Source organism: Melopsittacus undulatus, chromosome 6, assembly GCF_012275295.1.
Source record: "Melopsittacus undulatus isolate bMelUnd1 chromosome 6, bMelUnd1.mat.Z, whole genome shotgun sequence".
NCBI classification, from domain to species: domain Eukaryota; kingdom Metazoa; phylum Chordata; class Aves; order Psittaciformes; family Psittaculidae; genus Melopsittacus; species Melopsittacus undulatus.
In genome coordinates, this window is record NC_047532.1 from 1936040 (window position 1) to 2075382 (window position 139343).

At 49.2% G+C, this 139343-nt stretch overlaps 7 protein-coding genes across 11 annotated transcripts in view; 6 read left to right on the forward strand and 1 right to left on the reverse strand.

The window, feature by feature from the left end:
- Positions 1-6753: 6753 nt before the first annotated feature.
- On the forward strand, positions 6754-74703 carry EDA (ectodysplasin A). 4 transcript variants are annotated; one of them, XM_034064245.1, is made up of 8 exons: positions 6754-7117; positions 46474-46579; positions 63656-63685; positions 66689-66868; positions 68241-68275; positions 68673-68724; positions 71492-71622; positions 73475-74703. In XM_034064245.1, exons 1-8 carry the CDS (start codon positions 6854-6856, stop codon positions 73724-73726), a joined length of 1050 nt encoding a protein of 349 aa, XP_033920136.1. In that variant the 5' UTR covers positions 6754-6853; the 3' UTR covers positions 73727-74703. The 4 variants fall into 4 exon arrangements, with proteins under 4 accessions (XP_033920136.1, XP_033920133.1, XP_033920134.1 ...); XM_034064242.1 differs by having other exon boundaries at positions 6758-7117; positions 71492-71616; XM_034064243.1 differs by having other exon boundaries at positions 6758-7117; positions 71501-71622.
- Positions 74704-79747: 5044 nt separating this feature from the next.
- LOC101869734 (transforming growth factor beta activator LRRC32-like) lies at positions 79748-82471 on the forward strand. Its single transcript, XM_034063491.1, has 2 exons — positions 79748-79867; positions 80534-82471. Exons 1-2 carry the CDS (start codon positions 79748-79750, stop codon positions 82469-82471), a joined length of 2058 nt encoding a protein of 685 aa, XP_033919382.1.
- A 10632-nt stretch (positions 82472-93103) lies between these two features.
- On the forward strand, positions 93104-95764 carry LOC101869570 (protein Wnt-11b-like). Its single transcript, XM_034064237.1, has 4 exons — positions 93104-93266; positions 93655-93932; positions 94480-94772; positions 95549-95764. Exons 1-4 carry the CDS (start codon positions 93119-93121, stop codon positions 95721-95723), a joined length of 894 nt encoding a protein of 297 aa, XP_033920128.1. The 5' UTR covers positions 93104-93118; the 3' UTR covers positions 95724-95764.
- A 12029-nt stretch (positions 95765-107793) lies between these two features.
- On the forward strand, positions 107794-113014 carry IGBP1 (immunoglobulin binding protein 1). Of its 2 annotated transcripts, none has more exons than XM_034063927.1 (6): positions 107794-108013; positions 108166-108474; positions 110164-110359; positions 111241-111326; positions 112329-112432; positions 112691-113014. In XM_034063927.1, the coding sequence occupies exons 1-6, from the start codon at positions 107799-107801 to the stop codon at positions 112831-112833; spliced, it is 1053 nt and encodes a 350-aa protein (XP_033919818.1). In that variant the 5' UTR covers positions 107794-107798; the 3' UTR covers positions 112834-113014. The 2 variants fall into 2 exon arrangements, with proteins under 2 accessions (XP_033919818.1, XP_033919819.1); XM_034063928.1 differs by having other exon boundaries at positions 112694-113014.
- A 4079-nt stretch (positions 113015-117093) lies between these two features.
- LOC101871818 (diacylglycerol O-acyltransferase 2-like) lies at positions 117094-120814 on the forward strand. Its single transcript, XM_034063951.1, has 8 exons — positions 117094-117350; positions 118664-118792; positions 118866-118973; positions 119222-119292; positions 119402-119606; positions 119828-120002; positions 120079-120281; positions 120438-120814. Exons 1-8 carry the CDS (start codon positions 117311-117313, stop codon positions 120590-120592), a joined length of 1086 nt encoding a protein of 361 aa, XP_033919842.1. The 5' UTR covers positions 117094-117310; the 3' UTR covers positions 120593-120814.
- Positions 120815-122305: 1491 nt separating this feature from the next.
- On the reverse strand, positions 122306-123424 carry P2RY4 (pyrimidinergic receptor P2Y4). Its single transcript, XM_005139979.3, has one exon. It carries the CDS (start codon positions 123416-123418, stop codon positions 122306-122308), a length of 1113 nt encoding a protein of 370 aa, XP_005140036.2. The 5' UTR covers positions 123419-123424.
- Positions 123425-136643: 13219 nt separating this feature from the next.
- The window catches only part of ARR3 (arrestin 3), a 6746-nt gene continuing 4046 nt past the window's right edge, over positions 136644-139343 (forward strand). Inside the window, exons 1-8 of the mRNA XM_034064032.1 lie at positions 136644-136692; positions 137216-137246; positions 137613-137673; positions 137826-137870; positions 138289-138488; positions 138598-138657; positions 138881-138948; positions 139252-139343. The exon at positions 139252-139343 is cut by the window's right edge and continues 44 nt beyond it. Coding sequence (XP_033919923.1) covers positions 136676-136692; positions 137216-137246; positions 137613-137673; positions 137826-137870; positions 138289-138488; positions 138598-138657; positions 138881-138948; positions 139252-139343 — 574 coding nt within the window. The 5' untranslated portion in view covers positions 136644-136675. The remainder of the gene's footprint in view (positions 136693-137215; positions 137247-137612; positions 137674-137825; positions 137871-138288; positions 138489-138597; positions 138658-138880; positions 138949-139251) is intronic.

Below are 139343 nucleotides of genomic sequence, written 5' to 3' on the forward strand. Positions count from 1 at the left end.
AGGATCACAGCCTGAGCCCCGCTATGGGCAAACCGTGCTGCAAGACCCATCTGTGTCTGCTCTGAGGGCAGCTGTATATTGGTTCAGGTGGGAAGGTTGTGTTTTGGGGGTCTCCTACCCGGACAGTGGCTCTGCAGGTCCCCCTGAGGAGCATCAAACCCAGAACCATGCTCCTTGGTGGGGAGGTCAAGCAAATGCTTGCACCAGAAATGCTGGAGCCTGGGAAACCCCTGTTGTCATCTGGCAATGGGCAGAGGAGAGGAGCACTGTCCTCTTGGTCCTCCAAGCTAAGCATTAGCTGAATGATGCAGCTCCCTCCTCACTGTTTTCATGTGGGCTGTTGGTGAGTGTTACCGATGCATGGAGCAAAGCAGGCGCTGGGGCTTTCTTAAAGGGTGTCTGTCCTATATCATGTATGTTCCTCAAGGCAAAGATCATATCCTCTTTCACTGGCAACAGCAAATCCTGCACTCCAGGACAATAACTTGGAACACTTCTCTACTGCCTGCTCGTCTGAGTGACCTGGGATGCGGAGAGCTAGGGGGTCGGGGGTGATGAGTACCGGGGAGGTTGTATAATGTGGTGTGGAATATCATTGTTCCAGCCAGGATGAGTAAGAGCACAGCTGACACTGGTCACTGACTGCACTTCCATGTGTCTGAGGGAGGGGGAAGCTGAGAGACAGTTGCACAGTTGACAATAAAGACAATAGGTCTATAAAAGTTTAAGAACTGAATAGATTCCTGACATTTGTTTTTCATTATCACCAAATAACATATAAATAAACATACAACAGAACCAAGAGCAACATCTTAGTTACCCTCTCTAGAAGAAGCTGTGTTTAGACTTAGGATCCTTTGGCCAAACCTCCTCCTTGTGTACTCTGTAACAGAGTGAAATAGCAAAGCTGGCTGAGCAATCAGTCCTGTATCTTCCTTTTAAACAGAAAGCAAAGCAAACCCTTGTCTATACAGGAAAGCTGGATGTCAATGTGCTGCCAGTTCTTAGAAGTCAGTAGTACAGGGGGAAGAACATGTGAAAATAAGCACAGTAAGAAGTGATAGACCTGAGTATTTTTCTCTCTCTAGAAATAACACAAGCATATGTGACTGTTTTGTTGTTATTATTGCTTGTTGATCATTACTTGTGCATCTCGAAGGAAGAAATGTCAGTCAATGCATAGTGGTAGGTTCTGCTTTTCCCTTTTTTCATGTTTAGTGATGTAAAATGGCCCCTCGAGTGATTCTGTGTGTGCTGTGCTCTGTGAACACTGCCTAGTGCCTGTGAGGGAAAACAATCCAGGCTTCAAAGCAGCAGCTGCCAAGCTGACACTGGGATATCGACTCCTCATCATCCTCTGTCTTGCACCTCTTGTTGAAGCCTGTTACAGTGACTGCCAGTCAAGTGGGGAAATGGGACAGTCCTGGTGCAGGAGGGTTTGAGGAGAGGGATGAGGAGCTTGGTGTCGTTTTAAAGGGCAGTTATAAGAATTCATAGAGCAAGATGGGAGGGACAATGAATGGTCAGAGATAGTGATGTCCTGAGAGAAAACACTCTTAGAAAGGTCATAGATGGAGCCAGGAAAGAGGCATCAAATAAATGCCATTGCTTGGTACATGTTGCCCTGATAAAGTGAGCATAACGTTCAATCTGTGCCCCTATAGAAGTGGTTGGACACAAAGAGCTACCTTTATACACAGGCAGAGCTCATAGTTATTGAAATGACAATCTTAAATAAACCAGATTGTATTTAACGTCTCAGCTCTCACTGAGGAGAAATAATTGCAGCTGCAGTGATGTGTGGAGGCTTTATAAAACTCAGGATCCTTCGCCCTAAGGGCTTATAAATACATTTGAGGACACACTGTTGGTATGCCATGACTTCAGGTTTCAGGGGACTTCATTGTATTGATGCTGTTGCTAACATCACCAACAGAGTAAAAGAGATGACCTTCCTGCAATTTAGCAGAGCTTTCTTCAAAGGAAAGTCATGAATTCCAAAGCTTTTAGGTCACACATGCTAAAATCTGCTTCATTGCTGCTGCAAATGCTACAGCTGTTGCCAAAATGTAAACGTAAATGGGCTAAAAACCTTCTTTACAACATCCTTCTAGGAGATCCCCTGATCTATTAAAACACAGCAACTGGCACTTGGACCTGCCATAGGATGCCCTGTGTTCTGCTGGGACAGTTTTACCTGTTCCAAATGAGAAGGGAGCTCTAAAGTGACAGTGCTGCTATAGAAGGTTCTCCTCCCATCTTTGGTTAAATCCCGCATGGATGGATAGGTTCTGTTGCACTGTGATGCTCAAGAACCCAGCAAGTTCAAGTCCCCCCAGCATTAGAGACGTGGCCTCTGTGCATTGTTCCCCTCTTCAGCTCTACTCACCCTCCAGAGGACTCTGATGACTGCTCTCTGTTTCCCTGTTGTGGACCCTGCCTTTGGTCAGCCCATCCAAAGCATTGCGGATCCATTTCTGATGCTTTGAAGTATCCAAGCATTTTGCATCCAAGAAATAGGAATCCATTGTCATTTCTGCAGCCATGGTGAGTGAGAGGCCAGAGAAAACAGTGCAAAACCCCTGTTTCTGGGGTTTGACCAGTGCCACATGGTCAATGCACAAGGACCTCTCTCAGGTCCAGGATGGCACATATTGATTATACATCAATTACAGCATCAGATAACTGGTAGGACACTGCACCATGATCTTCTCTGGGAGGCAGAAGTACCTTGATTTGGGGATTTGGCAAATGTCCCTAATGAGATCTGAGTGGAAATGGTGAATTCACTTGTTATGTACAGTTAGTAACTGATTGACCCAGCTACACAGCTTGGACTTCAGACATCTGCATTATGGACCTGTCTTTAAGACTCTATGAGCACAATCAGCACAAAGTACTTCAGGGACCTCTGAGCTTGCCTGACCTCTAAAATGAATCTTAAAAGTACCATAAATGACTCTTGAAGATGGAACAAGGCTATTGCAAGACTGAGTATGTCAATGTATGATTGCCTTTAAGTAATTTGGATCCTGATCTTGGAAAACAGTGACAACCATAAGCATTCAAATCATTACAAATTGTCCTAAAATAACTACAGGTTTTTTTACAGATGGTTCCTTTGCTTTCATTTGCTTCTTGCTTTTGAGCTGTTAGGGCTGGCACTGGTTAATGCTTCCAGGTTTTAATTCACAGAGATTAGGGAAATATTTCCAGCTTAAATGAAAACAGGCTCTCATGGGATTTCATTACTATTACACAGACCTTAAAGGAAAAAACCCTACTGCAGAAGTATACAGCTAGGAAGCACTACAAAGAGGCCACCTAGTTCCTCCTCCTCCCCAAAGCAGGATGAACAGCAACAGCAGTATTTGTTATAGCTGTATTCTATGGAATGCTGAGTGATGAAGACCCCACAAATTCCCAGGCAATCTGTCCCAGGACTTGGAAGATTGTCCTGGAAAGGACACCCTCGTGTGAAGGTTACCCCAGCAGTGGGATGATGGAGCACGGCAATGCAGACCTGCAAGGGACCTCCCAGCCCAGCACTGAGAGCCATGCAGTGGAACCTGGGCTCACTGGGCACACAGAGCCTTCCTGCAGCACCTGATGTGCCAGGGGAGCATCACCCGGAGCTCTGAGCCTGGGGATTTGCTGGTTGTAGTCCTTGGTGCAGTTGCCCTTCCTATAGATGCTCCATCCCTGGCAGTGTTCAAGACCAGGTTAGATGAAGCCTTGGGTGATGTGGTTTAGTGTGAGGTGTCCCTGCCCATGGAAGGGGGGTTGGAACTGGATGATCTTGAGGTCCTTTCCAATCCTAACTATTCTATGATTCTATGATCTGACAGCAAGCAAAGCATTCCCTGTTAGTGCTTGCTTCCCCAGCACTGACCATCTGCTCTGCTTTATCTGATCCCAGCTGGAAGTGCTCCTCAGCAGTGCCACCTAGCCACCCCTGCCTCAGCTGCTCTGCTGCCTGCCATTAAGACCTTTGCATTTTCCAGCCCCCCCTTTTTTATTCTTTCAATCGTATCCTATTTCCTTCAGGCCACCTCTTCAATTCCTTAAGATAATTCCTAACACTGTATTCGAACTCCCTTGCATCCTATGGCATCCTATGGCATCCTTCCTTGCATCCTTGCATCCTATGCATCCTATGCATCATGGAGAACCTTATTGATCTCTGTTTCATTAGCAAGTCAAAACACTGATTGGCAATAGAACCAGCAACGACTTCTGCAGAGCTCCTCAGCTGTAAACCATCAATAACTCCTCCCTGCAGTGCAAATGCTCAGTTAAGGAATCTCCCCTGCTCAGCTGGGGGTTCCTGTCTTCCTCCTGCCTCTGCTTTTGCAAGCCTAGGACTGGTTTGCCCTCCATTGAGGAGGGAACTGGTCAGCAGCAGGAATGTCAAAGCACCATGGGGATGCAGATAAAGCCATTGCCAGCGTTGCTGTGCCTGCTCACCACGGAGGTCAGCCTGGCCTGACAGCATCACCCTCAACAAATCCCCATTAGGTCTCTTCCTTCCCATCTCACCATCCAGGTGCTAACAAACACCTTGATTACATGTAAGGCTTGTGGGATATTTAACCAAGCTGTGTAATAATATCCCAACATTTTATTCATCCTCACACAGCCTTTGCAAATCCTGAGTGATAACCTCTTATGATATGGCTAAAACACCATCTCCATTAGGCCCAGCTATTTGCAGAAATCCTCATGTTTCTATCTCTCCTCCACCATCCCTGGTGTTACCTGTCACTGGTGTTAGCAGTTGAGTGAAATGTGAATGGTTTTATTCTGAATGCCATTTCTCACTTGAACAGTCCCAACCCTTCTGTTTGCTTCCATTGCAGCTGTATGAGCTGTTCCTGTCCCTCCTTGCTCATGAGAGCCACCGTTTTACCTCTCCCTGCCCACTGACATACCTGCTGATGTTTCCTTATCTCCCAGGCCACTTGCTGCCTGTCCTCACATCCCCCATGGTCAGAGCCTTGCTCCTTCCAGCTCTGACCCCACATGCACATGTTATGTTTGACAGTCGGTGTTGGGGAGTGGTCTGATTTATATGTTCAGTGCGTGTTGCTCATTGTGTTGGAGATGACCAAGCTGATCTCATGCTATTCTTCTATCTCATTTCTGCATTGGGATGGTCTGCAGATGTGCCATTATTCCGATTCCAATAAGAAACCGGCAACTCCCTGGATGTCTTCCCCTACCCCTTGTTTTCTTAAGGATATGAACCCAAACCCATGGATTACTCATGCTCTCTTGAAGTTTACACGCTTCCCTCTCAAAGCCCCACACTTCTTCCTTGATAGCTTTCACCCAAGCAGCTTCCCACCTCCAATTTGCTTCTAGCAGTCAGGATCAGCCTTTAAAAAGCTGGATAAGCATCAATAGTTGCATCAACATAGTCACAAACCTGCTGGGCACTCAGTGCTCACTGCATTCCCCTTCCATTTAACCAGAATTAGAGTCTGCCTGCTGGGTTCTGCACACCTTTGTTATTGCCCTGAGAAATACTCCTCTGGTTTCTCACTGTGGACAATCTGCAGCCAACTGACAATGAAACTCATTTCAAGAGACTGATTACCTATTGGGACCCCACTCCAGGGTGTTCACAGTCCCATAGGACTGCAGCAAACTGCCCTTCCTCTGGGACAAGCTCTGGGCTCCCAACCCTGTGTCTATCTTGCTTTCCATGCTAGCGATGTACAACCAGTGCCAAGCAACTGCCCAGCTGGGTTAGTTTAAAGCCATCCCCCTTATCCTATATACTTACAGGATCTTGTTAAAAGCCCTTCACCAGGTTTCTTGTAGCCCCTTTAGGCAATGGGAGCTGCTCTAAGGTGTCCCCAGAGCTTTTTCCTCTCCATGCTGAACAAACCCAGCTCTCTCAGCCTGTATCCAGAGCAGAGGTGCTTCAGTCCCTGATCATCTTTGTGGCCTCTTCTGGACTCCCTCCAAGAGCTCTAGTGTTTGGGGCCCCATAGCTGAACACAGTACTGATGGAGGGGGAAGGATGGAAGGGGTTCTCAGAAGAGCAGAGGGGGAGAATCCCCTCCTTCCACCTGCTGGTCATGCTTCTTTAGATGAAGCCCAGGATACAGTTGGCATTCTGGGCTGCAAGTGTCCATTGCTGGGTCATGCTGAGCTTCTTGTTAACCTGTTAACTACTTCCCTGGGGTATTTATTCCAATGGTTGATTGCTCTCATTGGGAAGAATTTTCCTCTCGTGTCCAGCTGGAATCTCCCCAGGAGTAACTTGTGCCCATCACCCCTTGTATAAAGAAAGTCTCCACCTTCTTTGTGACCATCCTTTAAATACTGGAACATGGTGATGAGGTCTCCCATGAGCCACCTTTTTTCTAGGCTGAACAAGCCCCCCTCTCTCAGCCTTTCCTCACATGCCTTGGGTGTTCTCTAGACCCTCTCCAGCCTGTCCACATCTTTATTGTATAGCAGGGACCAAACCGGAACACAGTATTCCAGGTATGGCCTGACAAGGGCCAAGAAGAGTGGCATGAGGACAGCTTTATCTCTGCTGGGGATGCTCTTATTTGTGTATATGTGCTTAACCATCCGTCCGTCCGTCCGTCCATCCGTCCATCCATCCATCCCTCCCTCTCTCCATCCCTCCCTCCCTCCCTCCATCCTCCCACCCTCTGCCCTCCCCGGGGCGGAGCTCCGCCTCGGCTCTGCCCTCCCGGCCCCCCCGGAGCCCCGCCCGCTGGCGTGGCGCTGGGGCAGCCGCTGCACGGCTCTCCCCGGCCGAGCATGGAGCAGTAGCGGCTCCGCTCCGCTCCGCACTCACCGCTCGGGTCCGCACTGCCCCGCACCGCCGGCCATGGGTGCGGAGCGCAGGGGGGAGGCGGCTGCGCCCCGCGGGGGCTGCGCCTGCGGCAGTTGGAGGCTCTTCCTCGGCTTCTTCGCTCTGTCGCTGGCGCTGCACGTCCTGACCCTGGGCTGTTACCTGGAGCTGCGCTCCGAGCTCCGCCGCGGCCCGCAGCCCGCAGCGCCGCCGCGCCGGGACGGGACAGCGGCAGCGCCGGGGCCCCCGGCTGCGGGCCGGCCGCAGCGGATCGCCGAGGGTGCGGAGCGGAGGCAGCAGGTGGGTGTCGGTGGGTCCGGTGGGTGTCGGTGGGTGCCGGTGGGTGCCGGGCGGAGGGGGTCCCGCACTGGTGCTGCCTCCATCCCCCGGCCCGCAGCGCTTTAAACACAAACCCTCCCTTGTGTTGAGTGGTGAATAGGGGGGAGAAGCCCCGACCTGCGCCGTCGGGAGCGAAGCCTGCGGAGAACCGGGTATGCTGGAGGTGCGAGGGGGAGCCGGGGTGCGGGGGTCTCGGCAGGACCGCGGGTGTTCCACCTGCTGCCCGTGGCTCCATCGTGACAGCCCCATAGTGTCGGCTCCGCTCCCCACAGCCCGGGGGCAGACGGCCGAATCCCGGCCATGAGGGGGTCCTGCACCCTCGTGACGTGGTGGAAATCCCGTTTCCTGCGCAGCCCGGTGCTTGCTCTGTCCTCCTGGGGTGCTTTTGGTTGTTTAAACCATTCCCCCCCTCCTGCCCCACAACCGAGTGCAGCCGCCTCCGTATCCCCCAGCTGCTTGGAAGTCAGACCCGTGCAGGACACTGGGATTCTGCCGCTGTTTCGCCTCACTGGTGCATGGAGCCGTGGGGAGCAGGGGGGCTCACTGGTCCGGAGAGCCTCAGGGAGAGCAGGAGCGGAGCTGGGGCCTCTGCTCGCAAACTTAGGTCATTTTTTCCAGGCACGAACCCTTGCTGCAAGCAGGGTAAGCTGGAGGAAGGAGTTTCTTCCCCTTTGAGCCCCATGAGCAGATGGTCTGCTCCCCAAAGGTGCGGGCTGGCTTTGCTGGGGGGTCCTAATGAAGGTCTGGGGGAGTGGAGGCACAAAGCCCTCCCTCAGTGCCCCAGCAGTCCTCGCTATGCTGGTTATCAATGCAGGGGGTGAGGGGCAGGGAAAAGTAGCTTCGATAAAGCTGCGAGTTTGGAAGCTCTGACTTGGCAATGGGCAGCCCTTCCACTGTGCCAGCATCAGCTGCTCCTGGGAAGCCAGGCTTGTGCCTTCCAGTTGGCACTTGGGTCCTGCAGCTTCCAATAGTGAACCTAAGGGAGCATTGAACTGGAGAGAACCTGAGCTATCTGGTCATCGCTTTTGTCCCTTCAGTGCTTGATCAGTGTCAGCATGAAGTGAGTTGCAGCAGCTCGATGCTGTGTTGGGATTCTTAGGTTGCCTTGTAATAGCATGCGGCTGAAGTTGCTTTCGTGTTATCATGCTGGATCTGTTTAGTCTTTAGAGCTCTCCAGTGAATGGATAATGAAATACCAGGGTAAATAGTTGGGGCATTCATAAATTGCAGTGTCAGATAATATGTCTCTGGATGCGTATGAAGATCCAAGCATCACTCTCTACAGCTGACATAGTCCAGATCAGGTAACGCTAATTCTTTATCTCTTTATTTTACATCTGGCCTGTCAGGCACAAGATGAACAATCCTTCCGGACATATTGAAGTAGTTGGTGGTGAGAGAAAGTTTGCTTGTAGTAAGGACACACAAAGCACTGAGCTTAAGGGGCAGCACAGCTGAACTGCTGGCACTGCAACCGCTCGGTCTGGAGACTGGTGCTGTGACAACGTGTAATGAACACTGTTTGTAGTAGTGCTGCTCGCCTGTTCCTCAGTTTTCTGCCTCGCTGTTCACATGAGATGATGTGTGACCTAAAAACAGCCACTTCCATGTCTTGGGGTGCTGTGAATATAGAGATATAAATGAGGTGTTTCCAAATTGCTGAAATAGTTATCATCAATGTTAGGAAAAATATCAGGGGGTTCCTGGGTGCTTCCCAACCCATCACTGTGCTTGCTGCTAAACCCAAAGTGCAGCCCCATGTACGTGTCTCAGGAGTCATGCTCACCTAAATGAAGCAGAAATCACTGAGCCTTTCGAGCAGTCTGATCAGTGATGTTTCTCTCCCAGGAATGGTCAGTTGTGGTGCACTGGGGTATCCAGCATCCCAAACCACATGTTCTGAGATAAGGCCCTCCCAAAGGCCTTCTGCTGTGTTCAGCCATGCGAAGCATTGTCAGTGAAGGGGCTGGGGAAGGGCTGCATGTGTTGTGATTATACAAGCTGATTTAAAACCAAAAACACTCCCCACCCTGACCCTTTTTTCTTCTTTATTTTTAGGGCTTTGGGTTTTCTTTTAATGTGTTGTTGATTTGTTTTGTTTTAAGGGTTTCCTTTCCTGACCTGAGGCAGGAGGGAGAGGAGCAGGGGAAGGTTGGGAAGTGATGGTCATCACTGAGGTTTTGGCTGCAATCTCACCTGGTTGTGTGCCAGAAATGACCTCATGACAGGAGTGAGATTTGGCAGCTCGATAACGCCCTGCTCCCCTGTCTTACAGGGTATTCAAATATGTAACTCATTTAAGATACAAGGGCAATTTTTCATGGCAGGGATTGAGGCATTGTAGTTCACATCTTTGTCCCAGAAGCTGCGGGTGTTGCATCACCGGTTTGGCTCCGACATGAAGAGTTTGTTAATGCTGCTTTAATTCATCCACTCTCCGGTTGCTGTCCCTCTGAGATGTGACTTGGGGAGCGGTGGTGCGATCAGCCCTGACCGGTGTCATAAACACCCTCCAGATGGGTGTGCTGGGGCATACCCCAGTGGTTGGGTTGGTGTGTTCATTAGTGCTCACTCGTGGGGAACGGGCAGCAGGGTGTTATGTACCACCCATTAAAATAGCTTATGCTTAAACTAGATCAAAACCCATCAACCCTGTAATGCCTGAGCTTCACAGGGCAATGTTTCTGTGCTTTTTCACCCAGAGAGCCCATGTCATGCCAGCAAAGCACAGGCCCTTGTGAGTGTCCTGAGATGGGCTTCAAAGATGCCAAAGCCTCTTGGAATGAGGACAAGTATCTATCAGATATGGCAGATCAAACTGATTGTGGGGCTGCTGAGTCAGCTGAAGAAGTGTACTGAGCAGCAATTGGGTTACCATCATTGGTGCCAAAGGTGTCTGTTCCTTGGTCTTCATCTCTCGCCTTTAACAAGGGACATGACAGTGCTTCCATCACTGTTCCTGACAATACCATTGCTTTCCTGCTGGTATTTTTAATTCCACCAAAGCAACACATGTAACACCCAAACTGTTCGTTTTCTTCCCTTTCCCACCTGTATCCCTCCATCAGGCTCCTCTGATTGCAGCAGTCGTTAGGCTGTTCACCACCCTGTTAATGTACACCTGTCTTCTAAAAGCCTGCTTGCTCATTAGATAAATTACAGGAAAAAAGCTTTAGAAGTGATGTAGTATTTTGCTTGTAGTTGTAGGTAAAGAAATAACAGCAAGAGTCTGCAACTCAGTCAATATGTACCTGCTTTTTGTTATATTGAGTAAGAATTAATCACTGCCTTTACTTGGGAAAGATTAAGGGAGCAATATAGGTGTGTTTTGTGTCTGGTCAGGATGCTGTGGCACAGTAGTTCTTGGTGGTCTTTGGGCAGTTTCACCTGGACAAGGGTTATGGCCTCTTGGCCTCTAACTGGCTGTGGGAAAGGCTGTTGGATGCAGAGGGCAGATGGACATCTCGTTGTCGTTTACACTTAGCCTGTTGTCCACCCTCTGCCACTGAAAACAGGGCGTGATGGGCAGGTACCTGTTGCTGTTTATTCTCTAAGTGACATTGTCAGACTAGTGTAAGTAACTCGGTACTGAAATGGGGTTTTGGAGGTTGGTCAGAACATCCAGGCAAGACTTATCTAAGTGTAAAAGCAGAAGGCAATTGGTGCTGGGCTGTGGGGCACCCTGGTGTCTTTTGCCTCCCTAATGTGAAAGTGCAGTCATTTTACCCCTTTTTACCCCAGTTCCAGAGTCAAGGCATTGAGGTGTGATTCGCACAGCATGCTGTCAAAGGGTCTGAATGGCATTAACGCAGCTCCAGAGACCTCTCCCTCCCCAAACTCATCCATGCACCTTCATGCCTGTGCCTGGTTCCTGCATCCCAAGCCGGGAGGCTGCACCGGCACATGATGGATCAGGAATGAACTGAAACCTGACAGTATGATGAAAGCTTTGAGTGCAGTGTTGTGTTGGAGACACTTCTGCAATATTGGCCTCCTCTGAAAGCAGCCTCTGTGCAGAGCTCTGCAGGATACAAACCTTTACATATCTGCTCAGGGCTCCTGCTTTAGGGCTTCAGGGCTTCTGATCTCAGGCTATGGGTGCAGGTGGGCCATAGAGCAGAAAGAAAACGGTGTTTATGCATGCAGTTCATCATGGGGTTTCCCTCAAATTACAATTAGAGGTGTTGGTTGTAGCTGGAGGAAGCACTTACAGGGCAATAAAGGGAGACCACAGTGTGTTATCTGGCTAATAACACTTTGGGGCTCTGGTAACCTTCATTCACATCTTGGTAATGCCTATCCCTTGACTGAGAGGATAAAATTCCTGAGGCGGCATGAGGTTTGGATTCTGTGCCGGGAAGAGGGGGTTGGAATGGGGTTGCCTGATATCAAATAGAAACCATATTTCTGCTACTATGCCTATGAATATTCTTTGCATAATCTGGCATGAATCCATCAACTCCTCCTTTTAAACACGAAAATGGGACTGAGTGTCAGGAGAATGGCAGTGACTGCTGTGTTAATTGGAGAATGAAGTGCAGTGGGAGTGTTGCCCCAGGGGTTTGAGGTGCATCCCTGCTTGTGTTGCAAGTTTAAGTCACAGTGTGTGGAGGAACCATCGCATTTGCAGGGCTGGTGCAATGCTGGGGCTCTGCTCTGCCTGTGACACCTTCCTGGGTTGCTTATTTATGATGCTGCTCAGGTGCGTTTCATTCCATGTCCTTACTGATATGGACACTGCTGTGGGCAGTGGGATGTCCCCACTCTTGAGCTGTTCAGCTGAGAGGGCTGGAGCTTAGGAGTTCCCAACTGGAAAGGGGGGAGCAGTGAGGAAACACATGAATAGCAGCAGCTCTGGGGTCTCCAAGCGCAGGTTGGCTGCAAGCAGTCTCACCAGGGAGGGACATCTCAAGGTGCTGGGGATGCTGGTGAGGATAGCTAAGCTTGTGTCAGCATCAGGTGGGTTCTCTACGTAAGGAAGAGGAGGCAGCCTCATTCTGCGGCCAGTGGGGGACCGGTATGAAATGAGTTCAGCAATGCACAGAGAGGAGAGGAGGGGAGGACAGGCTTCAACTCATGGAGGAGTATGGAAATGCTGATAACTTCTTGGGAACAGAAAATGCAAATAACAGAGGAAGAGGAATAACATCAGGATGGTGTTGGCCCCAGCATCCTGCCCATGCTGAGGGGTGCACGCAGCAGCACGCACCGAGTGTGTGTGTGCTGTAGACATCATGAAGGGAGCAAGATGTAATTAACAACGTGTGCATGGAGCCACGATGCCTGCTGCTCTTCCAGGCTCCTGCAAGCTCTGCCCTGTCTTCCCTTCTGGAGCTGGGCTTTCTGCTGTATTTCCTATGTTTTTATTGTCTTCTCACTCAGTGAAGGATAAACACTGCAGCTTTGTGCAAGGACTGGGACTTCTTATCAGCATTTATTGAATTCCTTGATGGAGAGCGTGGTTGGTGCCAAAGTAAGCGTTTGCCTTCCACGTGACTCAAGTTGCAGGGTTCTTCCCCAGTTTTAGATGAGTTAACTGGCAAACACTCAACCCTGTGTTTTTAAGAACACTCGGTGCCATTCCAAAGTTATCTCTCACTTAACCTCAGTACATAGTGCTTTATCTAACTGATATTATTCTAACCTTTTAACGTTATTTCTCTTACCGCATAATACTATAAATCTTGTCTGCTCTTCCATACACATGTAGCATCTTGTAATGCTAATTAAACTGCACACTATCCTAATTTTGCTCTTGTACTAATCCAATATATTTTTCTTGACTGGAAGCCAAACCCTGAGAGCTTCAGCGCATGCAAAGCTCTCATTCCACTCTTATTATATGTTAATGAATTTATATTTTAATGTCTTTCAACACTTGAAGAGGATGTTATTTTTAGAGGTGGCTGGCTGCAAAAGGTAACCCATGTGTGAGAGGCTGAGGGGTTTGTGGGGCTGTAAAGCACTGAGTGCAATGAGTAAGTGGTAAGTGTGTCAATGAAGATGTGTAATCTGTCAGTGTTCATTGTGCACAAGTACAGTGTTACAGTGAGATTTGGATGCAATTTCAGAATAGTTAACTGTCTTTATAGGACAGTTGCAGTTGTAAGAGCTCCCTTGTTAAACTCGTGGGGAAAGGCGCTGTTTTTGTATGCTGATGGTGCTGATGCCAGTTGGGCCTGAATGCTACTATAACAGAAATAATTACTCACAGATGGGTGGATATTAAAATGAGCTCTTTCCATAAGCCCAAATAAAATTGTTGTAAGTGCGAAGTACTAAATATGCAAGGCTCTATTGATGAGATGCCAGTGCTATAATGCATTCCAAATGGCAAGTGCCAGTATCCTCCTGCTGAAGCTACACCTCAGCTTGTTATGCTGCAGTCTATCTGCACTGTCTCAGAAATGGCACTCGCAGTAGGAGAAAGACAACAGCAACTTGAAGTTATATGTAAACCTGCAAGTGATTTAGCTCTTTGCACTGTGCCTCCTGTCTGTGCATGGCAAGGGAGGGATCCTGCTGCCTCCAGTGCTGCTGTCTTGGTCCCATTAATTCAGAAGACCTAAACATGTTGAGAAAACTGGGGTGCCCATGCATTGCATGGCTTTGCAGTAGTGAGCATTGTGTTGCATGGGGTGGGCTTGAGCTGCATGGCTTTGCAGCAGTGAGCATTACATGAGATGGGGTTGCATTGCATGGCTGTGCAGTATTGTGTTTCATGCTGCATGCACTGCTTTGTGCTGCATGTGTTACATGGCATTGCAGTAGTTGGCGTTGCATGGGGTGGGATTGCAGTGCATGGCTTTGCATCAGTGAGTGTTGAGCAGTGTGGCATGTGGCTTTCCAGAGGTGGATGCTGCATGGCCTTGCATTGCATGGCTTTGCCACGCTGGGCATTGCTGTACATGGTGTTGCAGCAGGCATTATGTGGCAAGGTGATGTATTGCATGGGACTGTGGTCCCTGCATGTTGTGTTGCATGGCTTTGCAATTTCATTTTACCTCTGTGCTTTAAATCTGTCTTGAGACACATTCTCATGGGGCTGTGGAAGCCACATGGGGCAGGCTCTAATGGCCTAAGCACACTCTGCATGGTCCTTCCAGTCTTCTCCATGTGCTGGGATCAGTGAAATTAATCCAGGATATCATTTTGGAGTAATTATTTCCTTCAACCATGCAAATAAGTTGCTGATCTACTGCTAACCTTAACCAGTGCTTTAAAAGCTTTCCCTATGGACAGGAAAATAGGATAAATCATTTGAAGCTGGTATCTGGAACTGTTGCTGAGACAACAAAGCAATAGTTCAGACTCAACAAAGGTATTTGTCATTTTAACCTCAGTCTCAGGATGCTGCCATTCTGCTGTCTATGTGTTGGGAAGCCTGGGGCTGCAGGACCTCTGAGGGGTGGCATTTCTGCTGGGAAAGCTCAAGCTTTCCCATTAAACATACCCTATGGCAGAAAAATCCGATCAAAATAGGGATTGCTGCATGTGCAGCTGATGAGGTGTATCTAGAGAGCAGAATGACAACACATGGGTTTTAACTGCAGCTGTTACTACCTTTTTAATGATAATGAACTAAATTAGTAGGTTGTCTGCCTTTGAGCTGTGGATAGGCTTGTCCGTGCTTGCGGAGTTCATGGTGTTAACTCTTGCTGGGAAGACGGGATCCTTCCTAAGGGATGCTGTCATTTCACAAGGGTGAAACACAGGCTGAGAGCTGGGCTTGTGCAGCCTGGGGAAGAGAAGGCTCCGTAAGGGGAGACCTGAGAGCAGCTCCAGTGCCTAAAGACAAGAAGTCTGTCTGCCCATCCCTGGCAGTGCTCAAGGCCAGGCTGGATGGGGCTTGGAGCAGCTGCTCCAGTGGAAGGTGACCCTGTCCATGGCAGGGATTGGGACTGGGTGAGCTTTAAGGCCCCTTCCAACCCAAATCATTCTGTGATTATTGTTCTTTTAAGCAATGTCTTTACAGCTGACTTGGAGTTTTCTTCTGTTGTGGGAAAGAGCTGTTCTGACTCAGAACATGGCTTGTGTGGACATTCCTGGGCTGTGCAGAATCAGTGGTGTTCAACAGGAGAAGCTTATGAGGAGAGTGCAGCTGTTTGACAGGCAATGCTGTGCTTCCATCCCAGCTCCTCTGGCAGAGCAGTGGGATCACCGTGCTGACCCATCTGCATCCCTTCCCAAAGCCCTTCTTGTTTTGCAGGTCACAGAACTTAGATTTTGAAAGCCCAATGCTATGAGTGGACTGCACATGGAATATCTGAGGTCGGAGGCAGGGATGGGTGATTTTTGCAGCATCTCTACCATTTTCCGGGCTCTGGTGGTAGCAAAGATTATGCATATGGTGGGGGAAAGGTGTTTTCCACACCAAGGCTTGTGAGCCAGATCTGCCTGATAGTCACCAGCACAGTGTGGCCACAAACAGTGTATCCGGCTGCTGCTTTAGGGTTCTGGGGGGGATTTCATTTTGTCATTTATTTTGGTTGTATTTTTGAAGGAAAAGAACCATTCAGAACTCAGTGTGAGACTGAGTAACCCCAAACCACTTTGTTCTGGTGCTGCTTCTGCTGGTGTACAAGCATTCTTCTGGGGAACATTCTTCTGTTGCTTGGGGTGTTTGTGGGGGTTTGGTTTGGGTTTGCTTGTCCTTTCATAGCTGTAAGCGTGGAGAATCCCAGCAGTGCTGCTAGTGGGAAAGGTGCATGGGTAGCAAAGCTCATGGGAGGATGGAGACTTTCCCTCATGGAAAGGAAACGCACAGAGACCTCTTTCCTTCTACGAGCTTCTCTCCTAGGCTATGTACATGTTCATGAATGGGTTTTCAGTAAGCCACAGCTGGGCTTTGCAGCAGGACTCTGTTTTTACGGATGCAGTGATAAGATTCAGACAGATCTAGTGATGTTGCTGTCTCAGTTGAGGTAGGAAAAGAGAATGTGTGCAGGAAAAGTCCTTTAGCTGAGCCTGTGGGGCTCAGCACCAACCGTGATCAGCTGCACTTGCCCTTCATGTCCAGTGAGACACCATATCAACAAGAAACACCAGACCTTTTGCTCCTTAGGAGATGGAGAGAGCCTCTGTGCCAAGACAGTTTTAATCCCTATAGATCCCATATCACATCCAGCCCTTCACAGCGGGCTCTGTCCTGCACATTGCCTGTGCATGCCAGCATAGGGGCTGCTTCTCATTTCAGGTTCAACACCAGCAGCAGGCGGAGAGAGCCCCGTTCCACTGCACTATGCCACTGGTGCTCCCATCTGGGATCCACGGCTGCACCCTGCTACCTCAGCATCACCCCTGACTGCACACATCCCAGCCAGCACTGAAGTCACGTAGCAAGGAGCAGCAGCCGGTGCAGTGCTCTGAAGAGAAAAGCAGCACGCCCCTAATAAAAGCAGGATCTGACTTCAAACAAATGTGTACTGCACAGTTGTTGTTAGCACTCTCATGTGCGGCTGCAAGGCTTGGACAATTTATAGGCGCTGCATCAAGCGCCTTAGTCGGTTCCATATGTGCTGTCTTTGCGCGCTGGCTGGTATTAAATGGTAGGATGAGCTCTCGGAAGTTGAGGTCTTCAAGTGTTAAATACAAAGCATTATTCCTGCAGGCTCAGCTCTGCCGATCCAGGCGTCTGGCACACATCTCTAACAACAGGCTGGGTTTGCCAAAGAACGTTACACTTAGATGCAGCAAAGAGCTGTCAGCTCTTTCCTCCCTGCTCTGCAAGGCTGCTTTCCTCTTGCTCTTCAGAATAACCAGCTGCTTTGGAAGTGATATGGAAGTTAGGGCTTCTCAGTGCCTTAGTGATGCTTCCCCTCACTCAGCACAGCCCTGTCCCCTTCCCTCTGTCCTCACAGCCTGCTCCAACCAGCAGCACCCAGCATGAGGGCCATTGGGTCCCTCTGAAAACCCATCGCAGAGGTAAGGGCTGAGGGTCATTTCAAGCTGAGAATAACTGAGTTCTTCTCCCCAGGTACTCAACATTGAACCAAACTATTCAAGAAGATATTCTGGCTGAAATGTTAACTAGCTTGCTGCTCTCTAATGAAGGTTTTTGGGCTTCTGAGCCCAGTTGCATGCAGGTGGCTGCATCTGGGGTCAGAAGAAAACATCCAGAGACCCCTGGGCTGTTGTTGCCCCAGCTCATGGATCTTCCTGACTCAGAACCATTTCTTCTTCCCATATCTCAACATGCTGGAAACCCCAGTTTTGTAAGTGGTAATGGTGGTAAATGGGAGCAGTTGGGCAGTTAAACTTTTGGCCAGATGCTGGTGTAGCTCCTGTGTGGCTTCAAGCTCCTTGCCTGGATCAGGTACTGAAGCAGTTAAATACTCCTGCTGCGGGTGTACAAAAGCAGTGCCGGTATCTTCCAGGGGACCCACGTTTGCTATCTGAAATCTGGCAAATAGCAGAAATGTTGATGTCATGAGCAGAAATCACAGCCCAAGGCTATGGCTGACAGGGAAGGCCTCACTTGACATATTTACCTAGGGATTTTATCATTCATGTGCTCTCTCAAGAAGCCCAAACCGAGAACAATAGCAACAAAAAGCCGCTGGAGGTTTTGAGAGCAGATGCAGCTTCAAGATAACAAATGGGTTTTGCTTTTTGTTTGACTACTTGGCATTTAGTGGTTAATTAAAGCAAGGCCAAGTACAGCCGCATAGCTCAAAAACCAGTTTTAAAGCCACTGGAACAGAAAGCTTTTGCATTAACTCTGGTCTGTGGGAGAGGTGGGCTGCCATGGCACGCGTTCATCTGCCACCCCATCTGTCCTATTGCTTCTTCAGAGAATAAAGCAAAACTGTGTTATTAAGAAATAGGGCTCTCCACTATGAATATCAATAACAGTTCAAGTTATAAAGTGTGACATTAGTTCTAGTCCAGCTGTTCCCCTTTATTTGGATATTATTTTATGATACAGAAAGGCACTGATGTGAAGTTGGTTCAAAACAACGTGTAGGATGCTCTCTAAGGCTGGCGTGTATAATACTGGGTAATAAAACATACTTTAAGCATGGGCTTTGGAGGGTTATTGTACAAGGAAGAGCATAAGAAACATGATACTCAGTTTGTGATTCCTGGCAGAAATGCTTTGCAATGGGGAAATTTTAGTTTAGTTAGGGTTGCTTACATGCCTTTCTTCTAGCTGAAGGGCAAATGACACTGTTAGCTTTAAATGTTAGTAACTGACATCTTAACGTGAAATATGCCTTATGTCTCTAGAACTGAGCTGGAGTTATTGCTGTTCCAGAAATTCTTCTTCCCTGGTCTTTATCTGCAGTAAAATGTACCCAAATTGAATCTTCCTGCTAGTAAAGAGCTTGGTTGTGAAGGAAAAAACACAGATTAATTGTGCTTCGGGGAAAGGTCTGGCAAAGAGCAAGAAAATACATGGGGTGGGCTGGACAGCCCCGTGGTTCATGTTGTCGGTTCGCCTGTGGGTTCTCGTGTTGCTATGTGTCAGGCTGATGGCTGCCTGCAATGTACAAACAGTAACAAAACCCAGGGCAGTTTCTTGGTGGTTTTTGGTTGGGTTTTTTTCCTGTCTTTTAGTTTTTTTAAGGTCAGTACTTTGGGTTTTAATATCTTGGACTTTTGTGGGGAAATTTTTATGGTGTTTACCAGTGGTTTAGAGATTGAGGAGATTGTCCATGTTGTAAGTGATGCCCTGTTGGTCCTGCATCCCCGGCAGCTGCTCTTGCTGTGGCTCTTGGGTTGGTTGGTGCAGCTGGGCTTGATGTACTAATGGCTTTCAGGCCTTCAGAAGGTCTGGTGTAGGGGCTGTGTTACTGTAGGTTGACTGAGGGCTTGTGAAGATGTGTTCAACAGCTTGAGTTGCAGGAAGGATGAGCAGTCCTGCATAGTTGTCAATTTTAGCTTTAAGTACAATGAATTGTGCCACTTGTTTCAGAAATAGTGAATTATTGGTTGGTTTGGGCTGAGTTTGGGTTCTTCATCTACAAAAGGTTTTGTCCAACATGATCTGTCCATGGGAAAGAGAGAGTTGTTAACCTGTTTAGGAAGTATCAAGTGTTACATCTGCAGAAGATGACCAGAGTTGGGCTTTGTTGGTATGGAGGCTTTAGTGACAACATTGGACTTTGCTGCATCTTCCAGCATCTTGTTGAAGACAGTCAAGAAGCTATGGATTGATTGTTGGGTGGGAACGATGACAGCATTACAGGTTGTGTTGTCAGCTCTCTACTGGAGAGAGGTCCAGCAGTGTCATCGGAGGAGTTTGCCCTCTATAGTGGCCTAGAGGGTAATTTTGAGGGGGGACTACAGTAGCCTGTGCTGAGCCTTGAAGCAAACTATGGTTTTGAGAGCCCTGAGGCTCACAATATAAGCACTTAAAAGACACAAAGACATTATGGCTTCTTGGTAGAGCTGTTAAAGCTTTTGGATGCTTTGCTTACTTTTGTGGGTGTGCTTCTTTCTATCAGAAGTATGGTGCTACCAGCTGCTCCTCTGGCCAGCCTGGCTCTGTTCTGAGACAGCTACCTGGTATTCTGAAAGCTCTTGAACTCTGGCATGCTTCAGAACTGGTTTGTTCAACTGGAGGCAGTGGAGCATGTAATGTGTTGGGATGGGTGTTTTTTCCAAGCAGCTCTATACATTTTCAGTTTATTATATCAGTGAAGTATGTTGACAGCTGTGTGTACCGTTTGGCATTCAGGGCTCGTGTCTGGACTGCACGGGCTGTGTCACGCTGTCGATTCCCTACACAGAATAGCTTTCAGGCCTGTAAAGCTGTCACTCAACTGGTCATGGCTATGCCGACATGTCTCTTATGTTAATTGTTGGGTAAGCAAGTGAGTGCATGTGCTGATTGTATGTCTGTGGCAGGGTTTCCCTTTCGCTGCTCCTCTCCTGTTGCCTGCGTTCTCCAAGACCCCAGTGAAATGACTTTCAGCAGGAGTTGGTATTTACTGCACTCAGCTTTTGGTTCACCCTCAGGCTACATGAACCCCCCCTGAAAACATCAGACTTTCCCTGTTGGTGCAGCAAGGCTCTTCAGCAACCTTCCTCCTTTATTGTGGCAGAAAATCCACACTGGTTTTGCTCTGCACCATCCACACCTGAGGTGAGGTGCTGGGTCCATGTCCCGGTGCTGCCAAAGGAGAGCAGTTGAGGTTTGTGGCCCTTGCTTCAGCTGTTGGGTCACTTGTTTGTGTCTGCGAAGAGCTGCAAGGGGAATGAGACATCTTCTTTGCAGGCTTGTTTCAGGGGAGGTTGGGTTATGGATCTTTGAGGAGCACAGAAGCAATCCTTGGTTCAGTCTCACACCTCTCAAATATTTTATTTCTGGGCCTCCAATAGTCTTTAAAAAACTGCTTTAGGTTAAAATTGAATTAAGCTTTAAGTTTTCCAGTTGGAAACCTGTCCCTGTGCATGTTTTCCACTTCAAGAATCCCTTTGGTAAATAAGAATGTTGTGCTTTTTCCCAGTCTCATGCTGAGGATGAAGATCATCCTCAGTTTTCTGCTATCCTTGCATAATGCTGACATTTTCAGACTGAAAAGACTTGGATTATTTCTTACAGGATCCTGGTTTTCTTAGTTTCATTTTTCCCCCTGTGATATCTCCATAACATAACTGTTTGCACATAAATTAAGCAGAATTCTTTGGCTGACTCTTGTGCACACCTGTGCACTCACATGTTCTGCCAATAAATCACTGCAGTTAAATGCTGCTTCTGAAATATTTGCTGAGGAATGATTTTAGCAATCTGAAGATTATTATTCCAAGACTTGGGCTTCTCATATGGCAGTTTGTGAATTAAGGCTACATGAAAATAGGTTGTTTAAGCAAATTAGCTGTTCTTAAAAGTAGTTTGTTGGGTCTTCTGGAGAGGCAAGCAAGTCCCATTTGTTCAGTTCATGGGTAGACTTGTCAGTGCCCTGGTGTCCCCAGTACCCTGTCTCCCTTCTGCTGCTGCTGGGGAACCTCAGCCATCAGGAGGGACTGTTTTGGTGAGCACCTTCTCTTGAAGACTCCTCCAAAGACTCCTCCAGGTGTAACCCAGCAGGCCTGGAGGAAAATATAAGAAGGCAAACAGGGAGAATTGTAGCCAAATTTACTGTGCTGGGTAGAGAAGACCATGGTTCAGGCTGGTGTTGGTGTGATGGGATGGGGATGGGGGGGCTGGAGTGGTGGAGCTGGGAGCAGCAGGTCCATGGAGAGCTGCAAAGAGAGCTGGCTTTTGATAAACATGCTTCTTTCACTTCACAGCTGGGATGGCTCTTGGATGTTGAGGAATGAGTACTTCTATTGCTGTCTGATTTTGTGCCATCGTTTGTTACTCTGTGCATTTGTGTTACCTAATGAGCAAGTATTTCCTGTAATGAGTTGAGGGTCTTGACTCTAGTTATACCTGATAGTAAAGAACTCCCTCGATTCAACTCTTAAAACATATATAATCCCAAGATAATGAATATTGTGGTTAATGATTATCAGGATGAATTTTTGGTCATCTGTGAAAGGGTGAATGCACTGAATTTTCCAGTCATTCCCTGCTTTTATTTCAAGCTATTTCAAAACTGGGCAGGCCTTAGAGGTTTAAGAACACTGACTTATCAGGAGTTACCATAAGGGTGATTTCTGGCTGGTAAGGTGACCATTCATCTGCTGCTGTTCGCATTAACCCATAAAGTTCCCCAGTGAGTGGGGTATGCAAGAAAGCTGCTTGTCATTATGCTAATGAAATATCACAGCACCAAGATTTTCTTTCAAGTCTCAGGGTCCCAGCCCTGCACCCTGGAATAAAACAGGGGGTGTTTACAGCTCCATATCCATTGCTTCCAAACTGGGAAGTCTACTGTATATTGTTGCCTTTCCCAGGGCTCCCCATCCCAGTGACTGGCTTGCACCAGTTCAGTAATGCAATGAAAAATGCTGGATTTAAGAGACCCTGATGGATATGCATAGGATTATTGTTTTTAAGCAGCGCTTTATTTATAACCAGTGGCTAAGGTTAGATGAGGTGACGGGAGGAAAATCCTAAGGGTAACGCAGCGAGCCCCTGTGTGCTGCAGAGGTAGGATTTACAGTAGGAGAATGCCCTCCGAAGAGCATGTGTTTGTGCCCACAGCCATTAAGCTTAATAATCTTGCTGTCTGTATTGACTTACAAATGAAAGCTTGCAGTAATTTGGAGCAGCATTTGAATTGTGAGTGGTAGTGATGATGCTGAGCTTGTCTTTTAATGCTGAGTTTAGAGTCTTTGAGGTTTGGATTAAAAAAAAACTTCAATGAAACCACAAAAAAGACATTGGAAGCATAACTGAACAGGTGGAACAAATTTGTTAAATCTGTTCTGGGGAAAACAGCAACTTGCTTTTAAGAAATAAATCAATCTGCAGCTCAGTGTTTCATAATGAGGAGTGGGATAGGAACATCTAAAAATATCTACAAATGAGAGCTAATGCTCTGAAGGAACAGATCCAAACTAGAATATAATATTGCCCATTGTGGTGACAATAAGGATTTTAAAGTTCATTGAGATCCTTGCTGTGGTGCAGATGGGACTTTTAAGAGCCAGCATATTTCACTTGGCTGAGTCCAGTTTTTATTTGCATAATAACTTATTATATGTATTGCCAGTAGCTTGTGGAGCCCCCGGTCAGTGTTGGGAAACCACGATGAGTTCATACTCCTCTGCCTGGTGAGACAATGTATTCAGTGAGGAATTGGGAGGGAGGCACCTCTAGCAGCTAATGCAAGTGGTTATGTGCTTGAGATGGCAGAGAGGAACACAGCTTTTAACCCCTGCTTTAGGACAGGGGTGTCCTTTGTGTATCTCAGCTCTTCCCATCAAGTGCCATTTCAAGCAGCTTTGTCCTTCAGCTGTGTCTGTCCCCATCCACCAGCCTATGGGGTGAGATCCAGCAGCTTATTTTGATAAAGGAGCTTATCTAGGTGGGATAAGTGTCCATCAACATCTGGACTGTCAGGAGATGGGTATCGCTGCTGTGGTCTGCGTTCTACTTGTTACTCGCTTTCCCTTCACTGTTGGGCAGCACAGGCAGCTCCCATCCTTCTTGGAAAGCTATTCCATAGCCTTATCCCTCTCATTAGGGTCTTCCTAAGGTTTATTCCAGGTTTTCCTTGCTCAGATGAGCAAGGAGAGAACTGTCACACTCAGCTTGGGCATTGCCATTGACTCCTGTGATCTGTCCTGTGTTCTGTGCTCTTTGATACTTGCTGAGCGCATCTCTGTGCAGGGGGTTTCTCACAAGTGCTGTTTGGGAGTAGCTGCTCCGAAATAACTGAATCCACATGGACAGCTGTTGCTCAGAGGGGAGTAGGTAAGTGCATCCATAAAGCTTCAGTTTGCTGCCAGAGGGAGCGTGGCCGGTGCAGCTGGTACATGGCAATAGCCCTTCTGTGGAGCCTTGTGCACTGGGTTGCTGTTCATATGGCACTTGAGTGGGTTTAAACAAAACTGACCCTCTCCAGCTTCCAAATCTGGCTGGGGAGAGAATTGATGGGTGCAGGGTTGTAGAAGTTCCAGGCTGTTTTCCAAGGATGGGTATTGCCATGCACTGGGATGGCAGTGGTTGCTTCGTGTGCCGCAGGCTGACCTGGGGGCACGACAGCATCCTGCCAGCATGGCTTCTTGGGTTTAGGCTTAGAGAAGGTTTAGCTGGAACCAGTTTTGCTGTGATCAGGGCAGGTGAAACTGGATATATCAATGCCCTCATCATCCTCTGTGGCAAGTGAAGGGTGCTGGAGCACGGGGCTGCTGCACATTTGCAGTGTTCAGTGTTAGGGTTTGGCTGGTGGAAGCAAACCAGCCATGGCTGCCATTTTGCAAGTGGTCACACAAGGGATGCTTTTACATGGCTGGGATTCCCTAAGTGTATTGCAACATGTCTTTCTGCCCCAAACCTCATTGCAAAATTAAAGGACTTCTCTTTTTCTTTCCCTTTTTGTCCTCCCCCTCAAGTAGCTGTGCTTTGGAAAGCTGTAACCAACCGTCATCAACCTGATTATTAATGTGCTGGGCTCTGAAAGGATCTGTGGTTTCCAGAAACTCCGCCTGTTGCTTTAATGGAGAGTGGGGCTCTGCTTTCGGGGCTCGTGTGGCAATTGTGCTGACTCCTCCTTATGCCGCTGGAAGCCCTGCTTGCCTTCTGTTTCCGTGGTTTGAGAGTGCTTTTATGTGATGCTCAGGCTATGAGAGAGCATCTCTGCTCCAGCCAGAGGAGCTGCACAATGGTGATGGGCTGCCTGGGGCAGGGGTGGATGGGGACCCGCTGGCCAGGAGCCACCGAGGCTTTAGAGCAGCCAAGGGGCAGGCAGCTGGCACCCATGGGTGCTGTCGGAGGTGTGGAGACTTTGGGGGTACCAGGGAGTCTCTCTGTCCACGCTGTCTGCAGTTTCTCAAGGCCAAAGGGTTCATGGAGTCTTTGTGTTCCTGCTTTGAAGCTGGGGTCTGAAAGTGTTGTAATGAGATTTTATTATGTATTCTGGCAAGGTCTTGTTATTTTGTGTGTGGATTTATTGTATAATGAATTGAGTGATTTTGAAATGTTTTGTGCAACGGTTTTTTGGAAAGGACATTGTATTTTGTTTATGGGATGTGTGAGTTTTTTTGAAACTTTATTTAGCTTTTAGCAAGAATAATCTTTATTCAACAAATAGTGCAAATAAATCTTTAATTGAACAAATATGTGCCAACTTTCAAACACAGTCACAAACAATGACATGAAACAAGGAAACTTTGGAACAATATACAACTTTAAACATAGTATTAAAAAAAAAACCCAACAAAAAAAAAACCCCAAACCCAAAATCCCACAACTCAAGAGCCCCTAACAAAGCAGCATTTGGGCCGTAGAGCAGGGCAGCAGCTACGTGCACGTATACATGGGACCTGCCAAGCCGGAGGGAGCGGAGCAGGGAGCTCGGTGCCTCTTGGCTTTCTGGGGTTCCCAATGGGTTGGGGGGCATTGGTTGCCCCCCTGAGGGCAGTTTGGGGGCAGGCACCACTGCCAGCTCGCACCGGGCTGCCGGACGTGACTGGGCTGTGTGAGCACTGGTAGCTGTGGGGCAATGTGGAAACATGGTCTCCAGCACAGCCGCTGTGTCGGCAGCTGCTCCAGGAAACATCCATATACATCCCTGTCCTTTCCCAGCCGCATTCCAGGCCTGCTGATGCTGCCCCATCCCAGGGCCATCTCCAGCCTCTCCCAGGAGGGGTCAAGCCTCAGCCAGGCTGTGCATCCTTCAGCCCAGTGCTGTGGTCCAGCTCCTTGCAGGCAGCCAGGTGCCTTGAGTCTGTGTCTTGCTGCATCCCTCATTGATGAGTCTTGTGGTAGCTGCAGACTCGTGCAGGGCATTGCTCAACCTGGGAAGTGATGTTGTCATCCCCATACTCTGTTTCACCTTTTATCACCCATTTAAGTTCATCTTTCACCCTTGTCCTAGGTTGGACAAGCCTTTCCTGAGATGGGACTTCCTGCGCCCAGGATGGGACACCCATAGTTGTTATCATGGGTGATAACAAAACAGTTTGCATCGCATTTGTGGATTATCTTTCCCATAACGGTGACATGAAACACTGTGCTTAGGTGGCACCACTCACTCCTGGTCCATTCTCCCTCTGTCTTGGCATTACAGGGCCTGGAAATGGCTAGAAATTACTGCAAAGCTCTTATATCCACCGTGAAAGGGCTTCAGATGAGTGTAGGAAGCCAAAGGGAAGTAGTTTGTGGTACCTAGAAATAGGCTGGCTTATAATATTCTGTGTGTGGTTTACTGGAATTTTATTGAGCTGCATCCTCCAGCTCTGACAAATCTGATTCCTTTTCCCTTGCTCAAATATCTTTATCAGGAGTAAATATTTGTAACTGATTCCGGGTTTCCCAGGGGTTTGCATCAATGTTGTAGAAAGAGATCACAGAAGTCAATTTCTCATCTATAAAACATACATTAGTTTCCAAAAAACCACCTTTTGCCCCCGGACAAGTGGGTTTTATTGTCAGTATTTGTTTCAGTTCACTCTTTGAATAGTGATTTTTAGGGAATAAAGGCAGAGTCGTCTTCCTGTTCATTTCTATGTTAATCTGACTCTACTGGATTTCCTTCCTTGTTCCAGCACCTTAACTGGGTTGTGCTTTTCTCCTTATAATGCCAATAATGATCCTAAAGTATGGAAGGCATTTATTAATGAGGATGCTCCTATCTTTCTATGGCTGCTGCTTTCCCTGGGGTTTGTGGGTTTCCTATGTTAAGAAGACAAAATAACTTGGCTGTTTATGGCAGGAGGAGGCCAAACTCCGCTTTTAAGTGGTTTCCTTACACTTTGTAAACTCAGAAATATCAGGAATATGAAGCCTGATATTGCTTATTTCTGTGGGCAGTCTCGTGTAGCGAATCCATTGTTATGGGGAGGAGCATTTCCAGCCCTTCATTGGCCTTTTCAGCCCCTAGAAATTGTAACAAAAGAGCTTTTCTTCTAATAGTTAGCAATGGAGTTGGGTGTTAATGAAAACAAATTGATTTTGAATGGAAAATTCCTTCTTGTCTGTGTTGTGCCATTCTCTTTTTATAGTGTAAACCTACCAGATCTCTCTCTGCCTGCCCATACTTTTCCAGGAAGAATAAATGAGGCTTATGTTTCCAGAACTGTGAGCTAGCGGCGCATTGCCTCTCCGAGCACCCTTGGGTTGAACCAGCCCAACCTTCTCCAGCTGTTTTATACGGCCCCAAAAGGACGCAATGCTTGTCTGTGTACCTTGGTTTTAAGCACTTCTTTTTCTTTGGTTTTGGACTCGTTTTCTTCTTCTCATCAAGTCTTAGCTCCTTCCTCTTTCTTGCACATTGTGGTTATTTTATATGCCTGGAGAATATGGTCAAGGCTCTTCCTTGACTACAAATACAGACTTTGTTTTCTGTTTTGTGTCCTAGCTTGGATGTGGGTGGACATCACCCTGTAGAGCAGGAGGAGGTGGTTGGATTGGGGACAGTTTCACCCTAGTTCATACACAAAAGATGTTGATGCAAAGGAGCTTCCTTGGGCAAAGGTTGTACCAGAGACTTATGGCTGAGCCAGCGTTTTCAAACCAGATCTCCTAAAACCCAGCCCAGCATACAGACATCACGCCACCACCTTCCCTAAAGCTCTCATTAGGTGTTCTCGCATTTAAAACAGAGGCAAAAGGCCAACAGCAGAGAAGAACACCTGCCTGCATGTTTTAGTTTGAAATCCATATTAACTTATGAGATCAATGAGTTGATGTCACTTGCACCATGCAGAAGGAATCAAGGAAAGCCATTGATGTGCCAGATGTGCGGTTGTAAAACTGCTGCCTTCGTGGCCGCGTGAGAGCAGAGTGGTTGGTGGTGCTTTGCCCAGGATTTCTTGTGTTTGGTGAGGAAAGGAGGCAGGGAGATGGTGACTGCAAAGGCTGTGAGCGGTCTCGCTGCAGTAAATCCTCCTTTCAGCTAATACTTGAGCCACAGCAGGCAGGGAAACAGAGATCAGCCAGCAGCATTTGCCAGTGAAGCATTGTCATTTCAACAAAAGGTACTTCTTTAATATTTAGGGTAGAATTGTTCTTTTACATCATTTTCCATAAGGAAGACATGGCCTGAATCCATAGAATTAGGGTATTAGGGATATATGGTATTAGGGATAGATTTCCTTGTTTCATTTTTTGTTTGGTTTTATTTTAACTACTTAATTTCCCATTTAGTGAGGAGGGTATAATTCCCCTTAGGACTAAACTATAAGCATTGTAGCTACCTGTTCATGCTGAGCTGGTGCTGCAAACACATGATCTTCATGCCTCCATCCAGCAAAAAGGTGATCTTGCTGGATCACCTTACTGGATCTTGCTGATCTGCTGTTGGGAGCCATCAGTGAAAGAGCCACATCCTCCTCTTCTGGACAAACTGCCCCAAAGGATGTTCCTTGGGCTCAGGCTGGACCATGAGAGGTGAGGACCAGGGGGATGGTTGCATCTGGCATTGGAACTGGGGGTCCTTCTGAAAGGCAGGAGGGAGGGAGCACTGGCAGGGTCTCGATGCTGGTGCTTGGTCAGCCCCAGGCAGATTGGAGGTCAGTGCAGGTTAAGAATGGTGAGGTCCAGTGAACAGGGCTAGGTCCTGCTGACCAGCAAGGTGCTTGTATTCATATTGCTGTCTCACTTCTTACCCATGAGAAAGGTTTTCCTCTTGCTTGCTGCCTGTATCAGAGTGCTTGCCTTTCCACATCTCCCCACGTCCTGGTGCACAGCTCCTCTGTGGGTTGAGGGCTCAGATCTGCTTCTCAAGATGTGCTGGCCATGGGTGGGAGGACATTCATGCATCCCTGTGGGACCTGAGGGTGCCCATGTGTCCCAGCATGGGGCTGCCAAACGGCTTTCCCTCGGATAGATCAGGATCCCATGCAAGCCTTGGCAGCAGCACTGTTATATCTCATATCAGCAAATCACCTGCTCCTTGTTGGAAGTGGTAAGTCTGTTCTGGCTTCATGTCAACACTATACAGGCATGTAAGCATGTTGGCAGGCAATCTTCATCTTCCTCAGGCTTTTGGACCATGAGGGGAGGATCAACCACATGTCCCCAAAATCCTGCATATCCTGTAGCTATCCTGCAGCCAGCCTGAGTGCAGCAAGGAAACCTGCATGCAAGGCTTGCTCCTCTGCATCCCTCCTGCCTCTCCTTGGTCAGTGCTTCTCCCTTGGACTGCAGGTTAAGGTGGGACCTTACTGCATCCATGTGGAAAAATGGCTCTGAGCTTGTCCTGCAGATACTGCAAGGAAGGAATGTATCTGAGACTTGAATGGTTTTCCTCTACAGACCTAAGAAAGGGGATCAGGGCAGCATGGCTTGGAGGACATCAGGGATTCAAATAACTAAATCATTTATTTGCACTAAGATTCTCACTTAAATGGTCACCTGTCTAAAATAGCTTGGTTGGAGTCCTAAGTCCAGACATTGAAGTTTTTGGTTTCAGACCATCTGCTTGCTCCAGGATCTTCCTTTGGAAAGAATGCAACGTTCTGCGTCAGTGCTTGTAGCTGCTGCTAAGGTTCTCATCCTGGTTTTAGGATGAAGATCTTGATCTTAACCTGGGAGTCAGAGCACGCACTTCAACAGCATCTTAATGAGCTTATGGTTCAAAGCTATTTATTATCTGTTATGACAGGCCTTTTATTCTACTGGAAGACTAATTTGCATTGCTTGTAATTAACACTGTAAAATGTTTAAACAAAAGTACAGATAGAAATTGAATTTACAGGCATTGAATTCAATAGCATTAAACTAAACCTTTGATTCGCTTTTCTCCTTTGGCAAGAAAGTGATTAGCTCAAATTAAATTTACGGAAAGCTCTCAACTTGGAATGAGTGATTTAATGAAAAAAAGGCATCCCCACTGCCAGAGCAGCTTGGGGAAGAGCTGAGCTTTCACTTGCAGAAGGCTGTCAAAGTGAAACTTAACTGTTTCGGGTAGGAGAGGTACATACCCTGAAAGCCTGTGTCAGGACATACAAGCAGGATCTTGCCTGGTGCCAGCACCAGGTCATGCCTTTCCTCTGAGCTTTGGGGTCCTGTGGAGGTGGCATTGAGATGAGCAGGTCAAATGGATCTGGCACAGAGCACCATGCACCACCATTCTCCTCGGGTGGATGCGGTGCTGTGGCACCCCAGCACCACGTTGTCCAAGGGCAGCATGTTGTCTGGGGCCATATCTCAGCTGAACCTGGGGATGTTTTACTCCAGTGCTTCAGGTTAACCATTGTATCAGGTTCAATGGGAAAGGATTGTGGGGTTTTTAGGAGGGCTTTTTGTGTGTCACTTCTCTGCCTCCATCACTGCCTGTCACAGATCTTCCTTCTGCTCTGCATGTCAGGTTCATTGCATTGAGGCATGAAACATGGTTTGTAAAATCAGCCTTTCCAATGATAACTGATACCTGAGGAAAAGGGAATGGGAATTGTGTCCTCTGGGGTGCTGGAAGCAGTGGTGCAGGGGCCACTGTGAATGTGTGCGTGCGATCAGTACATCTCCTGCTGCAGAGCACATAAGGTGATTCTGGAAGAGTCTTGTTTTACAATAGAAGAGGCTTTGACATCTTCATCCCCAAATGAAGTCATCAAACTGAGGCCGTTTCTGCTCTGAATTATGGAACAAGCTTTGACAAAAAATTATATTGCAAGAAAATGGTCTCGGTAAGGTTTGGATTCTCTCCTATTGTTTTGGATTTTCTTAGTTTATGACTGTGATTAGTTCTAGCTATAGCATAGTTAGAGCTAATTTGTAGCGTCTGGAGCCAAGGCTCTGAGTTGTCCCTGTGTTGGTATTGAGCTGCTGCCGAGATTAATGAGTGAGTACATGTTGCCCGGGGTCAGGACTGCTGTGATTTACAGTGTACAGACCTCTTGGGGACTGCTCCAGTCTGGCTGGCAGAGAGTTATGGTAGTTAAGAACATAAGGAAGGTAAGGTGTAGCATGTCTCTGTATCTCCTTGGGTCTTCTGTGATGCTCAGTTGCCCAGGAAGGTTGATGTTTGGAGGGTGGTTTGCACCCTCAATGCTCTTAATGCTCTCTCTGTTTGTTCAGAACCTCGTTAGTGGGTATTGCTGTAGAGGATGTTCAGCAACAGGTTTGACTTTGATTAGGTCTGGACCAAAGGTTTGTAGCTGGGAATTCAGGTACTGGTGAAATGGATTGGAAGCTTCAGGTCTTTGCCTGCTCCTGGGCAGTTTGATAGCCTTAAAACTGGCATTTCACAGAATGCCAAGGGCTGGAAAGGACCTCGAAAGTCCAATTTCCTCCCACAATCCCTCCTGTATCACTGTGAAAACCACTGGCAAGGACCTGCCTGTACAGAGCACATGAAAAACTGAACTAAAAGCAACTACAGGTAGAAAGCAAGTAAAAATAAAACAAAAAAGGCAGGATGCACCAACGCCTCCAGGAACGATGATGGAAATGATGGTTTATGTTTTCTTGGCCATGTCATGCACAAAGTGGATTTTATATTTTTGGCTTTTTGGTGATTTTGAAGTTTCCATCCCTCTGCAGCAGGAGTTCGTTTTGCTCTGGTTTTAAGTGTGTCTATTTTCGGATCAAGCTCATTGTGCCTCCATCCAACGGTTGCCTCTCACTGTTTTCAAAAGATAACTTTAAAAGTTCAAGTATTGGTGCATTATCTGTCTTAATCTGAAAGACTGTCAGCTGATACAGCATCCCTTTCAAACCCTGCCAGGGCATTCGGGAACCTTTCTTCTTCCCCCTCTTCCCCCTCCCAGGCTCTTTGCTTATATAGGCACTGTGTTTATGTGCTCCTCCAAATTAGACTATAAAGTCTCTTGGGCAACATATGACTTCAAGCTGTCGAAACGCATTTTGAACCCATGTGCATATTTTCATTACAACTGCATGCCCCAGCTACCCAATGCACTTGAGATGAGCATTGTCTTCTACCAGAAGAAAGACAAAGATGACCTCAAGCTATATAGAGGCTTGTGTTTTGTCTTATGTAAGTCCTTTTGGGGTTTTTGGTGGATTTGTGAGGAGAAAGCCAGCCCTTCAGCCACTGGGTAATGAAGCTTCTGAGCATTTGCTCTACAGAAAGTAAGAATGAATTTTGCGCAAGCTATTTGGCTTAGGATAAGCTGGGAAGAAGGAGCATCTTGCTGACTGTGTTAGTGTCTGCTAAAGGAGCGCCTCTGTTTTAGGAAGGATTTGTCATTCCCAAAGTACCGATTGTGAGACAGGAATAAAGCTTTTCCCCTTCTCATTCTGTTTGGTTTTGCTTTTTAGTGTCATGTTTTGGGGTTTGCAGTTTAAGTCCCTTAATCAGCTAGTAAGAAAAGCTGTGAAATGAGTGAAGGCACAGGATTTAATGCCTAGAGTTTGATAATCGTGTTTTGGTTTTTAAGCTTAAGATTAGAGGGGTTTGGTAACATGACAAGTTGGAGGTATGTATCAGAGACATGGGACTTTAGTTTGAAAGTTGTGTTTTATAATAGTGCTTTTTTAAGAGCAGATTCTCACTATATTTACTGTCAGTTTCTCCCACAACACCATTACTGAGAAATGACAAGTTAGGAACGATGTTGTTAGAGTCTGGGGGGATTGGGATGGGGTTTTTTGGCTCATGCAGTGGAGATCAGGTTTTCAGTTGAGGAGCCCTGGTCATCCTCACAGCTGATGTGCCCCATGCTGAGCATGACCCAAGATGTTTTCAGCTGGAGCCTGTGCTCAGAAGCCTGCTGTGAGCAGTTCATGCCTCAGTGCATGGGCTCTTGCCCAGGCAGATGGCAGGAGTGAAATAGGAGCAGAGCAGCTATTAAGGGTATTATCCGTATTTCAGTCATAACCCAGTTGCTAATCATAACCTGGTCTATGACTACAGGGTCCTCAATCTGATTGTGTTTGAGCAATGGAGCACTTTCACCTGCTCTAGTAGGTGTCCTTGCCCATGGCAGGGGGTTGGAATTGGATGAGCTTTAAGGTCCCTTCCAACCCAAACCAGTCTGGGATTTTGTGGCCTCCTCTGGACTTGCTCCAACAGGTCCATATCCTCCTTATGTTGGTCTGGATGCAAGACCGCAGGTATGGTCTCACAAAAGCATTGTAGAGGGGGGAGAATCCCCTTCCTTGCCATGCTGGTCATGCTTCTTTGCTCTCAAAAGGTATGATCTGGCACTGGGGTCAAGAAGGGATGCTGGACCATGAACCTTTAACTACAGCAGAGCCGAGGCTCTATGAGATACTGGAAGCTGACTTGGAGATGCTAAACCAGTAAAGAAATGGGAGAGCAGCTTCCACCGTTGCCTGCTCATGTGTTCCCCTGCCCTAAATCACTCAGGACCCTGCATGCAGCAAGGGGTGGTTGCTTGCTTTCTTACTTGAAGCAAAGTGCTTCTGGTAGGGTCTTTGATGAAAACCTGTGCATCTCCTAGATCATTGGGTAGCACAAGAGCAATGACTGATTGTTACAGTGCTTTAAACTGTTGCTAACTTTTATTGGATATTCTGCTTAATGCATGTGTAAGGGAATTATCTTGATAAATACACAGTACAAGTACTGCTTCTGGCTAGAAGCATGATAGCAGCTAATCCACAGAAACACGCACAGCCCAACCTTTTGTTGCTTTCCATTTGGTATGATTCTGCAGAACAGGATATGTCAACACTCTGGTGTCTCACAAAGAGCCACTTAAGGGGTGTGGGTGAGCACGATAAAGCAGGACCGAAGGGGTAAGTGTTGGGACATGCTGATGGATATCGTGTCTGCATAGAAACAGCTGTTTTATAAATCCCTTCTCTTTTGCTAATGGAAAACTGACAGCATCCCAGAAGAAAGCAAGTTCAGGAGGTGCAGAGTGCTTTGCATGTTCAGTCAAAGTGTAATTGGTTTCTTAGCAGAGTTAGCTAAGTTTTGGGGGTGTGGGTTACACTTTGTGCTTCTGGGGTGCTGTACATATTTCATCCCTTTCAGATGCTCTTTCTCCTTTTCTTCTTGGCTCTAAAAGTTGAAAGAGGGTTTGGGTTTCTTCTGCTTTGAATGTTGACCTTGCAGCATAAAGTTGTCTGGCTTTTTGCTCTCCCTGCCGAGTGATATATGTGAGCATCTGGTAACAAGGGGGGTTGATCATTAGTTTTTCTGCATTTCCATAACTAAGATCAAACATGTACTCAGGATTTCTTCCCGGCATCACTGGACTGGCCGAGTGTTCCCATGTCAGACCCAGCCTTTGGTGCAGAGCCGCAGTGTGTAGGGCTGCATGCTGAGCCGTCCCTCTGAGCCAAGCAAAGCACAGTGGCAAACGTCTTCTTTGGGGGGGTCTAGTGTATTCTGGTGTTGCTAAGTGTATCTGAAGTAATCCAGTCTGTTGTTTGAGTTCACCTCTGATCTGAAGCAGTGCGGTCTCCTGCCTCCCCAGGCACGCAGTGGGAGCAGGCTGCTCTATGTCATCCGAATTGCTCGTGACACCAGTATTAGCAGTAGGATGTTCTTGATGTTCCATTTTTACTGAGCTTAAGGGGTTGCTGCAGGAGGGGAGGTGGTGGGTGAAGGCTTGAGCTCCCACTGTGCCCAGTAGCACAGTGTCAGATGTGTGCAGCAGCTCTGGCCTCACTGGAGGTGCTGGTGTCTGCTGCTGGGGTGCTGCTTCAGCGCATTTGGCAGGTGGATTTCATTCACCCCAGGGAGGGATCTGGGACCAGACATCACCCTGGGCCTCATCAGTTTTACAGCACTTCTATCTTTTGGAAGTAAAAATACAGCCACTGAGCTGTGGGTGAAGCTCAGGGTGAGCAGGATCGACCCTCTCAAGGGGCACAAGTCCCGTGGATGGCTGCTACCAAAACACCATCATCTAAACGATAGTGTAATTCCAAAGTAATCCATATTATAAGGCTGTTTTATGGGTAGTTTCTATTCTTTGCTACCTTCTGTTTATGGGGGTTTTCTTTTTGAGTCAGGACAATAAGATCGAGCACAAGAGGCTGGTTCTTCACGTTGGCTGTGGTCACTCTGCTGTCCATCTCAACCTTGCACTTCTCCAGTCTGTTAATAGAATATCAAATTGTTCTCTCTGCATAAAAAGCTATGAAGAGCCAGAACCAAGTCTGAATGTGATTCAGACCAATCATCTCCATCTTCTTTTGGGTGTTGGGTATCAGATCACTACCATTATTAAAAACACCAAAAGCATCTCTCCCCTTCGGGACCTTAAGATCTCTTCATCAGGGTTTCCAGCATCCTTGTCTCCATGTGGATCCCATCATTTGGTTTTCCTGATTGCAGTATTACTCATTTCTCCATTCCTGGGTTTTACTTGTGGACTTCATCAGGGCAAGCAGGTAATGCTTATAAATTGAACTTTGACTGCATAATGCGTTTTCTGGCTGCATTACATTCATTCCCTATGGGCTTGGGGACATATCCCATGTATTGTTCTCCAGTGCAAATGACTGTTTAAAACATCCATCTGCTTTATCTGCTGTTGTGTTTACAATTGCCCTTTGTAGTTCCTGGCAGACTCTTGTCTCCTCTGCCTTTTGTTTATTTAAGGTTATGGTAAAATATCCCTCCCATTCAGGGCGTGTGGGAGCCTTGGGTCAGGGGAATAAAACATCATGACACCACAAGCATCCCAAGAGCCTGGAGTGACCCAGGCAGTGGTGGTTCCAGCTGGTTGCTGATGCTGTTGCTCCTCATGAATGGGATTTTGGCCAGATCCTGCCCTTGGCCTGTCTTGGGCTTTGCAGGCGGAGTAGCTGGCTGCATCCATAACCAGTTCTTAGCAGATTCGGTGCGTGCGAGGGGAAAAATAAAGTACACTTAATTTGTAGCAAAACCTGGCCAGTGGAATAACTGTTGTTTGGGATTGAAGCAGTGTGATGTCCCCATTTGTCTGTCTAGGATGATTTAGGAAGCCAGTTTCAGCTCGAGAAAAAAATAAGATAAAAATACAAAACCCAAACTAAACTGTCTGAAAAACCCAGTGAGGATATATTTGATACTTTTTCCTGGCAGAAGTTAAACAGTTTCCATCCTTCTTCAGTTTCAAGCCTTCAGAAGGCTCACAGGTCCTTCTTTGGCACACGTTGCTTTGTGTCCTTGTCCACGCGTGCGTGCTGACAGTGCTGTAGGCTGGGCATGCATGGGGCTGCGCAGGCTTTGGAGGTTCACTCAGGTTTTGTGTCCCCATCACAGACCAAATATGACCTGGGGTGACATTTGGAGGAGTTGCAAAATCCTGTCTGTAAACAGTATCTATTTTTTCTCTCTCTTATACTAAGCCCCAAGCCATGTAGCTGTTTGTCTCACCCAGAAAATACTCCCTGGCTGCAGGAGTGGGTTGTTTGCCTTCACTACAGCAGTGTTCCCATTAAGGATAAGCATGTAGAGTGTCTGGATGAGACCCTCAGTGTGTGTGCTGCACCAAGGTGCGTGTTGGAGAGCTGTGGGATGTGGTGGTGAATTCCTTGTCCTCTGCTGCTGGATGCGTTGCCTCCTTCCCAGTCATGTTGGGCAAAAGCTTCTGTTCAGCTCCAGGGTTCAGAGCTGAGGGTGTCTGATATGTGTGTGTGTGTATATATATGTATATGCATTAATATATATTATATCTGTCCTTGAAGCCTCACTGCCAGCAGGACATACATAGGTTGATACAAGAAAACTTTCCTCTTCCATATCCGGTACCCAGCAATTTGCTAGGTAAAAAGAAGATGACAATGATAAAATGAATGATTGTAAAAAATAGAGTGACAAGATGAGATTTTCCTGGGGAGGAGTTGTCAGGGTCCATGTCGGAGGAGTGGATCGGGAATACCTTCATGCGCTATGCATATGCTTACAATGGGATGTTAAACTGTGAGTAAGCTGAGGGTAAGTGGTATTTCAGAAAGCTTTGAGAACCAGCTTGCAAATCTTACGAGCCAGCTTAGTCCTCATTTCAGGAATAGGACATGGACATGGACAAAACCATTCCCCCAACTCTTTAACCTCATCTTTCAGTGCATTGCTTTGTAGTGTCCATACAACAGAGAAAGCAGCTGCTTCAGTGGCACAGTGTCCAGCAGCTTTAAATAACACTGGAATACTTTAACCCATCTTGACAAACCAGTAGGACTATACAAAAGCATTTGCTTCTGTCAAAGCAAGAACCTGTAAGGGAGCCACAAGTGAGCGCTGCCCCAGCTCTGGTCTCGCACATGAGCAAACAAAGCCTTACTTGAGGCAGCTGTGTAGCAGCTGGCCTGGCTCACTGGATGGAAACATCTGGATGGTCTGACAATGCATGGACCCTCGCGGCATGAGATGCTGTGCTGACTGCTGCTGTGTGCAGCATCTTGCTGTCGCTGCTCTCGGCTGTTTGAAGACATGCTCTCTAGTTCATCACATCAAAGTCTCAAGCAGAAAGGCTTGGCTTGCACAAAACTAGCACCTCTCCTTTCTTGTCTAGTGTCTCTTGCCTACAGCTGGGGACTGAGTGATGCGATTGAGGTTCATTTGCTAAAAAGATAATGTAATTCCTTTGCTCAGCTTCAGGATGCACTTGCAGTACTGTGCCAGCTGCACCTCCAGCTTCATGGATGGCTGCTCAGATGATGGTGTGGTTTGGTGTAGCTTTATTTCTATTAAAAGCAGCCCTGCTTCCATGGAGAGAGTAAATGGGGAATGTTTTTCTGATTATGAATCTGTCTGGTCCGTACAGCAGCAAGTGGAGCTGGATTATTTGGCAGCCTCAAAGCTCAGTCTAGAATATGGCTGGGGATGTGTTCACTGCTGGTATTCAACTGTGTGAGGTTGTGCCGTATGGAAAATTCAGACTCCTGAATTCCTCACGGCACTTCTCTGCTAGTTTCCATTTCTGCAGCATATCCTGGTGTTTCCTATTCAGCTATTAGCTCCTTCAAAGGTCACTTGTTCTACATGAAATGGTGGTTCCTGGAATCCCAGGACAGACCCAGCGCTATTCACATAGTCAGTCCCCACAGTGGTTTATCAGGCACTGCCGGTTGCCATCCCAAGCACATCCTTTGCCTTTGAAGAGCTATTGGAGTTCCTTTATGCCACCTCTTGCTCCCTCAGCTGTCCAAATAACACAGAGCACGTTCGGAAGGACAAGGAAATGGCACAGCCAGCAGGCAAGGCCAGGCTGCCATAGGCTTTACTTCTTGAAGGTGCCATCTGTGATGTGATGGTGGCTTTTTTGCTTCCAACGAGTCCCCATTTGGACAGCTTTCATTGGGGGATACTGTGTTTTGCAGTTTCTGCATGGAAGGAGCATCTCTGGCATGCCCCAACACCATGCCCTGGCTGTGCCTTGCGGTGACTTGTTTGTATTGCCATGCCCTAAAACAAAATGAGCACTTTCAGAGCTCTTAATCCCATTTGTATGAGATCATAGTCTCTCTTGACATTAATTGCAGTGGATCTGATTAATTAGGCAACAAAGCATGATTTAATTGGACAGATTAATCTTATAGAATTAAACTGGCAGCTGCCATCTCCCACCACAGTATCGTGTGTTCCTGCAGGTCCCCAAATCAGCACTAAAGCCTTCATGGTCCAAGTGGATGTCTTCCTAAGCAGTTCAAGGCCAAGGTTGTGAACTGTCTGGTGCTGTCTTGGCAGGTGTGGACACAGCACCACTGCCTAACCCCTGTGATTAGGGATGCTCTGCTTATATGATGGGAGTCAGCAACAAAAAGGGGGCAATTTGTTTATTCTTGTGTTTCTGGCTTTTTCAGTGTGAGCTCAAGTGTGAAAACTGTCTCAAATGCATTGGTAATAATTTAATTGAGGTTATTTCCCAGTTGCTGTAGTGGACATTTTAATCCTTGTATCGGATCCATTATGTCATGGATGTTACATTTACAGTGGACTTGTTGTAATTTTAATGGTAATACGGTTTGATTTGGACTACTTGATTCCCTCCTCCTGTTTCCTTTCCTTTCATTTTTCTCCTTCCAATAAAATGTCATAAAAATTAATCATAGCTGAAGGCCAATTTTAACATCCAGATTTAGCAAATAGGATTTGAAACCCCATGTGCTGAAAGGAGAAATGCATTCTAACAGGAAGGCTTTGTTGTGTTATGGAGCAAGAAAAAATGTCTTTAAAACCTTATCTGAACAGTTTCTAGCAAAAAGATTCAAAATTATGAAGACTTTAATGGAAGGGGAGGAGTGGATATCTGATGGCAAGCACAGAATTAAGTTCATCAGTCCCAGTGTTTGGCAGGTGTTCTTTGACTTTCTACTGTAGGCATCATTTCAGTGTGTGAATCCAAACCCATTCTGTGCTGCAACTAGTCCCATCTCAGGCAATGGTGAACTTGGAAAGACAGAAGAACAAATACCAGGGAACTGAGACATGTCCTGAATGTAGGTACTGCAGGCATATTCCTATATGGAAAGCTCCAGAGCAAGATCTGGTGTGTCTCTTCTGCGGCTTGTTCATCTCTTGGAAGAAGGGGTGGCTTTATCACCTTGAGTGTATGTCTGCTTTGGAAACAGGGTTCAAGAAAGAGATTAATCTGTTCTCTGTTTTGGATGTTGGGGCTTCACAGCTCCTGTCTTATAAGAAACATCTGAAAGTGGTGAAGGTTGAAGGCATTGTGTAGAAGAGAAGCACATTCAGTGGAGGCTGCCCAATGGCATCTACTGGGAATGGTCTCTCCGTCTCATTATGGTTCATGTTATAGCAGTTGTGGAAGCCAGATGAGATCAGGGTTTCTGTCATGTCTAACAGAAGGTGCCAAGTGTGGTAAAAGGGAACACTCTTAAGGAGGAGCTCCAGGGGTGGTTGAAGGTGAGCCCTTGCAGGCTGGAGCAAACCCAGTTCTTCATTGCCCAGGGTAGTGGAGGTGCTCCAGGTATAAAGCAGCAGAGCCCTAAAGCTCTTTGCTGGAGCAGTGCCTAGTTTAGGGATTTTTGTTTTTTAAGAGCCATTATGGCTTCAAGGAGGATTGTGCTATTGACCTTATACTGTCCTGGGTGTACTGGAGCAGGTCCAGGCCATGAGAAGGCAGGAGCAGAGGCACAGATGGAGAAATGAGCAAAAGGAGAAATACAGCTGAATCACTTTTGAATCACTTTTGAATCACTTTTGAATCACTTTTGAATCACTTTTGAATCACTTTTGAATCACTTTTGAATCACTTTTGAATCACTTTTGAATCACTTTTGAATCACTATTGAATCACTATTGAATCACTTAAGCTTACAGGGTTCTTCCCCAAAGCAAGTGTGCCCAGTGCCTTTTAGAAGTGACAAGTACTTTGATAATATAGATGCTAAAGACACAAAGGAATTGCTGTTGGTATGCAGGAGAAGAAACCATGACCTCCATATGGAGGGGGACGTAGCCCAGCTGGCTGAAAATGGGACTGAAAAAGAGCATGAAGGCTAATTAAAATGTGAAAAACTGAAAATTCATACTAATGGACAGCAGATCTCTGGCTGTAATTTGATTTCCTTGGGAGACAAAAGGAACTGATTTAAGTTCCTTACCTTGTGCTGACATTGATACTTTTCAGTGTTTTAACTAGTGTGTTCCCAGGGAAGTGCTCAGTTCCTGCATGTCTGCTGTGCCCAGACAGGGAAGCCAGCAGCAGGAATCTCTTACTCTTGCTGCTATTAAAAGCATTACTACAGGTGTCTTCATATGTGGTGTTAAACTTGGCTTTGACCTTGTCCTGTTTCACATCTGGGTTGTGTTCTTGGCTTTCACTTTCCATACCAACAGGTGCAATACATTGGAAAACTCAGCCTTTGCTCTGCGCTGTGCATAGCTGAGGTTGTGTTTGCTTGCCATGCTGGAAGCATTGCACCTCCATCCACTGTCCCCATGGGAGGCATCAGCTCACCTCCAGACCAAGGTGGCTCTGCAGAAGAGTATCTCAAGACAACCATTTGGGCAAACAGCCTTGTAGAAAAATCACAGTCTTTTCATGCTTGAGATGCTGCTGGTTTGGGATCAGATTTAACTGTCTAGGTGCTCCTATGAAGTCAGTTGTAGTTGTGATATGCATGTAACCCAGGGATTTGGACTGTTAAGAGAGTGACCTGCTGATTTTGAGGGTCTTTTTATAATGGGGGGAAGGAAAAGAGCTTTTGTTTCAAAGGTAGGCTTGTTTCTGTGCAATGCTGTGGCAGTTGGTGGGTTTGTTTGAGCTCGTATTTTACTGCTGAAGTTGAAATGAAATGATAACATATTTAATCTGTTCTGGTTTCCCTTTGTGGGGACAGGTTATTGATTTTGACAGTAAGGGTTTGGTAGCTGTAACTAAGCTAAAAGGTGACTGGTGTCATAAACCTAAGAGTACTACTCAAAGCTCTGTAACACACACAAAGGAGGAAGGGAGAGGAAAGTTTCTGGGAAGGGTTTGGTTCTGAAGGGAAGTTTAAGAGCTGAGTATACCCTTCAATGACAATTAATTCACTGTCTTCGTTTCTTTGTAATGAGGCTTCAATTGATAACTGGCAGTCAGATTTAATGTTCTGGGCTGAAAAATACAGTGGCTTTCCTGGGTAATGAAACTAAAATACCAATAAAAACTTAGGAAAATATGCTCCCTCCTCTTTTATTGTTCTCTAATGATTTTCTGTTACCACAGTGCCTAGAAGACCAAGGAGCATGACTCACTGTCCTTCTGAAAACTGGGATTGCGCAGTCCTCTTTGGAAAGGCTTTTCAATCCAAGGGCAGAAGAGATGGGAGATCGAAAGCATCTCAAACCCACTTTTTAAAGTGATGGTGTCAGTATCTGGTGCAGTGCCACTGGTCCATGGCACTAAATTGTCCACCTCCATCCATGCAACCAAGGTCGTTTCCATTTTCTAATGGTCAAATACTTGCTTGTTTTCTTGGTTCTTGCTTGTTATGAAGCTTCTCATGAGTATTGGGATCGGGAGCTGTTACAGCTCCCACCCAGAGGAATAGCTTAGTCCCCCCTGTACCCAATCTTCCTGCCTGGCTTTGGATAAGCATCGCTGGTACTTTCATTCTCTAGATTGTATAACTGTTTTGCCTGATAGCTTTGGGTGGAAGAAGCTTTTAAAGATTGCTGCTGGGTCTAAAAGTCCTCAGTGAGGATCCTTGTGTGCATATTGGAATGAGGGGGAGTTGCAGTGGATTTCATATCAACTCAGAGCTGATGGTTTGTGCCCCTGGAACCTTGGGCTCCATGGTGAATGGCTGGTGAGAGCAGGGATGTGATTAGCACTGGGACAAGAGGAAGGATGACGGGGAGCAATGTGAGAGATGAAGAATAGGGGTGAGAAGAGTCATGGGCAGTTGTGAAGGAGAGGCCCATACTTGAGATTTCACAGAGGAAAATAGAAAAGCTGATGGAGGGGTTTGCAGAGGACAGCATGTAACATACAGCCCTGGAAGGGATGCATGCAGCTGAGCTGGGCTGAAACCACCACATCTGGGGGAGGAAGATGGGTTGTGAGAAAGTATAATCCCTACTCTCTCCATCGCTATCTCTGACCAGGTTCTGGCTCATGCTATATATTATGTTACAAGAGCTTTGCATTCAGGGCTGTGGCTTGTCTTGCAGACAAGATATCATGTATAAGTTTTTGGCATGATGAAGTGGGAATTGTTTACTCTTTCACTTCTTGCATTTTTATGAGGACAAGTAATGATGACAAAAAGAAGATATAAAATACATTGAATGGGGTTTGAGTTTTCTTCCCAATGAGCTTCTTTCCAGGCTCTTTGATCAATAATCTACTTAATTTTTCTTCTGCACCACGTGTTACCAGAGGCAAGTTTCTGATGTAGGACAATGGGGGTAACGCTCAAGTAGCTGCTGCTCTGAACCACAACCTCCAGTGGCTGAGCTTCAGAGGCCCAGAAAAACAACAGTACTGCTTGCAAAGAATGCTTCTACAGAGCTTAGGCTTGTTATTAGTCTTCTCATACTAATGATCTCCAAAATTGCAAATTAGGAGGGAATTTGACTTTAACAATAACATTAAACAACAATGAAAGAGGATGATTTCATGCCTTTTTCCTCTGGTGCTCTAAGACATTGTGCTGTAGGAGAGCGTGGGTTTTATTGATTAGATCTAAAGCTGGCTGGTCTAAGCTTTCTCATGATTATTTGGAAGCCAACTTTGTAATAGTTGCAGGCAGGGAATCCTTGGGGGTTTTGTTAGGGATAAATACGTTCTGCAAGGCTTTGAAGGAATGCACTTCTCATTGGAAAGGGCTCGTGCACCTGAACGCTGCTGGTCCCAGTTCTGCTGCCAGTCAGGAAGAAGACTCTGGTTCTTCCGACCAGCTTGGCTCTGCCTAAGGGGGAAAAAGGCCTTTTGTGCATAATCGCATTGGTTGGATTGTATTTTTCCACTTCTCTCATTTTTAAGCTGTTTGACCATTGGAAATACATTCCTTTGGTGCCCAGGAGACCGTCAATCCTATAAAGTGTGTCTGAGGGATATGCATTAAGGCATTTGCAGAGGGATGTAATTAAATCCTTTCCAACCCTAACTGTTCTATGATTCCATGAAATACACAAGCCTTAACAGTTATTTCAGCATCCCAGTATTGGTTTTCTTACTGCACACAGTTTGTATATCCAGCCATAACTCTCTAATGCATTTGGATTTCACAGCCTTCTTCCTATTTTATGGTACCTTAAAAGAGATAATCATGATATACATACAGACACCCATCTCTATTCTTACTTCTCTAGAGTGTGGAGTCTCCATCTAAAAGCCAGATGAGCTTCTGAAGTGTAGCTTCCAGCCACCTCTGTGTTGTAAGGCTACACCAGTGTACAGCCAGCAGCCTGTCACTGAAGGTTGTTTCCCATTGCACATCTGTGTGGGTGCATCATATTTTGCTAGATGTGTGACAAACATCTGTCCATTCTGCACTGCAAATCCTCTCCCTTGCTGTGGACACAACAGATAACAGCTCACTCCACCAGAGGTAGATTTCCTTGAGCCCCAGCAGGCTGGCACCATGGTTTTAATGCAGTTACTTGGCACAGAGTGCTACAGAAGTAGTCTCTAGGACAAACTACTCTCATTTTGCTCACACCAGTTGTGTTGGTTACTGTATTGGAGTACTGATGTGTAACTTCTTCAGCAAAGTCTGGTTTCAAGGGGGTTTGTCCCAAAGCAGTGTGTGTTCATTGCCAGCATGGTCACAATTGCTGTCACAAGCTATTTTTATTGTAGTCTTTTCTAAGTAAAAGGTGTGTTTCAGTCATTCACCTTCACTGTAACTTCTCTTTCTGACTTGGTTTAATTAGAACACCAAAGTTTAATAGGTAAATGCGTTTAGCCAATATTTAGTATGTTTCTGAGTGATAAGTGTGATCGCTTTGGTAGCTGTGATTTGAGTTTGTGTTGCATTCACCTCTTTTTTAATCTAAATTTTCAGATTGTTATTAATGGTGACCAACACATACTTAGAGCCCCATGACATGAGATTCATGAATAGAAAGGCTATTTTACCCAGGAAAATAAACATATTGAGTATATCTCCTGTACTTCCCCTTCTGATACTGAACTTTTTGGTTTTGTTCAGCTTGTGAACAGCTTTCAAGTCTCTTAAGGAATTTTCATTGAAAATGACAAAACCCATAAATCAAATGAGAAATCCCATCAATCAAATGAGAAATCAGAGGGTTTCATCCATTCTGAATCCTTATGTGTTTCCAGGTGAAACTGTTCTCTGAATGATTCCAAGCCCAGTAGTAACTGTTTCTTTACAGCATGAGAGGGAGGATGGCATATGGGGATACAGCTTCTACCTGGCAGGAAAATAAACCAGAGTCTTTATCAGTAATGCCTATGTCAGTGCCCAGATGTGGAGAAGGAGGGGGCATGGCCTGAGCTTAAAACCATGCTGCAGCTTCTTTGTTGGGTTAAGTTGTATTTGTAATAAGGGGACAGGAATCCTGTTTGTTTTGACACAATGAGGGTTGTGCCATTACAAAATCTTCTCGGGGTGAAAAATGTCGGGTTTGGCCTTAGCGCTGGGAGCAGCTCGTGTGCCACTTGGCCACAGGCAGCAGGGTGGTTTGGGGTGGGAAGCTGCACTTCTTCCCAGGCTGGTTCCCCACCGCTTTGTTTTCAGGGCTTCTATTTAATCATCTTTTGTACAGCTCCAATAAGGAAGCCAAGTAAGAACAGCACTGATGGTTTCATTGATGTTTTAACCTGAATGATGATGTAGTTTGTTCCTCAGTTCTGTGGTGTTTCAGTTTGATTTAAAGGAGTGGTTTAAAAAAGCTCTTTTACTGTTTGCTCATCCCTTGCCCTGCTTGGTTCTGTAGGGGGAAGCACTGGCAGTGCCTGCAGGAGCATCCTGCTCTGGTGCTCTGTGTCTGGATCAATGAGGTGGGATGTGGGAGGCTGGGAAAGATGGGCAGTGGGGAACTGTGCCCAGCTCTCTCCATTTACTAAGACTCATTGTAACTCAGTCTTTGGCTCTCCATCTAACTCTGTGTTGGGTCCTTCCTTACATAGATGAGTGTTGGCTTTGGTCTTCCAAGTCTCATTCATAAGATTGCATTGGATCTGGTTGGAGTAAAGCAAGATGCAAATGTAAAATCCAGCTGCTCTTTAGGAAGCAGGAATGGGGATGCCCTTTGCCTAGAAGAAGAGTGTGTGCATGGGAATGAACTCGGGAATAGGTGCTTGTGTGTGGAGCCAAGAGGTAGGAGAAGGGAGGTGAGAGCCCCAGGGTATGTCAAAAGCAAAGAGACCTTTAGAGATTATTATTTTTAATAGGGATTCTTATGGCCTGTAGCTGAAGGCAACACTTAACTAGCAATTCATGGAAAGAGTTTATCTTTCTCTGCCATTTCACAGATGCTTGTGATGCCACAGGATTTGTTCTTGGAACAATAATGCACTTGATAACCTTTGTTGCTGCTTTTTGAAGCCTCTTTATTCTTGTCTTAGGCTGTGTTCAGCTTGTCTGTGTGTTTATGGTTCAGATAACTGTGATGGGGTTTCCTCAGTGTACAGGAAACCCCATGCTGCTCAGCGCAGCCCTTGGTGGGTGCAGTAACTGGCAGAACAAGGTGTTTGGGCCCTAATTCCTAATGAAATTCCTAATTTTAGGAAGTGGAAATAGCTGGGGAAGTGTCAGTGCTGATGAGCTGCACCCTGGGGTGGCTGGGAGCACTGGGGGAGGTTCCAAGCTGAAATCCCAGTTTCTGGATGGGGGGTGTTGATTTAGGAACTGACAAAGAGTTTTTAATGCAGCAGTGATTTGTTTTTCATGAAGAAGAGGTCACTACATAAAACTTTTCCCCCTTGGCCAAAGTCGTGTTATAAAGATGTACTTGCTCTAGGTTTAAAGTGTTAATTTATGTGGTATACGGGATTGGATTTAAGGGTCCCCGAAGACCTGTGAATCTCAGTAGCTAATAAGGCTTGCAGAAGAGAGCTTGAGAGAGGAAAAACTTACTGGCAGTGAGTAGCACTGGTGAAAGAGCTCCAGGATTGAGCAAGTTCTGCAGAGAATAATTAGAAATGGTTGCATTGGCATGTGGGGTGTTTGATTACTTCCAGCTATAGATCTGTCCTGACTCTGCCTGCAGCTCCTCTGCCTCAGGGGGTTGCTGCTGAAACCCTTCAGGTTGGGTTTTCCCAAGTCTTAGACTGTTTCTAAGGGGACACAACTCCCTGTGGTTTCCCTTGGGATGAGCTGAGCATCCCTGAGCAGCCATTTGGTGTCCCCCATGGCTCTCTCAGCTCAGCAGAGCTATCCCTGGTAGAAGGGATTTGGTGTTCAAGCACTGATCTCTACTCAGCTAAGCCAGAGATGCTTAAACCTGTCCTTCCTCTTCCAGCTGGCCTGGCTCAACTTCTTTCACCCTGAAGAAAAGCTGCATGCTGGAGAAGAAGGGAGACGTGTCCGTCGAAATAAGAGGAGTAAAGGCAGTGAAGGGCCAGACGGTGAGTCCTGCTTCACTGCTTGCTGCTGTGTGACTTGTCACCCTAACCCTAACCCTTGGCACTGCACAGAGGAGCAGACGTTTCAGTTCATGGTTCTGATCATGGTGTACACAATTGTGTTGGGGGGATAAAAAATGGCATCTATGGTTTTTAATAGTTTGTCTGATTTTGATCACCTTTCCACATGAGGAATGACAGTAGTTCTGATTTCTGCATCTCTAGGTCTAGTGATCTTGTGCAAATTAATGCTGCTTAGTAACTTTGTCCTAGACTCTTTAATGGTGAGGCTCTGTGTTCATTTATATCTATAATTTGTACTTGTATACATTTATTATTGTGTATACCTGTGTCTGCTCAAAATCATCAAGTAGCTATTTGTAGTCCAACCAACAGCTGTGAGCATCTGCGGTACAAAACAGTAACTGCTGTAACAGGGTTTTGCAGGGCAATGGAGCCTCAGGTGGCTTCAAAGCCCACATGAAAGGAAGCCAAAGTTGCACAGAGCTTGCATGAAAAGAGCAGAAAGTTACCAAAAAATCAACATTACTTGCCTGTGATTTGGTGAATACAAAAGCAAGGATGTGTGATGCTGACTGCACCTTCAGTCCCTCCCTGAGCTTGCATCCTGCCTTATTCCAGTATGAGAGTTTGCTTTCCGATGCTGGTTTGCCATGACTGTGGCATGAGGATTGCTGCCCATGTCAAGCTCCTGGAAGAGCTCCAGCATTATCCCTACTTCCGAAAACCACAGATCCATTTTTATACCAAGAAGCAAAGGGGATTGAATGCTGGGGAGAGCAGGGAAGAAATACTGGATTAGTGGTCTGTGCATGGGTTGATGCCGGCTAAACCCAAGTCCTCACTGCATTATAAACCTCTCAGCGAGCGTTCATCTTCCTCTCCAGCTCACTGGCTTCACGAGTTTCCTATCTCCTCTGAAGCCTTCACAGTTTCAGAGTGGAAGAGTATTTCCCTGTGGCTCTGCTCCAAGAAAGAGCTTCATAAAAGTCCTTGGATTCCTCCTTCCCAAAACGCTGACAAGTGTGATGCATTTGGTACAGCCTCCCAGAGCGATTCCAGCTCAGTGTGGTCCATCATCTTTAGAGCTGGTGTCACTCTGATGCTCAGATGGATCCAAGTCCTTTTGCTCCGACTCCTTGAAACCTATTCCAGTGTTTTTGCAAGTTGCTTGTATAAGTAGCAAGTTTCCACTGTATGTGAGTGGTGTAAATGGAGTGCTGCAGGCAGATGGTGGGAGGGATTAGATGAGCCTGTTAGGCTGCTTAAGGCTGCCTTTCTATTGCCAGATGTGCAGGGAATCACTGCATGGTGAGAAATAGATACCTAAAATCAGTGGACTAATGAGGGGTTTTCTCATCATCCTTGTGCCCAGGTGAAAACATGTCACACTTTATGTTCCCTGAATGCATCAGAGTTGAGTCCCTCCAGAAACGTAGCACACTTGCACTGGTGCAATATGTCTGTTTGTAAGTTAGGGGGTTTGACCCCATAATGTGAGGGAGATGGGGGGAAATGGCTGGAGTGACAGGTCATTGTGCTATCGGCATTAGCACGGCAGGTGATGTTGGGAAGCAGTTACTTTGCATTTGGCCATCTCAGTTTTATTAGGTAGAGCAGTATTTAACAAGTGTAAGTTCTCAGGGTGGGGATTGACCTTGTAGTAACTGTAAAGCTAGTAAATAGAGCAGTATTTGGTGTAGCTTGTTCGTTTCAGATCTACATGAAGGAATTTTGCTTCTCAGAGAAGGGCAATGAATCATTAAACAAAGTAAACCCATGTCCCAGCAGTGATAACACCGTTTTGCCCATGAGTTTTGCAAAAGGAAAGTCGATCAGATCTTTGATCTCTGAAGAGCCTCTAGAAGATGAAAGTGGCTGCACTATAAATTCCCAGAAGGAAGGAGATGTGCTTTCCACTTGAGGCCTCACTAGTATTTATCTGGAATTGATTTGATGACCTTTCAAGTCCTCTCACACATGCCATGAAAGACCAGAGTGATCCAAGTGTGGAAGCTGTGTTTGGAGGGAGGCTGCTCAATCCCCTTCCATGGCTGTTTGAGTCCTGCTCTGGTACCAACAACAGGAATGGCTTTGATGGTTTATAAACATCAAAGATAATCCAGTCCCATTTCTAAGAGTTTTATTTCAAGTCTTTTGCTGTGAAAAAGGTGGGTTTGAGATGGGTCAGAGCTGGTCCTGTGGGGCCAGGGGAAAGTGATGGATGTGGCTCCATGCTCTAGGCACAGGGATAGGACATCAGAGGCCACAAGCAGCAAAGGTGATGGATGTGGCTCCATGCTCTAGGCACAGGGATAGGACATCAGAGGCCACAAGCAGCAAAGGTGATGGATGTGGCTCCATGCTCTAGGCACAGGGATAGGACATCAGAGGCCACAAGCAGCAAAGGTGATGGATGTGGCTCCATGCTCTAGGCACAGGGATAGGACATCAGAGGCCACAAGCAGCAAAGGTGATGGATGTGGCTCCATGCTCTAGGCACAGGGATAGGACATCAGAGGCCACAAGCAGCAAAGCTGCTCCCTGCTGAAAAGCCCCAAGAAATACTGTGTGAATAGTGCAAAGCCATCGGTTGGATCCTGCCACTTCCAGACATGACTCCAGTATTTCAAGGGCTCCTCCTTTGAGGACTTTGGCTTCAGTCCCAATTGTCACTTTTATGATCATGTTTGTTCAGTTTTGTCCATGTCCCTCCACACTCAGTGCCCTGCATCCAATTGAGCAAGTCAGGGTCATGTCCTGGGCTGAGGTGCCTGCCTGGCACCCTGCTAGAGACAGACAGGATTAATGGGAGGCTGATGTCCATCCCAGTCCTGAGGAGCACGGATCATCTTTCACACCAGCTTCCTGTCCATGCCTCCAAAACCAACATTAGCACAGCTTTAAAATCACCACTCTTTTGGGTTTTGGCTCCTCAAGGCCCAGGATTATCCCCTTTATTACTCCCCTTTACAGTGTTCGTTCCTCTCTGTGTCACCAACTTCACCTGTCACTTAATTTGCTTTAGGTCTCTAATATTTGACCCTCTCCAATGTCTCTCTTTTATTTTTCTCCCTTTTTTCCCCTCTTGGTGTATTTATGCTGCTGTGGAACCACTGTTGCTCCCAGATTAACAAATCATTCTGGAGCTGGTAATTAGCAACAGTTGTGCTAAAAGGAACCATCAAGAATGTTAAATTAGTCCACTTTTAAATAAACTGTGCATGAAATGTTAGATCTCTATTCCCAGAGCACCAGTAAAAATGCTGCTGGCTCTTTGCTAACAAAGCCAAAATATGGGAGTAGCATGGTTGTAACTACAGAGACAATTCTGTGCTCTCGAGGTTATAAATAATGACAGAGGGTTTATAAAGCAGATGTCAATTGGACTCTTTAAAAAACATTGTATAAAAAAGAGAAAGAAAAAGAGTTTCTTTTTCTCCTACTTTCATCTCTGTTCCCAGTTCGATCCCTGCCGTGCTGCTTTCCTGGCTTGCTTGGGCTTTGCTTTTTGGTTTGGCTTTTTTTTCCCTTCCTAGGTTTGTTCATATTGAGCTTGGTGAGAAACATAACTGATTGTTATCCATTCTTTGATTTGGAGCATGGCAGCTGGGAAGAGGCTGAGCAGATGGCTGTCCTTAAGCTGACAACAATTGGGTTCCTACTACTTTGGCAGTCCTTACAGCCGAAGAAAGTCCTTGATGAGAACTCATGGGTTTCAGTGCTGCACATTGCTGTTGTTGAAATGAACATCAAATTGTAGGACAGCAGAAGCTCATCTCAAACCCTCTTCCTACCTGGAGCTTGGGAAGTGATGTCCCAGTTATGTGGGTTCAGTGTTTCACCCTGTTAGTATTTGCTCAGTGCTTTTAGGATGGTTTAGCAGGTAGCCAGTGCCTGGCTCCCTTCATCCCCAGGCAGCTTCTGGTCCTGCAGGTGCCATGTCTCAGCTGTCCCCCCTTCCCTGACCATGCAATAACCACAATAGAGACTTTTCCTGCTGGCTTGCTCTCCTTCGCCAAGGGCAGGTTTGTCCCCCTGCCTCCAGAACAGTCAGTGCCTTTGTGTTGGCCCTGTGCAACTCCCCAAAGCTCAGGCATTCCCAGAAATGCTGATCCTTGTAGATCTATGAAGGGCAATAGAGCCTTATTGTGCTCTGAAACCATAGTAATGAGCGTTCAGTAAATCCAGAACATTTCCTGGATACTGGATGCAGGAGATGGTCACAAATGAAAGGCTTGCCACAAAGTTCTGTTTTCCCCAGAATATCTCTGTGATTTCACCCAAAATGGGAGAAGGGGAAATTAAGGTGATGTTTGAATCTTCAGGGACCATCTCCATCCCTCCCGTATGGCATTGCTATCAGTACTTGTTATTGCAAGGGTAAAATTAGGATTAGCTCATTTGCAGATCCTTACCCCCATGTTATACCTATGCTTATGGTAATAAGGCAGGTATCTGTATAAGGTCTTGCACCTCAGGTGCTTTTCATCAGGAAGATACAGTAATAAAAATATAGGGAAGTCATTTCAGATCATGGTCTTGTGTCTGTGCGTATTTCTTACCAGCATTTCCACAGGTCCAGAGAAGCTTAGCAACTGCCTAAAGCCCCAGAATGATGTCCTGGTTTCAGCTGTTACAGCAGTGATAGATTAATACAACATCATTTCTGGAAGCAAGTGAAAGTGAAGGTGAAGATGATATTTAAAGGGGTCTTCTTGCTCTCAGGATATCTTTAAAGAGGATACATTTTTACACAGCTGAAACTTTTTCAGTGCATCCTTGGTTAAAGCTACTCTGAAATGATTGTTTAATACTGGAGTTACTTTGAGGTCAAGTTCACTGCTATGTCCATTAGCAATCTTTGATAAGACTGTGTTGGGAAACTGCAGTCGGTTTGCTGGCATAGCTTGAGGGAAGCTCCCCATAGCCTGAACTCTATGGGAAAGCAGAGATGCTAACACCTGGGCCTGAGCCTATATGCTAGTTCAGCTTAAGGATGTTGGAGTCACTTTCTGCACCTAGAAAGTGTGTGATGCTGACAGCCTGTGTGGTGAGGCTCACTCCTGCAGCCTGCACTGAGGGTGATGTTTCCGTGAGGACAAGCTGCATCAGCCAGCAAGAAGTGAAAATTGATGGAGTCCAGAATTCTTTATTGAACTCTGGTATGTTAAATATTACAAGAAGTTAACTTACTGGAGAGGGAGAAGCCTGATTGTGTGGTGGCCGCAAGGAGAAATGGTTCTAGGTCACAGTGTTCACAGTGTACCGGTCGATGTGTCCCAGTCCATTCACAAACCCAATTTGCCTCCTGTCTTCTTCACCAGCCCTTCCAGTTGTTATCTGGATTATTCCAAAAGAAAGCCTGCTTTGTTATTATTAATATTTATAAAGCTGTGATGAGGTGCTGTTGATTTGTTCCAGCTGTAGAGCTGTTTGGTGTGTGCCTGTGCTTCCTTGGTACCTGGTTCGGATGGTAGTGGGATGACTGCTGGAAGATTTTGAGATGCTGAGGATATTCAGAAGGCTTGAGAAGGAATTCTGTGGTTGGAATCTCACCTCAGTTGCGTTTTCACCTACTTACACCAGTTCAATTCTGGAGATCCTGATGGATCTTCATTGTGTTGCTTATGGTGTGTGCTGCAGCAAGCTTTCCTGAAACTTGAACTTCTAAGCTCTTTTTGCAGCTGCATGTTAAGCAGAGACCAACATTATTAGAAGTGACTGGTGATTACATATGAATTCCACTTCTGAAAATCGGGCTTTTCATAATGCCTCAGGTCAAATACTGAAGTTCAGGAATCTCAGTTTCTTCTGTTACAAAACATGGCCAGGACTAATGAGAGAACAGATGTTCCAGCCTGGAATGTGATTGCATCTGAGCTATATGTGCATCCGAACTGCGGATGCCATGCACCAAGCATTGTAAGTGCTGAACTCAACTAGTAGCTGGTGATTTTCTTTCCCACAGTATGAGAGGCTCTATTGTCTGTCTTGCTGAAGTATTTGCAGCTGAGCTTTGATTTCCATGAATAAGCTGGCTCTCTGGCCGCATCCACAGAGTATTCTGCAGGCAGACACAAGTTTGCTTAGCATATGCTCCGAGCCCATCTGGTCACAGATCAGCTATAGCACAAAGCTGAGGCACTGGTGCTGAGCTGGGTCATGTGCACCTTTCCAAATGGTCCAGGCTCAGGGTCCTGCTGCAGTGACTGCACCTTCTGCACATCTCTGGCTGAATAAGCTTTATTCTTCTGTTTGTGAGAGCCAGGGTGGGACTGAACAGCAAAACACAGAGCTTCTGTGCTGGTGATGGGCACTGTGAAGTTGTCTTCAGTTGTGCCTCCCTGGACACTCATTACAAATGCATTCCCTTATGGTACATCAGATACATTAGCCAGAAGAGAAGTTCTGCCACACAAAGCCATAGAATACTGTGGCACTGTGAAGCTCTTTGGAGAAGAAGTTGTGAATGAGGCATGGTGGTTTCATGTTTTCATTAGGGGTTTGTTGGCCCTATAGCAACATTGTTGGGTTCGTAACTTATCTCATTAACACGATCAGAGGTTGCTGAAGTCCATTAAGCTGTCTGAAATGCTGTGAATGGATCAACTCAAGAGTTGGCTGAGCCAGGGAACACTTCACTGTGTGATGAATACTGTGTGGATTTGACTTTGGCTTCCCAAAGAGTGGTGGGGTCACTTACATCTCCTTCAGGCCCTTTTCAGATTCATACCAATAGATGTACATGCACAATGATATAATGTTGGATATAGATCCCATGCTATTCCATGTAATTAAACCATCACTTTACAGACAGCCATTCAAGACTACGGAGCTTTTCAATCCAATTAGGCAGAATTACATACAGGAGGAAGAAAAAAAGTGAAGTTCTGCAGGGATAAGATAGCCAAAGAGATTTCCTTCCACTTGCCCTTGATTCCTTATGGATAGCAGTGGTGGGGAAGAGTACATTTAAAGCATCCAGTGAATCATTTGAGAGCCGTTTGTACGCTTGGTTAAAACCTTGCTGCAGCACCACTTGGGAATCATTTCTGCTGGAATTCATGACATATGTTAGTTGTTTATCTTAGCGGGATATGACTTAAAATGTCAGAATGTTTTGTGTTAAGCAACAACCGAATAAAACAAACAAAAACACAGCTGTAATACTATGCTTTAAATTGCTGAATTCAAATATGTGGTATTGATAAAGTAAGCAATAGGGTGCAGTGGTGTATAGAAAATAAGCCTTGTGAGCCCAGCCAGCAAGCCAAAAAGGGCCTTCAGATACTAGAATTAGTTATAGTAATGTTGTTTGTCAGCTCTGCTGTAAAGATCCAGCATTTGAAATCCAACCTAAATGCCTGAAGGAAAACAAAAGGCACATCATATTCTTCTTCCATAGCCAGTGAGAGTGTGGAAAATGAAATAGGATGGTCACAGGTTGTGGTGTGAGCCCCAAGAACTTGGCTGGGACTGATTATATGGGAGCAGAGCTAAAAAGGGTGGAGATTTTTGCTTGATTGGGGTTTGTGCTTTTGAGAGGCAGTGCAATGATATTTTGCCAGTAACAGTGGCTCTGTAGTTAATTGGGAGCAGGAGTTTGTCTTTGTTCATGAACACATTTGCTCTGTGGTGTACTTGCACCTACTCAGTGAAGACTAGCTATATGTTTTTTAAGCCTTTGTCGGGCTACCTGGCCATCAATCCCAGAGTGGACCCGGATGGGATTGAGGAGATAACTGAACTTGGTTGGCTTTTATAAAGAGATGGGAGTTTCTGTGGCCGGTGAGCAAGGGTACCTCTGCCTTACGTGAGGAAGCAGTGATCTTCAGCAGAGCTCTGGCTGTTGGAGAGGCAGAGCTGAGGTTGGGAAGTAACATAGGGTGGAGGGGACGCTGGGAGGTGACTAGATGCAGCCCTGTCATAGAATCATAGAATCATAGAATAGTTAGGATTGGAAAGGACCTCCAGAGCAGGACCAACAGGAGTGATGACAGCAGAGGTGACAGACTTCTAAAGGACAGCTGCTGTTCCAGCCTGGTTCTTCTACAACCCTGCACCTATGTTGTTCTTCATGTAAAAAGCCTGTAGGAGATAGGCAGGGCTGGTGGGTCTCTACCTGCTCCAGCACCGGTCTCTTCAAACAGCAGCTGATGATCTGTCAGTCACAGCATCTTTTGTAAGGTGGAAAAACCTGGTGAATGCAGGAGAACCATTACATTTATCCTAGTCCTTCCCTCCTTTCCGGATGTGGCAGAGGGTGATTGCTCAACAAGACACGTTTACCTGGATCAGTGAAATCATATTGAGTGATGCTCTCTTAGATCTGTCTCTTTTGCTCACACTTCAGTTCTGGTAATCTCAAACTGTAGTAACTAAAGGTTGTTTTCTGTTTAATATTGTTAAAACTTGTTATAAAGATTGGTATAAGCAACCTACTGTTGCTGTTAGCCATTATCTCTGCATATTTACATTTAACTGTCCTCCCTTCCTTATGAGCTTGAGAAAGTTAGTCCTTGATGTGAAGTCCTGTTTTTTAATGGTCAAACCAGGCAAAAAAACCTCTCTGAGTGTTGGCAGGGGAAAAAAATCCAACAAAACCAAAAAACCCCAACCTGTTACATGATGAGATCTCACATCATGTGAAGCTGTATGAGGAAGAGAGAGATTGTGGCTCTCTGCCATCTAGTGTCACTCCAGGGACTCCAGAAATGGGGTAGGGATGAGCTGTGACTTCTCTTCGTTTGTTTTCAGACCAATAAGCTTGAGCTGAGGTCTGGTGTATGGGATCAGAAGAATAGGGAGGGAGCAAGCTACTGATCCATGGAGCTCCTAGAGCAGCATCTGATCATCTGGATCACACATGGATGTAGGCTCGTCCTTTGACACATTGCACAGAGAAGAGCAGTGAGGCAGCAGAAGGCTGCTCTCATACCTAGCTCACCACAAGAGAAATGATTCTCAGCCTTTGGTGTTCATGCACAAGCTCTTCTCAGACCTTCTAGGCAAGCAGTGTCATGCCCCATAAGTGTTGGGGGAGACCTCAATGTGGGATACGTCCCCTGGAGACACATGGAGACATGCAAAAAGTCCATAAAAGAGACAAAAAATAGCCTCAAAAAAGTGGTTGTAGCCAAGGGAGTGCCTCAAAAGAGTCCAAGATGAGCTGCAAACTCTTCTTGATCTCTTGGGTTGGAGGAGACTGGCTTTGGGCAGTTTAATTCAGCACAGGGGTGGGGTATCAGAAAAAGCATCAGCTATAAATTGGCTTCAAGCCAGTCTTGGGGACTTAGCAGCCTATAACTCCAGAATATGACTGGGCAGAATATGAAGGCTAGCACTAAACAAAGACTTCTGAAAGTCAGAGCTTGTGTTTCTACTGTGCAGAGTTCAAGTGCTGTGAATGTAGAGCAGCAGGCTGGGATTGTCCTCCAAGCATGACGCTTGTATTGCTGTACAAGGAAGATGCTGTTAGGTGAAGGACGAGGAGGGAATGCTATTATATGGGATGTCCTCATGGAGCATCTCAATTTAAGATGTAACCAGAAAAAGACAATTAAAGGTGACTGTGTTTGCATATTTATTTTGAACAGCTTAAAGCAAAACTGAAACAAAAGCAGAGTAAAGCAACAATGGTGGTTGAGGAAAAAGGTAATGGCCCCAGGCTTTGCCTTACATCCTCATATATAAACTGTTCCATCCCTCCACTGCTTCGGACAATGAGCATCTCATTCTGTGATATAACATATTCCTTATATTCAGATGTATTGACTTTAGGGGACATCGCATCCCTTCTGATGTAAATATGGGCAGCATCATTCCTCCACACTTAGCAGACCTCCCTTCTTCATTCCACCCCCAGAAGAAAGCCCCACTCTGGCAAGGCAGGCCAGAAGTTTTGGGTAGCACATGATATGTTTTACTTCTGGGGTATTTTCCTACATCTATAACTTGCCATTCTTTCTATATATTCTGGAGTAACAAGACCAAAGCTGCTCCTCAAGATCTGTTGCCTTTTTCTCTGGAATTAGTGCAAAAACCAGTATCTTTTTCAGGGAAAGGAACAAATCCATCTTGTTTCAGTGTTTGTATCACTGACTGATATTTCAGTAGGGTCCAAGAAGCTTTCATCTGGATAGACCAAATTTCCTGAAAATGTTGAAAACATATTGGTTCCAAACTTCCCCCAAACCCACATGTTCTAGATTAAACATGTGTTTGGGAGCTAACATCCTTCTTTCCCCAGCTCAGCCATGGTCTGGCATTAATAACACTGCACTTCAATATTTGAAAAGCCTTACATATCTCATACCGTGTGAATGAAGCAAGTATCATTACACCAGTTTGTAAGTGGAACAAACGAGTTTTGGAGGTTTGATTAAAATGGAGGGGTTTGATCTTATTCATTGGGACAAATTACATCAAAGTAGATTCTCCAGCACTTGAAATCTCAGTTAACACTTGGCTTTTCTTTCCACCCCTTCCACCTTTAGTATTGGTCAAATAGAGGCATTGATGGGGAGGCTTATGGGTGGACTTTTGAATACTTGATCATCATAATGGTTCCTTCTGGTCTTAATGTCTGTGAAAGTGGATGGGACTGGTTCATTCCCAGCATGGTTCAGGAATGGTAACATTCTATCAGTTGCTTTGCACCTCTTTTTCTTAGGAAGCCCCATTGCAGAGAACTTCCTTCCTGGAGAGATGGAAACTGGACATTTGGTGATCAGAGCTTCCTATGAGAGGTGGAGACACCTTCTGTTGATGGGTTGGATGATTAGCAGGACCTGAGTTCTGGGTACTAATCTGCTCTACTACACACCCTGGTTGTTGTGCTTGACTTCTGTTTCTTCTCCACTAATAATGGTATCTCAACTAATGTCCAGGAACTTATTTCCAGTTCTGTTAGCTATCTATTCTCCAGAAGTTACTGGTGGGTCTGGGCAGTATTCAGAGCTTTGTCTGAGATTTAGCAAGCGGTCTCTTTGTTAAACCAGATGGTTAGCAGGGTTTGGAAAAATACTTTACACAAATTTCCATAGCTGTTGAGTACAGTGATCATTAAACCTAATACTCTTCTTCCAACTACAGCCAGAAGCTCATATTTCAAAGAAAAAGCTGCTTTTTTATTGCACAAAGCTTTGACAACATAGTTTTGAGAATGTGTGTATTAGATAAGTCATACAGAGCTCACCATTGCTGTTTTCATCTTCAAAATTACATGTTCATCTTGAAAGTAGCTGTGGACTTAATGATTTCAGGTCACCTCATGCTTGTTTTATAGATGAGAAGTGATGTGGTTTTTCTGGAAGACACTAATATCTCATTCTGTTTGTAATATGGGATGAGGGTAACTTCTGAGTCCACCTTCTTATCTCTCAGGCAGAACAGTAATGGTAATATGGAGCTGGTTCAGTTATATCACCTGATTTTACATATTCCTTAAACCAGAGTGGTGCTTAGGTAAGAAGATTGGTGATATACCATAATAACCTAGTGCTAGGAAGATAGAAAAGGGATGCTTGATAATTCTGGGGGCAACCAGTTAATGTTGAGAGCAGTGAACACGGTGATTGCTGCAGTGTACCTAACTGGCTGAATTCCTTGCGATGTCTTTGTTCTGTATTGAATGTGACTGCTGCTGGAATATGGTGACAGCCCTTGACTTTGTTCTGCTTTTGGCAAGTGAGAATTTGAGAAGTTCAGAGTCTTCCTAGGTACTCGTCCTTTGTTTGACTGGTTTCTATAATGGTCAAACTTCTATTGGTTTTATATAAACTAAGTGTAATTACAGAGATTTGTTCCCCTCGATAAAACCAGTTTGAACAGTTTTGAAGGAATTTAAACTATTTCTCGTCAATCCACACACATAACTAATAAGTGAAAGTGTGTTTGGGGGGGTTAATATACTATTTATATCAGCACATGTTGTATAGAAGTTTTGATACTTTGGTATTTACAATAACTCATAGCAGTGTGTAGCATGCAGAAAGAAAAACCGGGGGGAGAAGTAAACTCTATTAATCTCTTTAAGAGCAAACATCATATGTAATATCTTCGGTTGCATCACCATCTGTTGGGTTTTTTGTGAAGCCCTTGGAAATGATCCAGCAGATGCTCAGGCTGCAGAGCTGGGGGCTAGAACCTGCTCCCTGAAGCACAGTTAGATATCTGCTGCTGCGTGCAGGGCCACAGCTGCTGTTTCACACAACAAAACTTATCTATTGCAAACGTGAGAAGCTTGTATCCAGACTGGCTCATTGGTAATACCCATGGCCATAGTGCTTCTGCTGGAAGGGACCTGGCATTGCTTGGAGCTCCCTTCCCAGTGGTGCTCCCATCCTTTTCCTAGCACTGATGGTCAGTCAGGTGAGATCTTCTTGACCTTCCCAGAAGTCCTCTTGTGAAACTGCAGATACATCTTTCTGTATGGAGATGATCAGGACTGACTGCATTATTCCCAAGGTTTTCACCCCTGCATCCTGAGAGGCATCACTATTGCCCCATGCCTGCCAGAGGTGTTTCCACTGATCCATTTTAGGGTTGTATTTCTGCCTTTCCTGCAACTCACCACCTGCGGACATTGTCCTCTGCAGCTCCATCTGAGGAGCTCCACCATCCAGCAGGAAAGCTGATTATACCCTATGTATACATAATTTATAGGACTATGCATTTTGTATGACTGAATCTCATTCCATGCTTATTATCCTTCAAAGCCATTCAGCCTGTCCTCTCTCATATCCCAGTCCTCTTCTGTATTAACAGCTCTTGTCAACTTTCCTTCCTCTGCAAAGCTAAGTTAAAATGAGGGATTGAATAAAGCCGACAGCTTCTTCAAGGAGGGATTAGAGCATAAGCATAAATTTAAGTTCAGATGAAAGCCAGGAAATGTAGAAGGGGATGGACTTCCCTAGGTCTGGGGTCTGCTTTGACCTCAGACATGAGCAGACAGCATGTGGAAAGGAGGTGGGAAATAGGTGGGATTAGTAGGAAAAAGGACAAAAGGCAAGACAGGCACATATGGAGAAGAATAGCTGTGCTTGGGTAGCTGTCATGTTTAATACCAGCAGTCAAGACCAAGACCTTGATCTCCAGTACATTCGTAACAGAGACTTAAAGGAAATCACAAGGAACAAAAGTGATGCAGGAAAAGTCCAGAAAAGGAAACTTGAAGGGAAAAGAGGTTCTGGGGAAGAGCTGAGTGGTTGGGCTGTTGTCACATCCCCTTGGGGCTGAAATAAGCCCCCAGATGCACTGCAGTGAAGCCCCTGAAAGCAGTGATGAGAGCTGGAGCAGGCACCATTGATCAGTGGGGAAATAGTCAAGTCAAATCAATTTCCTTCTACATGGAGATGCCAGGTCCTGTGGGCTCTGTACCAGCAGTAGGTATCCTGTAACTTGTTTTTCTATAAGGCTTTTGATACTGCAAAGCAACATGGTACATATGTGTATGATCTGCATCTTGGAGTGGGAAAATGTATGTATTCTCATAGAACTTCCTTGGTATCACGTCATCTACTGGCCTCTGTGAAACTGTACTAAATAATCCTGGATTTTGTAGAAGGCTTTAAGACCAGAGCCTCTCGCAGGAATGGGATGGCAAGGTGGATTAACAGTGTAGAAGATGTAGGAAAGATTTACCCTTGATTAACTCGTAGGTATTTAACCTGCTCCACTAATTAACAGATAACCAATGCACCAGATGCATTCAACCACTGCAGTGTTTGACAAGCTTTATTGCTTAAATACTGGGGGGTGGCTTCAGAAAAGCACGGCAAAAAGGATTTTAGTGTCTTTTCTCCTCTGCACACAGGTGTTGGGACAACACCTATCAGGTCAAGCTTTCAAGCCTTACACCTCAGCACCTTTCTTACCGAGGGGAATATAGATCTGATATTTGGTGTAACTCACTAAGAGACTTTGTTACTATTTTAGACTAAATAGAAGAGCTGATGAGTTTACCATTTGGAGCAAAACTGAGGAAAATTCAGTCTTCTGGTGTATCGGATGAGCCTTATGGCTCCTGCTACAATTAAATTACCCACCCTCCCTTACTGGGAGATGAACAGATGCAAACCCCAGAGGCTCAGAAGCTCCCAAGGCTAATAATACTGAGTTTTTTCATGTCAGAAGTATTCTTGTGTTTGTCGAAAGATTCACTTGCACAGCCGTAACATCTCTCTCTGCCGTGCCTGGAACAGATGCGTGTGTTGTAATATAGACTGTGAACATTGACATCGCATGTGGTTCTCATTCCTCCCATTCATCTTTGAAGCTAATTGGTTCCATCCATTTCAAATGTGTTTGGCTCGCCACAGCTATTTGTACTTTCACTCTGGTTATAGCGCTAATGGTGTGATATATATAACATGAAATAAACTCTCGTGACTCCGAGGTCTGAAGAGACACATACACAGCACTTGCATTTTATTTGCTGGGTTGGGCTTTTTTCCTCCTCACTGAGAACCTTATCAACTGCCTGGTGCCTGAGATGAGGGCCAGGACATCGCTGCGGTGATGGTGGCTCATTTGGCAGCACAGAAGCTCAGAAACTGCAACAAGAGGAGCCTGTTGGTGTTTGCCAGACATGAAGGGGTTTGCAGTTCGTCTGCTGGTGCTGGATCTGCTGGTTGGCTTCAGTATTGCTCCTTAGCAAGATACTGGGTCTGGCGTTGTTATAAACCTGGCGGTGTCCTTTCTGTGTGTTTTAATACTGTGAAGATATAGATTAGTAGAAGAAAAAAGTAAATTAACAGAAATAATAAATTGGATAATACTGTCTAATGGGAGAGAGACACTGCTCCCATAGCATCCTCATAGACAAGCTTAGGAAGCATGGGTTAGAATGGGTGGTGGGGTGGATCAAAAACTGTCTGAATGTCAGAGTTCAGAGGGTTGTGATCACTGAAGTAGAACCCAGTTGATCACTGCCTGTAGTCAATGGTGTTCCCCAAGGATCAGTAGTGGGTCTGGTCTTATTCAATGTGTTTATCAGTGACAGGGATGAAGGGCTAGAGTGTTCCCTCAGCAGGTTTGCTGACGATATGAAGGGGCAGTGGCTGATACACCTAAAGCTGTGCTGCCATTCAGCAGGACCTTGATAGGCTGGAGAACTGGGAGAGATAAACCTAATGAAGAACAAATGCAGCATCCTGCCCTTGAGGAGGAAGAACCCCGAGTACCAGCACAGGCTGGGGACTGACCTGATAGAGAGCAGTTCAGCTGAGAAGGACCTGGGAGTACTGGTGCATGATGAATTAAGCACGAGCCAGCATCATGAGCCAGGTCATCCTCCTCCCTCTACTCAACGCTGGTGAGGCCACAACTGGGAATTGTGTCCAGTTCTGGGCTCCTCAGTATGAGGAGGACAAGGAGCAAGTGGAAGAGGGTCCAGCAGAGGCCACAAGGATGCTCAGGGGTCTGGAGCATGTCTCTGGTGAGAGATTGCAGGAGCTGTGCCTGGTTAGTCTAGAGGAAAGAAAACTGAGAGGGGATCTCATTAATGCATATAAATAGAATATAGAATAGTTAATATAAAATACCTCCAAGGTAAGTGCTAGGAGGATTGTGCCAGACTCTTTCCAGTGGTGCCCAGGGACAGGACAAGGAGCAATGGCCATAAACTAAAACACAACAAGTTTCACCTCAACGTGAGGATGAGCTTCTTTATGTTGAGAGTGGCAGAGCACCCAGGGGTGTTGTGGAGTCTCCCTCTCTGGACATGTGTAACCTGCTCTGGGTGGTAAGATGCTGGACAGGATGGTCTCCAGAGGTCCCTTCCAACACTCATGATTCTGTAGTATTTTTCCCATGATCCAACAGCAGAATATAGGCATTAATTAATTAAATGTACTAATTAATTAAAATTAATTCATTAATATTCCTGTTGAGCCATTGGTAAGGTTTGTGGGTATTCCTCTGGTCCTTCTCTTTCCTCTAACTAGCCATGGAACATAGCACCCTGTATTAACTGGTAATTTGTCTTTCTCTACCACTGCAGACTTGAAGCAACCTCATTACCTTCCATTTATTGCAAATCTATCTCATCTAAAGGTGATTTCCATCTTCGATGTGTGTTTAAACCCAGGTTTTAGAGGGGTTTCACTGATGAACAGCAAGGGAATATTTGGGGATTTTTGCAGTTCATTCCCATCCGTGATTAAGTTTTTGAGGAAGCAATGGGATGTGTTTCACACTTCAGCTTCTGCTCAAAAAGTAATGTAGTTTTCCGGCCTCACTATAAATATCTTCACTTCTTGCTAGGGAGACTTGTATTCTCATTGTTCATGCTAACCCTTTGCTTTTGTTGTTATAAGTATTCTATTACTTTTAAACAACTTGGCTCACAAGTATTTGGGTTACTGCTCTGAGAGCTGTGTTATGCTTTCTTCTAACCTGCCCTCATCAGGAAGCATGTCAACTTTAAACGTTAAACTGTGATTTCAAGCCAAGAGAGACAGTTTGTGTATGGCTGCAGACCACAAATGCATCCATTGTCCACTAGGAAAATAACCTGCTTTTTAGGGACTGTATGTTTGAATGGCTTCTGCTGAGTGTCAGGATTGCTGCAGTGTGAAGGTTTATGTGCTGTGCTTTTATCAGCATCAGGGGGATACATACAGCAAATCTCTGGGCAAAACTCTGAGCACTGTTCAGCAGAGCCAGAACTCAGTTGGTATCTGAGAGTAAAGCTCTGGCTTAAGGCTGAAAAGCATTGGCCATCAGAGCTTTGCTGTCAGCCACAGGCATGTGGTTTAACTCATCTTTGCGATGCAGGGTAGAGGTCCCAACCAAAACTCACTTGCATTATAGCAGACACAGGTTGCTAATGTGAGAGAGGGTAAAGATGTGGGCACCAGTAAAATCATCATGCCTTTGCAGCAATGGTTTGTAGAAAACAAGAGACTACATCTTTGGCTTACTGATTTTGGTGTGGATTTTGTTCCAGCTCTGGAGATACATCCTCTGGATCAGTGGGTTGATGGTGGGGGGATCTGCTAAGATAAATGACCACTGAATTTCACTAGGGTTTGGTTTTTCTGTTCTTTGCAGGTCCAAGTTCAGTGAAGAACAAGAAAAAGGGTAAGTCTGAGTTTTGATTTAATGTCCTACTTTTCCTTTCTGTGCCTGTATTACCCACCTGTGACTCCTCTTTAGCCAGCACAAAGAAGGAACCAGCAGCAGGTTCCCTCTGCAGGTCCAATAGGGAGTAACGTGATGCGTGGTCACACAACACAGACCATGGGCTGCTCTTGTGCACCCACATTGCTGTACAGCCGGAGCACAGGGCTCATTAAAGCCTTCTTTAAAAACTAACAGATATTAATTACCTTGTATTGAAGTAATTATGCAGATAGAAGCTATCAGGAGTCACTTGCTGTTTGCCAGGCTTCTTTAATGAAGCAGCTTTAGCTTTCATCCTTATCCCACCATGCATCTTGCTCCAGGTTGGGGTCTCCTTCAGACCCATCCAAGTCAGCACAGATAACCTCTGCATCTTACCTCTGGTTGTGTATTAACCTCACAAGTGTTATTTTGTGTCTGTTCTGAGTGCTGGTCAGCCCACAGATATTTAGTCTTTACTTCCTTATGTTCCTCAAGCTATTTGCAATGTAGTTGGGTACTTTTTAAAGTGCTTATAAATGACTTGTTGTGACTTGGTCTATTTAGGACCTGCACCCCTATTTCCATGGGGTGTCTGATGCCATCCTTGTTTGTGTAGGACAGCTGGGAATGCTTTTGGTCATACACTTACTTGCTACCAGGACCTTGAGTGAGTCAGAGGATCCGAGTTGCTTTGTAAGCACAAATATGCTGCAGTCTTGATTCTAGGGAATCACAGTCAGATTACCCCATTCTGCTCCTTGTCACCATCTGTACATGGTGTGTGATCACAGTGGGTTGTAGGTTGTGAGAAGTGCAGAAGCTGTGCGTGGCTTGGGGCTGTGCTGCTTCTGAAGCCTATTGAGGGGCTCACACAGGCATCAGCGTGCATTGCCTGCTCACAGCCAAGCCTATACAGCAAAGCATAGTTGACATGTGCCATGTCAACTCACTGCTTACTGCCTATTGCACCTAATGTGTATGGGATTAACAGGAGTGTTGGGTGGTCAGCACTTTGTTGCATCCCTCAGGAGACCTTCCTGGTCCAGCCATGACCTATGGCAGGAAGAGCAGCTGAGCTTTGCATGTCTGTGGTACTTTAATAGCACATCAGATTGCTTTTAATCCTTGGATACAAACTCCAAATTCACAGTTGAAAGGCTGAGACAGGTCACAATTAGAAACTGTTGTTTTTACTACTGACCTAGCAGCCCATTTAGTAGCAGATCCCATTTCTGAGACAGGTCAGTTAACCAGTTGTAATGTGCATCCCTCTTGGGAAGGAAAGCAAGGAGTGACAGCAGCAGGATTCCTGACTTGCTGCATGTGAATCCTTCATGGCAATGGCCTGTATCCAAGGGCATGTGAATGAGGAGAATTTAGCGAGTGTTCTTTAGGGGAAATAGGTAAGGGGTTTGATTCAAGGTGATCGTTTCCAAAGCGTGTTGTTATCCAAAGGAGGAGGAGGATTGATGGATTAGAGGAAAGCTGGTCTGCTGCCACCCCAGGTTTGGAGGCACATATACTAACCTGGGTAGAAATACTGCTGCAGATGATGTGTTGCAGGTGAGAAACCCATCCTTGTAGGATACCAACATTACTTTAATCATCTGTGCTTACTTTAACTTAGTTTTTTGCACACTGAAGCTAAACCACATGGTTGTCCTATGCTGATTTCCATGTGTCCTTGTTCATGGGTAGTGTTCATCTGGAGATCTCCATTTCTGTGTTAAAATAGATAGGGTTTTCCTTGTTTTGTCCCATGACAAAGATGAATATTGAAGAGAGAAATAAGTACATAAATGTACTCAGAAACCATTCCAATAATCATTATTTCATATCCTAACTGCTGCTGTCATCTAAAAAGTGTTTCATTCTGTCCTACAGTGGATTTTGCTGCAGCAATTGGAGCAATTTTCCTAAATTAACAAAGCCATTTGGCATAAAAGCTGTTAAAGTTGCATTTTAAAAGCTACATCAAAATATCATTTCTATCAGGGATCTGGAACATCCGGAGAGCACAGGTCAGGCTTTCCATGCAGTATTTTAGTCCACTGTATGGATTGAAAGTTGGATTAAGAGTCTTCACTTACATGGTTGTGCTGTTTGCCCCTCTGGGACCACATGGTGAGATGTGTTTGAGGGTTGTGGCAGTTTGTCAGTGCTTTCATCCTCCTCATTGGGTCAGTGCTTCCCTCACCCCTCCATCCAAAGCCCTAAATGCACATTTGATGATCTTGAGGCACAGTAGCATCAACTTCACGCACATGAAGTGCTCTTCATGACACCATAGAGAGGTGCCTCTTCATGACACCATAGAGAGGTGCCTCTTCAGCCCCAGGCAGAGTGGGGATGCCTCCTGCATCACCCTGGGCACTCAGGCGCTGAAGTTCAGCTCTGAACTGCCCTCTGGAGGCACCTCTGTCCCTCAGACAGGAGACCAAGCCATGGGGGTTGTATGCTAATGCACATATACTCAGCAGGTAGAAAACATTGCAACTGTTTGCCATCAAAATGAACTGCAGAGTGGTTCATCTCCACTTCCAACACTCCAGTTTCACCGTCCTGCACTGTGGCATGAATTTGGTCTAAAGGGGCTGTCCTAACCTTCCCAGCCCTGTGCCAAGAGTAGGATACCCAGGGAATGACTGCAGCCAGAGCCCTGGGGCAGAGACCATCTGAGTCTCCATCTCTTGGGAGGCCTTGGAGAGTGTACATGCCTTGTTTAAATGTAGTTATATCCATGGGAAGGAGCCTGCAAAGCAGTGACCTGCTTCTGCCCTGCTGGCAGCATTGTCCTCCTGGTGCAGACCCATGGCACCCACCCTGGCCAGCTGGGGGCTGCTCTTTGTCCCTGCCCTCCAGGCACCAATGATCCATCCCCAGCCTTCTGCCTGCCTTCTTCTTAGGGCTTTCTTGTAGCAAAAGCCCATCCCACCCTTGGCATGCTGGAAAGCTACCACTGAACCTTCTGTTTTCCAGGTAAGAAGGCTGGTCCTCCAGGGCCAAATGGTCCCCAAGGGCCCCCAGGTCCTCCTGGGCCCCAGGGTCCCCCCGGCATTCCCGGCATCCCTGGCATTCCCGGCACAACCGTCATGGGACCACCCGGCCCCCCTGGGCCACCGGGTCCTCAGGGTCCCCCTGGGCTGCAGGGTCCCTCAGGTGAGTGACTTATCCCCTTTAGTGCTCAGAGCCTTTGCACACTGTGTGCATGCAGGAGGTGCAGGTGCTGTACCAATACATCAGGGGCTTGCTGTTGTCATAGAATAGGATCATAGAATAGTTAGGGGTGGAAAGGACCTTAAGATCATCCAGTTCCAACCCCCCTGCCATGGGCAGGGACACCTCACACTAAACCATATCACCCAAGGCTTCATCCAACCTGGCCTTGAACACTGCCAGGGATGGAGCATTCACAACCTCCCTGGGCAACCCATTCCAGGTTCCTGGGCTTGTCCTTGGGGAAATGAGAGGAGCCCCATGGGCAGCACAGTGGGAACCCAGCAGCAGGGTTTAGGATGCGATGCCATGGGCACGGGGGTGTGTGTTGGATGAGGATGGAGAGGAGCAGCAAAGACCTGTGGAGCCTCAGATGCCTTTAAGCATCCTACTGAAGTCTGCCCGTGATCCATGTCCTGGCTGCAAGGTGGCTCTTCCCAGTGGGAATCCTGTTAAGGTAACACAAAGCCATTCAGCCATCCCTGGAGCCACACAATTGAGGAAGCTTGACTCCCACACCAGCCAGATGAATATATGGAGTTTTTCCTGCAATTGTTTCTTTTTCTTTGTTTCTTTGCACCAAACTGTTTGTCCAGGGAGTCATGTGCCAAATATTGTGTTAAATTCCCTAAATTTAATAACTCTTTAAAATGCAGGTTAGAGAATTTCACATCAGTTTCACATTGTTTGTTATATGTATATATATATATATATATAACAGTCTAGTATTAAAAATGTAACTTCAGAGAAATGAAGACTATTACCATATACCTCACATGGCTTTCAAGGGAAAGCTTGGTTGACTTCTCAGTTGATATCTCAGAACTGTCAAATCAGAAGCCAGGAGCAGCATGAGGTCCTTAGCACTCCAGAGTGCTGCCCACAAGCATCTTCTCTTTAATAGAGATTTGGCTTTGAGAGGGAAGATATTTCAGCATGTAGCTTGAATGCAATGAATGACCTGAGTTACTGCAGAGTGAAACTTGTAATCTTTGCAGCCAAGAGGCTTTATTGCCACTGCTGATCAGGAAAAGGGTTGTGCAATTTTTCCTTCTAGTGGGAACTGGTTGAATAATGGGGGATTTTGATGGTGTTAGACAGAAATGCAGGAATAAATAGGGAAAAGTAAGATGACTCCTTCTTGTTTATGTACCTTTTAATGTTAAGCTGCACCCCATACAGCTGGTGCTGTTGTCCTGCTGTTAAAAACGGTGGCTTCATGGTTGTTTTGGGGGAGGAGAAGTGTTATTTATAGGAGTATTTACTGCAGCTCTTTCGAGCTTCCTCTTCAATAATGTGAGGCTGTATTTTGCAGGTGCCACAGACAAGGCCGGCTCCAGAGACATCCAGGTTGGTTTATCTTCTCTCCAGGGGAAAGCTCAGCTTTGGCTGGGGTTTTGTAACCATAACCACCTATGTTTGCTAATGTGATGTTCAGTGGTACAGCTCTGAATAAAACACCCCTTCCTGCATGTGCCAGGTCAGAGTTACACAAAGTGACTGAGCTCCATTCCATTGGTCAAAAGAAAGCCATGTTAATCTGTCTTGGGCTTCTTGCCTCTTCTCCAGTGCTTAAACATGTTATTGTCAGCTGCTCTGAGCTTCTGTTTTCATATATGAAAAGCATGGATGATCTCAAGGTACTATCCTGCCTCTGTACTGGTCACCAGGGCTGCGAAGTGTATTGTATGACTGTTAAATGATGCAGTATCCTATTGATTGTAAATCCCTGTGCTCTTGTTTGCAGCCAGCTGTGGTCCACCTCCAAGGCCAAGGCTCAGCAATCCAAGTGAAGAATGGTAAGGATCTCATGATATTGGCAGTTACTATCCTGCACCCATAGCCTCATACCTGGGTCTAAACCCATCCTGCAGCACCACTCCCTGATTATCCCTGCTGTTGGCCTCCCCAGGAGACAATCTGATTCCCAGACCCTCTTAGAGAAGCCTTCTGTTGAGTCTCCATCCCAATTTCACCTGCTCTCCTGTTTACCTCCCAGGGACCTCTACCTTGTACATCCCAGTAGTTGTGTCCCATTGAATGTCCCTTCTCCTTGACCTCCAGTCAGATGTTGTGCCTCCTTCATCCCCTCAATGGCCAGCCTTCTTTCTCACTCTATTCTATTTAAAGCCCTCAGTGTATCTTTTTCTTGTCTTAGCCCCATCAGTGTGTTCTCGCATGTTCCCAGTTATTTATGGCAGGGGAAAGCACAGCTGTAGTGAGGATATAGAGGTGCATGGCCACTGGCTCCTCCTGCATTACGCTTCAAGCATGCACACATGCAGCCTCCATGGCCCCTTGTGCATCTCTACCCCCACCAACAGTGTTTTAAGCTTTTAAGCTCAAGTCCTGCCAAGCCAATTCACGTCCACAGGCACCTCCTTTCCCTCCTCTCTCCTTCCCAGATCCCTGTCCAGTTTCTGCTCGAGTTCCTGTTCTCCTTGCCAACAGCTGGGTCTCATTCATTAGCTGCTGCTTCCCTGCCCATGATGTCTGGCTGTGCGGGAGAGGAGCAGGCTGTGTTGTCCCCTGCCTAAGTCACCAGGGAATGTGGGCAGCAGCCCTGGGGCATGTACCCCCATGCCAGACCTGGAGGGCTGCAGCTCACAAGGGTTGGGGCAGCACAGACAGGACTGTAGGACCCCCTGTGTGCCAGCTTCTGCCCCATGCATGGGATGAGAGGTGGACACTGCATCTGTTGAAAGGCAGTTTCTTTCTTTCAGCAGACGTTTGATGGGAGAGCTGAAATCCCTCATGGTTATGGAAGTGTACATACAACGGGGTGGAGAAAAGCTCCCCAAAACAAAAAGGAAACTGGCCATTCCCAAGAACAATACAATGGAAAAGATGCTGTTTTGCTTATGTTCAAACAGTAATTATCCCTTTATTAATGAGAAGGCAGTATGTTCACAGAGTATGCTGCTCTCTAAGAGTGGGAATTGCCCTGTGAGTGTCCTTCCCTGCTGCTTGGGAACAATCTGATGCTGTGAGCCATTAATGCTGTCCAGCTGACAGCCTGGCTGGTGTGTGACTGGGGGCAGGGAGTGAAAACCAGATGAAGACTGGGAGGAAGAGAGTTGTATTTGATAAAACAAGGCATCTAGAGAGAATGGCTCTGATCAGGGCTCATAGTGAAGTGTGTCCTCTGGATCTGCTCATTGGCTTGTCCAGAGAACAGAGTTCCTAACTGATGTTGTGAGTTAGTCCATCTGCTCCAGTGCCAGAGGACTCAGTGATGGATCAGTAAACCCCTGACCATGTTGAGTGAGGACCCCAGTTAAGGGTTAATGTGGTGTGAGATGATGCAATTTCATACTTTGTTGTTGTTTTGGCTTTTAAAAACCTAGCAAATGTAATGACAAAGTATTTGTTAAAGTAATGCTAGTTACAAAGTCAAGGATATTGAAGTCAAGGAATACCAGAATTAAAATCAATTGTGTAACCCTAAGTTGGCCTCCATGTGCCCTGAGAGATGGTGCAGTCCCGTAGTTGCACACAGTTTTCCCCATAACACTATTACCTCTTTTGCTGTAAGGACTAGTTTTCTAGGGATGAACTCAAGGCATAGAGTGAGGGTGAAGGCTGTGTCATGACACTTCTGCTGACAACATCTTCCAGGCCAGCAGCACTAAGAGATTGTGCACATATAGTCCCACTCCTATGAGGAATCACTGTTGTCATCCTAGCCTTGCTGCAGTCCTCAAGGATGTATCAGTTGATGTGGTTTTCAGCACACTGTCTGCTGAAGCTCTGCTTTGTTTAGTGTGGAAGCTGGGAAGAGAGGTGTGGGAAGGGGGGTAAATGAGATGGGAAGTAGAGGAAGAGGTTTAATGGTATCAAGGGTGGGTGATGCCATTGGAGGGTCTTTCTTGGAGAGCTGGATCCTGGTTCTGCCTCTGCTGCAGTTTCTTCCATGATACCAGGGAAGTCACCAGTACCAAAGCTTTTACAAGGGCTATGAACAGATGCACCTAGAGAAGTGCTGTTATGATCCCAGCTGCCATAAGTCATTTGGGATCAGTGGCTGACCATGCAAAACTAGTGTGAAGGATCAGCCCCTGGCCTCTCAGGTGCATTAAAGAATCTTAGCAAGCAGCCTTACAGTAGCAGGATTGATCTGAATGTGCTGGAGTGTCTTTGCTCTAGAGTGGGGATGATACTGAGAATGTGTTTTCAGGCCTATAAAACACTCAAATGTGATAGTAAGCTTGACTTAGCGTCAGAAGAAGGCAAGGGGATGAACTCAGTGTAGTTACAAAAGGCTATATGCTGAGTTTTCAAGGATGAGGAGAACCACTGCTGTCAAGCACAAGCAGAGAGGTAAACCAGTTCTGCTGGCACTGAATGCAATGGGTGTCAGCAAGTGATGCCCTTAGAGCTATGGAGGGGAGTCCAAACTACCACACCATGGTCTTTAATTCTGGGGGTTTCTTACTGTGTAACTTGACTTTTCAACCTGAGTCTGGGGTAACTGGTGTGTAGGAAACCTTGCAATGTCACTGTATTTCTGTGCTCCTGCGCTTTACATTGACAGGTACTGAGTGACTGCCATTTTCTCATACTGAGATCTTTCAGGTGGAGTCCTCAATGACTGGTCTCGCATCACTATGAATCCCAAGGTGTTTAAGCTGCATGCACGCAGTGGGGAGCTGGAGGTACTGGTGGACGGCACATACTTCATCTATAGTCAGGTAGAAGTGAGTACGGTCCTAGGCCTAACTCCTCTTTTTGTGTTCCAATGGGAGCCTTGCATGAACCACGAGAGGGCTCCAGACAACTAGCAAATGCCAAGAACTTGTATGTACTTTTAACCTCTTCGTGCTCTAGGAGGTGTGTGTCGGACAGAGATGTTAAGCTTCAAAGTGTAAAGTCACACGTTTCATCAGCCACAAGAGATTAGTTCCCAAAACACAGGTACAAGCACCCAGTCAGCCCCACATGCCACCAATGCCTTTGTTCAGTCTTCCCTGTTGCCTGTGCAGTTATCCATCTAAACCTCTGTGCAGAACAAGGGTCCCAGCAGGATGCTGGGCTCTGTGCTTTAAAAGACATGTCAGACCAAAACTCTGGCTACTCGTGGTCATTTTGAAGCTGTGTCACTCTTTGTAAGCATAGGACTCTCAGGTGGCTTGGCCAAACTCCAGCTCAGGTAACTCCATTTAGCCTCCACCTACTTTGTGTAGCTATAGACTGACACGATGCACCGCGTTGTGCAATGGGGTGGCTCAGCAATGCTTTAGTTGGTACCAAGGATGGATGTACTGACCTGCTGCTGTAAGAATGGCTAAACAAAGTCATAAATTATTGCATTATGAGGTAGTAATGAGCTCATTAAGACACAATTTCCTCTCCCCATTCAAGTTAACTGCAGGAGATGGACTGTCATGTAACGCACTGCTCCCAAGGTCTTGCAAACCTCTCAACAGAATTGCTGAGTGGTGTGGAGTGTGAGCTCCTCCCTTGCAGACATGCAGGGTGGCCACCCAGCTGTAGGCTGAGAAACGTCCTGTTTCTGGGACAGATTTTAGCAAGACAAGAGGGTTTCTGTGTAACAACCACAGCTTCCACCTTGCTCCAGGCTTCTAATACTACCTCCTGCTCATGGTTTGCCTCTGTTCAGTTGGCAGCCCCACTGGGGACTGTGCCAAGTCTGATAAACTGGGCTGTGGGTGTCAGTTTAGGTGCTCTTCCATGGAAGTGGTTATGGGTCTGGCTTGGAAGGGGACAGGAAAACTAACTCTATGTTAGTACAGGGACAAAGTATAATTGTCTCCTGAGCAAAATTGGCTTAATGCTAATTGTTGGCCACAATGTTGTGCTTCCCTTGTAGTCTGCCAAGGGAAGAGCAGTCTTGTGTAGCTTCTGAGGTTGCAGGGTTTAGGCTAAGAAGAATAGTTCTTCAGAATCAGTGTGTGGGAGATGGTTAAGTAGCAACTAATGGAGTCACAGGGACTTAGACACTAGGTCGAAGAATTAAATCAATAGAAACACTACAAGGGCATTTGCTTCCAAGCTGTGGAGGTTGGAAGGGTGTCTTCCCTCTAGTGGCTTATGCCTTTGAAAGCACCTCAAGTCCAGTTACAAAGAAGGCAACTCTCAGTACATCTTAGGGCATTTTTGATGTCAGCACTAAAGGAGGCACATGGGACCCAGAAAGCAGGACTGGCCAGGTAAGTGCAAGAGGACTTCAGTTAAAGTATTTCTGCTTGTTGGATGAAAAGCTGTTTGTAGCACATAGGGTTGTCCATACATTTTCCTGTAATAAGCAGGATTTAAAGCGAGCATTCATAGCTCAGCCTTAGATACATGGATTCACAGATTCTTGCATGCTAATGTTAGCATGAAGTGGAATACAGACTTTCCTCATGTTTGGTTGGCTTGGGGTTCTTTCTACCTCAAACAAGTCAACCTCTCATGAGTGTAGGTGTCCTGGGCCAAGGAAAGGATTGTTAGCAGAGGGAACATACATTTACCCATGAAAGGAATGTGGACTTGTTCTGTGTGCACAAATAACTCCCTAACACCTTTCTTCTCCCTGCTTCACATCAGGTATACTACATAAACTTCACAGATTTTGCCAGCTATGAGGTGGTGGTGGATGAAAAGCCCTTTCTGCAATGCACTCGGAGTATTGAGACCGGCAAGACCAACTTCAATACCTGCTATACAGCTGGGGTCTGCCTCCTCAAAGCTAGGCAGAAGATTGCTGTGAAAATGGTCCATGCTGACATCTCCATCAACATGAGCAAGCACACAACTTTCTTTGGGGCCATACGCCTAGGAGATGCACCAGCATCCTAGATGAACTTGGCATGTCCAAGGATACTCACAGAACTGCACAGTGCTGCTGTTCATAAGCGTATCAGTATTTCAGGGGGTTCTGTAATCCGGCCATAAAGAAAACTGATCCAGAGCTATTTATTCCTGTATGTGAATGCAGGAAGCACAGTTGTCTTCTGTGACTCGCATGGAGACTTGGATCAAAAAGCATTGTGAGGAAGAAAGGCTGTTGTGTCTGCCTTGTCTCAGTATTTCAAGTATTACTGCACTGATACTCTGCTCTGTGATCTTCACACGAGGCTTGTTGAGTTGTGTGGGTCTCTGCTTTTATGTTGCACTAGCAAGAGCATCCCAGGCGGTAGCGGGAGAAGACAGACTAATGTCCAAATTGTCCTATCCAGGCACTCCTGCTTCTGCATGCTAATGAAAGAAGGAAAGGGGATTCCTGGTTTTCTGCCTTCCCAGTGCAGACTGGAATGGCCACAGGGTGCAAAGGGAGGTGAATAAGACAGGGTCACTGGTGTTTACATTCATCCTCAGGAGTGTGAGCGAAGAAGGCAAAGTGCCTCTGCCTAGAACTTGGAAGCAGGCTGCAGAAAGAAGTAAGTGTGAGAGGAAGAGGAATACTCAATAGAGCAGGCTTAGCAGATAGGAAACTGCCTCCACATCCCAGAAATCACCAAGCCCCAAAGAAAATGCTGATGACCGGTTCCAGTGCCTCTGCTACTTTCAGCTCCTGCCATTACCCCAGAGGTATACCTTGCCCTAACAGGGGCTGCCTTAAAGTACTGCTGCTGTTACAGCAATCTGGGTTTTGTTGGGGTTTTGGTTTGGGGAGTTTGGGGGGGTCTTTTTAATGGATACTTTACAAACCGGACCACATTTCTACCGGCTTCACTGAGCCACGTAGGCACAAGTACTTGTGAAAACACTCTGAAGTTTGTCATGTGTAAGAATAAAACATTCAAACAGAAAGGATTTTTCTGTTTTAATAGCAACTGTCCTGCTTTCAGATGTGGTTTTTGTCCTTCCTCCTGCTCCCCCCTTTCCTTTTGGCACCCTTCTACCTAAAATGCTCTAATAAGTGGTGATGGAGGCTCTAGCAAAGCAAAAGCCAGCAGTATTTAAGAAGTCTGGTCCAGCATGAAGTCACCACTTTTTCTCCTCTCTGAGCCCTGCTGAGTCTAGTCACAACTCGATTTCTGGTGACTAATAGAAGTGCTGGGACACTATTGTTTCTTTTGGCTTCTTGAGCAACTCTCTCCCGTTACCTCCCCTCAACTGGGGAGACCTAAAGCTATAAGATGTGTTCGAGCTGAGGAAGAGGCTGAAGTGCTAATTGTTCTTTTGTGTCATGCCTTGGCTTGTGCTGGGTTGTGTTGGGTGGGTTTCTTTAACTGGATTTCATTTCAGAGCATGTTTTTCTCTTTCAAAACCGAGGATGGTAGTGCCGTTTCAGCCTGGGTAGCAAATGGGATGAGTCCCGAACTGACATCCTCCATCTCTAAGCAGAGGTGGCTCAGCCATGGTCACCTGGAGGGCCATGAGAGCAGACGTGCCTCAGCACTGCGCTGTAGCCACTCATCTAACCACAGAGGGTCCACCCCGACTGAAGCATTCTTGGCTCCATTTGCCTTTCCCTATCTGTAGCGAGTGATCTCACTTGCCAAGTATTGCAGTCATTGGGAGATAACTATTTCTTGGGGGCACCCGGCTTTGGCTACAGCCTCGCTATTCACAGGAGGCGTGCAGTTTGTAAAATAGCTGCATGAAGAATTGCCTGCTATTTGTTTTCCAGTATGTGCTCCTTTCTAGCCTCAACATGTTGGACTAGCAAGAGCCTTCGGGGCACTTCGCTTAACCAGTCTTTGTGGTTTATTTCCTTTAAAATGGATTAAGAAGGACATGTTTCTCTGACAAGGATGAATTGGGACAACTGTGTATAGTGAGAACATTAAGCAAATCGTTAACAGAATTGCTTTAGAATACAGCCTGAACAGCAAGTCTTAGGGGCAAGCTTAAATAACACAGTGACTTAGGAAAGCACAATGGACGGGGTTTGCACTCCTTGTCCCCCACTGGCAGGATTTCTCCTGATTATGGATGTGGGCAGGAGGAGGCAGAGGGAGAATCCCCTCTCTTTCTAAAAGCCCCATGCATCGCTGTCAAGTTCCTTCTCTGGCATGATCCTGGGATGAGGGAGAGGAGCTGAAGGGTTCATTCCATGGGAGGTGTTAACAGGCTTTTTCTTGTGCTCATGGTGCACCAAAGTGAGAGCTCAGTGTAGCAGAGTTGGAGACTGGTATTGGAGAGCAGAGAATACCTGCCTGCAGGTGGCCTTGGGACTAAGAGATGTTCATCTCTGGGATGAGCAGGCAGATTATGTCCTGTAGCAGCCATGGAGAGTCCTTGTGCTTGAAACCCTTTGGCTTCTTTAGCAACAAGTTCTCATTAATGAAGTATTACAGTGCAGGTTACATAGGCTGTAGTGTTGATTCTTCCGTATGATGCTTCTCCAGATGGTGCCCCACTATCTTTGGTGCTCTTAACTGGAGCCCAACAGGCCTGGAACCAGCTTGGCTCCTTGGGGGAGCGTGAGGAGGAGGATTATGGCAGGTTCTAACAAACTCCAGCAAGAACAGGGCCTTGCTCCAGTCTTTCCATCTGATGCATTTGAATTTTGATGTATCTCAGCTCCTAGTCTGGCAAGGAAGGAAGCACTTCATCTATAGACAAACATCAGTGTATTTGAGATGGTGCACACAAAACCAGTCACCGCTGGCTTCCCATGTGCCAGCCTTCCTCTCCAGTGCCTCTGCTCTTACCTACGTGCCTTGGCTCTGCTGCCCTGCTTTCGGTGGCTTCCAGCTGCAGGAATGTGGCAAGCAGCTAATGGGTATTTAGCAGATCTGAAAACCTTCTCTCTCCCAAGCTCCTCTCTACAGAGACAATTCCTAGGGAGGCTGTTGTGTTCAGGGCCTGGTTGAAAAGATGATTCCCTTCAGTAAAGGCTTTAGGTCGTGGCTCCCTACCCAGAACTGGCCCTGCTTCCTTCCAGTGCCTTTCTCATGCAGGTAAGCAGCTGTGGTCTCCCTGCCACCCATTGTCCCCATCAGGAGACTTGGCACTGTCCTTCCACTGAATGAGCGACATTGGGTGCCTGGAAAAGAGCACTCAAGCTGTGCTGGGAGGGAGATGAGCACAGTGCATCCGCTGATCCATGTGTCTTCCCCTCTTCCCAGTAGTTGGAGTGCCCGGAATCCTTCCCTCTTGCTGCAGGCTGGTGTCACTGGCCCCAGGGTGTTCTGGTGCAGGCTTTGGGGACAGCGGAAGGGACAATGGTAGCTGTGCTTTGTGGCTGCCCCCAGTCACAAGCCTGAGCCCCCCCCAAACCCCATGTTCATCACGTCTCGGACTCCCCAACAAAAGCATAATAGGAGTTGTGGGCAGAGAGACACAACTCTCCTCTTACCTGTTAGAGCTGCACGGTGATGTACTGATGCTGTTTTGTGCTTCAACATCTTTATTCAAGAGACTATCTGTATATAAAATATACATAATGTATATAAATTAGGATGTAAGTTTATGTAAATTGTCAATATTTTCTTTGCAAATAAAGCTTTTTCCTGATCTCAGTGTACTCACAGGCCTGTCCTTCCCCAGCCCAACCAGGAGTTGCTCTGGAAAGGCTGTACAACTACAGCAAAGTGTGTTGACTGTGCTTGTGCAATGGGGCACAGCTGAGAGGCAAAGCATCCCCATCCTTTGGGGAGTATTTGATGTGTAGCTGTTGTGGCCATCACCACCAATGCGAGAGGCAGTGGTCTCCTGCTGCCTGCTCAGCATTTGCCTTCCCAGCTCCCTGCTGCTCTATGGAGTCAGGGGAAAACAGCATTGCTGTCATGACTTACTGGGAAAGAAGTATAGATATAATGTACCTAAATAACCAGATACCCTTCTGCCTTTATAATGGCCAGGCTGGGAGTGAGTGTCTGTCACCCCACAGTGCAGCTGGTGATGTTTGCCAAGTGTCTTTATCCCTTCTTCTACCAAGCCTCTGTTCTGCTGCTCCTTTGTCCATCCTTTGCTGACCTCTGATGTGAAAGCCTGGTGAGGGAGAAGGAGCATCAGTCTCTAACAGACCACTCTGGAGGCCTAGGAGCCAGCCTGGAAGCAGGACAGGCAAGAAGCATGGGATGCCCGATGCAAATCCCTCCTGTTTGTGCTGTGTGGTTGGCTCTGCCTTCAGCATGGTCCATGAAAAGCCTCTTGGCATGTGCAGGGCTCCTTCGATGGCTCTATGTCCATAGCCTGCTCACTCTGCTAGGTGCTCCTGCAAAGGGAGTTCACAGCCTTGGGATGCCAATGCCCAGGGATTCTCCATAGAAGTCCCTGTTCAAAAGTAGGGACTTTTCAGCTCATTTCAAGCACCATGTCCACTGTGTAGAGCCATGCCCAGCAGCTCAGGATGCAGGGAGGACGGGGCCAAGGCTCTCCAGGCATTGGGGGCTGCACCACTTGCATGGTGTGGTTCCTCCTCTGCATCACCTTTCGCTCTGGGGGCTCCGTGCTTGGCTGCTGTTAGGAGATGAGGGATGCAGGAGGTAAAGGTTCATCCAGAAGTCAGTGATTCCCTATCCAGAGCCTGCACATTCCCCATCTGCACAGATGTGCTGTCCTCATGCGCCTGCAAACACAGCAGTGGGCCCCTGGCTGCTCTCATAGCCCACAACAGCACCAGCCCTGGCCTCGGGGCTGAGCTCAGCCCCTGTCACTGCCCTGTGTGCTCTGGCTGGATGGTGACGTTGGTCCTGCTCAAGGCTGAACCACATCCTGGAGGTGACAGAGTGCTCCCCACCACATCAGCTGTGAGGAGGGCATGGGGCAACAGTGCCAGAAGCCAGGCTGCTTCATTCTGCAGATGTATACGTACATGTAAGTGTGTACATATATATTTTACATATATATATATATGTAACTTTTATATATATATATATATAACTTTATATATATATATATATATATAACTTTTTTTTTGCCTGCCAGATACATCTAGGACTAAAGCAACAGCTCTACAGCTGAAACTACAGCAAAACACATCCTTGGGCAACCATGCAGCAGCCTGGAGATGCTCCTTCGGATGGGAAGGAAATTGGCCTCACTGAGCCAAAATCCCACATGGACCATGTCCCCATGGAGCATGTCAGCACCGGGTGGCACAGGGACATGGAGATGTCACCACAGAAAATCCCTGTCCAATCCCTCTGGGAGCCCAGATACCACCTGAAGCTGCCACAGGGAAAGTCCCCATCTGGTTCCTGGCCTGGGTGAGATGACCCAGCAGCCATCCCCTATGCCTGGAGGCACATGGGGATGTGGCAGTGAGGAACACAGCTCTTGCAGCAGGGTGGACTCCTGGGGAGGAAGAGGAGCAGGAAGGGGGTTACCAGGACCGTACATCCTGCTGGGAATGGGTGGTAAACCCAAGGATGCTGCAGGAGAGTCCCCTTGGCAGCGTGGGGAGAGGAACCTGCTCTGCCTCCCTGCAATGAGCTCACCTGCAGCCCAAGGTGCTGGGATTCCCATGGTGATCCCCGGTGGCTGCAGCCTGGAGCTTGGGTCACAGCTTGGGATGGGTGGGAAGGTCTCTGTACCCTGGGTACAGAGCACTGCTTGCCCCTGGCAAGAGGGAGATGGAGGAAGAACCAGGTCCATGCAGTGGAACTCCCCCAAACACTCTCAGCTTTCCCAAGTACCACCACTGCCTCTTGGCATTTGGTATTGGTGGCTGGAGCAGCTGACAACCTGAGCACCAGAGCAGCCCTGCCTCCTCCTGTCCTCATGTTTCCCTTCCCTGTGGTTTTCTGCACTGTTTTTCCCCCTCTGCAATCTTATGTCTTTCTTTTCCCACTTCCGTAGCTACAAACACCCACATGCATTATCTCCTTCCCCCGGCCCATCCTGAAACCTATTTATACAGAGCCCAGCCCTCCAGAGAGCAGTGGAGGAGTGGGACAGGGCTGGCAGTGCCCACAGCCCAACATGCTCTTGTTTGAACACCGGCTGCCTGAAAGAGGATGCTTGCTGCTCTGGTTGCTCCCATCCATTCTCAGAGCCCAGTCTAGTGGGGAGGTGAGGCTCAGATCCACACTGTGCCAGCAGGTAAGGTCCTTTCTAAGGATGCCCTGGGCTGGGATGGCCCCAGCAGCACTGCTGGATCCAAGTGGGGCTGGAAGCATCCCTCTGTGGAGCACAGGGTGCATCTCCTCCCTATGCCTCTCACCTCCCTCCATTCTCCATCTCAAACCTTCCTACCTTTGATTGCTTCTCTGCTCTCCTGTCTCTGAGCTGGTTCCCATGGAGCATGTTCCCATGTCCCTGCCATGCCAGTGGCACCTTCCAGCAGTCCCTTCCATGGGGGTGGTAGTTCCTCCTCTGTCCAGACAGGACAGGGATGCTCTGGACCAGTCCCTGGGCTGCCCAGTGCCCTCCAGAGGCTGGGTTTGCCCCACCAACCTGATGCATCTTGACTCCATATGCTATCTTTTTGCCCATCTTGCTTGCTGGGATGCATGGGATGCATGGGAGCACAGCCTGCAGGGCTGAAGCTGATGTTCCTTCTTGCACTCAGAAACAACCCAGCACTGAAAGCACACCTTAGACCTGGGGACAAGCTTCTTGCCTCCGAGTGGTAGCTTCAGGTCTGTTCCCTTCCCATCCTGTGCTCATGTCCATGTTGCTCATGCCTATCTCGGACAGCATCTGGCTTGGCTGGGGCTGTGGTTTGCAGACCCTCTCATGCTGACGGCTTCTCCTGTCTCTCTGTAGAGCCCCACAAAGGTGTCTTGCAAAGGAGTTGGCCTGCACAAGCTTCCAAAGGAGCTTGGCCAAGGCGTGAAGCACCTCGAGCTCTCCAACAACCTCATCCAAACCCTGTCAGGCAGCTCCATGCCAGGGTTTGAGCAGCTCGAGCACCTGGACCTGTGCTTCAACCAGCTGGAAGCTGTGTCAGCCACAGCCCTGGCTCAGCTGCCCCAGCTGCGCTCTCTGCTCCTGGGATCAAACCACCTCGACCGCAATTACCTCCCCAATGGACGAGCCCTTCATCTGCTCAGGAACATGGAGGTCCTGGACCTGTCGGCAAACAACCTGGAGAGCCACATGGCAGGATGGTACATCCGCAACCTCAGCAGCCTGAGGGTGCTGGACCTCTCCAGGAACAGGATGAGCAGGCTGCAGGCAGGGATGTTCCAGAGCACACCACGGCTGCGTGAGCTCCAGCTCAGCAATAACTACATCATGGAAATAGAGGAGGGAGTCTTTGAGGCTCTGGAGGAGCTGGAGGTGCTGAACTTGGCTTTGAATTCCCTTCACTGCATCTCTGGCTTCAGCCTCAGGCAGCTGCGGGTTCTAAATCTGAGCCACAATGCATTGGAGCTGTTTGCCTCGGAGGATGGAGCAGAGCCCTACCTGCTTCAAGTGCTCGACCTGAGCCATAACAGACTGCTCTACTTCCCAGAGCTCCCCAAAGCCCATTATCTCACACACTTAAACCTCTCCAACAACCTTATTGCTTCCCTGCTCCCAGGCTCAAGCCACCCAGGGGAGTTTGTACTGCACTACAAGGAGATGGGGACGTTTAACAGGACCTTGCACACTGTGTCTGCTCTGAGCCATGTGGCTGACTTGGATCTCAGCAATAACCAGCTGCAGCTCTTCCCATTTACCTTCTTCCACAGCCTGGGCTCTCTGCATCACCTCAGCCTGGCTATGAACTGCCTCCAGGATGTGGCCAGGGGTGACATGGAGCCCATTGAGCCCTCACCAGCACCACTGGAGCATCCTGCCCTGTCCGTGCGCTCACTGGACCTCCATGGCAATGCCTTCCACATGCTGCCACCCTGGTTCTTTGGTTCTCTGCCTCAGCTGGAAACTATCAACCTGGGCTCCAACAGCCTCCAGCCTTGTGAGAGCCAGGGGGGGGATTCAGAAGGCACCTGCACCCCCTTCTACAACCTGCCCCGCTTGAAGCATCTGAGTCTTTATAAGAACAATATTACAAAGCTACAGCCCTATGCCTTCAACCAGACCTCACTACTCTCCCTAGACCTGTCGGAGAACAAGGACCTGTTCATGTCTAAGGAAGCCCTGGCCGGGTTGGAGCTCTCCCTGCAGGAGCTCTCTCTCAGGGACAACCAGATGGACAATGGCAAAGCAGAGCTCCCCTGCCTGGGCAAGCTCAAGGTCTTGGACCTCTCAGGCAACAGCCTGAGCCTTTTACCCTCAGGTCTTTCCTGCTCCCCACTGGAAAGCCTGGACGTGCGCAACAATCGGCTGCTGACGTTGGAACAGCCGGTGCTCACGAGCTGGTCCCACAGCCTGAAGGACATGTCCATAGCTGGAAACCCCTTCAGCTGCTGCTCCCTGGCCTGGTTGGACACACTGTGGGCTGCTGGTGTGGGTGTGCTGGACCAGGATGAAGCTCTCTGCACCTACCAGGATGAGAGCAGGAACTTCTCAGCCAAGATAGGCAGCAGCCCTCGGTGGCTTTGTCCGCACCCCAAAGACATGGGCTCTCTGGCTCTGATCGTGGTCATGCTGAGCCTCTTCTTCCTCACCTGTGGGGTTTGCTGCCTTCTGAAGAAGGGGCAGAAGTCACCAGCGTTTGTAGGACTGCAGAGCAACAGTGTGGGGGTCTTCCCCCCCAATCCCAAAAGAGAGGAGCCAGGCGAGGCAAAGCCAGCAGACAGTGTCACCAACGTGTAGCCTGGCCTGGGGAGCAGGAACTGTTGCCATCAGTCAGAACTCTAACTGTTATTGATAATATTAATAACATTATTGTAGTTTAGGTCCCCTCCCAAACCAAATAAAGGGAGCATGATTGGTGCTGAGCAGAGGTAGTTTCTGGACCACCTCTCCTTGAGAAGGAAGGTGCCCCCATCTGCTCTGTTCCCTGCAAGAAATAAAACACACTACAAGCAATTGTGGGTGAGTTTTCTGCCCTGCCATCCTACACTCATCACCCAGGGCAAGAAACCAGAGCCTGAGCTGGTTGGTTTCACCTGCCCACACTGAACCCAGCACACTCTGCTTGGGGAGACAGAATTGTCTCCATTGGTGCCACCTGAGTCTTTTACAGCTCTCCCAGCAGTCACTATTTGCCTTTTAAGTAGGTTTAAATAGCTTGGCTAAATACCTGCTCCCAAAAGCATTCCCTGGCCCAGCTGTGAAGAATGGGCAGTGGTAGGGAATGGTGTAGTGGTGAGTCCACATGCTGGGGTGTAGAGGGGGGTTCTGCAGGATCCTACACACCTCTCTTGTGCCTTTGGCTGTCACCTGAACAGTGCTGTGGCATTGGCAGGGCTTAAAATGACCCCAGGCACTGCTGCAGGTGCTGGAAGGAAATCTGTCCTGCCTTCACCCATTGAGATAGTGAGGAGAGAAAACCAGTCTTGGGGTTGATGGCTGTTGATGGTTGATGCTGGGGCACTGGCTCTTCAAGGGGGTGCAGGATGTGCCCATCCTCAGTGACTGGGCTCCCAGCAGGTGCTTGGTGCATCTGGCACCCTCTGAGCATCTCATTCACATATTGATAGTATTTAATACTGGGGGGGCAGGGGGCAGGACCCCAGCTAGGGAGGGCAGCAGAAGTTGCTAAGCGGGATGCTGAGCTGTACCAGTGATGTGGGATGACTGTTGTCATGGTGATGTTCCCAGTGGCTGTGTGTGCCGGGTGTGAATGTCCAGCATCCCAGAGCAGAGTGCTGCTGCACCCCCATGACATCAGCCCCTCAGTGGCTGGGGCCACCTCTATGGAGGGATAAAACAAGGCTGCAGTGAAACCTTTTATGTTTCACATCTCTTTTGTTCCACCTTGAAAGTCCCCAGCTGGCCAAGGCCACCTACTTCTCCATATACCTGTCAGGTGAGAGGCTGTCAGTGCAAAAGGGCTTGGAAGTCACTTAAAATCCCAATTACTTCCTTTTTTTCCCCTCTCTCTCTCTCTCTCTTTCAAGCTTATCGTGGCTTTACTATGAAGCAAAGGGCATTTCTGCTATAAAACATGCCTTCCCCATGCTGCCCATATAGCTGCTGGGGCTGCAGCTTCCTGCCCTTTGATGGGCATTCAGCTCCCAAAGGCTTTGGATGGCACTGTATTTCTATCACTACTTCAGTTTCCCTTTGATCTGGTGCCTCATCATAGCAAGTGCCCGGAGCATCCTGATGGAGCCTGGTACTGCATGTCACCACCCCAAAAGGACTTGTACATTGGACAGGCTTTCCTATGTGCCCACCAAGTGAGTTCAGTGGCTTCGGCCAGTCCCTAAGTCTGTGCCAGCCCCTTCCCCAGCCCCAGCGCTTGGGGACATTACAGGGACACTCTCTGGGGCTGCCTGGCCAGAGCCCAAAGTGCTGGTTGCCTTCGGTGGGTGTTTCTGGTACATTTTGTGTGGTCTGTTTCTCATTGAAACCTCCTGCCAGGCTGTACTTTCCATGCATGTCACCATAGGATGTCCTGCCCTTTGTGCTGCTGCTTCACCAGCATCCTCCTTGCATTAAGGCTTGTGGAGAGCTGGAGCCTTGCAGTCACACAGAGATGGGTGTTCGGGGACACCCTGGGTGCTCAGTCAGTGCTGACTGACAAGGCTGTGCTGTGTCCCTGCAGACCAGCAGCAGCTGATGGCTGACCCATGAAGGGACAGTGGGCTGCTGGTGCCTAAGTTTTATCCCAGTTTTAGAGCATCTGCTAAAGCACATACTAAAAGCAGGAGATAGTATCCTGGTACTGGTTTTACCCTGCAGGGAAGGCTCCCAGAGATACATGAGGTTTAGGGAAGGAGAGGTGGAAGAGAGATGCTGGCCTTGCTAAGGGACAGGGATGCTACCAGAGTGCAAGTGAAGGGGAGGTAAGCTTCTTTTGACAACAAAACCTGGAAAACCCCAGGGTCAAAGAAGGGTTGCAAAGGTACAGGAACTGAGCCAAGGAAATGGCATGTGGGGTTGTTATCTTTATTGATGTCCATGTGCTTTCCCAATTCAAACACGATTCCAGTTCGTGATCTTGCAGGTACTACAAGAAGTGAATCTATGTCAGCTCCAAGGGCAATGGAGCAATGTCCCCCAGCGACAGGAAAAGCAGCATGCTTCCAGCTTGGCCAGGAGCAGGGCACAGGGTGAGCACAATGAGATGTGGCCAGGCTGGCCTAGACCCTGCCCCTGCATCTCCATCAACAGAAACCAGCACAAGTTACCCATGAGGTCAAGGAGGCTGTGGTCCTGGCTGGTGGTACAGGGGGTATGTGTTGTGTTCTGCACTGCTCCTCAGGCTGAGCTTCCCATGGTTTACAAGAAATGATTTCCTTATCCTAAAGATGTCTTGGCATCTTGAGTGTTTTCTTGATCTAAAATGAGGGCAAAAGATCTGTAGGATATTGAAGTTCAAATAAATAAAGAGATGATGCCAAAACCGATGCATTGTCATGTACAGCTGTGAGGCAGTAGGGCTGTAAATCCTGGCCTGAAAACACCATCAGTGGTGGTTAAAATATTGTAACCGTTTACACATTTTCTAGTGAGCACTGGTTGAGAAATCCAACCAAACTCATTCTTTCCAGTGGAAAACCTCCACATTTCACTGGATCTGTGTATTCACACAAAAAACAACCAGATTTTATCAGAACTTTCCAAGCAGCTGTTCTGCTAACTCATGTGGAAATTACCTTGTCTGCAAGCAGCTTCAAGGGCACTGGTTTTATCTTTCCCCCTTTCTTTCCATGGAGATGGGAGATGGAGCTTCATCTGCTTCAAAAGCATTTCCTGGTGCCTAGCTGGCAGGTATCGCTCCTCGAGCAGGAGAGCACTTCTCACCCTCTGTGTTTAGAAGGACAGGATAACCTAAACCCACCCAACTCTCTTATAAGACAATGCAAGATAATGTGTTTTTGTTGTTGCAGGGCATGAAACCACCATAGCAGAGAATGCTGTTTCCCTCCTGCCCAGCAGCTCCTGTCCCCAGTTTCACCAACCAAAGAGCTCAGGTGAGTCCGATCCATGCACAGACACAGCAGAACAGCTCCTCACAGTATTGTTTCATTTATTTTTGCTGATACTGCTGCAATACATGTGGCTGATCTCATAAACCACTGTCCTCTTAACCACAGCTTGGCTCCCCACAGCAGGATGCCTTTTACGTGCTCCTGGCTAATGCCACAGTTGCTCTGCAGCTCTGAGATGGGACAGGAGGCTGGTGGCAGTGGCTTGTCCCAGTGTGTCACCTCTGGTACATCACCCCCTACAGCCTTCCTATTTGCAGGGCTGAGCCACTGCTGCTTTCCATTATCACTCAGTGCCACAGCCTCTGCTACGTGACTCAACAGAACTCCCCTGGCAGCTATTTCTAGCCCAGTTAGTGGGGTTGGGCATGTTATTCATGACACTTTCTTCCTCTCTGGTGGGGCTCTGGCCAGGCTGGGACCTGCCACCAGCACCACAGCCTTCAGCCAAAGGAGACTGGCAGGGGGCAGATGGGGAAGGCAGCATCATCCATGCCTTACATAGTCCTGTATTGCCTTCTGCAGCACTGGGTTGTCCCAGGCTGCTGTGGGGGGTGCAGATGTGGACACATGTTCTGCAGCTGGCTCTCCCAGCCTGGAGACAGGGTGTGCTGCCTGCCCACTGCACATTGTCAGGGCTGCCAGCAGCACATGAAGCATCACCATCTGTCTCTTACAGCTTGAACCCACAAGCAGACCCATGGTCCTTGGTCCCAGCTGTGGAGCACTGGATGCCCGTAGTAAAGCTGGAAGGCAGCATCGTGTGTAAGTGGCTCTGGAGAAGATCAGCTGGCAGGAGCCCACCACCCCCAGCCTGCTTCTCAGTATCCATCCCATGGTGAGGTCACTGACTCCACCACTACATCAGAAAGAGGAAAGAGGATGGTTTCACTAAAGGAAGGCAATCCTTTGCTATGGGGCAAAGGTACCAGCATCCCCCACCTCCGGAGGGTATGGGATGCTCCCAGCACCTGCCTGCAGCAAGGATCTCATCCACGACCTCTGGGATTGGTGGGAGCTGGCCAGGGAGCACAACCTGCCTCCTCAGAGAGACGTCAGTGCCACATGAGTGTGCACCACCACCTGCATCACCATGACCCGGCACTGTCTCAGCTTCCCAGGCAGAAGGATGTGGCTCCTCATGAGGTAGGTGATGAGCATGGGGTGGGGGAGCACTGATGTCAGCAGGGGCTTGAGGGGATACAGGGCATTCTGATGGCAGGGGAAACTCCATACAAAAGGAAGCTGCAAGCTGGGATGGTACATGGGGAGGGATCCCTGTGTGCTTATGTGGGTAACAAACCATTTATGGGGGTTTCTTTGGCCCCTATCCAAGACCCCGTAATGGGGACATGGAACTTTGGCCATCCAGGATGATTATTTGATGCTCCTTCAATACTCAGTGTAGCCATAGGAGCAGGCTCTGTGTGCAGGGGCAGTAGGTCTCCTTGCATTGCTGTGAGCTTTCTCCTCTTGGCTGTGTCCCCAGAGCAGCCAGCACCAGTCAGGCTGTTTGGGGGTGCAGTTCTCCAGCCTTCCTCCCTGCTCCTCGCCTACCCCTCTGCTTTCCCCTTTGCTCAGCACCCGCAGATACAGCTCCATCAGCACGGCTGCGCTTTCTCCCCATGGTGGCTTGGGCAGGCAGGGGAAGGGAAGCCTTTACCTAGGCTGGGAATCCCCTCCTGCCCTCCTCCTTCCCCAGCAGAGGGAAGGGGAAGGGGTATTTTTAGCACTTACCCTACAGTTGGTTCAAGGATTGAGCTAAGAGGAACTGACACCGAATGAAGGATTACATGTGCTTTCAAAGGAAGCCCTTTGTTTTTTCTTACTACTCAGTCATTGCAAAACTTCTGTGAAGGAGGGTTGGTAAAAACCACCTTTCATAGGAGGCAGCTTGAGGATGTCAGATGTCACTGGACACTGCTCACTACTGGCACTGCCTTCCTGTGCCCTTGCCCAGCTCCCACAATGACCTCACATTCCAAAGGAAGGGGATGGTCCTGAGCCCCTTTGCCCCAGTGCTGATCGTGGCTCCAGCACCTGTAAAGCTATGAAATGCCTTCAGACTGTCCTTGTGTGCTTTGTCTCCACAGTTACTCAAAGCTTCTCCCAAACCCCCTTGGAACCCAGATGTCCTTGCATTTCCAGCTGCCTTCCAACCCCACTATGTACTCCTATGGCAACTCATATGATATCCTCCAGGTCCCACAGTAAGATGCCATCCACACGTGGAGGAGTGCTTAATAGGGGGAAAAGTGCCTTGCTGCAACGTGAGACTTGCCAGTACCAACACCAGCAGCAGCATAGTGAAACCAGGCTCTCCAGAGACCAGGATGGAAGATGATGGCCCTTAAAAGCAAAACCACTGGCCAGAAGGTGGCAATATCCCCTCTCCTTTCTAGGCAGAGCAGAGAAGGGGTCAGCCCCTTGGGTCCGTTTGGTTTGGAAGCTCTAAGCTCACTCAGACCAGCTTTGGAACAGCTTAGGCAATGGTAGGACAATGCTTCCTGTCCTGTCTATGTGTCAGACTTCCCTGACGTCCACCTCCTGATGCTTGGGCAGCACCAACCAGAGCAGGTGCTGATGCTGTGAATGTCACAGCACATACAGCCAGTGGGGAGGGAGGGTGTTCCACACTGGGATGAACAGTCCCAGGAACCAGTATCTGCTGGGGCCACGCCGCTGGAAAGCATCTTTGCCTATACAACAACCCCAGACCTTCCTCCCCTCCTGCACACGGGTGGGTTTGCACTTTGCATCACTCAGGAGGGATTAGGGGCCTGCCTACCCTCTTGTCTGAAATCCTCTGTTGTATGGTTTAGTTCTGCTGATGGTCACTCCTTGGGCCGTGTGGGGCTGCTTCATGCCACTGATGAGATAACGTTAGAAATCCCCCCAGAAGGATTAGCATCTCCTGCATCCCACTGAACCCTCATCCCTCAGCAGACATGTGCCAGTGGGACACTGCAGCACCAACCAGCAAAGCAGCCCTTCTGAGCAGGGTGGATGCAGGATACCTGCTGCAGAGGATCCCAGGGCAAATGAGTACCTGCGAGGGACTGGGAGCTGCTGTGTCCCTCCTGCTGGAGTCTGTTTGTTTAGACATGCCCAGCACACATGATTACGTTTGCTTAGTGAGCCACTGCCCTCCCTCTGCCTGCTGAGCACATGATGCCCAAGAAAGCACCCAGCACCTCCCAGCACTGACAGAATCAGCTTTTCCTGGTCAGAAAACTCCTAATCCCTCAGATTTCCCCTCAATGTCCCCCTCAGGGCCTGAAGCATTTCACCATTCCCCAAGGGTGAAAAGGGAACTTACAGAGAATGTGATTTCATAACAGCAAAATCCTTGGGGTTAGAGTGAAAGGAGCACTTGGGCTTAGTGCAAGGAGAAGTGTGGGCACCGTATCTGTTCTCATGTCAAGGTAAGAGAAGGATCTGCAACAGTGCACAGTGAGTGGTGAGCACCTACCAGCAGGGCCAAACTGGCTCAAGGAAGGTGAAAGCTGAGCTGTATCACTGTGGTGAGACCAGTCTGACCTCATGGCAAAGGACCTCAGCTTTACCTATGGAGTCTTGCAGCAGTGAGCCATCAGACACACAGCAGGGCCACAGGATGCTGTCACCTTGTCCCACACAGCACCAGCATCAGGCCCCAGTAGCAGGAGCTGCTTTATCAGGTTTTCTACCTCCACATTTGGGGTCCTGTGATGTGTATAAGCAAAATCCAGGGACTGAACAGGGACTTTCTCTCATTGCAGTGCCCTGGGTAGAAGCAGACCAGGTGCAGAGCTCAGGTTCATCTCTGCCACATCCCACCCCGGACTGGAGCCAGAGAGAGTTGGATCTTACATAGGACAGCAGTACCAAGCCTAAGGTACACATCCACTTTCTGGAACAGCAGGAATGGTTGGAGAAGAGCTGGGGCTGAGGAGGGAGCAGCTGAGTTGGGCTTATCAGAACACTGAGCAAACTGCCTCCTGTTCTACAGTGCTGGTTGGTTCTGGCCCTTGGATGCACTTGAGGCTGTTTCAAAGCTCAGGACTGGTGTGGGCAGTGGTCTTTCCAGCAGAACATTGGGGTATGTGAGCTGGGAAGTGGTGAGACCCTTCCCTGTCAGTTCTGCCTGGCTCTTTGCATATGGGACGATGCAGCTCCAACCCCTCGCACGCACTTGTACCTCAGGCTGATCTGTGGGGTTTATCACAGGTACTTTGAGGCCAACTGCAGTTCTCTGAGAGCTGTTTCATGGGCATCACCTATTGGGGAATAAAAGGAAAGGAAATTGCATTCTGGAAACAGTCAGAGTGCTTGAATTGTGTCTGGGACTGTAAGGAAGTCGAGGGAGTGAAAGATGCTCTAGCGGCTCCCCAGGATGGATGCATGGATGGATGGATGGATGGATGGAGTCTGTCTGTGCTGCACCTCCCACAGTCTGTGAATGCCACATCCCGCAGCTGGGGACCACAAACTGCACTAGCTAGTGTCTGACTTACCCTTGGGCAATAATGGGGTCTGGACAAGGCAGGAGTAGGGCAGGACCTGCCCCCGTGTCCCACAGGGGCTGGAGGACTCTGCTGTACCTGATGCTTGGCCTGCAGTGGTTTGGAGCAGCATGTGCTACAGGATAGGGCATGTTTATTGCTCCCTTGCCCCATAAAACCAGGCAGACTGATGTTACTTTAATCAGTTTAGTCCTCATTGTGGACACAAACCAAAACACAGGATTTGGTGTTCAGGGAATATAGACCTGCATTACCCCTTGAGCTCTCCAGCAGGGACTCTGCTCTCTGCCACAGGGAGCGCATTTCCCACATGGAAACACTCAGGGATAACTGGTTGCAGTGATAAAAGGGCCCCTCTTGCCCTAAACCAGGAGTCCCAGCAAACAGTGCTGATGTTCCACCGGTGGCAATGTATCCCATTAGGTGTCCAGATCCAGGCAGGCGCCTGCTCAGTGCACTCTGAAACAGGGATCCATGGATGGTGGTTGCTGGCCTCCACATGCCCCTTGCAGAGACATCCCAGCTGTGTGCCCTGATGAGCAAATTTGCTTTTATCCTGTCTCTTTCTTACTCGTGATGAAAAATCATTCCTTAGCTTGACATAACTTTAGAGCCTTTGGTGTCAGTCCACAGGCATTAGGGAGAGGGAGGTTAATGGGATCAGAACCAGCCAATTGCAGGGACACAACTTCTTCTTTTCTCCCTGTCCTTTAATTAAGCCCCTTGTAACTGTGCTTGGGATTTGGGAGTGACCCCATTGCTTTCCTAGCAGGACCCTTCCTCATGGGCCATTGCTCCAGCACAATGCACCTCGGCCTTTTCATCCCAACGGAGTAGTTTGGGAAGGTCAACAATTCAAACTGGGTGTCCTGCTTTAATGCACATGGTAGCAAGTCAAAAGGAGGTCAAGAGAGAATGCTAATGAATACCCACTGGTGTCCTGTAAAGGGAAAGCACCTTCTAGTGAGAGGGGAAGTCGCACAGTGAGGGGGAAAGTGAAGGCTCTAAGTAGAGGCCTTCAACCTATGACTGCTTCCAAAAGAAGATAGTGTCAGCTGGGTTTGTCTCTCAAATGTCACCTTCCACTGTGGGAGAGCATCAACATACCTGGTTCCTAAAGGGCTTCACAGCCCCAAGGTTGTGCTTTTGGTTTTCTTCTTACAGAATGGAAAGATCCCCAAAAACACACCCCATGACAAGCATGTGCAAGCCATGGGAATGCTACCCCAGGCCAGCTCCTGCCCCAGCAGCACCAGTTTCCTGGCTGCATCACCTCTGCCAGCTGTACGATGGTCCCTGCAATGAAACTGGTTCTGCGGCTGATACCCGTGCCCAGTGCTGGCTCATGGATGTGCACACATCAGTTTGCTGGTAGCACCAGGCAAACTCCCCTTTGGGGCTGTCTGTGAGACAGCAAGTGCACTTTAACTCATTTCCTTGGTCTGGAGAGGCAAACTGCTGTGGAAGCTGGTGATGCTGTTTTCAGGAACCTGGAATTAGCAGTAAACATCAGCACTTAGTCCTGACCTGCAAAGCCCAGTAACAGAGTCAAAGCTAAGTCCTTGCTTTATCTGTCCCTCCTGCCCCCATGCACTTTGGGGTGCTAGAAGCAACAGAAAACCCAATGCCAACTCTAGAGTGGGGTGGGAAGTGCTGACAAGCTAAAGACAGCCCCATGCTGAGTTAGATCCTGCTCATACCAGATGTTTTCTAATGGGCATGTTGTGTTTTGGGCTGTTTCTCTAGTTTGAGCGGCAGGGATGTAGACTGGAGGGGGGAGCCCTGTCCCTGCAGCATCACCTGAAATGTGCTTGTGTGCTGCATGCTGAGCCCTTCCATATACCTCTTTCTGCTCACCCTCTTCCTCTGCAGTCATGAAACCCCAGCAGCTGTGGATGCCCTGACTGCACATGGCTCAGCAAGATGGTTTGTGTGCAAGCAAAGGGGCTGGAGCTGTGAGAGTTGGTGTCTAGGGGAAGGATTTCCCCACATGCAGTCCCAGCACAGCCTGTGGCTGGGTGTGCTCCAGACTGGTGAGGGGTGTCCACACCCTTGACTGACATGTGTACATCTGGAGCCTTGGTTACTGCAGAATAGTGGCTGTCCTCCAGCTCCGGAGATAGAGGCAGACAGCTGAGACTTTCACTCTTGCTGGGTCAAGGAAATGTATTTGTTAAAGCTTCTTGCAGAGAAAATAAGCACAAATCACAATCAGCCTGTGCCGATCCCTTCTGTGCCTTACTAATGCTCTCCCTTTGTGATTCCTGTTACATAGATGAGCTGTTACACGCTGAGCAGACACGTGTATTTGCTTTGTGACCCAGTGGCTCTCCTGAAGATGCCAAAGGTGAGACTATGGGGGCCTGTTGTGTCCAGCATCTCTGTCCTGGGGGTGGGGTGAGAGCACAGAGGGGTATGCAGTACCTGAGGCAGTGCTCCTCATCACCTCCCCATCACTTCCCAGGCAGTAACACCTGAACCCCATCAATCCCCAGCCTGCTGTGAATGGCACCGAAACCGCCTTTGTTCCCCTCCCTGGGGGGCAGGCCCGCGGCTATAAAAGGGGGCGGTGGCTCCGGTCCCAGCCCCATTCCCGGCTATGGGCCGCCCCACAACCGCGGCCGCGCTGCTCTGCCAGCTGGGGCTCTCCGCGGCTATCCAGTGGCTGTGAGTAGGGGAGGGTAACGGGAGGTGGGTATCCCCTTTGGGGTTCTTCTTTCGGGCCGGGTGCCCCATGGTCCCACTGACCCCCATCCTGTCCCCACAGCGGGCTGACGGAGAGCGGCAGTGGGGTGGCATGGAATGAAAGCCACCACTGCCGGCTGCTGTCCGGGCTGGTGCCCGACCAGCTCCAGATGTGCCGCAGGAACCTGGAGGTCATGCCCAGCATCGTCCGGGCCGCCGGCCGCACCAAGAGCAGCTGCCAGGAGACCTTTGCAGACATGAGGTGGAACTGCTCCTCCATCCAGCAAGCACCCAGCTTTGGGCCTGACCTGCTGAGAGGTAAAGGACCCTTCATCTGCTGTGTTAGGGCTCCAGTTTCTGCCCCATGTGGCTGTCCAGGCAGACAGCAGTGCTGTTCAACTGAGAGATGGCAGGTTTGCCTGTTTTGGAGTAAACTTACTGCCATACACTGGTATGTGCAACTTAAATCATCTGACAGGCAGTAACTTCTATTTCAAACTAAAAGCTGCTGAAGCCTTAAAAAAATGGGGTGGGGGGGGAAAAAGCAGGAGATATAATACAATAGAATATGTAATATAATGGGTACCACAGATTAAAAACACTGGGACTTGGGTATATTGTGTTGCAAGAAAAAAACAGCCTCATTTGCCTTGCGAGGAGTGTTGGCTGTGCAGGGAGGAAGGACATCTCCCCCTCTTCTTCCCAGGAACACGGGAATCCGCCTTTGTCTACGCGCTGGCCGCAGCCACCATCACACACTCCATCGCCCAGGCCTGTGCCTCGGGAGAGCTCCCTCTGTGCTCCTGCGGCTCCGTCCCCTCGGAGGTCCCTGGGTCAGGCTTCCGATGGGGTGGCTGTGGGGACAACCTGAGCTATGGCCTCCAGCTCGGCTCCGCTTTCGCTGACAGCCCCTTAAAGTCCAGCAAGCTGGGGAAACAAGCGCTCAAGGCCATGAATCTGCATAACAGTGCAGTGGGTCGGCAGGTGGGTACCGTGTCCACCCCATTGCTGCAGCTCAGGCACCTTACAAAGCCTGGGGGCAGAGGTGCCTAATGTAAGGCAGTAGACTCCAGCCAGGCTGTTGGGATGCTGTCCTTGAAGTCAACTAATTGGTTAAAACAGTTACATGTGTTTGCAGGGGCATCCCCACCCCCCCAAACATCCCTGCATCCTCTCCACAACCAGCACAAGACAATTTGCCCCTTTGCTCATGGGAAGCAGAGCCCATCCTGCCCCACTGCAGCTGGGCTCCCGTTGGAGCAGGGTTTCACACTTCATGCACTCCTGTTCCATAGCTGTCCTGCACCCATGTTGGCCAGGGAAGCCACCAGTGCCTCTGCGAGCTCCAGCTGGGAGTTCCCCAAGGAATGAAGTAGGGCTTGGTCCTTGATAGCCCCATTATAGTCATTTAAAGGTGGCAGTAAGCAGCAGAGCTTTTGAAACTTCCCATGGATGCTCTTGCAAATCAATGTGTAGTGTGGGTACCAAGAGACAGCAAAAGCCAATTAGTCTGTTTTCCTGTCCTCTGCAGGTGCTGAGTGACTCCCTGGACACCAAGTGTAAATGCCATGGTGTTTCAGGCTCCTGCTCAGTGAAGACCTGTTGGAAGGGACTGGCAAAGCTGGATGAAATAGCCTCTGACCTCAAGTCCAAGTACCTGACAGCCATCAAGGTGACCCATCGGCTCATAGGGCCCAGGAAGCAGCTGATACCCAAGGAAATGGAGGTCAGGCCAATGGAAGAGACGGATCTGGTTTATCTCATCAACTCTCCTGACTATTGCACACCGAATCTCCACCTGGGGTCTATGGGGACACAGGATAGGTAAGAAACTGCTGCACATACACTCTAACTCAGCCTTTAATTTCATCAGTGTCTGTACCATCAACATGCTCTGGGAAGCTGGTGTGGATGGGCAGTCCCCTATCAGATGGGGAAGGCACAGGGACTGCTGTGAACTCTTTGCATCTGAAAGCCCCAGGGAGGGTGGGAAGGCAGATGTCATTCTTACAGAGCTATGCAGGTGTAAAGGCAAAGGGAGAGCCCTCACTGAAAGCCTGTCAGCCTCTCTCCAGGACAGGATATATCCACTGCGAGGTCAGAAAGGGAAATGTCTCCTCTCCCAGTGCACCTTTGGGTGCTGTCTGCCAGTAACCAGAGCTGTTCAGCAGCCATTGGAGCCTGTGGTGCTTCCCAAATGTCTCCCTTCTGGAGTGATGCCAGGCAGCAGGGAGTTTTTAGAGGGATGGGGTAACCTGAAGGTTGAGCCAGGGCTGCCTCAGGCCTGGGGCTTACAATCATGTCAGACTTAGCAATAACAGCAGTTCCTGGTCCTGGCCATCCACCCTTCCTTCTCCATGAGGAGTTCCTGCCCCCAGCATGATACACAGGAGAGTGTGCCCAATCTCAGCCACAGCTGCTCAAACACAGCCACAGCAGCACAAGCTGATCTCAACCCCAGTTTGCAAGCAGACCTGTGCATCCACTGCCTCCTGGTGTAGGCAAGTGAGCTGTGGGAGGAGGCCTGGGCAGATAGCTGTGGTCAGCACCCCTCTATGGGCACGCTCCTCAGCTCCCACTTGTACATCCTTCTTTGGCAGGCAGTGCAACAAGACCTCCATGGGCAGTGACAGCTGCAACCTGATGTGCTGTGGCCGTGGCTACAACACCTACATGGAGGAGGTGGTGGAGAGGTGTCACTGTAAGTATCACTGGTGCTGCTACGTGGTGTGCAAGAAGTGTCGGCGGAAGGTGGAGAGATACGTCTGTAAGTAACACCAGAGGCGTTGTGGCAGGTAGGAGGACTCTTGCACTGGTATCCTCTGGAGATGATAGAGATGGAGACCAAACACCAGTCACAAGGGATGCTCTAAGCTGTGGCAAGAAGGGGGAATGCAGGAAGCCTGTGTGCCAGCATTACCATGGAAGACCTCAGACTGAGAGATGCCAGGAAGCCTAAGGGCAGAGGCCAACCACGCTCCATCTCTCCAGAGCAAGACAAAGGGCTGCCCTCCTGTAGCTGCTCAGGAGTGTCCAAGCCTCCATCTCCAGCTGGGGACAAACCATTTATCACTCCACATGCACAGGAGTGAATGGGGAGCCTGGGCTGCCATTGTCTCTTTGCAGGAGGCTTCTGACAGTGGCTTGAAAGCCAGGACTGATGGATGGGAAAGGGGGTAGCGAGTTGTCCACTGGGAGAAGGCTGCAGGGGATGAAAGCTGCTTTGGGTGAGGGGGTCATGAGCAACCCCTCTGGAGGTAGGTTTCCACTGTGGGCTCACCCAGTACTACTGACTGTTCCTCCTCAGGGGCAAACACTGGTCCAGTGCCCTTTGCAGCATCTGAAATGAATACCAGGCTTGACCACAAGGACCAGTTATACACAGGACCAGTTATTGCTTCAGGAAACAGAAGTCATTGATCCTCCCCATGACCTGCATTGGGATTACTGCTGCTCTCAGTGCTGACACATCTAGGGACAGGAGTGGTCCTGGGGACTGCTGAAGCAGGGCAGCATGGCAGAACTGTACCCAGCAGCCTTGTAGTAACAAGGTTTGTGCCCTCTGAGCTTCTGTTGGAGGTGGAAGCCTATTCAGTGCATGGCATGTTCATGGCTTGTCCGTCCTGCCCTTTTGTTTAGACCACTAAGGTCTTCAGCCCCCTCCTTCCACCTCCTTAATACCAGGTGTTCTGGCACTCTGGCCTGGAGAGAGGATGCAAGTGGTGAAATAAGAATGAGCCTTTAGTCTCTATACTTAATGTAAGTGGGATTCTGGTGTGTGTTTTATAAATAAATGTATTATATCTTATCCCTCTATGGTATGTTTCCTAGGATGATCTCCTTTCTCCATCTCCTTCTCAGCTGGTCACAGAGAAAGCAAGGCTGTGAGGAGAGCATAAAGCCCTGTGTCCATGCCCTTACATTGCAGCAGAGGGACCAGTTCAATTTTAACCCTTTCTGCTGCTCCTTGGCCCAGGTTTTCCTGTAATTACAGGTATCCCTCAGCCCCAGCTATTGTACCTATATGGAAAACCTGCTGGAAGGTTTCTGACTAGGCAGCAAGGAATACAGCTTCTTGAGTTTCAGCACTGGTGGCTGGGAACTGAGGCAGTCCAGGGTGGTTTTAAGATCCTTGTGAATGTGGGCTGGACTAGCCAAGCATACACTGTGGGAACAGCAAGGACTGGGGAACCAGGTGTTAGAAAAGGGTGAAGTTTTATGGTAAACTTAGTTATACTTGAAAGTTTGTATCAATAGAAGGCCTTTATATATTAACAAGTTGTAATTTTGCTGTTCTGTACCTTAGTTAACCTATAGCTGAACATCACAGTGGTAGTCCTAGCAGTAGAAATTAACACAGTCATATATGAAGAATGGTGCATGGGTGAATTTAAGAAAGCATTGTAAAACCTTATCCAAGCAGAACATACAGATTGACCAGAGGCAGCCAAGTGAAAACAAGAGAATGCTGGCATCCACATAATGATTGGGGCCTGTCCAAAGGACAGACAGGTGAAAAGGACGAAGCGAGGAAGACTGCTTACTTCATCTGAGGAAGACTCCTTACTTCATCAGGACGACCACCAGAGGGGGGCTGCACAAGCACAGAAGAGGCTGATGTCGTAATGGCCTGATGAGGCAATCCCTGATGCATATGTATTAGTTAAGGTAGCAATTTAGGTTGAATATGCATTTTAGTAAGGTATGGTGTGCCGACTTCTGGTGAAGCCTGGTCTGGTAAAGCCTGCCAGTTAGACGTGGCAAAGCTGCGCTTGGTTAGGCTAGGGAGCTCCCGGGGGGTAAGCCTAGGTGCTGTGCATTAGACAGTGGCATAAGCCCTGCAGGTTTGGCAAATCTGGTATTGGTTTTATGCTGCAGGAACAGCATTGGTTTGAGTAAGTGTTATAATATAGTGGCGTAAAGGAACTTGCTTCCTTAGGAATTTCTTCATACTCACAAAATGCCGTCAGTTCCCAAATCATCTCTGTTAGGCTGTCTTTTAAGCCATTGGAAGGAAGGGGGGTTTGGGCAAAGTATGTGGAAGAATAAGTTGATTGATTATTGTAATGTTTGGTGGACACAATATGAATTGGAAGATCAAGAAAAATGGCCTGAAAATGGAACTCTACAGTATAATCCTATACTGCAATTAATGTTGTTTTGTAAAAGAGAAGGAAAATGGGATGAAGTGCGGTATGTAGATCTTTAACTTAAGAAATAATAAGGAATGGCAAAAATGCTGTGGAATCATTGTTAAAACTAATGCAAATGAACAGTGTAAGGGATGTGTTGCTGAGAAAAGGTGTATTGGGTGTCTTGCTTTAGAAAACAGTTTGCAGCACCAGAAGGATGACGAAGATCTTGGTTTGGCAGTGGCTCCATCAGCCCCACTGGTAACAAATGAAGAAAGCAGGAGGAGGATGATAGCAATAGTGATCTCAAGGGTGAGAGTGGTCAGGGATGTAAGGGGGGACAGAAGGCAGGTCCCTCTGCCACTCCAGTCTCACACCGAACTCGTCAAAGGCGAGGACGAGAAAGAAAACTACAGGCTCATGTGCCCAGCATGGTGCTTGCACCCTTAAGAGAGGGAGTGGGAACAGAAGGGCCAGTATAGGTTAAAGTACCTTTTTCCCCTGGGGATTTGGTCATCTGGAAACAATCAGGGACATATAGGGAGAATCCTGATAAGATAGCCCGTGTAATGAAAATGATTTTGAAAACCCAACATCCAGATTGGGATGATATACAGGTGCTTTTAGACATGGATTCAACAGGGAAAGGAATGGTATTGCGGACTGCAAGAGAAAGGGTTAATGCAAAACAAGCGGTTGCCGGCAGGTATTTGTTGCTGCTGCCAAGCAGGCAGGCATTTATAGCAGCGTGTTTGTAGCTGCATAAAGCTACATAAAGAGTGAGTGACATTGGAGAAACAAAAACTAAGAGTTCAGTAGCCATGTTCAGAAGCCGCTCTCCAATTGGGCTCCCAGTGCTAACCCAGTGGAACTGCCAGGATGGACACTGCCACCGAGGAGTGCAAAACAAAACCAAACCAAACCTCTCAATCTATGGAAGTATTGGGGCAGTTTGTAACCTGGGGGTGAATCCAAGAGTTGGAGGAACAGATGGGTTGAAACTAGAACCGCTAACTGAAAAAGTGAGAGGGGAAACACAACCACAAGCTTTGTCAGACATCACCTAAGCAGCATCAGGGTGGCAGAGAAAGAAAAAGTGGGTAATGATACAGCAAACCCTGTTAAAGATGTGCAGTTTACTTCTGCAGCTGCTTCACATCCCATGTGCATCAGAATGCTTCTGCTTTAAGGAATCACTTTAACCTATTTCTCAAGAACTGATAACCTGGGAGAGGGAGTATATTTGTGTCCTCCTACCTACAGGTCCATGTGGCTGCCTGCAAAGTCTGTCAAGCCTTGCCATGAGCTGGACAGGAGTGGAAGAATTCGATGCATCAGCTACAGGAGCTGACTGTGAAAACCCCAAGCAGAATGAGATAGAGGAAGAGAAATATGAATGATTGCAAAACATCACCTGGGGGCAACTGAGAAGTAACAACTTCAATATGTGTGCTTGTAAATTATTAGAGGTTGTGATTTTGTGTGTAAAACCACCTGTATTTACTAGCCCGTACCTAACAAGAAGCTATACCTTATATTGTGTGGATTTATCACTTGTAAAAGAGATGTTAGAACATGCAAATGTACAGCAGCTGCTAGAAAGTGCTAAGGCAAAAGCTAGAAAGATTCTAATATGATGGTACTGTTATAAAGCAGGTAATGGAACAAATTAAGAAGGTGGGAGAACTCCACTGGTAAGAAGTTTCTTTGGTTAGTCCCTCGCTGCCATCAGCATCTTCAACATGCTGCTGCACTCTGTAATAGTTACTCTGCTAATGTAAGTCTATGTGTGCTTTGCTGTAGTAGTGACTTGTTACTGGATGGAGCAGGTGAAACTGCACTGACAACAAGGTGCAAGGACTGATGTTGACCAAACGCCTGCTACCACAGTCAAGGGCAAGACTGGGTTGGCCTCTGTGTTTGCCACCAAGAAGAACCTTTAGCTCCACTGCTGGCTGCAACCCAGCAGGCATGGAGTGGTGGGGACACATGTCGTGCCAGACCTGGATGTGAGGGATGGACTCCTCTGTTATCAGAGAGCCATCCAAGGGAAAAGGGACAGGCCCAGCAACCTGTGCTTGGCATATGTAGGAAATAGGACCTACTAAGTTCCTTAAATCTGTCTAGTTTTGAGTCTCTTTCCACAATAGCAATTGTGACATCTGAGAATAATAATGTTTTCACTTCCAGAAATTAACAGAACAATTATGTGTCAGGAGAAAGAGATAATGAAAACCATAACAGTGATAAAATATCAGGAAGAAGGTGTTTCTGGAGACCCTGCAGGTTTGGTATTAAAGTCAGTATGTGGAAGATACTGACATTCGCTATTTACTTCCATAAGAGGTGAATGGGAAAAGCATGTTTATAAAAAATAATTAGGATAGACAGACAGGAAAGGGTATGGGAATGTGAGAAAGGGAATAACTCAAAACAAAACTGGGACACAGTTTAGTCAATGAGTATTCTGCAGAAATTCCAATATACTGGAAACACACCTTGGTGGTTTAAATGGACAGGGAAGCAAAACGCAACAGGAAACATAACTAACTTGCTGTCCATGAATAAGGTTAGCTGAGATATTATCAAAAATGTTCCTTGGTGGAATTGTATGAGAATTCTGGATTGTGACACCCTGAAAAGATTACAATACTCCCAGTTAAGATTGCTTTAATGGTCGGGTGTGCATGCTGGGGACTAAAAATCGGAGGAAAACCAACTAACATCCCAGATAATTATACAGGCTGTAGGTATTCAGCAGTGCGTAGTATGGGACATGTTGGGCAGCTAGTGATGAAACCTGGACTACCCATCTATCCATGGAAGCTCCAGCTAAAGAAATTACTCTGGGACTACCTACTCTCGGTCCAATTTGATAGAAATCACCATTTAAAGGAAAATTGGAAACCCTTCAAATTTGAACAGGAGGAGATATAAATGATGATGATGATGACACTTGGCAGGAACCCTCCCCTGCCCTTGCAGTGAGAACGAGGATCTGGAGGAGATAGCCTCAGCTGATCTGAAGTACCTGCTGCCGGCTTTGCTGGGGGCTATGATGCTGAAGCAGGTGGACCCATCCGATGGAAGGCAAATGGGAGGTGCCTGCGTTGTGAGCTCTAACACAGGTAGGTTGGTACTTGATCAGGGTGAGACACCTTGCAGGTATATTTGTTTTCATAAATGTATGGCCTGCATCCAACTGAGGCAGTCCAGGATTGTTTTAAGATCCTTGTGAATGTGGGCTGGACTGGCCAAGCATACATTGTGGGAACAGCAAGGACCTGGGGACCTAGCATGGAATGTGGCCAAGCACTTGCATGGGATACGAGATTCCTATTCAGGCAGCCTTTGGAGAGAAAGGATGAGTCTAAACACACAGGTGCTGAGGAGAACCCACAGCACAAGGACAGGCAAATGAAATGGAAATCCAAGAGCAACTTCCTGCAGCTCACACAATGACCTTAAGAGTCTGGCAGCTTTGGTTTGCTTGCATGCACCTTGGCTTGTTTGTGGTTCGCACTGAATGGGGTTGGCTGTGTTCAGCCCCAAGTCCAGCTGTAGGATTACTCATTTCCATATTCATTCAATCATCTTTAATAGCCTCTGCTGGGTCACGGAATCAATTCATGAGCAATTGCAAGCCTCCATTTCATTGTCCCCTCCACTTAATGTGCTCCAGGTTTCTGGATTAACAGTGAATAAGAGTCAAAAATGGAAGGTGGCTTGAGACAAGTCTGGGAGGTGGAAGCTGAAAAGCTCAGAGGTGAAACCTATGAACCAAGTGAGTTAACTATCATTATCAGTTGTTAATGTGCCATTGACTTGAGCTGGCTGCTGACATCTAGCCTTTCCACAGTGACAGTAAAGCCACAGCTGCAAGGCTTCCATCACAGCTGCCCAAGGCCAAAAAGCTATCTTGAGGTTTCTCTTTTAAAATGCAATTAGGGGTTCATCACCAGCATTCCTCAGAAAACAGAGTCCTCAGCTGCCAGGCTGCAAAACAGCTGTAGTTCCTTTGTCCAGCAGAGGCCATGGAGGTACTTAATGAGGACTGCTTAAACACCTTTCCTATAGCCACCTCCTTATGCATCCTAGATCAGAGGGAAGTGAAACCGGGAGGGGCTGTGAACTCCACAGAGCATTGCGAAACTGGCTGGTGAGAAAAGAAACAGGGGAAGGACCTTGTGGAGTGAGAGATTCAGCCAGGAGGGTGGGAAATGGGATTTGCATTTGGTAACTGCAAACACACATAGCCTGGGGTAGAGGAGAGGAGGCACAATAGCTAGGAATGCCCTGGGGAGATGTCATGAGGCTCTCCTAGAGAGGTCCCATTTGAGTTTCTGCCTGGGAAAAGCAGGGTCAAGGGCTGAATATGCAGAGTCCTCTCCTCTTGATTCTTGCATCTCCACTACAAGCCCAAGAGCTCGGAAAGGACTGGAGAGGTCAATCAGCAGCAAGGACCTTTGGCTCCATTTGTGTCCTGTGGGAAATAGGAAGGCAATTAGTTGGAGGATGCAAAGAGTCAGGCTGGCAGGAAGGACCATGGTGGTGAGGTGACAGTTAAGTGACAGTGCTCTGAGTGGGAGGTGTTGTAACCTGGGCCCACACCTGGATTTAGCGGGACTGTGAGATATGCTGGGCTGGAAGAGCCTCCCAGGGAGCCAGAGCCATGGCAAGGAGTTGGTAGTACACAATGCATCTAGGGGGAACAAACCCCATGTTTGGCCCCAGGAGTTTAGGGGATCCATCTGACTGGATGCATTTTCTCTCTCTAACCCTCCTTGGACAGAAAAGCCAGCAGGAAGGTGCCGGAGGAGCATGGAGTCCTTCCCTCAGCCTGGGCTAGCACAAGCACCCTCTGAGGTAGAAAGATGGGAAAACCTGGTCCCTTATCTCACTCATCCAGCACCAGTCAGTGCAACACTATGTCAGAGAAACTGGTGCAAGAAGGCTTTCTGCAAGCAAGAAAGAAGCAATAAAGCCTTCTACACCTTTGCTTCCACCCCAAACATCTCCAGCTCTGGCAGGTAGCCCTTCAGGACCCAGACTAACCTAGGCAAGGACAGGAGCAGTCTCCCTGAAACCAAGAGCTCTGGAACAGCTGTGGCTTTGCAGCCCTTCAGACACTTTGTGGCACACTGCTTTTGCCCTGCTTTCAATCTCAATCCTCTCCAGACTGTGAAGGCTGCTGTCATTACCCCTGCTTCACCAGCTCTCACAGGCCCCATTGCTAATGTGATGGATCTACCTCTTTGACTTTCCTGTCATTAGCCATTCTTCCCAATGTCTCGTGGCATTTTGTTTCTCTGGCTCTCTGGAAATGAGGCTGCCCAGAGTCTCCATGCCCATGGCAGAAGTCTCTCTGGTGCTGTGAGCTGACATGGGAGAGATGGCTCTGAAATGGTTTGTGCATAGAAGAAAACCATCCCTCTACATGAAATGAGGTGAGAACCAGGCAACAGGTTTGCTCTGAAAAGCCTACTCTCAGCTACTGCTTTTAACTTGGGTTTCAAAGGAATAATGCTGATATGAATGTGATCATTGCCTGCTGTGCAGACGTGTGCAGGCAATGAAGTCTGGAGAAAGGTGAGTGATTTCCATGGGCTCTTTTGACTCTGCTGCTAAAGAGCAGAGTTTGCTGCTGGTTTGTTTGGGGTTTTTCCCCTTTTATTTGTTTAATCCTCGAGGGATGCTGCTTAACTTATTCCAGGAGGATACTCTGAGCCAGGGCAGCAAACTGCTGGTAATCAAGTAAGCATTTTGCAGGAGGAATGACTGTGTTCAAGGACTGTTCTGTGTGGTATTTCTTCCCCACAGCCTCGGATTGAAGCTCAAACCAGACCATGGCTCAGGACCTTCACCTGCTTTTTGCCTGTACTCTTCACAAAGGAAGCTGAGCCAAACAAGGAGGTGAGAGATGAGGCCATAGCCTGAGGGCTCAGCTCTTGATCAACATCTGTACTGCTGTAAATATATGGGGGATGTTGCTTTGACCTTTGATATGCTTGGTGCCTACACTTACACAAGACACAAACATGAGAACAGCTTATATATAAGGAAACCCCCCCGCATCTCTGTTCTCCTTTATTTCTGGGGTGTTCAGCTACATCATGATGCCCCAAGGATGACAACTAATAATAGGGATTGTCCTTATAGGGATCTTCAGCTGAGGGACAGGGACAAATCAGCATAGGTGAGTAAGGGTCATAAGACCAGAGGAAGAAATATGCTGCTGATTGAGGGCCTTTGGGCAGAGCTTGAAGGAGGGTTGCAGCAATGGCTGTGTGAGGTTCAGAGGGGAAGCAGATCTCCACCTCTTCCCCTAGGCTGGCCAGGCTGGCATGCCTTCCATCTCTGAACCCTGTACTTCAAGTTGCTCAATCAGAGTGGAGGAATCCAATGACACCAAGGTGCCCTGGACACCTTGTTGAATCACTCAATAGCCACATCTTCCCTTTGAGCACTCCTGGAGATGCTGCCTGCAAGGTCTATCAGAAGGTGAGTTAAGGCAGGGAGTGAACTGCAGAACAGTCTCCTCCCCATTGCAGAAGCTGACGTGGGACCATGAGCCACTGTGGGTTTGCCATCCAAGTGGGCTTTCCCAGAAGCATCCTCCCACTGTCCTGGAACTGGGGCCCTACAGATTTAAGGACTTTCTCATCTTGCATATATGCTGGCTGTGACCACTATGCATGTGCTGTGTGGTTGAATAAGGAGTTTCCAGGCATCCTTCAGTCTGGCTGGAGTCGCACTGTGTGCTGTAGGACAACATGCAGAAGCTCTAACGCCTTCCAGGAAGACTGATGAACATCCAACATGCTGGAGCTCTTGCAAAGCACCAGACAGGCCTTCTGGATGTACATGGCCAGATGTTCCACATATGTGCATCAAATGCAATGTACCGTGGTGATAGGTTTCACTATCTATATAATGAAAAGCACACAGGCATGTTTCATGTGTGGAGATGGAAATGTAAGAACTGTCCAGAAGCTGAGGCTGATCCCTAGGCATTTTCTTCATGCCCAAAACCTACCTGACCCAGACATCTGGCAGACCTGGGAATGGGAGAGACTGATCCCAGCTTGCCAATGCTTTGGGAACTCCCCCTTTTCACATGCAGTGGGACTAATCACAGCTACTATTCCTGTAGTCTCCAGCTTGAGGCCCATTGTGGTGTCAATAGGGACTTGCTGAGTAATTATACCTTCCAAAGAAGCATTTATTTTTCCCTTGTGTTGAGAACATTAACTCTGTCATTAGAAAGGGCAGCTCAAAACCCCAGTCCTGCCAGGTGGACCACAGGCAGGAAGAGAACAACACATGTGGGTATGTGCAGAGCAGGCTGCAAGGAAATCTGGTCACTAACCCTTACTCATTTCATGCTCCCAAAGGTATAAATGAAACCTATTCTTGAACAGTTGGGACAGCAGACAAAAAAGGGGCTGATTAGCTCCTAGCAAGGAGATTCAAGAGCTTCCAACCTACTAACCCACTTGGGTCTTAGGGGGAAAGCCTTCTACAGCCCACAGGAAACCAGTCTTCACACGGATTCCTATTCTTTTGGTCTGACTTCCCTGGTGAGTCTCAGTAATGTGCTGCTCATGGCCTGCCCTATGCTGCCTCCAGCAATCTGGGTCTAAACTACCTCTGCTCCCACCACCCCTGCTTTTGAGGGCAGGAGTGGTGAGATGCACTGCTCCATCATCAACTGGTACACTGCTCCATCATCAACTGATACACTGCTGAGATACTCTGCTCCATCAACTGATACACTGCTGAGATACACTGCTCCATCATCAACTGATACACTGCTGAGATACACTGCTCCATCATCAACTGATACACTGCTGAGATACACTGCTCCATCATCAACTGATACACTGCTGAGATACACTGCTCCATCATCAACTGATACACTGCTGACATACACTGCTCCATCATCAACTGGTACACTGCTGACATACACTGCTCCATCATCAACTGGTACACTGCTGAGATGCACTGCTCCATCATCAGCTGGTACACTGCTGAGATACACTGCTCCATCAACTGATACACTGCTGAGATACACTGCTCCATCAACTGATACACTGCTGAGATACACTGCTCCATCAACTGATACACTGCTGAGATACACTGCTCCATCAACTGATACACTGCTGACATACACTGCTCCATCATCAACTGATACACTGCTGACATACACTGCTCCATCATCAACTGATACACTGCTGAGATACACTGCTCCATCAACTGATACACTGCTGACATACACTGCTCCATCAACTGATACACTGCTGACATACACTGCTCCATCATCAACTGATACACTGCTGACATACACTGCTCCATCATCAACTGATACACTGCTGAGATGCACTGCTCCATCATCAACTGATACACTGCTGAGATACACTGCTCCATCAACTGATGCATTGCTCCATCATCAACCTGTTCACAATTACTTGGAAAGCAAGCCTGTGAGCCCCTGTGAGAGGTGGAGATCTCTGAGAACACCCTAAGGAGAGGTTTGCTATAGATTAAACATAGATTTCCTACAGGAGGGTGATCTGTGAAGTGCTCTGACAGTCTCTGTGTAACACTAAGGATAACACTCCGGAGGAGCTCATTCCAGCAGTCTCTTTTGCTCTGATCCTTACAAGTGCTGCTGAAGTGTTGAATCTTTGTGGTTACAGAGGGTGATGATGTGATTGGTGTACTGTAGCTTTTAACTAATACATATGAAGGTGAAATGTGCTGTGCTGAGGGGTATTGCTCTGATGGAAGTGAGCTGGTTGCAATTGCTGGGTATGCCAAAGCATGCTGGTGGAGATCAAAGGGCTGTAGATTCCTGGCCCCAGGCCACTTCCAATCACAATACCCATCACTTATCACACTGCTGGACACAGCCTTGCTGTTCACCTCCTGCCTGGCGTGCAGGAGCAGCACAGAATGCAGTCAGCTCTTGCCATGCCTCCCATTACCAGGAGATAGGAGATAGGAGATACTCAGGGCACACTGAGCGAGCATCTAAACCCACAGCTCTTGTAGTTTGTATGAGAGACTTTTTATTGACCTATCTCAGTAGGTATGAAGAAAACAGAGTAAACTGATTCATTCTTGGAGTCTGAGTGCTTCCAGCAGGCCCTGAATTACTATTACGTTTCTCACATGTAGGTCAAATTCATGTGCTTCTAAGGGACCAACATCATAGAAACAATCACAGAACTGTCTGTAATGGAAGGGACCTTAAAGCTCCTCCAGCTCCAACCCCTGCCATGGGCAGGAACACCTTCCACTGGAGCAGCTGCTCCAAGCCCCTGTGTCCAACCTGGCCTTGAGCACTGCCAGGGATGGGGCAGCCACAGCTTCTCTGGGCACCCTGTGCCAGTGCCTCAGCACCCTCACAGGGAAGCACAACTTCTGAGTGTCTGAGCTAATTCTTCCCTCTGCCAGTTTATCTTTATTTGCTTATTTATCGCATCTAAACCCCCATCTTTAACCCTTGCCTGCCTTAATACCTTTTAAATGTCGGAGACATTGTAAGAAGGAGCTAAGCCATCAGAGCCGAAGCTGCCAAGATGGCGGCACCCTCGCGGTGCCCTCACCAAGATGGCGGCACCCTCGCTGTGCCCTCACCAAGATGGCGGCACTCTCGCCCTGCCCTCACAAGATGGCGGACGGGGCGGAGCCGCTCGTAACCTCCGGAAGGGATATGTTGGTAGCCGGTTCCCAGCCCAGCATGGCGGAGGGCGCTGAGGAGGGGCAGAAGCTGGCTGAGCTGCTGGCCGTGGGCTGGCAGCTCTGGGAGGAGCTGGAGACCGACACCGCTCCGTCCTCGGGGAGCCCGGCCGTGCAGGAGAAGGTGCGGCAGGGGCTGGATGTCCTGCGGAGGGTGAACGCCATGGTGGCGCAGCTGGAGCTGTTCAGGTGAGCGGAGCGGAGGGGTGAGGCGGGCCGGGGGTCTGCCATCCTGCGGGGCTTTTCCAGGCCCGGGTGGAGCTGGATCGGGATCGGGATCGGGATTGGGATTGGGATCGGGATCGGGATCGGGATCGTGAGGCTCGTCTGTGCCCTTGCAGTGAGAACGAGGACCTGGAGGAGATAGCTTCATCCGACCTGAAGTACCTACTGCTGCCGGCATTGCTGGGGGCCATGACACTGAAGCAGGTGGACATGAGCAAGAGGCTGGAGCACCTGGAGAGCGCCCGGACCCTCTTCTGGAGCTTCCTCAAGCGCTGCAAGAGCTACGGGCTGGGCAGCTTCCATCTGCCCCCTGCCACCAGCCCCACAGCAGAGGACGGGGTTGGGAGCCCGGCCCGACGGGGCCCTGCTGCCGGCCAGGACGAGCTGGTGGCCATGGCGACCAGCAGGCAGGCCAAGATTGAAAGGTAGGTTCGTGTTTTGTGGCGTTTAAAAGCCTTTGGGAATCCATTTCAGAGAAGGGAGAGCCGGGAGCAGTGTGTGGTTGTACAGACAGGGAGTGCCAGGAAATACACCTGATTGTGAAACAGTCATTTGAAGAGATGTGCCACATAGTATTTAGTGACTGCAGGGGTGCATTTACACCTGTGGTTTCTGGTCTTTGAAGAGCTGCATGGAAGCTCTTCTGGCTGGCGCTTTGTTGCTAAGAGCATAACAGCACCCATGCTGGAAGCTGCCTACCAATGGGCTTATTATGTCTTTAAAAAGAGGTGGTTGATGTGTCTTTGTTATGCTCTAGCTGGGGATTTTGACAAGTTGTTGCTTATTGGTAGCACTGAAAGTCCCAGGCTGGGCTGGGGAGCTGTTTGAATTGCATGGATACAAGAATATGATTCATGTTCTAGATATTAACCTAACTGAGGTCGGTTTGGAATGCTAGAACACATCAGGACCTTTAGGCTCAGCACAGCAAAGCCTTTTTAGAGCTGAATATCTCCTTCCAGGCAGCTTTGTTAGTGCTGCAGGTTGGGCTTTGGTTACATGTGAAGTACATGGAAGTGTATCATGTACCTGGGCACACAGAAATACCCTGGATAGAAATAGAAGCATGTTCTAATGTGCCTTACAAACTCAGTCTTTGTGTCATGTAGAAGCAACTCGGTATAACTGTCACATTGCTTATATGAGGTGATGAACTCATCATTTGCTGGCTCCTTCACTGTTTTCTCTAGGAGACAGATGTTGCCAGGCTTGCAGAATTGTACCTGGGAGGTTTAATTTTCCAGGTTTGCTCGACTTTTAGGAAGAAAGATAAATAAATAGAGGTATCCATACATTAAAAGTATCTTAAATCTGCTTTTGATAGACAGGAGATACTTAAATTACAACAGTAATTCATCACAATCTCCCCTTTTTATATAATTTTACTTTTATATACATGAAATCATGTTAAACCTCTTACACAGAGTAGTAAAGGTCCTATGTAATGGCTGAATTTGAGTTGACAGATGGAAGTGATGGCGTAGATGAGAACAAAGTATTTTGGTGGTGCATGTAGGTATATAACTGCATTTTCAAAGCCTTTCTTAAGCAGATTGAAACTCTTCAGATTCCTGTAGATCTCATTTGTTAAAAACCTTCTGTTGTCAATCAGATGAGGTGGGAGATGCATCCCCACAGTGCCTCCTGCTTATGCATCCTTAGAGGTCATCACTAAATGACAGCTGGTATCATCTGGTGCTGTCAGTGCTCCTCTTCCTCTTAATGGGAACTCTTCCTGTAAGTCTGCTTTATTTCTACAGGAGTCTTACTCAATTGTTAAATGAGTTCTCCTTACACCAAGACATTAGTCAAAGACATGAGGAGATTTATGAATGCCTGGGACTGGTGTACCCTGAGGAGAACTGGGCAGCAGCTGGCACTGCTGTGAAGAGGGTTTAAACAGGGTAGGCAAGTTGGAGTTGAATTGAGGCAGGAGTTGGTTCTCTGGCTACATTTGACTGAATTTAGAACCATAGAATAGTTAGGGTTGGAAAGGACCTTAAGATCATCCAGTTCCAACAGTTTGTTTTAGGAAATGGTTTTAGAAATCACAGTATCCGGGCTGGGTTATAGAAAGGTAATTTAATGATTTAGTTCTCTTCTCTTTGAGACAGATATAAGCAGAAGAAGGAACTGGAGAACAGGTTGGCCTCTCTGAAAAATGCTGTGGACAGTGGGCAAGCAGATGAAGAGCAGATACGGGCGTTTTATATCCTACAAACCCAGAAGTGGATCAACACCAGCCTGGAGGAAATTGAAAGTGTTGACCAAGAAATAGCCATATTGAGGAGCAGAGGTACAGCAAAACAGGTGTGTGATCTCTCTTGAGCTGCAGGTCATTCACAGCACAAGCAGATGGGATTTGGGTTCACTCTGAATGGGCAGTGTCTGATTTTTGAATTGGTCACTGTCCAGTCCTACCCTGTGTTCTAGACAGTCATGTTTTGCAGAGTAATAGAGCACTGAGTATCAGAGCTGAATCAGTCTGTGTGCAAAGGCTTTTCTCCCCTTTGCTGTCTTCTGCCAGACCCTTAACTCTAAAGAAGTGACTACATTTGTAAATTAAGAGACCCTTGTGATTTCTTTCCCACCTATACTTTTGATGTACAAGGTGTCCATGTGTTACAGAAAGAAATGCCTGTTCTGAATGATGAAAGCTTCTCATAGACCTGCAATTCCTGTGTAGGACAGTGTTCCTGGGCTTTGTTACTCATCTAAATGTCTGTCTAGAAATGAAAAATCATAATGTGTTGACACAGACCATACATAGTCCAGCTGGTTTGTGCAGTTCATTAATGGTGTTGCAGAACTCTGCTCCTCTGTAGTGCCCTGGGTGCTATCATTGGGAATGATGAGCTCTGCTTGCTTCAGGATGTGTTGTGTTTGATCCCTGGGAAAAACAAGGTGTATTTCATGCTTTGATGTGAACTGATCTGGTTTAGCTCTGTCAGCTTTCTGTGTTGATGAGAGCGGGTGTAACAAAGGCACAAAGGGAAGTGATTTATAGCAGCTCACAGATGGAGCTCATCATTTAAACTGGATTAAGGTGTGAATTGTCCACCTTGGGATGTTGCTCTGACAGCAGAGGCATTTCTCTTCTACAAGACCTCTAAAGACTCGTTTGGGATGGGAAGCAGAGAAAGGGATTTTTATGTACATGATTATTTTGTGACTATTGTGTACATCTTCAGTCTTCAGCACCACCACACGGTACTTCTCGGCAAGTCAGGCCTCCAATGAAGCCTTTCATTCTCACCCGGGATGCTGTGCAGAATAAGTATGTTGATTTCTTATTATTTAGAGGCAGTACGAGGCAGTGCTCTGTCCTTGTGTTAAGACTCAGATACTCTTTGAACTGCAGCAAACCAGTTGTTACTTTCAGGCTTTGCATCTGGGTAGCAGGTGAGGAGAACATCTAATGGGTTTCTTGAACTTTTTCTGGTTTCTTCTGTTCCCAGCATCCTGCACTGTCTTGGCTGATGCTGTTTACTCCTATTGGAGTGGCAGAGGAGATCGTATTTAGCAGATATTACTCTTAACTTACAGGTCATGTCCTTGTTGGTTGGTAAGGTGTGGAGAGGCAATGTTTATCTGCCCCTCTAACCTCTATGGGATGGAAGAGGATTACTCTTCACTCTTAAAGAGCCCAGTAGTGAAAAGCACATGTGATCTCTTAATCTGATGTAAACTCTGAAATATTTCAGTGAATTCAAATAAGTGATCTGGGGAGCTGGGAAGATGTGATGCCTACCAGAGAATAATCACTCATGGTTAGTATGGTTTTCAACTGTAAGGCTTTCCCTAGCCTTGCAGGTTATCCAGATCTTACTATTTTGTGACACCATGAGATTCTTATGAGGAATATGGCAGCTAAAGCACAAGTTGGAATAGAAACCACATTTCTTGTCATGCTTTTGACATTATTTACCCTGAGCCTTCCATATATCTGTTTAGCCAAGCTTTGCCTAACTCAATTCTTGGCGCCTCCTTGGCAAGCTGTACAGACTCCTTTGGGCTGGCCAAGTGATTTGTGAATAGAACAGTCCTTGCCTCTCTAAATCAGCAGGGTGAACTCTCTAAATGCTGTTATGGCTGGGTTACTGGCAAGCCTTGCTGAAGGGCCAGGCTGTAGAAACATGTTCTCAAGCCCTCGTTGATAACATGATTGTATTGTTAGTACAGATTAGATTACAGAGTAGTTCTGTGTAGGGTTGTCTATGTTTCTGCTCATTCATAGCAATGTCAAGTGCCTTCTTTGACTGTCCATCTCTTCTTGTAGAGTGTTCGGTGCTGGTTATCCCAGCCTGCCTGTGATGACTGTGGATGACTGGTACGACCAGCGCAGAAGGCAAGGAGTGTTGTCTGGTCAGAGCACGCCTGCAGGTACAGAATGGCAAAGCAAAGGTTGGAATGGAGAACTTGGGAAGTCTCTTGGGGGGAGGGTGAACAGGGATGTGTTCAGAGTGTAAAGCACCCACTGACTGAGGAAGAGTAAGAGCTGGCTTCATAAGGCTGTAAAAATAACTGGCTTACTAGACTGCTCATTTGTCAGTTCCTGCTTTTTGTCCAGACCAGCTTTTGAGAGCTTGGCTGTGGATCTTCCACTGTCCTACTGCCCCTCACTCATGTTCTTGTCTTCAGCAGGTCTAACTGATGAAGAGTTGCAGAAGCAGGAGCAAAAAGAGGAGGAGGATGATGAGGAAGCTCTTCAGAAAGCTCGCAACATGGATGACTGGAAGGATACACACCCAAGAGGCTATGGCAACCGGCATAACATGGGCTGATGCTCTTGCTGCAGAGGGAGCATGTCGTGGAAATCTGTAAGAACAGCCAGTGTCCTGGCAATACAGGAGTAAAGACACTGTACAAATGCAGAGGTATCCGTGGCTTCTCTGGGAGGCAGGGAACTGGATGAGTAAACGTGACTGCTTGTTTTGGTTTACATTCAATGTTGGACTGAGTGCACTGACTGTGTACAGTGATGCCACAGAGCTCCTGTCAGGTGGAGCTCTTTCCAAGGGGTCAGACTGCCTCTGTTCTCCCAGGCAGAGGAAGTCCTTGCAAGAAAAGTACATGAATTTGGAAATGGTTTCTTTGTATTGTGGGTGGATGTATTTATTTTCTTTTCCCTCTGTATCATAGAATCATAGGGGTTAGGGTTAGAAAGGACCTTAAGATCATCTAGTTCCAACCCCCCTGCCATAAGCAGGGACACAACACACTAAACCATGTCACACTAAACCAAGATGTTGCCAGGCAGAGGTGAGACTGACAGGGGTGTAGTTCCCTGGGTCTTCCATTTTCCCCTTCTTGAAAATGAAGTTACATTTCCCTTTCTCCAGTCAAGCACATTCAGGTTCTTAAAATGATGTCAAACCTGATCCTCTCCTACAGTGGGCCTAAGGTCTTCATTCTCACAGTCCCTGCATCTGCCTTCCAAGACTTGGGCAGTGTGGTCAGAGCATTTGCCAGTGGAGACTGAGGCAAAGAAGTCCTTGAGAACCTCAGCCTTCTCTAAATCCAGGGTAGCCAGTTCTGGTAGCTTCCAGAGAGGCCCACATTATCCCTAGTCTGTCTTGTTTGCTACATGCCTATAGAAGCCCTCCCTGTTACCTTTCACATCCCTTTCCAGATGTAATTCTGAGTGGTCCTTAGCTTTCCTGACCTGGTCCCTAGCTTCCCAGACAGCATCTCTCTATTCTTCCCAAGCTGCATGTCCTTGCTTAACACCTTTTATGAGCTTTTTTTTCCCTTTAAGTTTCCTCAGCAGCTCCGTATTCCTCCATGGAGGCCTCTTGGCCTTCCTGCTGCATTTCTTTCTTGTCAGGATGCAGAACTCCTGAGCTTGGAGGAGGTGATCCTTGAATATCAACCAACAGTCTTGGCCCTCCCTGCCCTCTAGGGCTATATCCCATGGAACTTTACTAAGCAGGTACCCAAAGAGGCCAAAGTCTGCTCTCTTGAAGTCTGGGGCAGTGAGCTTGCTGTGTGCCCTTCTTATTGTCCTGAGGATCTTGAACTTGACCATCCTATGATGCTGCCCTGGAGTATCACATTTCCAACCAGCCCCTCTCTGTTGGTGAGCATGAGGTCAGGCATGGCATGTTTCCTTGTTGGCTCCTCTGTTACTTGCAAGAGGAGGTTATCTTCCACACAATCAAGGAATTCCCTGGATTGCTTGTGCCAGGCCATACCATCCCTCCAAGAGATATCAGGATGGTTGAAGTCCCCCAGGAGGACAAGGACCTGTGAGCGTGAGGCTGTTCCTATCTGTCTGTAGAGCACTTCATCCTCTTGGTCAGGCGGTCTGTAACAGATCCCCACAGTTATGTCCCCATTGCTGTTCTCCCTTTGGCCCTGACCCACAAACTGTTGTCTCATCACCTGTCCCCAGATAGAGTTCCATACTCTCCAGCCTGTGGCTGACATAAATAGCTACTCACACTCCCTGTTGGGCGGATCTGTCTTTCCTATAGAGCCTATAACCTTCCACTCCAATACTCCAATCATAGGAGCCATCCCACAATATTTCTGTGATGCCAATGATATCATATGCCTGTAGCTGTGTACACATCTCTTACTCCTCTTGTTGCCCATACTACAGGTGTTTGTATAGAGGCATCTGAGCTGAGCTCCAGATGAAGCTGACTCATTGGCTGGAGTGGCTGAAATAGCTCTGCATTGCTTCAAGCATTTATTAAAGGTGCTGGCAGTCGACTTGAGGGTGTTGGGATGGAATGATGCCCACCTGACCAACACATTAGTTTAAAGCTGCCTTGACCAGCCTGGCAAGTCTCCTACCAAAGCAGCTCTTCCCTTTTGTCAGACAAGCTTCACCAGCCTTCAGTAGACCTGGCCTCCCAACTCAAGTCCCATGCTCTAAGTAACCAAACCCCTGACTATGGCACCACCCATTTGTTAACCTGCCAAATCTGCCTGGCCTTTTCAAGGTCCTTCCCTTTGACCTGGAGGATTGATTTAAAACCTGTCTGAGCTCCAGAGTCCCACCTTTCCCAGGGCTTTGTAGTCATTCTTAATGATTCCCAGGCTCCTGCTGTCGATAACACTTGCATCCACATGGACCCCGAGAAGTGGATAATAGTCAGCAGGACTTATTAGACCAGGCAGGAACATCCCTGATCTGAGCCCCTGGTAGGCAACATTGCTGTGTCACACCCTGCCTGCACTGCTCACTGAGCTCCTGGCCTGCATTCTCTTCCATTCAGGCTGCTCATCTCAGTGGAGCTGTTGGCTTCTGGACAAGGCCAGGCAAGGGCTTGAGGCTCCCTGGGTGGCTTCACTGCTCAGAACTGAGGCTCCTGCACGCTGTGTTTCCTGTTGCTCTGGTGTTGGAAGCGCCCTCTCTGGAGCTGCTCACCTTGGCAAAGTAATGTGTATATATAAATATTTAATAAGCAAAATAAAGTCTCTTGTGCTGCCTAGTTGCTGTTGTTAAAATCCATTGCTCTTCATCCCAGGCTCTTCCAGAGCAAGACTGTGAAGCTGGTTTCTAGCAACCAGGGGTGTTGGGAATGCAAGATGGTCAATGTCGGATGTGTTCATCTTGGTAGGCAGGTCTGCATGCACAGCTGGGTGCTCCATGGGCTTTCCACAGGTGAATTCCACTGTTCTGGGCATGCAGACTGAAGTGCTGGGGATATTTTTTGTGAAGTAAATCAGGTATTTTAAGGGCAATGTCTTGAAATGCTGATACTACCTGTTGTAGAAGTCTTAATAGGCATGCTTGTCCTTTTGCTCATAACAAAAGTAACAGGGGGCTGCATGGCTGTAATGCATACAGTGTGATATACAGGGAGCCCTACAGTGGCCAATAGTGCCATATTCAGAAGTGAAGTACTGCACTGGTGGTCAGTGTGCTTGGGAATCTACTGCCAGAATAACCCTGAAGGGGTGAAAACCTTTTCTGGATTCCTCTGAAGCTGGTTTAAACAGCTGCTGGCACCAATCCTGAGCTGAGTGAGAAGGGAGAGCATGAACGTTCTGCCCTACATGGCACTGACCTGGTGTGCGGTGGGCACGTCACTGGGTAAGAAAGTGAGGAATCGTGGCTGGAAGACCTGGAGTTGCCCAGCATGGGACTGGCAGCTGAGGATGCAGTTATTCTAAATGTCTTACAGATGTTGGGATAAAAGCCCATAGAAATCATCACTGATACTTGCATGTGTGGCAGTGTTACCTGAAGCAGGACACAAGGTGTTTACTGTCTGATTTGGTGCAGTCAGGTTCATCAGCAGAGCACTCTTGTGTCCAGGGAGTTAGATTCTTAGAGAATGGGGGGGGGGGGTTTCCTTCCTATTAGTGTGACTCAGGCACACCTGAGAGGCCAGCTAGGCTTCAGGAGAGCTTGGATGTTCTATACTTGGCAATCTCAGCTCTAACTAACCTGCCCCTGTGAAGCTGTAGCCTGCAGTGAATGCTGTTGCACCCTTTATTCCAGACCCTGAGCCCTTACAAGAGCAGATGATGAGTTTTTGTGGGTTCCAAACCTCTCCCATGAAACATGGTTGAGACTTTAACAACACATTCAATCCTACATGTGCACTTATTCCTTTCCTAACTTTGATGGTAGCTGGCTTTTCCTTGTGAGTACTTCTGGAGAGGTAGATCCTGAGGAGTAGCTCCAGTGAACTGGTTCCTATGGATTTTCACCTTTCCTTGGGCTGTTGGCCTGAAGCCCATCTCGGTGCAGCTTTGGTGCTGTTCTTGTTTCATTTTCGTCTGTTTTTTGTCCCTCACTCCTCTCCACTTCAGCTGGGCTAGCAGACTGAGCTGGCTGACTCCAGTGCCCCTCTTAGGGGTGGAAGAGGAGGGGACAGTGCTGGGGCTGACGGTCAAGGCCTGTCAAGCGGGCTGCCTTCCCATACTCAGAGGGGGAGCTTCGGGATGACGTTTAGAGCATAGCAGGGTTTGTGAAATACCCAGCACAAGGACAGTACCATCACCAGGGGAAGACAGCTCCACCAGACCCACCACTGGTGCCGGTGGTGGTGCCTCTCTGAGGAGCAGTGGGTGTCCTTCACCACGGCACTGCCTCACCGCTCAGTGGGACTCCTCATCTTCCCAAGGACCAGCAGCTCTTCCTGCTCTGCAAGCCAGGACCAGAGCGTGTCTGCTCCCCTCCACAGTGGGAGGTTTACCTTGGATCAGCTGGTTAAAGCTGCTGGATACACAGTCGCCCTCCAGCATTTCCAAATTCACCTTTCAACCTCCAGAAGCAGAGGCTGGCGCAGAACTCCCACCATGAAAACAATTATTGCAGCCTGCTCTCAGAATCTGAGTGGTAAGATACTTCCAGAATGTGTTTGAATGGTTCCTGATGCTCTGGAGATGCCATTTGTTGTCACTATTGTCTGTCCACTTTAGGCTTAGGGGAAAGGGAGGTGTTTGGAGCGATGTGGGATTTGCAGCCCCAGAGGAAAACATACAGTTGCTCAATAGGAATTAATTTCTGACAATGTTACTCCTGCAACAGCTCCAGAAAGCTGCAGATTTCCCTTCATCTTTCCTTGCTGCCCTGGGCTATAGAGTCCAACTTTTTGGGTTTGAAGAGGCTCCTCTCACTGTAGATGGAGCCGGCAGCAGAGCCCATAGGGCTTCTCTGGAAGGGTGAGCAGGGATGGGCAGGAGGGAGCGCTTGGGGGAGAGAGGAAACAACTCTTTAATACTGGTGATGCCTCTGGTGTTCATTTTGGTTATCCCATTCATGACTTGGATTGAGCAGGATGAATGGAGCCAGGCACTGAAGCTGGGGTTTGGTGGCTCACCTCTGAGCTGGGGGTCCCACAGGTGACCTAAGGGTCTCCAGCTTGGGGAGCCATGGGGACAGTCTGCTCCTGTCTCAGCCAACATGCTGGGTTTGGGCTGTTTTCCCAAGAAAACAAGGCTCTTGTGACACAAGAGCCAGCTCACTTGTATTCACAGCAGTGGCTGTGCCTGGTGGTCTCGGGCACAGGGGACCTTTGGCCTGGAGCAGTGCATGGGCAGAACAGGCACCTCGGTCAGGTTTTGGGGAGGAGGGATGGGGCTGTGCATGGAGTTTGGATCCTGGCTCCTGGCCTGGGGCAGTTAATGGTTCACCAAGGTAGGCTGGAGGGAAGGGGGTGGTGGGGGGAGTGGAGCAGCTGCAGCTGCTGGACTGTCCTTGCTGCAGGCAGGGCTCCATGGGGATGGCTGTGGGGACAGCACTCTGGGGTTTGGCACTGCCCTGCACTGCCCTACTGCACCAGCTGAGAGAGACATGAATTCACTGTGAGCCTGAACATGGGAAAGGTCCTGGTCTTTGGGGAGCTGGACATGGTGTGGGATGTGCCACTGCACTCTGCTCCAGAGCTGCATCCAAGCTCATGGACGTGTTTGGGTCCATGAACAAGGCTGTTCCAAGAGCAGCCGGCGTGGTCCAGAGCTCTCTGGGGATGAGCATCCTCCATCTCATCCCTCCTCACCCCACTGCTTCATCCTTTCCATCCCACCTCACTGCTGCACCCCAAAGCCCCAGCAGCCACAGGGGCCCCTGGATTCACCCCCTGCCAGCCCAGTGGAGCAGCTCTGGTCCAGTCTGTGCTGCTCTGGGCTGGATGTCATGTCTCTTCACAGGCAGTCGCGCCAGCATCCAGGCCACCCTGCGCACCCTGCTTGCAGCACCCTGGCCTTCTCAGCGGGATATCCACTCCTGGCTCCAGCTTCTCTCCGTCCTCCAGTGGGTGCTGAGCTTCCTGCTGCTGGGTCAGTGAGTGGGGGTCTGCAGGGGGTCCCATGAGGCAGGAATGCATCCACTCACCCCTTCCTGCTCCCACAGGGATCGTCAGCCTGCTGCTCCTCATTTACCTTGCCTTCACCAGCTTTTGGCCCATCTCTGCTCTCTACCTGGCCTGGATCATCTTTGACTGGGACACACCAGAGAGAGGTGGGGATGGGCACAGGTCCCCTTTTCCTCCTGCTTTGCAGCAGGATGGGGCATGGGGTCTCCTCTTTTCCTGGGTCCATCCCAGCATGGCAGTTGGAGAGCACCACATTCCACCTGCTCCTTCCTTCCTCTGCCCCATCATCATCCCCATGGTGGGAAGAGGGATGCAGTGGGCCTGTGGGTAGTGTTTCCCATGGATCCCACTGGGATGTGGGCATCATCTCCTGTGGTCCCTCCCTGGTTTGCAGGGGGCAGGAGGCTGCCATGCCTGCGTCGATGGACCGTGTGGAGGCACTTTCGGGATTACTTCCCTGTGAAGGTACAGTGCAGGGAGCCAGGGGGCCAGGATGGGATGTTCATGCAGGTGGTGCTACCAGCTAAAACCATGTGCCACTGTTACGTCCCCACAACCCCTTTTATGCCCACAGCTGGTGAAGACACACGACCTGTCCCCCAGCCACAACTACATCATCGGCTCCCACCCTCATGGCATCCTCTGTGTTGGTGCCTTCTGCAACTTCATCACAGGCTCCACAGGCTTTGAGGAGATGTTCCCGGGGATCCGACCCTTCCTCACCACCCTGGCCGGCAACTTCCGACTGCCCATCTTCAGGGAGTACCTGATGAGTGGAGGTGAGGCTCCCTGGTTACCCCATGGGCTGCCCCATGGGCATGGCTGGTTGTGCTGGTGTGAGGGATGCAACCACTGCCTGCCCCACTCCTGCCCCTGCTTCTGCCACGCAGTACCCATGGGCAGGGAGCTCTTGCACTGTCCCTTGCATGATCCCACACCACAGAGTCCCTTGTGGGGTCCCTCAGAGGGTCCCCAGCACCAACACTCCATTCTGCTGCAGGGCTGTGCCCGGTGACACGCCGCGCCATCGGGTACCTGCTGTCCAAGAATGGCACCGGCAATGCCGTGGCCATCGTCATCGGTGGAGCGGCCGAGTCGCTCTCCTGCCGTCCTGGCATCACCACACTCACCCTGAGGAACCGTAAGGGCTTCGTCCGCTTGGCCCTGCAGCACGGGTGGGTCATGGGCACTGCCGCTGGGGGAGGCTAGGGGGTCTGGCATCCCATCACCACCCACCGTGTTCCCCCACAGGGCTCACCTCGTCCCTTCCTTCTCCTTTGGGGAGAATGACCTCTTTCGCCAGGTGGTGTTTGAGGAGGGAAGCTGGATGAGGAGCATCCAGCAGCGCTTCCAGAAGATGATGGGCTTCGCTCCATGTGTCTTCTATGGTCGGGGCATCACCTCCGTCCAGTCCCGGGGTTTCCTTCCCTATGCCAAACCCATCACCACTGTAGGTGAGCATCTTCTGCCTGGGAGGAGGGGATACCCGAAAAGTGGAGGGGGGAAGGAGGAGGACACCCCATAATGGGTGGTGTTGGAAGGTGATGTATTGCACAAAGGCTTGTACCCCAGTTAGCCAGGCCAGCCTGACCTTCCTCCTGTCCCGGCAGTGGGGGAGCCAGTGACCGTGCCCAAGATCGAGGACCCGAGCAGTGAGGTGGTGGATGTGTACCATGAGATGTATATCCGCTCCCTGCTCAAGCTCTTCAATGAGAACAAGACCAAGTATGGGCTGTCGGAGACGGACGAGCTGCACATCCTCTGAGCACGGCTTGGTGCCAATGGCCAGATCCTGGCTCACAAGGGCAGTGCTCTTGTGGGGGGGGATTTCAGCCATCCTGGCACTGGGGACACATGGGGGATGCACAGGGGACGGTCCCCACTCTGGCCCCTGCTCCTCTGGCCAAACAAACTGAGCAGGATGCAGGAGAGGAGGAATCAAAGGGAACTTGGGAAAGAGTCCTCTTTGAAAGGGGTTTGGAGGGGCTGTGGGTGTCCCTGAGGATGTGGGGCTGATGGGGGGGGATGGAGAAAGGCTGGGGGCCAGTGCTGGGCATGGTTCCCTCAAGATAACCAGGACACCATGGGCTGAGGGAAGAGATGTCATGTGAGGGGGGAACCAGATGGGTAATTTGGGGTGAGTGGGACCAGGCTGGGGAGTATCCCCCCTGGAAGGGACACTCCAGGACCTGGGGATGAGTGGCCTCAGCCGGTACCATGTGGCTGTGGGTGAGCAGTGAGTGCTGCTCTGGCCCCAGATGAGCCTTTTCCACCACCTCTGTACCCAATACAGAATCTCAACCCCGTTCCTGTGTGTCCCCCATTCCGTGTCCCCCGTTCCATGTCCCCTCACTGGCAGCTCCATCTCCAGGGCTGGGGCTGTGCTTAATGGGGTTCCTTGCATGGCTCAGGTGCAACCAACCAGCTCCCAGGGTCCATCTGAGCTGCATCAGGTATAATGGGAGGTGAGATGCCACAGCTGCTTGTACTGGGTTAACTGGGCTTAGGAGAGAAGTTGTCTTCTCTGCTTCCACTTCAGCAGTGAGTAAGGGGTTGTCTGTGTATCACTGTCTGGTGGGATGGGAATGTGGGGATGGGATGTGGCATCCCTGGGGATCTTCTCCCACTTGCATGACCTGGGCAGCTCGTGGTGGGATGTAGCTGTGTGTGGCCAGTGATGCTCCAATGGGAGACAGCCCCTCCTGCCCTCCCTATGACGGGGACACCCCACCCCATCCCATCCCATCCCGGATGGTGTGTGGGAATCCGCAGTACTGATAACCATCTCTGGTCTGCTGTTTGCGGAGGCACTTGGTCAAACAAAAGGGCTGAGCAAACATTTGGAAAGCAAACATGCACAGAGGCAGATTCCCAAGGACTCTCATCACCACAGGTGTCACTGCTCTGCCTCCTCACTGGGTGACTGGTAATGGGTTTCCTTCGCTTTCAGACACTTTATAGGGTAAGGGGGGTAAGGGTTAAGGTCCCTCTCCCTCCTCTTGTAGGAAGCAACAGCATAGAGAAAAGGGAAGGGTTTTATTGATGGGTGATGGGCAGCAGGTACCCCATGCTGTATCCCTCCCTACCCTCCCAGGGCCAGCAGTGTGACAGGGGCATCTCTGACAACCTCCACCAGGTACTCAGGGAGCCCAGTGTCAGCTTCATCCCCAGGTTCAGTCTTGTCCTCCCCATTGCTATTGAGCTGGTTGAAAGGGCTGTGCATGCCCAGGAAGGGACCAGTGTCCCGTTTGGTGCCCCACATCCCCAGGAGCACCCCTGGGTGGGATACCAGCCTGCCCCCCCAAAATGGGTCCCCCAAAGGTGGCCATGCCCCAAGTGGCACAAGTACCCTCTTCCTATGGCATTCTAGGGCAGGGCAGGTCTGGGGACCTGGGGATGCCAGGGTGCCCACACGGAGCCCGGGGGGCTGCAACCTGTGGAGACCAGTGATGAGGTTACCACAGTTCCCTTTGTCCCCTCAGCACCCCCCTCTCCTCCCAGTTGTCCCAGTCCCACAGGAGTCACTGGGAGTGCCCCCCAGGATGCTCTCCATGGAGGGGGACACCAGTGCCAGGTCACAGGTGGGCACGGGCCGGAGGCGATGGGCTGGCCCCCGGCGCAGCTGCCCCCGGTACTTGTCCCCAGCCATGAAGTACAGGATGGGGTCAAGGCAACTGTTGATGCTGGCCAGGGGCCGAGTGATCTTGTAGGTGAAGTTGATGATGTTGAGGGTCTGGCAGCTGGCTTGGTAGTAACGGGAGGTGTAGTAAATGGTGCGGGTGATGTGGAAGGGCACAAAGCACAGGGCAAAGACAGTGAGCACAATGATGATCATCTTGATGGAGCGCTTCTTGTAGGAGGGCATCCGGGGGCTGGGGCTGGACAAGCTCGACTTGCCAAGGCTCTTGGCCATCAGGCAGTAGCACAGGACGATCACCAGGAAGGGGACCCCAAAGAGGAGGGCCATGACAGAGGAGCTGTAGTGCACGTAATGGTCAAACTCCTCAGGCTTGGTGGTGTCGTGGCACAAGGTGGTGTTGCCCCTGGAGCTGGTGGTGACAAAGATGAGGTTGGGGATGAGGCAGATGGTGACGACAAGCCAGGCACCCACACAGATGATGCGGGCATGCTTGGTCTTCACCCAGTTCAGGGAGCGGATGGGGTGGCAAATACCCACATAGCGGTGAACACTGATGCACGTCAGCAAGAGGATGCTGCTGTACAGGTTAGCATAGAACAGGAAACGCACCATCTTGCAGAGCCACTGCCCAAAGGGCCAGTTGTTGCGGTCAGCATAATAGTAGACCAGGGTAGGGAGGGAGAGGACATAGAGGGTGTCAGAGACAGCCAGGTTGAACATATAGGTGGTGGTGGCATTCCAGGGCCTCATCCTGGACATGAAGATCCACAGGGCCCAGGAGTTGAGGGGCAGCCCCACCACGAAGACAATGCCATAGGAGATGGGCAGCAGGATGAACTTGAACTCCTCATTGAAGACACACTTTGCCTCTGCGGTGGTGTTTCCTCCTAACCAGGGAGCCGGTGTCGGTGTCCACAGGGCAACTGGGAACGTCCTCACTGGAGTGGCCATGTCCTCCGAGCCGGATCTATGGGAGCAGTCAATAGGAGTGCATTAGTGGCTGATCCTGACCATTGTCAGGCACAAAGCATGGAAGGGAACCAAAGATGTCAGATCCCCCCTCCAGGAGCTCCGCTCACTTTGATGCTTCTCTGCTTTTCCTCAGCCTGTGCCTTTGGGCTCCGAAGGGGACTTGCCAAACCCTCCCCTCGCAGCCCCTGCAATGACACCCATTAATCACCCCTTTGAGCAGCGCCCAGTGACACCAGCACCGCGTGGAGCTGGGAAGCGTGCCTGGGACAGAAGAGCACGCCGGCCCTGTGGGGCAGCAGCCCCACGGCGCAAGGAACAATGAGACCTTTATAAGCAACAGCAGCCCCTGGCCGGTGCCAGCACAGCCTCTTGGAAGCAGGCTCAGCCTAATTGGCACCATCCTGACAATGCTGCTTGTCCCAGAGGGCTCCTTGGCAGAAGAAAGGCAGGAGGAGAAGAAAGGCTTGTCTGGGGGAATATTATGGCCTGGAGAAGTCCTCGGGGGCTGTTAAAGGAGCCTTTGGGAGTGAGTGTCCCTTGACAGTGAGGGGCCTCCAGCTGCCGGGTATTCTCTGTAGGAGAGGGGTGATGTAAGCCCTACAGAGAGGAGCTGTGCTGGAGCCAAGTCCCAGCTCAAGACAGTGCAAGTTCGCAGGGCAGGCAGGATGTTTCCTATTGCTCAGTGCTAGGATCAAAGGCTGGGATCTTCATCCTCTGGCAAACTGGGGCTGAGGCAGGAGGGTGAGCAGGAAAAGTGTCGTGTCCATGTATCAGGATGCTGGAGACCAGAGCCAACTCCACCTGAAGGAGGAAGGAGCCTCTGCCACCATCACAGTGTCCAGCAAAGGACTGGTGGGAACTGCCTGTGCATTGACCTCTCCACACCTCTCACTGTCCCTGGCAAAGCCATTCTGGATCAATCACTTCTGCTGGCCAAGGATGGATACTCGGATGTGTAACCTGGGAGCAGGAGCATCTGCCATGCTGCCGGCAGAGATGAGGGGTACCCAAACCATATCTGATGGAGGGAGCGCTGGTGTGTCTCCAGTTGCTGTTGGTCCAGAGCTCACCCAGGAGCTGATTGGCATCAGGATGCATCCTCTCAGCCTCCTTCATCTCTTGGCTCCCTCATCATCCCCCTCCTGTTTGCCCCTTGCCTTCCCCATGGAGCTGTGCAGGTGGATGGCTTCTCATGGCAAGCGCTATTGACAGGAGCATCCCATAGGGTGTACCCATGGGGTCAGCTGAGGTGTGACCCATCTTCCTGCATGATATCCTTGCAGAGATATCCTTGGGTTTACAGAGATGATCATAAATGAATCAGGAGGCAGATGGGCAAGCGGGAGGCTGCGGGACCAGCCCCTCGGTGCCACACGCACCTCTGCGTGCTCTGTTTGAGGAGTGGGCTGAGCCACAGCTTCAGGCTCACATCAAACACTGCAGCTTCCTTCCTGCTGCAGCCACCTCCCTTATTACAGGGATGAGTTCAGAGAGCAACAGGCAGGTCCTGATCAAACATTAACAGTGGGAAGAACTCGCTCTGGTTTCCCAGAACCAGGAAGGATAAAGAGCTGGTAGCAAACCCCAAGCCTCTGACTGCTGGTGCCTTGAGGTGCTGTGCTGGTTGTGCTGGTCCCACCTCTGCAGGCTGTGATGCTGCTGAAGAAGTGATGCACCAGGAGGTTTAATTCCCTTTGCCAAGTGCAAGTGAGCACGAAGCCTTGAGCACGACCAGGCTGGAGGCACTGCAGGGTTCAGTGACCAAAGTTAATGCCCATGAATTAGGTCAACAAACAACTGAGATATGAAGACAAATCTGGTGTGAGCAATGCATGAGGAGAGAGCCTGGGGAGCTCTGTGGTACCAGACTGCTTAGAGTGCATCTACACAGCTTCTGGCAGCAGCTAAACCCCAAGCATCACCAATGCTCAGCAGCATCACCAATGCTCAGCAGCATCACCAGTGCTCAGCAGCATCACCAATGCTCAGCAGCATCACCAATGCTCAGCAGCATCACCAATGCTCAGCAGCATCACCAATGCTCAGCAGCATCACCAGTGCTCAGCAGCATCACCAATGCTCAGCAGCATCACCAATGCTCAGCAGCATCACCAATGCTCAGCAGCATCACCAATGCTCAGCAGCATCACCAATGCTCAGCAGCATCACCAATGCTCAGCAGCATCACCAGTGCTCAGCAGCATCACCAATGCTCAGCAGCATCACCAGTGCTCAGCAGCATCACCAATGCTCAGCAGCATCACCAATGCTCAGCAGCACGGTTTCACCATTCCCAAGTAAGCTTCCTTTGAGGATAACCACCAATGACATTTGACAAGCTTCATCACAACAGATTTGCTGCTTCACCTTGGTCATGATCACAATCAGGGGTTTAACTTGATGATTCGCACCATAGAATGGTTTGGGTTGGAAAAGACCTTAAGATCACATAGTTCCAACCCCCCGAAAAAGCAAATTCCAGCTGTGTAAGAACAACCTGGAGTGGAATCTTACCAGCATAGAAATGTATCTGCAGGGGTTTTCCTTCTTGCATCAGTGCACCCAAGGACACGTCACCACCAGCCCCATTCCTGCTCCTTGCTGATGTCCCCAACAAGGCTCTCGCTGCCCATGGCCTCTCCTGAGTGTGCTTTCCAAGGAGGTGATGTCTGAGCCAAGCATTCAGTGCCAGAGTGGGAGATGGGAGGTGCTGCAGGGAAAGGACATGGAGCTGGGATGTGATGCTGGCTCCCACCCTGCCTGTTCTGTGATGCTGGAGGGCTGAGAGCCTGGGAAATCCCTTCCCTATGGCAAGCACAGCCTCCTGGGAAGACAGATGTGAGGTTGGCCAGTGCAGTGCCCTGGGAAGCAGTGAACGGTCCTACAAACCCCCTGCGTGACCACCCACCATTGGAAAAGAGCAGAAGCTGATATGGGGCCGTGGGTTGGGGGGCACATGCTGCCCTTGGCCCTTTGCTGCATGAACTGTGCCCCGGCTCCTGGCCCCACGGCCATGCCCAGCCTGAACCCGTCCTTTGGCCCCAGTGGGAGCCAGCGGCTGCCCCCGGCCCTGGTGCCCCAGCAGCCGGCCAAGCATTCCTGCCCTGTGGATTTCTGGGATAGCAGAAAGGCACCAATGGAATGAATGAGTGGGGCAGCACCGACGGCAGACTCTGCCCTCAAGCCAAAGTCCTGCCCTGGCAGGACCGGAGGGGGGTCAGGATCGTGGTGCAGCACACGGGGGCTTTGGAGAGGGGATGGGAGAAGGGATGGAGAGGAGGGAGCAGCCGCTGGTGGTGAGCCTGGGAGCGGCTGCCGCTGGAGCACGGCAAGAACGGGGCTTTGCTCCTCACCCAAGCGCTCGGGATTGCAAAACAAGGGGAAATGATGCAAAGCCTCCTGCAGCAGGACCCTTGTCCCTAATCGCCACGGGGCTGCTGCAGCCAAAGCCCCGGCACAAGGGGAGCGTGACCTCCTTTCGTTTCAATCCTTGCCTTTGACTGCAAGAGCAGCCAAAGCACGACCCGATTGCGCTGCCGGGTGCCTGTGCCTCCTCCCCAAGGACACAGTGGGGTCAGTGCTGGTCTCTGCCCACCCTGCTCTGAGGTGACCCCTTTCTCAGCTGGGTGGGAGGTGATGGTTTCATTTCACCCTTGGGTGGGATGTTCCTTGACCCTCTGCCTCCCCAGGGGAGGGCAGGAGCTCAGAGCATCCGGTTAAGCCACAGCAGCCCAAGGGCAGCAGGGAAACAGCGATTTGAGGAAGAGGAGAGGAAGATGAAGGAGCAGAGGTGGCCGCACAGTGACCCTCGGTGATGGAGGAAGCAGTGGTGGGTAAGGATGAAGATGCACGGATGGAACTGGGGATGCTGGAGGGATGGGGACATCTGCCTGACCCCCACCCCCCGTCCCTGGGTTCCCACCTCCATCCCTTCCACTGTCATAGCTGCTCCTCAGCGTCCCCCCAGTGCCCACCTGCATTGACATGGCTCTGGTGCTATGATCCCTGCCCAGCCCCTGCTCACCTGCGGCCGTGCCGGGGGGGCTCTCAGCAGCGGGGCCCGTCCATGCCCCCCCCGTGCCCTGCAGCGCCCGCTCCTGCGCTCCCACCGCCGGGAGCAAAGTGCCCGGCAGAGGCAGGGCTGGAGGCGGGCAGAGGAGGGGCAGGAGCCCGCAGCGATCCCTGCCCGTGGCCCTGCCCGATGGGCTCAGCCCCGCTCTGCTCCCGTCCCGTCCATTACCCTCGGGCCATCTGCAGCCCCTGCCCCCAGACCATGGCAGTCGTGGGGCTCACCCATGGGGCCACAGCCCTTTCCTTGTGGGGGGCAAGGACCATGGGGACCAGAGCCCCTGGCACTTAAGGACCAAAGTCACTCACCCATGAGAGCCATAGCCCCATATCCATAGGGACCGCATCCCCCTGCCAGTGGGGACCCCTTGCCCACCCTTCGGCAGCCTCCTTGCCCCACCGGCTCCATGCATGTCCCGCAGTTCCCGCACCCCAAGGTGCTGCCCTGCTGGCATCCCAGCCCCGAGGGGCAACACTAGGGACAAAGGTGGCCACTGCCACCTTGAGGCCAGCCTGGGCATAGTGTCCCCAAAACCGGACGCAGCAGCCGCCGGAGCCCTGTTGGGATGGGTTGTCCCTGTGTTTTGGGGGGACCGTGTGCCCCCATTGCCTGGTCGGGGGTTTAACTGCTTTGCGAGCAGGTGTGCTAGGATGAGCAGGTAGAACGGTGCGTTCCAAAGGGAACTGTGCCACTGAGGGCAGCCCCGAGGGTTGGGGTTTGTAGGGTCCCTGGGTAAAGAGTGGGATGCAGGGGGCAATGTTCTGCTGCTCTCCCATTGCCTGTGCACAGAATGAGGCATTGCACACATGCACCCCAGCGTCCCTGAGACTTTATTCGGGATGAGGATAGATAGGGGCAAATGGTGCCGCAGCCTTAGGAGCAGCTGCTGTAGAAGAAGTCATCTGGGAGACAGTGGCAGGAAGGGGACAAGTGTTTTGCTGTGCTGCCCTGGGGTGGATGGTGGTAGCCCCACGTGCTGAGGGGTGATGCAAAGCACTCACATCCCGCAGTACTGTGTGTTGCAGGCAGCCTGTGCAAACTGCAGTGCTGGCATGTCAGGGGGGGCAGGTGGTTGTACCTCTGCATGCTGTGGGGTGAGCATCCCTGCCCCTTGCACCTGCATCCTGCCTGGCACCCAGGCATTAGCCAGGGCAGGGAGGGCACCCCAGTGGTACCCAGCCCCTGGACACCCACCGCTGCACGCACCTGGACAGACAGCAGCCCCTCATCATTGGGGAGGATGCGGTAGGTGTGGACGTGTCTCTGGAACCTGGGAGAGAGCAGAGGATGGTTCCCATCACACCCCATGACACTGGGTGTGTGGCAGCACAGTCCTGATGTGAACACCCCATTCCTTCTGCAGAGAGGGGAACTGAGCTCTCGTTTCATAACAGCATCACCCTCAGCTCTGGGTCTCTTATCAGTTTGCAGGGGGGATGAGCAGTGTCCTCCCATCTCCAAGCAGCACTCTGCCTGCATGGGCACGGCCGGGAGCTCTGCCACATCCCCACCACCATTCAGTGGGCACCCCATGGCACTGTGTGGCAGTGAGGACTTTATGGCAGCCCATTTTACAACAGCCGACAGCTGCCATTCCATGGTCACATTCACTCTGGGGCCACTGCACATCCCTGTCTGTGCCACCATCCTGTCCGGCACCAGTGCCGGGATGCTGGCGGATGCCGGCTGAGCTCCCAGTGTTCCCCGCGCCCCTCAGCACCATGTGTTTGCAATCTGTCCCGTGCACTGGGCCAGGCCAGTGGTAGGGAGGGGGTGGCATCCCTCCAAACCCCCCAGGCACCACCCCACACGCTGCAGACATGGCGCTCAGGAAGGGTGCAGGCAGCAAGCAGGGGTGCAGGCAGCAGGAAGGGGTGCAGGCAGCAGGAAGGAGTGCAGGCAGCAAGCAGGGGTGCAGGCAGCAGGAAGGGGTGCAGGCAGCAGGAAGGGTGCAGGCAGCAGGAAGGGGTGCAGGCAGCAGGAAGGGTGCAGGCAGCAGGAAGGGGTGCAGGCAGCAGGAAGGGGTGCAGGCAGCAAGCAGGGGTGCAGGCAGCAGGAAGGGTGCAGGCAGCAGGAAGGGTGCAGGCAGCAGGAAGGGGTGCAGGCAGCAGGAAGGGGTGCAGGCAGCAAGCAGGGGTGCAGGCAGCAGGAAGGGTGCAGGCAGCAGGAAGGGTGCAGGCAGCAGGAAGGGGTGCAGGCAGCAGGAAGGGTGCAGGCAGCAGGAAGGGGTGCAGGCAGCAAGCAGGGGTGCAGGCAGCAGGAAGGGGTGCAGGCAGCAGGAAGGGGTGCAGGCAGCAGGAAGGGGTGCAGGCAGCAGGAAGGGGTGCAGGCAGCAAGCAGGGGTGCAGGCAGCAGGAAGGGTGCAGGCAGCAGGAAGGGTGCAGGCAGCAGGAAGGGTGCAGGCAGCAAGCAGGGGTGCAGGCAGCAGGAAGGGGTGCAGGCAGCAGGAAGGGGTGCAGGCAGCAAGCAGGGGTGCAGGCAGCAGGAAGGGTGCAGGCAGCAGGAAGGGTGCAGGCAGCAGGAAGGGTGCAGGCAGCAAGCAGGGGTGCAGGCAGCAGGAAGGGGTGCAGGCAGCAGGAAGGGGTGCAGGCAGCCCTGGCAGCAGTGTTTTCACGGTGAAGGGATGGCAGTGAGCCCCATGAGTGGTAGGGGATGTAACCCTGAGGTCCCAGCATCTGAGATGTTAGCAGCAGGCATCACGGTGCAGATGTGGCCACTGGGGGTTGGAGGAAGAGGGGATGTTTGTTGTTGCAGAGGGAGAGAGGTCTGAGTCAGCCTCTCCTGCTCCCATAGCCAGCAGGCAGCCCAAAGTGGCTCAGTGTGCCCTGATTTTGGGTTCTCCCTTCAGCAACACTGGTGCTGGGCAGGGCTGTGGGCCCAGGCTCCTGCCTGCTCCCAAGGATGCAGGGTTCTCCATTGGCCTGACATGGGCATCACTCCAAAACCCCTGTGCAGAGCCTGGCAGCCAGCTCACCCACCAGCATCCCTGCAGCAGGCTTTGGCCATAGTGGGAGCAGGGAGAGGGATGGAGGGACCTGGCAAGGGACAAGAGAGAGCAGCCCCAAGCAGAAGCCAGGCAGGTGACTTACAGGAGGCAAAGGGCATAAGCCCCTGACACTGATTCACTGTCCCGCACCAGGAAGCAGCCGTCCCGTCCGGCCTTGGCCAGCAGCTCCTCTGCCACCGCACGGCTGATGTCCCAGTGGTACCAGTTTGCTGCTGCCATACTCTGAAGCACAGGGACAGTGGCTGTGCTGTGTCCCTCTCCCAGCCCTGCATCCGGGCCCAGCAGCAGCTACTGGCCACCAGCGAGCCCATGGGGTGGGCTGGAGAAGGCGAAGGTGGGGGTGATGTGGGACACCAGTAACCTGGTACCCAAGTGAGCTGCTGGCTGGAGGTCCCAGTAGGTGATGGGTGGCCAGCGAGGTGATGCTCATGGAGATGGGGTACCCTGTGGCCAGGCTGTGTTACAGGGGAGCAGCTGTTGGAGGATGGGGGTCCCGATGCTCCACATCACGAGAGGCTCCAGCCTGTAGGTGTACAAGAGCAGAGATCAGAGAATGGATCCTTCCCTTGGAGGGGGGATCACCCCCCTGCTGTCACCCAGCGCCACCATCCTGCCTCTGTGTCACACAGAGGGGGGACACAGCCCTCCCCAACACACTCACCGTCCCTCAGAGGTACAATGGGGGCTCCAGCGGCTCTTATGGGGTGCTGAGGGCATGGAGCCGAGCTGTCGGGGTGCAGCCGAGCAGGAGCAGAGTGGTGGGGCGGCAGCGGGGAGTCAGCAGCACCCACACTGATGGACCCACAGCCTGGGGCCACACCACCGGCACCGCCGCTCCGTGTCCCGGCCGCCCCCTCGGCACCGCTCTTCCTCCTCCTCTGCTCCTCCTCGCTCCTCCTCCGGCTCCAGCCCCGCTACAGGGGAAGCCTGCGGGTGAGCATGGCCGGGTGCAGGCAGGGGCAGCCCTGAGCATCCTGTCCCATCGTGTCCTGGGACAAGGGGCAGTGGGGCAGAGCCTTCGGGCAGGACCGTGAGAGAAGGGACAGACACTGGTGTGGGACAGCTTAAACAGTGTGGGAAACTTAAACAGCAGGGGTTAGACTGGATATAAGGAAGAAATTCTTTCCTGTTAGGGTGTTGAGGTGCTGGAATGGGTTGCCCAGGGAGGTTGTGAATGCTCCATCCCTGGCAGTGTTCAAGGCCAGGTTGGATGAAGCCTTGGGTGATATGGTTTAGTGTGAGGTGTCCCTGCCCATGGCAGGATGGTTGGAACTGGATGATCTTGAGGTCCTTTCCAACCCTAACTATTCTATGACTCTATTCTATGACAACTGCAAGCCCCTGAAGTGTGTTTGGGGTGGTGGGCAGGCAGGCAGCCTGCAGGCAGCCACTGGGATCCTTGCTGCCTGCACTGGGGCTGAGCTCTGCCGCTGGCTGCGTCGGGGCAGAGGTGCTGCGGTCATGGGGTGGCCAAGCGAGCCAGGCACCCACGATGGCATTCATGCCACCCTGTCTGTGTGTGCCTTGCCTGCAGGCAGAAGGGAAGTGGGGTTTGGGGGCTCCTGGGAAGGTGTCAGGAAGGAGGGAGGCTTATCCTGTAACCAGCACCGGGGGTCCCTCCTGGTACCTCCAGACCCAGAGGTTTAGCTCCTTTGTGGCAAGGAGTGAGCCATGCGCTTGCTGCTGCTAGGGTGATTAGCACAGGTTAATTACAGATAAGTAGCACCCTCTGCTGCCAGAGCACTCAGGAGCTTGAGGGCTGCTCTGGATGGAGACAGGACAATGAGCTCCTACCAGGGGGGATGAGGATGAGGATGAAGGTGGAGTGCGAGTGCCCTGCCAAGCCATGCTCCTGTCTGTCTGCTGCTCTTGGCATCATGAGCCATGCAAAGGGACTGTCCCTCACCACCAGCCCATTGGTGTAGTCATGGCAAAAGCCCCTGCCAAGGATTCCTACCGGGCTCCCAGCCTCCAGAGGAACCAGTGGTGGGGCCCACTGGGAAGTCAGGCAGCCTGCTTCACTTTGGGATGGAGGCTCCGGGCCACAGGGCAGTGGTTGCACTTCTCCCCAGTGCCTGCCATGGGGACGGACACAAAGTGATGCAGGTCTGTGCAGAGATGGCAGCAGAGACCCATTCCTGCCAGAGACCTGCTCCCACCAGTACTACTCTCTCTGTTACTTAACAGAGCAGTAGTAATTCCCTGCAGCATGGAGGAGCCTGGCTTCGGATTAATGCCGTCTGTGCCACTTAATCTGGATCAGGGAGGAAGCCCTGGAGCTCTGAGGGGCTTTGAGGAATCAGCAGCATTGCTGTGTTTATGTAAGGTGGCTGCAGTGTGTGGTGCCAGGTGCTGGGCCGGGATGGTGCCAGATGCACCAGCATCAGGGACACTTGAATATGGGAAGGCAGTATGGGTTCACCAGTGACAGCTTGCTGGGTGGCTCCGGCTCCCCCCAGGCTCCCTTCAGGCATTGGAACATGATGCCCATGGCAGTGCTGGGGTCACCATCCCTGGAAGTGTTCACACACTGTGTAGACAAGGCCCTCAGTGACATGGTTTAGTGGTGGCCTTGGCAGTGTGGGGGTAAAGGTTGGGCTTAATGATCTTAAAGGTCTTTTCCAACCTGGTTGATTCCATGATTCAGAGGACAGACCTTGCAGATGAAGTGGGAAAGATGTGGGAAGCTCCATGGCTGTTTCCTGGGGAGGCAGGACACTTCAGGGCATTGGATGTCAGGGATAAACCTGGGCCCTCATGTGCTCTACCAGTCCCACAACCACTGGTGTCCTGCCCCACTGGAAGTAGATGTGCTTCATGCAGCACCTAGACCTGGATGATGAGTGGGATGAGATACATGAGAGCAGCCTTTGGCCATTTATTAAACAGGTAAAAGAAAGAAGCCCTCTCTCATTTCCCCATTGTTTTAACAAGGAGCTGCATCCCCAGCTTCCTTCCCAGTGCTTTGTTCAGAGCACAGTGCAAGGGAAGGGATGTGGCCTGCTTGTCTCACCACTGGTTTGCGGAGGGGGAATATCTTGCCCCCACATGGGCAAGGAAGATCTCCCTGGCTGAACCCACCTGGTCAGGATTAAGCTGAGCTGAAGCCTCCCATGATGAAATCTGTTCTCCAACCTCACCATGCTGGGCAGACCTGCAGCCAGAGCACCTGTGAACAGCATTGGTCTCAGGGGCCTTATTAGGAGCCTAATGAAGAGCAGCAAACAGAGAGCTCAGGATTAGGTGCCCAGGGTACAGTGCTTGGAGTGGGCACTCTGCTGTGTCCCCCCCAGTGTCCAGGTGGGGCTGCCCCCTCCCTCCTCTTCCCCTTGTCAAAGGGGAGGTCACAGTTCACGTGTCCCCCTGACCTTGGCAGAAATAGGACCTGCTAAGCTGCAAACTAAGAAGCTCTCCTGTGTGCAATTAAAGAGATCACAAGTCCTGGCCCCACGCAACGTGTGCCACAGCTAAAGCCCTGGGCAGTGGGGCTGGCATGCCCTGCTGGCTACCAGTGCCCCATAGGAATAGGGACACAGGTGGGCTGCGTTTGAGAGGAGCTGGTACCCAGGTGAAGGATGTTAGGCTGATGCAGAGCGTAGGGAGGAGATTATGGCTGTGTCTCTATGAGTAGGGGCATCCTGACCTCAGTGCTCAGCTGGGGTCTGAGCCAGGACCAAGTGTGTGCTCAAAGTAAAGGGTCTGGGTGAGCAGGCAAGGGCTTGAGAGATGCTGGAGGTGAGGAAGATGAGTGGGGCCTTGCTGGAGCAGTTTGCCTGCTGTCCTGGGCTGCCCTTGTAAACTGTGCTCTGTCCTTAGGGCCAGCATCCATGAGCATCCTGCAGCCACCTCTCTGGGAGTGGGATTCCACACTGGCTGCCACCAAGGAAGAACAGCAATGAGGAACGCTTCTCTCCTGGCTGTCATAAGGCAAATCCATTCTGCACTATCAAGAGTTTTCTATTTGCAGCAGCAAAACTTGAATTAATGATGTAGTAATAGGGTCAGGTGAGGACAGCCTGTGGTGTTATGAAATGATGTGGGGCTGAGCGAGTTGCCCAGCGGTGCTGGGGGATGGTGACAGGTCTGTGTCCCACCACTGAGGGATGGCAAGCCTTTCCTGCTGCCTGCAGGGGAAACAGCCTGGTGTGGGAGCAGCCACTGGTGTGGGAGTGGGAGCCTCATGTGTGTCTTTGATCTTGTACAGCAGCATCCCTGTAGCAAGGGTATCCCATGTGCCCTGGACCACAGTGGATCACCTCTAGGTGACCAGCCACACGGGCACATTGGCCATGCAAGAAGCTGCCTGCACCTCCTGTCCATCAGTTGGCCATCCAGGGAAGTGCACAAGGGAGGGATAGAACTGGGCACATCTGTCTTTGCCATCTCCATCCACCCTTGTGCCCAGGGCTGGCCCTGCTCCCCTTGCCATGGGAGCAGCTGTAGACAGCCCCCATGGAAATCTGCCCCTGCCCACCAGGAGCAGAGCTTCCACCTCAATTACCATCACCTTGCTCCTAAGCCTGCTTTGCCAATCTCCATAAGCAGCTTTCTCAGGACACTGGCAGAAGCTGTATTTATAGCTCACTCTTACTCATGGAGCATCTCTCCAACTAATAAACTAATAGGATTCTTCCTGAAAGTACCTATCCCAAGGTACACACACACACATCCCTGCATCTACAGCCAAAGATCAGACGCCAGGGGAGGGACCATCAGAGGGGTATAAGAAGCTTCAGGTCTGGGAGCAGCCTGTTGTGACTGCGTGACCGCAGGACGTGCTGGGAGAGGAAGAGGAGAGCATCTGTCTGCCTGTCTGTCCACCTGCCAGGTGAGTGCTGCCTGATCTGCTGCCTGGGCCCTGCAGGTGCTTTGGGGCACTGATTCTGCTGTTTGGTCAAACCCTTGGCAGCAGGGACATTGGTGCTGGACTGGGGCTGGAAGGAGAGCAGTGTGGGGCTGAAGGGAGATAAATGTGGCTGAGCTAGAGGGCATGGGTGAAGGGGTTCAGTAGCAGCAAGAGAGAGTTTAGCCAAGTAGGAGGCATCAAGTCCCCTCTCTGGATCTTGTGAGATATGGAGGAGGAGTTCAGCTCTTCTCTCCTCCACCTTTCCTCACTTCATCCCCAATTCCTGGATCCTGGAGAAGGCTGAGCCTGTGGCACTGCTCTGCTGCTCCCACTCCCTTCACAGCTGCCCAAGAAGCCGTGCAGGTGAGTATGCCCAAGCTTCATATCCCAAAGCACTTGATGGCATCAAAGATCCTGTGTTTGGGACTAATCCCTTGTTTTTCCATGGGAAAGAGGATAATCTCCTCCCCCCTGTATCAACTTCAGCATCCCTGTGGTTGCATAAAGAGGCAATGTGCCCATGTGCCCCTGGGGCTTAGAATCCTGCCTGGGCTTAAGCTCTGCTAACGTCAAGAGCTACCTAACTTTAAGAAGCTGAGTTCATCCCATCTAATGTCCCAGTGATCAGCTGGTGATCAGGGGGATATTTACGGTTTAATTCTGGACATCAGGCTCAAGCAACCAAAACACAGCAGCACCACTGGGCAGGGTGTGAAGACAGCCCTGCAAGAGCTTCCCTCCCAGAGCCATCCCTGGCACTGCCAGCCAGGAATGGTGATGGAGGGGATGTGGGTTGGGGCAGTGCACCCCGAGAATCACCCTGCACACAGGGTGAATGTTAAGGTGCTCTTGACCTTTCTGCTTACACTTTCTTCACTCACTGGTGAGTGATGGGACAAAACAAGCCTGTTCCTGCTGTTCATAATTCATAAAACTGAAACTCTGTAAGCTCTTTTGTTCATTTTCCTGCCTTTTCCAGACTTGATTTTGCTCCCTTCAGAGTCACTTCCTATTTTCTGAAGCCTGCCTGCCTGGAGCATTGCTCTCCCTTTTTCTCTTCCACATCCTCTTCACCACCTTTTCAGCAAGGGGAAGGGGTTTTCCTAGCTTGGCTTCCCCACTGGGTCACAGAACTACCATGTGCCTTATGTGCTGTCTCGAAGGTGAACCAAGGCAAAGGGCCCAGCAGTGCTCTGCAGTGTGTTAGCACATGAATGATTCTGTCCTGCTGCCGCTGCCCCTTCCCCACCGCCTCACCCAGCACCTCTCCTCCCTCTCCCCACAGATCCCCACCTGCACAGCCACTGACTTAACATGGCAGACGGAGCAAAGTAAGTGTTTTGTTTGATTTGTTTTAATTGGGATGGGGCAGAGTGTGCTGCGGGACAGGAGCAGAGGGAGAAAAGGACCCCCTGGCTCCCCTCATGGGCTGATACATAAACTCACTGTAGAGAGCTTGAGTGAGCCATTGCAGAGCCAACAAAACACATTCTCTTCTGTGTGTTGGTGCTTTCTCACTTGTTCTTAAGACACAGACAGCTAATGCACCCCCTCCTCAATGGTCATGCATGGGGCTCAGGAGCATGACATCTCCTTGAGTAGCCTGGTGAATGGGGTGGGTTTGGCTCTGAATTTGCAGGATACCAAAATTCCCAAGGGCAGGATATCCTGTGCATGCTCTTGCACAGGGCTTGGAGATGCACCATGCTTGTAGGCTTGCAGGGAAGCCCATTCCCCCTTGCTCCAGGGAGAAGAATGGCCATCCCCATCCCTCCCTGTGCTGGGAGTGGGATGTGCCACCTCATCCAGCCTCAGCCCAGGGTTCTCAATATGTCTGTCTGTGTTTCTCTGCAGGGTGTTCAAGAAGACCAGCCCCAACAGCAAGGTGAGTCCATGCACACGGAGAGGGGACCGTGTGCCCCATCCCTGGGTGTGAGTCAGCCTAATTGCAGGCTGTGCTGGGGCTCCTTTGAGGTGGCTCTGCCCATGCGATAGGACACAGGCTGGGTTTTCCTTCCCTTTGAAACCTGACTGATTCCTGCTATGCCTGCTCTGATGCTGTCATAGGGCTCGCTTTCCAAAACAGTAATGGAAATAACCCCAACTATATGAACCTTTAAATGCAAGGCCTGGTCCAACATGTTATCAGCAGGGTTAATGAGCCCCACAACACAACTTTTGGGTAATTTTGGCTAATTTTGGCAAACACTTACCTATTTCCCTCTTTCCTTTAACCATGTGCTGCCTCCAGCTGTCCATCTACCTGGGGAAGAGAGACTTTGTGGACCATGTGGATTCAGTGGACTCTGTAGGTGAGTGCCTCTCATGGAGACAGAAGCACAGGCAATGCTTGGTCACCTTCCCAGCTGGTGGGAAGATGGCTGGAATTGGGAAGTGCTGTGTTTCTGCAGGGATCTGCCCAGGCAGCTGAGCTCACTGGTCCTTCTTCTCTGTTTGTGTGCAGATGGTGTCTGCCTGATCGACCCGGAGTACCTAAAGGACAGAAAAGGTATTAATACAGAAAACCCCATGTTTTAAGGGGGAGAACTGGAAACCGGTGCAAAGCTCCTCAGCAACCTGGGACTGGAGTCAGGTTAAAGCTGCCATGTCTACAGGGCCTTGTACATCAGGGTCCTGGAAGCTGACCTGGAGGGGAAGGCTGCCTCTTTCTTCTCGTCTCTTCTGCCTGGAGCACCAGCTCTGAAGCTACTTGTGCCTTGCAGACAGATGTGTTAACTTCATCCATTTAATCTGTAAATCAAGTGAATCTGTAAACTTAGTGCTTGAGGTCCAGGTCCCGAAAACAGTCGTGTGTCTGCTAAGGAGATACTAGTTTTCTTTCCTCTTTATTTAATGCTTTCCCCTTACCTCCCCTTTATCTTCCCTTCCTCCTAACCCTGCTCCTCTATGTTTCCATCTGACTTCAGTGTACGTGACGCTGACCTGTGCATTCCGCTATGGCCGAGATGACCTTGATGTTATCGGATTGACCTTCAGGAAGGACCTCTATGTCCTCACCACCCAGATCTTCCCACCGGTGCCAGACCAGACACCCAAAACCCTCACTCCTTTGCAGGAGAAGCTGCTGAAGAAGCTCGGGGAGAATGCCTACCCCTTCACCTTTGAGGTAGGGGATGTTCTGCCCCTCCTGCTCAGACCCCCATGGTGTGCACCAGGGCTCATCTCTGGGCACACTCTTTATTCACATTGTTTCTCTCTTTCCCTGTTCTGCCCAGGTTGCCACCAACCTGCCCTGCTCGGTCACCCTCCAGCCAGGACCAGACGATGTGGGAAAGGTGAGCTGCTGGCCTTGACCTGTGGCCCTGCACCCATTCCCCCTTGCAGAAGGTTAAGTTGTGGGGTGCAAAAAATGAGAGCTGATTCTCTTCCATGGCAATATGGCCCATGGGTGAGGGTTGGGGAGGAAGGATAGATGGACTTGGGACCAGCATCTCCAGCAATGCAGTGGAGAAAGGAAGAGTAGCTCCCCCAGCTTAGTGACCATACCTGTCCCCACAGGCCTGTGGTGTGGACTTCGAGGTCAAAGGATTTTGCGCTGAAAATCTGGAGGAGAAAATTCACAAGAGGTATTTGCAGGGATCCCTTTCCTGCCCCAGGACCCTAAAACCAACCCATGGGATCATCCTGGGGTAACCACCTCAGGAGCTAGACCAAGGACGTGCTGTCAGCCGTGCTTGGGTGAGGTATTTCACCTGAAGGAGTGGCAGTGATCCCCATGTAAGCACCCAGCATGTCCTACAAGCAGGCTGCAGCTTGCATCCGTTGGCTAGATACACTGTGATGCCCCCAGAGGTGGCCAAACTGCCCCAATAGAAGGTTGTATAGACATGTCCTGCCAAGACTGGGGGTGACTGCTTCTTGTCCCATAGGAACTCGGTGCGCCTGATCATCCGCAAGATCCAGTTTGCACCCCTGAAGATGGGGCCAGCCCCAAAGTCGGAGACCACCCGGCAGTTCATGA

What these genes read in the sequence shown, in the direction of transcription:
- EDA (XM_034064245.1), top strand. Translation starts at nt 6,854, where the DNA reads ATGGGTGCGGAGCGCAGGGGGGAGGCGGCTGCGCCCCGCGGGGGCTGC. An exon ending in GTGCGGAGCGGAGGCAGCAG is followed by an intron (nt 7,118 to 46,473) that starts GTGGGTGTCGGT and finishes TTCCTCTTCCAG; the next exon opens with CTGGCCTGGCTCAACTTCTT. An exon ending in AGCAATCCAAGTGAAGAATG is followed by an intron (nt 68,725 to 71,491) that starts GTAAGGATCTCA and finishes TCTCATACTGAG; the next exon opens with ATCTTTCAGGTGGAGTCCTC.
- LOC101869734 (XM_034063491.1), top strand. Translation starts at nt 79,748, where the DNA reads ATGCTCTTGTTTGAACACCGGCTGCCTGAAAGAGGATGCTTGCTGCTC. An exon ending in GATCCACACTGTGCCAGCAG is followed by an intron (nt 79,868 to 80,533) that starts GTAAGGTCCTTT and finishes GTCTCTCTGTAG; the next exon opens with AGCCCCACAAAGGTGTCTTG.
- LOC101869570 (XM_034064237.1), top strand. Translation starts at nt 93,119, where the DNA reads ATGTGCCGCAGGAACCTGGAGGTCATGCCCAGCATCGTCCGGGCCGCC. An exon ending in TGGGCCTGACCTGCTGAGAG is followed by an intron (nt 93,267 to 93,654) that starts GTAAAGGACCCT and finishes TCTTCTTCCCAG; the next exon opens with GAACACGGGAATCCGCCTTT. An exon ending in TCTATGGGGACACAGGATAG is followed by an intron (nt 94,773 to 95,548) that starts GTAAGAAACTGC and finishes CTTCTTTGGCAG; the next exon opens with GCAGTGCAACAAGACCTCCA.
- IGBP1 (XM_034063927.1), top strand. Translation starts at nt 107,799, where the DNA reads ATGTTGGTAGCCGGTTCCCAGCCCAGCATGGCGGAGGGCGCTGAGGAG. An exon ending in GCAGAGGTACAGCAAAACAG is followed by an intron (nt 110,360 to 111,240) that starts GTGTGTGATCTC and finishes GTACATCTTCAG; the next exon opens with TCTTCAGCACCACCACACGG. An exon ending in TGGTCAGAGCACGCCTGCAG is followed by an intron (nt 112,433 to 112,690) that starts GTACAGAATGGC and finishes TCTTGTCTTCAG; the next exon opens with CAGGTCTAACTGATGAAGAG.
- LOC101871818 (XM_034063951.1), top strand. Translation starts at nt 117,311, where the DNA reads ATGAAAACAATTATTGCAGCCTGCTCTCAGAATCTGAGTG. An exon ending in CTGGGACACACCAGAGAGAG is followed by an intron (nt 118,974 to 119,221) that starts GTGGGGATGGGC and finishes CCTGGTTTGCAG; the next exon opens with GGGGCAGGAGGCTGCCATGC. An exon ending in GGGATTACTTCCCTGTGAAG is followed by an intron (nt 119,293 to 119,401) that starts GTACAGTGCAGG and finishes TTATGCCCACAG; the next exon opens with CTGGTGAAGACACACGACCT.
- P2RY4 (XM_005139979.3), bottom strand. Translation starts at nt 123,418, where the DNA reads ATGGCCACTCCAGTGAGGACGTTCCCAGTTGCCCTGTGGACACCGACA.